The 144,179-nt window shown below is 37.8% G+C and overlaps 1 protein-coding gene and 2 pseudogenes across 3 annotated transcripts; all 3 read right to left on the minus strand.

The window, feature by feature from the left end:
- Window positions 1-2,181: 2,181 nt before the first annotated feature.
- Window positions 2,182-58,689, minus strand: LOC129657105 (UDP-glucuronosyltransferase 2A3-like; annotated as a pseudogene).
- Window positions 8,234-17,020, minus strand: LOC129657256 (UDP-glucuronosyltransferase 2C1-like; annotated as a pseudogene).
- A 25,220-nt stretch (window positions 58,690-83,909) lies between the features above and the next one.
- On the minus strand, window positions 83,910-121,123 carry LOC129657257 (UDP-glucuronosyltransferase 2A2). 3 transcript variants are annotated; one of them, XM_055587474.1, is made up of 6 exons: window positions 120,382-121,123; window positions 92,284-92,432; window positions 89,385-89,516; window positions 86,821-86,908; window positions 86,205-86,424; window positions 83,910-84,189 (listed from the first exon to the last, which is right to left on the minus strand). In XM_055587474.1, the coding sequence occupies exons 1-6, from the start codon at window positions 121,121-121,123 to the stop codon at window positions 83,910-83,912; spliced, it is 1,611 nt and encodes a 536-aa protein (XP_055443449.1). The 3 variants fall into 3 exon arrangements, with proteins under 3 accessions (XP_055443449.1, XP_055443450.1, XP_055443451.1); XM_055587475.1 differs by lacking the exon at window positions 120,382-121,123 and adding an exon at window positions 106,679-107,402; XM_055587476.1 differs by lacking the exon at window positions 89,385-89,516.
- Window positions 121,124-144,179: the final 23,056 nt, after the last annotated feature.

Here is a 144,179-nt window from a genome sequence, read left to right on the forward strand (position 1 = left end):
TTCTCTTTCACTTTCATCAAGAGGCTCTTTAGTTCTTCTTCACTTTCTGCCATAAGGGTGGTGTCATCTGCATATCTGAAGTTATTGATATTTCTCCCAGAAATCTTGATTCCAGCTTGTGCTTCCTCCAGCCCAGTGTTTCTCATGATATACTCTGCAGGTAAGTTAAATAAGCAGGATGACAATATACAGCCTTAATGTTCTCCTTTTCCTATTTGGAACCAGTCTGTTCTACGTCCAGTTCCTGACCTGCATATAGGTTTCTCATGAGGCAGGTCAGGTGGTCTGGTATTCCCATCTCTTTCAGAGTTTTCCATAGTCTGTTTTGATCCACACAGTCAAAAGCTTTGGCATAGTCATTAAAGCAGAAATAGATGTTTTTCTGGAACTCTCTTGCTTTTTCCATGATCCAGTGGATGTTGGCAATTTGATCTCTGGTTCCTCCACCTTTTCTAAATCCAGCTTGAACACCTGTAATTTCATAGTTCACATAGTGTTGAGCCTGGCTTGGAGAATTTTGAGCATTAGTTTGCTAGTGTGTAAGATGAGTGCAATTGTGCAGTAGTTTGAATATTCTTTGGCATTGCTTTTCTTTGGAATTAGAATGAAAATTGACCTTTTCCAGTCCTGTGGCCACTGCTGAGTTTTCCAAATGTGCTGGCATATCGAGTGCAGCACTTTCACAGCATCGTCTTTTAGAATTTGAAATAGCTCAACCAGAATTCCTTCACCTCCACTAATTTTGTTCATAGTAATGTTTTCTGAGGCCCATTTGACCTCTCATTCCAGAATATCTATCTCTAGGTGAGTGATCACACCATTGTGTTATCTGGGTCATGAAGATCTTTTTTGTATTGTTTCTGTGTATTCTTGACACCTCTTCTTAATATCTTCTGCTTCTGTTAGGTCCATACCATTTCTATCCTTTATTGTGCCCATCTTTGCATGAAATGTTCCCTTGCTGATGTAATATAAAGGTCCAAGTTTCATTTTCCTCCATATGATTATCGAGTTTCCTCAATACTATTCATAGAAGAGATGACCATTTTCCTATTAAGTGTTTTTGGGTTTTTTGTCAAATATTATTCAATTTTAGAGGTAACGTTTGTAATCCTATTCATTCATCTATGTGTTTTTTATGATAATACCGTATTTTAAAATTTTCTATAGTTTTGTAATAGAGTTTAAAATAAGAGGTGGCATGCTTCCAGCTTCATTCTTATTTCTCAGGACTCCTGTGGCTATTTCAGTTCTTTGTGACTTCATAAATATTTAGGTTTTTTTTTCTTTTTTTTTCCATTTATGTGCCCCAAAAGGCTTTAAAGCTGGTCATTCAACTCACTCTTCCCTGCTAGGTTCCTAGAAGAACTCTTCCTAGCTGTGAAGTTCTCTCTTGGAGCTAAGCAATGCTGGCTTGAGAATATGATGATGCAGCCATGAGCAAGCTGTCTTCTTCATTCTGAACTGTGTGACTATTCTCAGGTTTGTTTGTGTTTTTTGCTTTTTTTTTTTTTTTTGTTCCACAGTGTTGCTGAAATATCATAAGTGGACTTTAGATCTCTCAAAGATGTTTTTGTTCATGGATAGCCACTAATTATTGACCTTAGGGAATAGTGAGGCTGGGTTAGTCTACGTTTCCATTTGTATCTCTCCATTTTACTTCATGAACTTTCTCTTCCTTTAATTTAAATATGTCAATATAGAATATTTTAAATAATTATTAAGTAGCATTATTCCATTTTTATAATTATTTCCTTTTTATTTTCTACTTATAAACTAGCACAAAAATATCTAAATTAATATTTCTATACTGGTAATTGGTTATAACTACATGAGGTGTGTTAAGTGACTTTTTTTCATTTTTATTTTTCTATATTTTTGTCATATTACCTAAATTCTTTACAATGGTAATATCTTTTAAAAAATAAATATTAACAATGAAAAAATATGTTCCTTTAAAAATAGCTAAGTTTCTTTCAATAAATTTCTTTGAGGTTGGAATCTAATATCCAGTAACAGTAGTGAATCTAAATGCTTTCATAGAAGTTGAGACATACCAGACAATTCCATTTGATTTTAGCCATGTCCTGGAGATTATGTAAAAGTACTAAATTTAACTGAATGAAATGAATTACTCCTTTTAAAATACTGATGCTTCTCAGAAAAGCATACATCCTATACTCACATAAGGTTGTTAATAACTTCATTCAAAGCATTAAGCAGATCAGAACTCATCATTCTATGCAAGTCTAATTCAACAGCTGTCCCTTTGGCTTTTACTCAAGAAACATTATCAAGCTGATCACTCAACAAGGGAATTCCCACCATAGGGACCCATGGTAAACAGCTTCATAGATCCCATTGGTTCCACAGTGAGTGATAAAAGCTCTGGTTTTGGAATGGCCTAAAAAGAAAAAAAAAAAAAAATATATATATATATATATATATACACACACACACACACATGTTTAAATGGTAATAGTTCCACAAAAAGAAAATCATGGCACCTGTATAAATCATTAATTCAATTAGGTAACATCTTTTATATAACTCTGTGCCATGAGGCCATATATAAATTCCTATAAGCTCCAAAGAAGGCAGTAATTGATTGGCTAAGCATCAATTAGTAATTCCAGCAGTTAAGTAATTCCACAAACCTCTGAAAGTTTTGTGTGGAGTTAAATATGAAGAGTACTTGCCACTGGACAGGTTGTTGGGGTGAGGATACTTTAATAAACAGGAATGGAGGAATTTAAGTAAACAAATGCTTGTGTGAATGGGAAATTGAAGGTGAGATATGCAGGGTTTCAATGAGAGAATGCTGGCATCACAGGCTAGAAAAATCAACTAGTTGCAAGTTCATGAAATGTATGTTTAAGAAAACAGGATTTTGTATTTGAATTTATAGCAATCTGGTCACTCAGTCATGTCCGACTCTGTGACCCCATGGACTATACAATCCATGGAATTCTCCAGGGCAGAATACTGGAGTGGGTAGCCATGCCTTCCTTCAGGGAATCTTCCCCACCCAGGGACTGAACCCAGTCTCCCACATTGTAAGTGGATCCTTTATCAACTGAGCCACCAGGGAAGCCCATAGGAATCTGGAAGCATTTATAATATGATAGATGATAAAATGGTATTTCAGATTTTTTTTTTCCAGATACTTACTGTGGGGTGAGTGCAGAGAGGTGGGAGAGAATGGATACAGACAGTCAAAAGAGTGCTGCAGTATTCTGTACAAAAGTTAATGAGAACTTGATTTAAACATATTTTCATTTACCCTGATGCTGAAGTAGGAGAGTTTGCATCATAAATGGGAAAATTACAAATTTCATATTTATGTTAAAGCTTGATAAAGATTCTGTCCTTGACCAAAGTCTAGTCAGGCTCTTCTGAACTCTCTTCTCAACCAGGTCCTGATTTGGAAGCTTGATTGTTAATCCCTGCATTACTCAATTTTAGCAAACATCCTACTGAGTCAGTTTAGCTAGACTCTTCCAACCTTGATATTTGATCACCTTTTCCACTGTTGATTCATCCTTCACATCCTCCACCCTGGCCTGCATTAAGCATTCATCTGATTAGGTTGGTTTTTGCCAGAGTCCCCTTCTCTGTATCAGTCGTTCAGTCAATCAGTACAACTCTTTGCAACCCCTTGGACTGTAGCCCCATCAAGCTCCTGTGTCCATGGAATTCTCCAGGCAAGAACTGGAGTGTGTTGCCATTCCCTTCTCCAGGGGATCTTCCCAACCCAACGATTGAACCCAGGTCTCCTACATTACAGGCAGATTCTTTACCATATAAGCCACCAGGGAAGGGAGCAAACTTTGAGCAAACTCCAAGAGATGATGACAGACATCATGGTCAAGGAAGCCTGGCATGCTGAAGTCCATGTGGTCACAAAGAGTCAGACATGACTGAGCAGCTGAATAATCCATATCTCTGATGTTTCCTCTTAGTAATTTTCTATCCAGTGACTCCCTACTCTGCACTTTGACCACTTTTCCTTTTTGTACTCAGTTGAATCCAATCTCTCCAACTTACTATAGTAGTAACTACATTTATCATGATGGTCTTGAATAAACTGTGCCTTACAGTCTTAGCAAGTATCATGAATATTTTTTTCTCTAGAAGAAATGTGGAGACAAAAAAAAATTTTTTTTGCTTATTTTGAATGCAAATTTGTTGAATTTATTTGTTATTAAGTAATTATTCACATTATCCCTCATTCAGTTCTATTTAGTATTCTTTTCTTTGGTCTTACCAAGAAGATCATTCTGTAGAATCCATTCATATAGCTGGGTATTGGCTCCTAATATTTCTGGTTTCTTTCCTGTGTATCTCCACAGAACCTGTTAAGACAAATGTCTTTACACTATTAGAAGATTTTTAGGTTTTTCACATCCTATCAGAGGAAGCCAGCTAACCTAGAATTAATTTGGTTCAATAACTCCAAGTAATACACAAGCAAACTGAGGCCCTATGTAAGCAATGAATGTTTTTAAATATTGACCTTATAGACATATTTTCAAGTGCTTGCAAAAATCTTAATCATTAGGCTGTCATCATCAGATTAATTCTCATTTAGGAGATAAAGAATAAAAAGGCAATCTGTACAAGAGTGAGATCTGTACCTTTATCTGGCCTTTATATCAGGGTGAATCTGATCTCATGAAATTATTTAGTAAATGTTTCTCTTAAATTTTTTTAAAGATTTGAAAAGGATTAGTTTGATTATTTAAGTTTTTAATAGTTTAATAGAATTTACCAGTTACATTATCTCTCTAGGATTTTTCCTTTTTGGGAGACTTTTGCTTATTTATTCAATCCCTTAGTTTGACATAAATCTGTTGAAATAATTGATTTTTTACTCAGACTCACAGAAACAGAGAACTAGTGATTGTCAGCAAGATAGGGGGTAGGAGTGATATATGAGTAAGGGGAAGTGGGAGGTACAAACTGTTGTGTAAAAGACAGACTCAAAGATCTATTGTTCAACACAGGGAATATAGCCAATATTTTGTAATAACTGTAAATTGAAAGAAACCTTTAAATTTGGACACATTTTTCAAAAGTTAATTAATTTGAGGATTCTAGGGTTCAGTTCAGTTCAGCCGCTCAGTCATGTCCGACTCTTTGCGACCCCATGAATCGCAGCACGCCAGGCCTCCCTGTCCATGACCATCTCCCAGAGTTCACTCAAACTCACGTCCATCGAGTCGGTGATGCCATCCAGCCATCTCATCCTCTGTCGTCCCCTTCTCCTCCTGCCCCCAATCCCTCCCAGCATCAGAGTCTTTGCCAATGAGTCAACCCTTCACATGAAGTGGCCAAAGTACTGGAGTTTCAGCTTTAGCATCATTCCTTCCAAAGAAAGCCCAGGGCTGATCTCCTTCAGAATGGACTGGTTGGATCTCCTTGCAGTCCAAGGGACTCTCAAGAGTCTTCTCCAACACCACAGTTCAAAAGCATCAATTCTTCAGCACTCAGCTTTCTTAACAGTCCAACTCTCACATCCATACATGACCACAGGAAAAACCATAGCCTTGACTAGACGGACCTTTGTTGGCAAAGTAATGTCTCTGCTTTTTAATATGCTATCATTTAAGTTAGATATATTATAATCTTCAGAGATATGTATATATTTGCAGACGAGAAAGCTATCTCAGAAAAGGTGAGTAATTTGTCCAAGGCTACAGAGCAGTAATTGGCAGAGGCAAATTTCTAAGATAAGCTTGTTTTTTGTAGAGCCAATGAGTATATTCAGTACACATTATTCCATTCTGACACTCTCTCCACAATGCTCCGAATGAAGAACTTTTGATTTCTACTTTAAGTTAAATAGTTCTGGTGCTGCATTTTGTATTAGTCTTTGGATGCTAATAAGATTATCTTTCATTTTTCAGTCTAGTCACAGTCAGTATAAAGGCATACATATGAGGTACTTACATTTTTTCTGTTGTCTAAGTTTCAATTGAGTCTACATTGTTTATGCTTTTCTCTTTGTGTGAGCTACCACAAACACAGTTAGAAACAAAGTAGCCATATAATTACTACAGAGTTTACAATTGTATTCATTCATGCTAGCAAGGTTATGCTCAAAGTCCTTCAAGCGAGGCTTCAGCAATAAGTGAACTGAGAACCTCCAGTTGTACCAGTTGGCTTTTGAAGAGGCAGAGGAACCAGAGATCAAATTGCCAACATTCCTTGGATTCTAGAGATAGCCAGGGAGTTCCAGAAAAACTACTCCTGCTTCATCGACTATGTTAAAACCTTTAACTGTGTGGATGACAACAAAATGTGGAAAATTCTTAAAGAAATGGGAATAACAGACCACCTTATCCATCTCCTGAGAAACCTGTATGAGGGTCAAGAAGCAACAGTTAGAAACAGTTATGGAACAACTGACTGGTTCCAAATTGGTAAATGAGCATGACAAGGCTGCTTATTGTCACCTGTATATTTAATTTCTATACAGAGTACATTATGTGAAATGCCAGCCTGAATGAATCACAAACTGGAATCAAGATTGTTGGGAGAAATACCAACAATCTCAGATACGAAGATGAAGCCCCAATACTTTAGCACCTGATGGGAAGAGCCAACTCACTGGAAAAGACTCTGATGCTGGGAAAGATTGAAAGCTAAAGGAGAAAGGGAAGCAAAGAATGAGTTGGTTAGATAGCATCACTGACTCAATGGACATGAATCTGAGGAAACTCTGGGAGATAGTGGAGGACAGAGGAGCCTGGCATGCTGCAGTCTATGGGGTTGCAAAGAATCAGACATGACTTAGTGACTGAACAATAATAGCAGCCACTCTAATTGAAGAAAGTGAAGATGAACTAAAGAGCCTCTTGATGAGGGTGACCAAGTAGAATGGAAAAGGTAGTTTGAAACTCAACATTCAAACAACTAAGATCATGGCATCCAGTCCCAACACTTTATGGCAAATAAAAAGCGGGGAAAAATAGAAGCAGTGACAGACTTTATTTTCTTGGGCTCCAAAAATCACTGAGGATGGTGACTGCAGCCAAGAAATTAAAAGATGTGTGCTCACTGGAAGGAAAACTATGATAAACCTAGACAGTGTATTAAAAACCAAAGACATCACTTTGCTGACAAAGGTCCTTATACATAAAGCTATTGTTTTTCCACTAGATATACATGAATATAAGAGTCGGACCATAAAGAAGGATAGTTTAGTCGCTAAGTTGTGTCCAATTTTTGCGACCCCATGGACTGTAGCCTGCCAGGCTCCTCTGTCCATGAGATTCTCCAGGCAAGAATACTGGAGTGGGTTGCCATTTCCTTCTCCATGGGACTTCCTGACCCAGGAATCAAACCTGGGTCTCCTGCATTGCAGGCAGATTCTTTACCAACTGAGCTATGAGGGAACTTCAAATAAGAATGATCACTGAAGCACTGATGCTTTTGGACTGTCATGTTGCAGAAGACTTGAGAGTCTCTTGGACTGCAAGGAGATCAAACCAGTCAATCCTAAAGGAAATCAATCCTGAAAGTTCATTGGAAGGAGTGATGGTGAAGCTAAAGCTCCAATACATTGGCCACCTGATGGAAAGAGCTGATTCATTGGAAAAGAGCCTGATGCTTGGAAAGGTTGGAGGAGCAGGGGCTCGAAGAGGATGAGTTGGTAAATAGCATCATCAACTCAATGGACAGCAACTCGAGCAAACCCTGGGAAATAGTTTGAGGAGCTTGGCATGGTGCATTCCACAGGGTTGCAAAGAGATTGACAGGACTTAGCAACTGAACAACAACAGGTCGACAGAGTAGCAACGTTGAGACACATCCTGTTGACATCACAAAGGAAAAGAGAACTCTGGAGTATGTGGCGAGCTAAGTCGCTTCAGTAGTGTCTGATTCTTTGCGACCCTATGGACTGTAGCCTGCCATGGGATTCTCCAGGCAAGAACACTGGAGTGGGTTGCCATACCCTCCTCCAGGAGATCTTCCCGACCCAGGAATCGAACCCAAGTCTCCTGTAGCACCTGCATTGTTGGCAGATTCTTTACCGCTGAGCCACCGGGGAAGTCCCTGGAGTATCTGGACCTAACAATTATGTGTTGGACCTGGAAGTGATACATACCACTTCAGCTCATTTACATTGGTCAGAGAGTTTTGGACAATTGTGCTAAACTCAAGGACTAAGGGCATTATTGTTGTCAAATATCTGGCATATTTGTTGAGCATCACGAATGATTACCACAATAATGTATTAAATACTTCTGGTAGCATAACAATCTAAGGTGGATAATTCCCATTAATTCCTGTGCCCAGTTTTTCAGTTTGAGTGTCACATACTAAAATAATAAGCTGGAAATCATTCCAGGAGGTAAATACTCAGAGAAGTAAAAAGAAGCATGGTTAATTACCTTAGGCAGGGGCTTTGCAGACTTGTATTGCAGTCCTCCAACAAATTCAATGTTAAGTTAAGTAAGGGTATGGAAATTCAAAATTCTGTTCAAATCAACCACTTTTCAGCTTTTTCCCATAATCTCACATAATGTGGTAGGTTTTCCTGAACAAAAATGAAAGATGATAGAGGGAAAAGAATCTGATATGATAAGTGATACATGTATTGCCATCAAATTTTCTGAGTAAAGTCTTTAAAGAACCAATATTAGTTTTAGGCAACTCATGAAAAATCAATAGTTCTTCCCCCACCAAGAGTGCACAACACTGAGAGTATGAAGAAACAAACACTGATTTAAGCATGGAACAAACCAAAAGCCGCTGCTTTCTCTCTATTTGAGCTAAACCCGAGCCCCACTCCATGCTCAGAATCAGCACGTGCTTCTAGCAATGAACAAGAAACTCAACCAGTGATCCTCAGCCCGCTATGCTAGAGTCTCCTTCTCTTCTGGAATTCCAATTTATCTGATCCTCATCACTCCAAAAGCTTCTGAAAACTTTAATAATGACTTTTGTAATTGACTCTTTTATTTTTCTTTCCTGGTGTTTGGGAGTGTGCTGCCACAACTAATTACATCCTATCCAGAAAGGAAATCTTACAATAAAAATTTTAAAATGATTTATTTTATACAAAATGAAAGTTTCTGTTTCCTAAGGCTTTGTCCCCTTTTGTGAAAATAGAGCATTGCATCATAATCTGGTGGCTAAATATTTGCTCTTTTGACATATTTGCTGACAAACAGTACAGAAGGGTTCTCTTCCAAACAAAGTGGAAAGCAAGTGAATATTCACAGAACAAGAATGCAAGTAAGTGACTCTGAATTAAATCACTTTCCTTAGTTTGGAGCCTGAGCTTCATTTCTGAATTCTGTATAACTACTGTGGTGTAAGGAACCTTACTCAGAGTTGGTCTTTTTGAAATATGCATTCTGTGTCACTGAGAGGAGGAAACCGTAGCTCTCTGGTTTCTCACCATAAGGTTTTTTGAATATTTTCCTTGGTGTTCCAAGTGTGCTAAAGTTTTAATTAGAAAATGTGAGAATTTTGATCTGTCAAGAAAATCTATATACATAAGAGATCATAAGCAAAACTCTGTAGTTTAGTGATTTGATTCTGGTAATGTCAAAATTCAAAATCCAATTTCAGACTCAGTATATATTGCATTTTGGAGCCTTACTGGTGTCAGCCAAGGGTATAATTTATTCTCTTTGTGAAATGTTTTACTCCCATGCCCTTAAGCCTATGAGGGTTTTATTAGGATATAATTTAAATATCATGCAATTATTCCTTTTATCTAAACAGCTCTATAGCTTTTTGTATATTTATAACACCATGAAACCATCACCAGCATTACATTTTAGAAAATTTCATTACTCCCCAAAGAAATCCTGTATTCATTGATGGCCATTCCCCATTTCTTCCTCTTCCCAGCCCCTGACAACCACTATTCTACTTTCTCTCTCTTTTCCAATTTCAGAAAAACCTTGTTTCACTTAATATAAATGAAAGCATACACTATGATCTTTTGTGCTGCTTTCACTTAGCATAACATTTTCAAGGTCCATAGTGTGGCCAGATGTATCAATATTTCATTACTTTTTGTTCCTGAATACTATTTTTGCAAGGATATTGTGCATTTTTTTTCATCCACTCATCAGTTGATTGGAGAAGGAAATGGCAACCCACTCCAGTGTTCTTGCCTGGAGAATCCCAGGGACGGGGGAGCCTGGTGGGCTGCCGTCTATGGGGTCGCACAGAGTCGGACACGACTGACGGGACTTAGCAGCAGCAGCAGCAGCAGCAGCATCAGTTGATAAAGATTTGAGTTGTTTTCTTATTTGGCTACTAAGAATAAGGCAGCTATGAGCATTCATGTATGTGTTTCGTGTGGGAAAATGGGTTCATTTTTCTTGGTTATAGACCTAGGAGTAGAATTGTGGGATCATGTCATTGATTTGCTTTATTTCATATCAAGATACTTTTTTTTTTGTTAAATCTCTACTCCTTAGTAATCCACTGTGCTTCAAGCATCTTATTGAAATGAAGACAGTATAGTAGGAAAACTAAAAACTATATCAATTATTGATATAATTGATCTGGATAAAGAAATTGTGAGAAAATATTTCAAATTTGGAAACACATTTCCCCCATTTCCAAAAGCACATACCACTTTTGATACTATGCTGGGGCATTTGTTGAAGAATGAATGATTGAAAGATATTTTACATCTATAGAAAAGTGCACCCATGTTTTATTTTGTATTTATTATTGATTTCATGCAGATTTTTGTGTTTAGACACTGTGAAGTTAAAATGTTAACTTGCATATTTCTGTCTGGTAGAAAAAAAATCCCTTAAATTATGATTTATTGCCCTATTAGACATTGACTATTTTTGTATATACCCTAATAATATTATCTTTGCACTCTTTTTTCTCCAAGATGTTTATAGTTCCTCAAAATATTTTTTGAACCAGATGTCATCTTACTTGTTTCTTCCTCAATTATTAGAACATATTGGCACATATTTTAATATTATATAAATTATAATTTATATCTTTAAATTTGAAAGATATACTTAGAATACATTATATAATGAAGATTCTAAACTGATCCTAAATGCCAATCTATATCTAATAGCATTTTTAAATTTATGAGAGTAAAATAAATGTTTTTCTTCTATTTTACAAGACTTCATTCTTCTTTCTCACATTAATGATATATTTCTCAAAGAATATTTTAGGGGAGAATAGAGAGAAAGAGCTAGGAGAGAATCAGAATCTTATCTCATTATTAATGCTTCACTATAAAAGAGGTTCCAAAACTGAGTACCAAACTGCTGGAACCAGAAGTAAAGAACTTAGATCCAGGTATAGATCAGTCACTGGTTGGTCCATGGCTCAGAAAATGTCACTAGGATGAGATTTTAAGTTATCTGTTTTCAGTTTTGCCTCTTGTATCTTGGACTCTAAACATGAGTGAGCAATGTATGCAGCAGTTTCCCCCCACATTTTTTAGGGTAAAGACTAGAGAAACAGCACCTATTTCTGTCACAAAATTTCAGGAAAATGTCTCAATGCAACAAGTCAACCTTGATCAGGTCATATGCCTTTTGAACTTATTTCATATTTCTTGGCAGCATACTTCATTAAAAGCTTTCACGTTGTTTGTGAGTTGTTGAAGAAATAATTCCTTACAGGAAATTTAGAACAGATACTCAAAAAATGGAAAAAGGAAATGGCTATAAAACAAGATGTTGCAACTATCAAGGAAAATTTTAATTTTTGAGAAATGAGGTGTTTTTTGTTTTTGTTTTTTTTTAGTAATGGTATATTATTATAGATACTTTTGTCAAAAAATCAATAAATAAAACAATGTTGAAATTCATATAAAATTGAAAAAGACCCCAATAGACAAAGAATTCCTGAGAAAAAAGAATAACCCACAGGCATCACACTTTCTGATTTCAAGTAATAGTATAAAACTACACTAATCAAGGTCATATGGTACAGGTATAAAAACAGACACATGAACCAACAGAACACAATCAGAATCCCAGAAATAAACTCATGTATATATGGTCAACTAATATTTCACAATGGAGCCAAAAATACTCAATGGAAAAAGATAGTCTTTTAAATCTTCCTGAAGAAATGAATATTCTCATGCAAAAGAATAAAAATAGACCCCAATCTTATTTCACTACAAAAATTAACTGGGAATGGATTAAAGACTTTGATGTATGACCTGAAACCAGAAATTTCCTAGAAGAAAACATGGTAGAAATTTTCTTAATACAGATCCTGGCAATGATTTTTTAAAATTAACACCATAAGCATAAGCAACAAAATTAAAAAATAAACAAGGGGGACTAATTCAAACAAAAAAGACTATGCATAGAAAAAGAAATGATCCACAAAATGAGAAGGTGACTCATAGATGAGAGATAATACTTGTAAACCCTATATCTGATTCAGGGTTATGATCCAAAATGTCTAAGGAACTCAAATACAATTCAGTACAAAAAATCAATTTTATAAAATTAGCAAAGGATCTGAATATAGAATTTTTTTCCAAAGAAGATATTCAAGTGGCTAACAAGTACATAAAAAGATGTTCACCATTGCTAATCAGGGAAATGCAAATTAAAACCACAGTGAGATATTAGGTTGGTGGAAAAATAATTTCAGTCTTGCATTGTTAATCTTTGCCGTTTGATATTGGAATACATTCTTAAATAAATGTGGTTATGATATACATCCTTTTAATATGTATTTCTTACTTTATTTTGTGCTAATGAATTATTACTGCTATTTATTTTATGTATATTTTAGACAATGGAAATAATGTTAGACAAAAAGCAAATTCTAGTGATTTTCTTATTTGAGTTCAAAATAGCTCATAAAGCAGTGGAGACAACTCACAACATCAACAATGCATTTGGCCCAGGAGCTACTAATGAACGTACAGTGTAGAGGAGGTTCAAGAAGTTTTGCAAAGGAGGCTAGAGCCTTGAAGATGAGCAGCACAGTAACTGACCTTCAGAAGTTGATAATGACCAACAGAGAGGACCATGAAGCTGATCGTCTTACCACTACACAAGAAGTTGCCTAAGAATTCTGCGTCGACCATTCTACAGTTGTTCTGCATTTGAAGCAAATTGGAAAGGTTAAAAAATTCAATAAGTGGGTGCCTTGTGAGCTGACTGCAAGTCAAAAAAATCATTTTAAAATGTCTTCTTTTATTCTATGCAGCAAAAAAGAACCATTTCTGTATCAAATTGTGACATGCAACAAAAAGTGAACTTTATACAATAACCAGCAATGACCAGCTCAGTGGCTGGACTGAGAAGAAGCTCCAAGGCAGTTTCCAAAGCCAAACTTGCACCAAAAATGAGTCCTGGTCACTGTTTGGTGGTCTGCTGCCCATCTGATCCACTACAGCTTTCTGAATCCTGGTGAAACCATTATATCTGAGAAGTATGCTCAGAAAATCAATGAGAGGCACTGAAAACTGCAACACTTGCAGCCAGCATTGGTCAACAGAAAGGGCCCGATTTTTCTTCACAACAATGCCTAACCACATGTTGCACAACCAATGCTTTAAAAGTTGAACCAATTGGGCTACAAGGTTTTGCCTCGTTTGGCATATTCATCTGACCTCTTGCCAATTGACTACCATTTCTTCAAGCATCTCCATGACTTTTTGCAGGAAAAATGCTTCCACAACCAGCAGGATGCAGAAAATGTTTTCCAAGATTTTTATGCCACAGGAATAAACTTACTTTTCATTGGCAAAAATGTGTCGATTGTAACTTTGTGCAATGAGTGTTAACTAGACTTCTTGTGGTATTCATTTCACAATGTTGTTGTTTGCATCCTAAGCCACTTCAGTCACGTCCAACTCTGTACAACCCATGGACTATAGCCTGCCAGGCTCCTCTGTCCATGTGATTCTCCAGGTAAGAATATTGAAGTGAGTGTTGTAGTTTAGCTGCTAAGTTGTGTCCAGCCCTTTTGTGATCCCTTGGACTGTAGCCTGTCAATCTCCTCTGTCCATGGGATTTCCCAGGCAAGAATACTGCAGTGGGTTGTCATTTCCTTCTCCAGGGGACTTTCCCAACCCAGGGACTGAACCCATGTCTTTTCCATTGCAGGCTAATTCTTTATCACTGAGCCAGCTGGGAAGCCTTCTTTCACAATAGCACACATATAAAATAATTATATCATATATCTGTGATAAAGGAAAATGATTTTAAGGCAGGACAAGAAAAATTTAATACAAAATTTCCTCTGTCATTTGTGATAATACTCCATTCCCTCCTTCAGTTTATCTGAATTATGCATTAACTAGATCCCCTTAGAAGATACAGAAATGCCTACTCACAAAAAAAATGAAACAAAAAACTTCCTCCTGCTGCCAGAAAGTTAACACCTCAGGAGATAATACTCCTTCCTTAATCTGTAAAAGGTCACAGTGACACACCACTTGCCTTGTTAGCCTATGTGCTGCGGCTGCTGCTAAGTCGCTTCAGTCGTGTCTGACTCTGTGCGACCCCATAGATGGCAGCCCACCAGGCTCCCTGTCCCTGGGATTCTCCAGGCAAGAACACTGGAGTGGGTTGCCATTTCCTTCTCCAATGCACGAAAGTGAAAAGTGAAAGTGAAGTTGCTCAGTTGTGCCTGAGTCTTAGCGACCCCATGGACTGCAGCCTACCAGGCTCCTCCATCCATGGGATTTTCCAGGCAAGAGTGCTGGAGTGGGGTGCCATTGCCTGCTCCAGTTGGCCTATGTAAACTGTCAATATTACTCTGATGTATAACCCTTTATATCAAAAACCTATACAAATATGTTTTTTACTTCTAATGGGCAGAAATTTCCTCAGTGCTTTCTGAAAGACTATCTTCTGGGTTATAATCCTAAATTTGACTTGATTAAGATTTTCAGTCTATTTTGTATACTGGCTATTGATTAATTTTTCACTGACCCCTGAAACCAATGCAATGTTGTATGTTAAATATATCTTTAAAACATCAAACTGAATACAAGCAAGGAACTGCTTCCTTAAAGATATTTTAGGCAAAATCATCCCTAACACAATTATATATAAAAGATTAATTATGCAAAAGGAAAAACAAAAGGGTAAACAGATGTGCTAAAATAGAGAAAAAAAAAATATGCTCAGGGTTACATCTCACTAGTGGACCTCTAATGCAATTATGAATAGAACACTGCCAACAAGAAAAAGGGGCTTCCCTGGTGGCTCAGACAGTGAAGAATCTGCCTACAATGTGGGAGGCCTGGGTTCAATCCCTGGGTTGGGAAGATCCCCTGGAGGAGGGCATGGCAACCCACTCCAGTATTCTTGCCTGGAGAATCCCATAGGCAGAGGAGCCTGGTGAGCTATACAGTCCATGGGTTCACAAAGAGTCAGATACGACTGAGCAACCAAACAGGAGCAGGAGGAATAAGAAAAATGCAATTAGATTAAAAGTTTATAAACATAGTCCTTTACAGAAAAATCATAATTTTCTTTTCCCTTTTCTAAGACAAGAACAGATGAAAACAAGATATATTTATTTTTTAGTTTCATGCTCACCGCACGTCAATCCCTACAACCAGCCCACCAAGTCTAGATAGGATGCAAAAAAAAGCCTGAGAAAAAGATTAATCAGAAAGAAAGCAGGCTGTAAAAAAGGAGATGTAAACAAGAAAGAAGTAAACCAAGGTCATAGAAAGTAAGCACACTGTAAGGTTTGGGTTTTTCCAGATTTTTTTTTTTTTTTAATTTAAAGGCATCAAGCAGGTTTTACTCATAAATAGAGAGAATATTCCTTCTCTGATATGTGTTCAGTACTTAATCATATAAAACAAACACAAAAAGAAAAACATTGTATTTTCTTCACTCAAAACAATTTAGCAACGACCATGTGAAATTTCACTTAAAAATCTTTTCTAAATTTTCATACAATCAGATAAATATTTACACTATACATATGAAATAAGAATCATTCTTACATGTAAATTTCTTTTGCCTAAAACCTTGCTGTAATACTCATCCCATTGTGGAGATACATAATATGAATAAGTCATATCACTCATTGTGTACAATAACCAATTCACCAGTCTCTGTATGAAAGTTATGTTGTCTGTCAGTCTTGATGCACTGACAGGAACATATGAAAATGGCATAGAAGTCCAGAACACAATTGCTCAGTGACATTCCCAAAGGAAACCCAGAAAGATTTATATAAAGGAAATGTTGAGGAGCTCAGCCACCAACTCCCCACAAAAATTTAAAGGATCAGCAATACAGATATCAAACTTAGCTGCCTGTAGCCTGCTAGCTAACTCCTATTTGTGATAGCACTATCACATAGTCTGTTGGCTTTTGCTAATAAAGGATTCATCAGTTTTTTCAGGTTTACTTGCATTTTTTTCAAGTCCCACAGTGAGAGTTTGGGCAGTTCAAAAGAAACTGCATAGAGATCAGTATTGAGCTCTTCCATGAGAGTTTGTTTAGTTACTGGCCGTTGGATAATCTCTACATTAAAAAGAATCTTGGTATGATCCATCAGATGGCTTGGTGAAGGTACAAGAAAAGGTATCTCCTGTCCAGGAAGGTGGAGTTCTACCAGAATAACTTTTAATCCAATCAACTAAAATTCTCAGGCCTTCCAGTACTTTCCCCATCCTTCCAGGGTCAAAGTGAAAAGTGAAAGTCACTCAATCATATCTGATTCTTTGCAATCCCATGGAATATACAGTCCATGGAATTCTCCAAGCCAGAATACTAGAGTGGGTAGCCTTTCCCTTCTCCAGGGTATCTTCCCAACTAAGGAATCAAACCCAGGTCTCCCGCACTGCAGGCAGATTCTTTATGAGCTGAGCCACAAAGCCCAAGAATACTGAAGTGCATAGCTTTTCCCTGCTCCAGCAGATCTTCCTAACCCAGGAATTGAACCAAGGTCTCCTGCATTGCAGGTGGATTCTTTACCAACTGAGCAAGGAGGGAAGCCCTCCAGGGTCAAAGAGACATAGAATCCTCATGAAAAGGACACAGAAGTCTTTCACAGTCTTCATAACTAATTCTTGCTCAAACTAAATCTGGGCTTACGCCAAGTGTGTGAAACTCACAATTCAAAGATCTCTTCCTTAATCCTCCCAATGTTTATAGTAGGTTGGGCTGAACTTTGAATTGTGTACTTTGCAATAAAGACTAAAATGAAATGTAGCTGTTATTGATTGGAAAAATGTTGATTAAAGTCAATAAAAAATAAGAGAAAAAAAACTCAGAAGAAGAGTTTATAAGTTTCAGAGAATATCAAAAGAAAGGGCTTAAAGTTAAACATAAACCCATAATAACTTTTAAATAATGTTAAGAAAATTCATCAGGTATGCATATTTAATTAAGACTGCATGTTTGGGATCTTTTTCTCTGGCTTTATTTAAATGTTCATTTGATCAGAATTGTATAAATCTCTCTAGTGTTTCTCTTAGTGATAATTATACTACATATTCCACATAGAGAAGAGAACATCACTTACTGCCATAAGGAAAGAATATGCCCACTTTAAGAAGTGTTAAGGCAGAGACACTTTCAAATAAATATTTTGATGTTAAATAAAGTGCTCTTTTCACTAAATCACATATATCTTTATGAAAAAGAGGTAAATATATCTTTTTCCTATAGCTGTAGATATAAATTAAAGTTCAGATTCTAGGTCTGATTCACATTATGTTGTGAAGAGATATCTCACAGTGGAAAAGGTATGTCATAAAGATATCTTGATAATTTTATCCTTCATTCCAGGGTATCTGCTTCTATTTCCTTTACTTTCTGTTTGAAGATATTTCTTATAATGTAGAATTCTTTTTTTTTTTTTTTGTTTGGATTTTACATGTTGAAGCCATTATCTGGTATAAAAATGGATTCAGAAATATTTAGGGCAATAACTTCATCTATAACTTTTTTGCTTAAAAAGCTAACTTTCTTCAAGTGAATAATCAATAAGAGTATGTGATGATAATAGTATCATCTTAAGAATAATTGGGTAACAATGAAAATATAATTCAGTAATTATCCAAAGATAAAATTATGAAAGAACTGTGAAGAAATAAAACACCTCATTTCATACAAAGGAAACCCTATAGGGATATTCAGGCATCCCAGATGGCAAGTGGTAAAGAACCCTTCTGTCAGTGTAGAAGACATAAGAGACATGGGTCTGAACCCTAGGTCATAACGATCCCCTGAGGGAGGGCATGACAACCCATTCCAGGATACTTTCCTGGAGAATCACATGGACAGAGGAGTCTTGAGGGCTATGGTCCATAGGGTCATACAGATTCGGACATGACTGAAGTTTTATAGCATGCATACACAAGGATATTACTGACTTTTTTAGAAAAAAGTCCATGCCAAGACAGAGTTGGTTCATATATTCAAAGTTCTGAAAGAAGAAGCGCTATAACCCCAATAATTTTACATGAAAACGATGTCCTTCAGAAATAAAGGAGAGATCAACATTTTGTCAGACAAACAAAATCTAAGTACAAAATTCATCTTTGATGAATGTAGATGTAAAATTAGCAAATAAAATTCAACAGCACAAAAATTGGATCATACTCCATGATCAAATAAAATTTATCTATGGGTTTCAAGGATGGGTCAACATACATAAATCAATAATGCGGTACTCGTCATTAAGAGAATGAAAAACAAAATTAAAGGCTCATCTTAATATATGTGAACAAATTTGGAAAACATAACAACTCTTCATGATAAAAATGCTTAACAAACTGGATATAAAAACAACATGATCAACATAATAAAGTCCATCTATGACCAACCTGGGTTTCCCTTACAGCTCAGTGGTAAAGACTCCATCTCCAATGCAGGAAACACAGAGATGCAGTTTTGATCCCTGGGTTTTTGGGCAGATCCCCTGGAGGAGGGCATAGCAATCCACTCCAGTATCCTTGTTTTAAAAAAACCCATGGAGAGAGGTACCTGGGGAGCTATAGTCCATGGGGTTGCAAAGAATCGTACACAACTGAAGTGACTGAGCATGACAAGCCTACAGCTAGCATCATACAAAATGATGAAAGGCTGGAAGTTTTTCCTCTGAAACTCCATCAGAAATAATGCATGTGTGCTACTCAATAGAATAATAAATGTCCTAGCCAGAACAATCAGGCAAGAGAAAGAAACAAAAGATATCCAAACTGGAAAGGAAGAAGTAAAATTTTCTTATGATCTTATATATAAGAAATTCAAAGACTCCACCAAAAAACTGTTAGAAGCAATTAATGGATTCAGAGTATTTTAAGGATAAAAATCCCCATACAAAAATAAGTTGCATTTCTATACACCAACAGCAAAACATCTTAAAAATGATGAAAGGAAACAACCCTATTCAAAATAAAAACAAAAGCAGTAAAGTATTTGGAAATAAATTTACCAAGGTAGTGAAAGTTCTGAACACTATAGACTTTTTTTTGAAATAAATAGAAGAAACATAAAAAGTTACAATTTTATATATATATATATATATATATATATATATATTCATGGATGGGTAGAATTAATATTGTCAAAATGTCCATGCTAATCAAAGGTGACTTTTTTCAATGCAATTAATATACTAATTACAAAGCATGTTTAAACAAATAGAAAAAAATCTGAATATTTGTATAGGCCACAGAACACCCTGAATTGTTGAAGCAATCCTGAGAAAGAAGAACAAAGCTGGAGGCATTATACTTCTTGTTCAAATTATGTCACAATGCAATAATAATTAGAACAGTATGACACTGGCATAAAACACGCACATACACCAATGGAACAGAATTGAGAGTTTAAAAAAGTGTCAAATATAACATCAGCTAATATTTGATATGGGATCCAATAACACTAAAAGGGAAATGGATAATATACTCAATTAATGGGATTAGAAAACCAGTGGCTCACATCCCTTTTATGTATCCCAGTCTTATGAATTGCTGAAATTGCTAAAATGTCAGGTTAATGGTATGTAACCATTTTGCTGAGTTCATGCAGATAATAAAATAAAATCATTCCCAGTATATGTGACTATTCCTATCAGGGTAAATAGCCACTGTGAAAGAGATCCAAGTTAGAAAGTAGGTGCCAAGTATCCAGTTGGTCTACTCAGACTATGGTGCCACATTAGGAATTCAGTGTTTAATTAGATCTTTAGCAGATGTGATCCTCCTGACACTCAGTTAGGGCATAGTTACATGAGTTTGGAAAATAGGAGTCCAAACATTGGGGCCCATGTAAAGCTTCACTTGCCATCACCACAGCCATTTTGTTAATTTGTTCTAGGGACTGTCACTGGGGTAGATCATGATAGAGGCTGTCTGATGTGACCTGGCTGGGTAATTTGGCCTATGTTATTGCTTAATGCCTATTCTATGATGGATGGTTTATGGTGGGAAATAACAGTGTCTCAGAGCCAAGGAACACCATGCACTATCAGTAGTCAACAGACAAGAATGAATGGATTCTTTCAAAAACTCAAAACATAATGAACCATGGCAACACCTTGATTTGAGATTTCTGGCTTCCAAAACTGTGAAAGAAGAAATTTCTGTTAAAGTATACTTTACCATCTGAGCCATGGCTTCCCTGGTGGCTCAGAGGGTAAAGCATCTGCCTGCGAGGCAGGATATGCAGGTTCTATCCCCGGGTCTGAAAGATTCCCTGGAGAAGGGAATGGCAACCCACTCCAGTATTTTTGCAGAAGAATTCCATGGGCAGAGGAGCCTGGTGGGCTACAGTCCATGAGGTCACAAAGAGTCAGACACGACTGAACAACAAACACTAGAGTAAGCTACCAAGTTTGTGGCAATTTGTTATAGCAGCCCTAGAAACCCAATACAGAGTATTCTACTTGACTTTTTCTACTCTTTTCCACAGGTCAGGAATATAATTTGGGTTTGTCCCAACAACAAAGTGTATCTATTTAATTACCCATTTGGTAATTGAGAAAATCCTTGGTTGTGACTGTGATACTACTGTCCTCTTGAGAAATAACTGAAGGGATCATTAGGGATCATTAGCATGTACACCTACTAAGATGTTACCATCTGAGCCACCAGGGAAGCCCTTGGTGACTCAGATGGTAACATCATAGTGTACAAGCTAAAGAACCTGTCTAGTAAACAGGAGATCCAGGGTTTGAATCCCAGTAGTGCCTGACAGTTGACTACAGTATATTATTGTGAATTCCCTGGTAGCTCAGAGGGCAAAGAATCTGTCGGCAATGCAGGAGACTCAGGTTTGATTTCTGGGTTGGGAAGATCCTCTGGAGAAGACAATGGCTACCCACTCCAGTATTTTTGCCTGGAGAATCCCATGGACAAAGGAGCCTGGTGGGCTACAGTCCATGGGGTCACAAAAAGTTGGACATGACTGAGCAACTAACACTTTCACTTCACTTTCACAGGATGTTATACCATTCTTCTGAAGGACCCAGTCTCTTCATTAGTCAATGGAAAATTTTCAGGCCTAAAAATGTGTCAAATGATTATGATTTTAGGGTAGCAATGGTCCTCATCATTCTGATATTTATCCTTGAACTCTTCCAGTAGTATATGCATAATATATGAATTATAAATTAAACATATTTTATATTTTGTTAAGAGTGGTGAGGAAATAGAAATATGAGTTTCTTAACGGATGTTTTTCAACCATTATTGAGAGTTTCTACAAGCAACCTAGAAGTCTTTGAGATTTTGGACCTTGCTCTAATTTGACATTGATCAACTATGTTAATATTTCTTAGGCTTGTTTATTTAAAGTGTTATTACATATGCATTGGTTTCCTTAAATCATAATATCTCTGTTATATATTGCTGTATAATTAATCAATCCTAAACTTACAGTTAAAATAGCACCATAATATTTGTTAATAACCCTCTGTATCAGCAATTAGGGCTGGGCTCAGGGAAATGCCATCTTTATTAATTTCCTGAACTTATTCTTTACTATACAGTTAGCCATCAGCTTAGCTGGGGGAGAGTGATCCAAGAAGACATCATTCTCTTGGCTGTGGTTTGGCAGGTTAGCAATAATCCTTGATTCTCACCTTCCTGTGGCCTCTAAAGCAGACAGCCTTGGACTTTTCCCATGATAACAGAATCCTAGACCAGCTTGCATAAAAGTTCTAGGCCTGGAACTTGGGTTTGGAAGTTTGGGTTTGGAACTTGGGTTTGGAAGTTCCTGGGTTTGGAAGTTATGCAATGTCACTTCTGCTTCTGCTATTGAGTTTTGGAACAAGTCATTAGTCAGTTCCAAATTCAAAAGGTGGAGAAGCAGCCTCCACCTCTCAATGGGAGGAGATACAAAGCAAACATAGCCATTTATCATGTACTATGGTCATAAGCTCATGAAATAGAAAAATCAACAAAGCAAAGTTAATTTGATTCATAACAGGAAGGGTGTGAAGTATTTTGACAAGGCTTTACTATTGCCTCAGAACAGGGAAATCAGGAGCAGATATTTAAGGTGTTGAGGCCTGGAAAGTGATATCAAGGGGAACTTTGTAATGTAAGGAAGAGGTCAGGATTGACAAGGTTTATAACATAAATTTATTATTTTATTTTTTTATGGCATAACTTTAGATTGCTGCATATAGTGAAGTGAGGTCTTGAGTCTTGTCTTACTGAGCAAGCTAAGTGCTTTAATAAGTATACTACTTTAGTTGGTCACATCTTATCACCCTGCAACAAATTAATAAGATTTTTTTCTGGTTCTCAATATTATCTAACAGAGGACTTGGGGGAAAAAAATGGTTCTGATATTTTTTGACATGTCTAATAAAATATAGATTTTTTATTACTCATTTTTTAAAAAACCTGCTTTGCTGCAATGTGGCAGGTTTTTCACAAAACTTTTCTCTTAACTGCCATCTATTGTTGAGAATTGATAAATAAATCACACTATGTGCTAATTGAATGGCATCACCGACTCCATGGACATGAGTTTGGGTAAGATCTGGGAGTTGGTGATGGACAGGGAAGCCTGGTGTGCTGCAGTCCATGGGGTCGCAGAGTCGGACACGACTGAACGACTGAAACTAAACTGAATTCACTAACTATGCCTCTTCCAGAAATTTTATTTTTTGATTAGTCTTCTTTACCCCATACTGTTTTATATCAGACTTTCATTAACACATCTGTCTTGGTACTTTACCTCTAAGATGATATAGGAAAATAGCATTACTTTTCTCTGGTACAAATCTATTTCATTGAATTGAGGGACTTTTTTAGGATAACTATTTTTTATTTAAAATATATAGGAATAAATGTGATGTTTATTAAAAATTTCATAGTTGTAAAAATCTAAACTCTCTAATTCTTAAAAACTTTGCTATTTTTAAAAAAATTTGCTGTGTTTTTAATATCAGCACTTAATGAATCAATTACAATACTCAGACTGCTGCATTGTTAAGGAAGTGGTTAAAGTCTAAAGACATACAAACCAACTCAAAGTACCAGGATATTTGCCAGTAGAATCCAGAAGAGGAAAAGCAAGCTCTTCCAACAGGAAAGGATTAAGTCAGTTGTGATATTTTTATTGTCAAAGGTCAAGAGAAATATTTGATATTGCTTATTGTCTCTCTAATATTGAATAAGTTACATGACAAAATTGCCTTTATAACTTTATTGATTTAACTACATATTTGCAACTTTTACAGTAGTCCAGACCTTTTGTAACTTTCTCTCCTGTGCTCTTTAAACCAGCCTTGCAAAGTGGCCCAGGTGTTTCTTGTGTAACACCATTCTTCCACAGGCTTTAAGATTAAGAAAAGCTGCATGACTTACTGGATTCCTGATCGAAGCTTTTCTCCATTGCTGGGGAAGAAGCTACTTGCACACCACAGTATGTGCTGCTGCTGCTGCTAAGTCGCTTCAGTCATGTCCGACTCTGTGCGACCCCAGAGATGGCAGCCCGCCAGGCTCCCCTGTCCCTGGGATTCTCCAGGCAAGAGTACTGGAGTGGGGTGCCATCGCCTTCTTCGACCACAGTGTATGGTGTGGCCTAAAAATAACTGCAAGGAACCTATCTCTGTAGCTGTGTTTCAAATATGCATATTTTACTTAGGGTAGGCACACTGAGTATCATGATAAGATAATGAAATTTTCTTAATTTTTTGAAACCAACTGTCACTTATAATTTATGCAGTAAATTCTAAAAATTAAAAACACATTCTAAACTGATTTCTAATTAATTCCAAAATTGTTCTACTTAATTCTAAAACTTAAAAAGGCAGTATCTTAAAATGAAGTTAGTTAACATATTAGTATTTTTAATATTTGCAACATTTATACTGGTTTATTTGAATTTAGGAACCTCTCTGTTATTAAGAACTAACTTGCAAAGAAACAGTGAAGGAGAAAATTAAGCCTCAAAAGCTCAAAACATTTCCCACTAAATACTGTCAACTAAAAAATAGAGTCACAACCTGAAAGTAGAGAGCTATTTTAATTGGTGGGCATGTTTAGGACTCCAAGCCCAGGAGACAACATCTAAGGAACTCTGAGAAAACTGTTCCAAGGAGGCAGGAGGGGAAGTCAGGCTGTGTACACATTTGCAATAAAGGGAGCAGGCAGTCTGAACACCAAAGATCAGGTATCAAACTAAGGAATTTAGCATTCTATGTAAGGGAAGGTGCAAGCCTCTGGACTCCTTGAATTCATTATTTTCGTATGCACCTCAACTCTCTGGGCCAATTCTGTTTCCTAGTTCACCTTGCTTCTTGCATTCTCCCAGTTCCTCAGCAATCACTGTGGGGGGTGGCAGCATCCATGTGATCACAGTTTTGGGAGTCCTCATTCTCATGTGGAGGCCAGAAATTGCTGATGGCTGTGACATTCTTATTTATTAATATGGAAGTTAGATATTTTCATTTCACAATACTAATGTAAATGTGTAATGAAGATTATAAAAAATTATTCATTTAAATTTATACAAACTATTTTAAACTCAAATACTATTTTAAAACTCAAGTACATATATAAGATGAAGAAAGTAGACTGAAAGAGAATATACTGCAACAACCTAGACCATACTGTTAATTCTACTATGCTGCCTGAAATAACAGGCAATCTGGGCTTGGATTACAATATGACGCAGGGCAAAGGCTAACAGAATTTTGTCAAGAGAAGACACTGGTCATAGCAAAGCCCCATTATCAATAACCCAAGAGATGACTCTACACATGGACATTACCAGATGATCAATATCAAAATCAGATTGAATATGTTCTTTAATGCCAAACATGGAAAAGCTCTATACAGTCAGCAACAAAAAACAAGCAAACATGTAGTTGACTGTGTCTCAGATCATGAACTCCTTATTGCAAAATTCAGACTTAAACTGAAGACAGTAGGGGAACCACTATGCCATTCAGCTATGACTTAAGTCAAATCCCTTATGATTAGTCAGTGGAAATGATGAATAGATTCAAGGGATTGGATCAGATGACAGAGTGCTTGAAGAACCATGGATGAGAATACATAACATTGTACAGGAGATAGTGACCAAGAAAAAGAAATGCATGAAGGAAAATTGATTGTCTGAGGAGGCTTTACAATAGCTGAGGAAAGAAGAGAAGCAAAGGCAAGGGAGAAAGGAAAAGGTATAGACAACTGAATGCAGAGTTCCAGAGAATAGCAAGGAGAGATAAGAAGGCCTCCTTAAATGAACAATGCAAATAAAACAATACAATGGGAAAGACTAGAGATATCTTCAAAAACATTGGAGATATTGAGGAAACATTTCATTCAAGGATGGGTATGATAAGGGAGAGAAATTATAGGGGCCTAAAAGAAGAAGAAGAGATTAAGAAGAGGTGCCAAGAATAAACAGAGCTATTAAAAAAGGTCTTAATGACCTGGATAATCACAATGGTGTGGTCACTAACTTAGAGCTGGACATACTGGAGTGTGATGTAGTCCATAAAGTGGGCCTTAAGAAACATTGCTATGAACAAAACTACCGGAGGTTATGGAATTCCAGCTGAGATAATTAAAATTCTAAGAGATGATAATATTAAATGCTGCACTCAATATGTCAGGAAATTTGGAAAACTGGGCAGTGGCCATAGGATTGGAAATGGTCAGTTTTCATTTTAATCCCAAAGAAGAGCAATGCCAAAGAATGTTCAAACTACCAAACAAGTCTGCTCATTTCACATGCCAGCAAGTTTATGCTCAAAATCCTTCAGGCTAGGCTTTAGCAGTATGTGAACCGAGAATTTCCAAATGTACAAGCTGGATCTGGAAAAGGCAGAGGAATCAGAATTCAAATTGCCAACATCCATTGGATCATAGGAAAAGAAAGAGAATTCCAGAAAAACTTCTGCTTCATTAACTGTGCTAAAGTAATGAATTGTGTGGATCACAACAAACTGTGCAAAACTCTTAAAGAAATGGGAATATCAGACCATCTTACCTGCCTCCTGAGAAATCTGTATGCAAGACAAGAAGTAGCAGTTAGAACCAGACATGGAAAAAATGGACATGTTCCAAATTGGGAATGGAATAGGTCAAGGATGTATATTGTCACCATGCTTATTCAACTTCTATGCAGAGTACGTCATGCAAAATGCTGGGCTGGATGAAGCACAAGCTGGAATCAAGATTGCCCGGAGAAATATCAATAACCTCAGACATGCAAATGACACCACCTTTATGGCAGAAAATGAAGAGGAACTAATGAACCTCTTGATGAAAGTGAAAGAAGGGAGTGAAAGAGTTGGCTTAAAACTCAACATTCAGAAAACTAAGATCATGTCATACGGTCCCATCAGGAAGACATATCAAAGTGAAAGTTGCTCAGTTTGTGTTCAACTCTTTGCGACACATAGGATTCTCCAGGCCAGAACACTGGAGTGGATAGGCTTTCCCTTCTCTAGGGGATCTTCCCAACCCAGGGATCAAACCCAGGTCTCCTGCATTACAGGCAGATTCTTTACCAGCTGAGCTACAAGGGAAGCCCAAGGGAAGATCTGGTCCCATCAATTCATGGCAAATAGGTGATGAAACAATGGAAACAGTGAGAAACTTTATTTTCTTGGGTTTCAAAATCACTGCAGTTGGTGAGTACAGACATGAAAGTAAAAGACAATTGCTCCTTGGAAGAAAAGCTATGACAAACCTAGACATATTAAAAAGCAGAGATATTACCTTTCCCGACAAAGATCCATTTAGTCAAACTGTGATTTTTCCAGTAGTCATGTATAGATGTGAGAGTTGGACCATAAATAAAGCTTAGCACCAAAAAATTGATGCTTTTGAACTGTGGTGGTGGAGAAGACTCTTGAGAGTCCCTTATACAGCAAGGAGATCAAACCAGTCAATCCTAAAGGAAATCAATTCTGAATAGTCATTGGAAGAATTGATACTGAAGCTGAAGCTCCAATACTTTGGCCACCTGATGCAAAAAGCTGACTCAATGGAAAAGACCCTGATGCTGGGAAAGATTGAGGGCAGGAGGAGAAGGGGGCTACAGAAGATGAAATTATTAGATAGTATCACCTACTCAATGGACATGAATCTGAGCAAACTCCAGGAGATAATGAAGGACAGAGGAGCCCCATGCTGTAGTCCATGGGGTCAAGAGTGGGACATGACTTAGCGACTGAACAATACAGCAGAACCCTACTTCCTTTTTTTTTAAATTTTATTTTATTTTTAAACTTTACAATATTGTATTTGTTTTGCCAAATATCGAAATGAATCCGCCACAGGTATACCTGTGTTCCTCATCCTGAACCCTCCTCCCTCCTCCCTCCCCATACCCTCCCTCTGGGTCGTCCCAGTGCACCAGCCCCAAGCATCCAGTATCATGCATCGAACCTGGACTGGCGACTCGTTTCCTACATGATATTATACGTGTTTCAATGCCATTCTCCCAAATCTCCCCACCCTCTCCCTCTCCCACAGAGTCCATAAGACTGATCTATACATCAGTGTCTCTTTTGCTGTCTCGTACACAGGGTTATTGTTACCATCTTTCTAAATTCCATATATATGCGTTAGTATACTGTATTGGTGTTTTTCTTTCAGGCTTACTTCACTCTGTATAATAGGCTCCAGTTTCATCCACCTCATTAGAACTGATTCAAATGTATTCTTTTTAATGGCTGAGTAATACTCCATTGTGTATATGTACCACTGCTTTCTTATCCATTCATCTGCTGATGGACATCTAGGTTGCTTCCATGTCCTGGCTATTATAAACAGTGCTGCAATGAACATTGGGGTACACGTGTCTCTTTCCCTTCTGGTTTCCTCAGTGTGTATGCCCAGCAGTGGGATTGCTGGATCATAAGGCAGGTCTATTTCCAGTTTTTTAAGGAATCTCCACACTGTCCTCCATAGTGGCTGTACTAGTTTGCATGCCCATCAACAGTGTAAGAGGGTTCCCTTTTCTCCACACCCTCTCCAGCATTTATTGCTTGTGGACTTTTGGATCACAGCCATTCTCACTGGCGTGAAATGGTACCTCATAGTGGTTTTGATTTGCATTTCTCTGATAATGAGTGATGTTGAGCATCTTTTCATGTGTTTGTTAGCCATCTGTATGTCTTCTTTGCAGAAATGTCTATTTAGTTCTTTGGCCCATTTTTTGATTGGGTCATTTATTGTTCTGGAGTTGAGCTGTAGGAGTTGCTTGTATATTTTTGAGATTAGTTGTTTGTCAGTTGCTTCATTTGATATTATTTTCTCCCATTCTGAAGGCTGCCTTTTCACCTTGCTAATAGTTTCCTTTGATGTGCAGAAGCTTTTAAGGTTAATTAGGTCCCATTTGTTTATTTTTGCTTTTATTTCCAATATTCTGGGAGGTGGGTCATAGAGGATCCTGCTGTGATGTTATGTCAGAGAGTGTTTTGCCTATGTTCTCCTCTAGGAGTTTTATAGTTTCTGGTCTTACATTTAGATCTTTAATCCATTTTGAGTTTATTTTTGTGTATGGTGTTAGAAAGTGTTCTAGTTTCATTCTTTTACAAGTGGTTGACCAGTTTTCCCAGCACCACTTGTTAAAAAGATTGTCTTTAATCCATTGTATATTCTTGCCTCCTTTGTCAAAGATAAGGTGTCCATATGTGCGTGGATTTATCTCTGGGCTTTCTATTTTGCTCCATTGATCAATATTTCTGTCTTTGTGCCAGTACCATACTGTCTTGGTAACTGTGGCTTTGTAGTAGAGCCTAAAGTCAGGTAGATTGATTCCTCCAGTTCCATTCTTCTTTCTCAAGATAGCTTTGGCTGTTTGAGGTTTTTTTTGTATCTCCATACAAATTGTGAAATTATTTGCTCTAGCTCTGTGAAGAATACCATTGGTAGCTTGATAGGGATTGCATTGAATCTATAAATTGCTTTGGGTAGTGTACTCATTTTCACTATATTGATTCTTCCAATCCATGAACATGGTATATTTCTCCATCTATTAGTGTCCTCTTTGATTTCTTTCACCAGTGTTTTATAGTTTTCTATATATAGGTCTTTAGTTTCTTTAGGTAGATATATTCCTAAGTATTTTATTCTTTCCGTTGCAATGGTGAATGGAATTGTTTCCTTAATTTCTCTTTAGAACCCTACTTCTTTATGATTGTTATGTTAGAATATTATGAGTAATCAAAGTTGCTATATGTATGTATTTAAGTATAATCCTTGTATTCCTTAATTCTTTTAAATAAAAGAATGGAATATAAATATATTATATATACACACTGTACACTAAACATTTTTATACTCAGATAATTTCAGACTTAGAATTAAGTTTAGGATTCATGTTAAGGCATTGTAAAATAAACAATTTCAAGTGTTTTCTTGGAATATTCTAAGTGTATTTATAATTTTTACAGCAATGCTCCCAAATCAATAAAATTATAAGCCTTTAATAAAGAGAAGTAGAATTTTTCAAAATTATAGAGTTTACCAATTTGATATTTAGTAAAAGAACTAAATTATCAACAATTAACAACTTGGTAATAGCAAAACAATTAGACATCAAGATAATCATTTCTGAGAAACAAAGTATCATAGCAAGGCCTGCTGAAGCTTCTTAACTCCCTTTCCCCTCCCTTGCTCTTGATGAAATTTACAATGTCATGAAAATTATGACTTGAATATGTATCTAAACAAAAATCTTTGGACTGGAATATGGGTGGGAGTGGAAAATGGACCACAAGGGTGACTTTTCAGAATGCATACATGGCAAATATTGAGTGTCTTTCCTTTGGAAATGAATACATTGACTTCTTTGTCTAGAAAAGCTTGTCTCTAGGGCTTTTAACTGGAGAAGGCAATGGCACCCCACTCCAGTACTCTTGCCTGGAAAATCCCATGAATGGGGGAGCCTGGTAGGCTGCAGTCCATGGGGTCGCGAAGAGTCGGACACGACTGAGCGACTTCCCTTTCACTTTTCACTTTCATGCATTGGAGAAGGAAATGGCAACCCACTCCAGTGTTCTTGCCTGGAGAATCCCAGGGATGGGGGAGCCTGGTGGGCTGCTGTCTCTGGGGTCGCATGGAGTCAGACACGACTGAAGTGACTTAGCAGCAGTAGCAGTAGCAGGGCTTTTAACAGATGGTTTTCACAGACTAGCTCCTCTAGAAAAGCTGCACAATATTTCATTGAGTGTACCTTCTCTCCTACCTCCTGACGTTCATGTTTCAGTAATGTGCATTGAATGTTATAACTATGCTCCGAGTTTTGTGTCTGAATAAAAACAATTGAGTCTGAGATAACCTGGAAATACATTTTAAAATATGGTATGTATTCACATTTGGAGCAAACACTGAAACCAAGATGAAAAATGTGACTTAACAACTTGAACAACATTAGGGAAAAATACACAAAAATGATGGACTTACAATGTAATTAGACATTACACATAATTCAAAAGAAGAGAGTTTAAGTAAAGTGAGAACTTGAGAGTTGAATAACACCTCAAAGATCAGATTAGGAAACAATAGGAGGTAATAAAAGATATTTTCAGCTATTTTATAACTGGTATGAATGCCAATTACTCTCTTGTGCATAAAAATACAATTGAATAGAGAGGGTCATGAGCATAAATTTCTTCCTTATTCCTTTATATTTTGAGAGGAATTTCTAAATGAAAGAAAAGCACAGTTTTATTCCTTCCCTGATAAGCAACAAAAAAATGACAGTTGTATTCCACAGCTTCAGATAGCCCCTGCTTTCTTAGAGTCGACTCTGTACTTCAATTCCCAAATGGGACAATACGAAATATTTTTCACTTTCATTTTCAGTTCAGTTCAGTAGCTCAGTCATGTCTGACTCTTTGCAACCCCATGAATTGCAGCACGCGAGGCCTCCCTGTCCATCACCAACTCCCGGAGTTCACTCAAACTTACGTCCATCAAGTCAGTGATGCCATCCAGCCATCTCATCCTCTGTCATCCCCTTCTCCTCCTGCCCCCAATCCTTCCCAGCATCAGAGTCTTTTCCAATGAGTCAACTCTTTGCATGACATGGCCAAAGTACTGGAGTTTCAGCTTTAGCATCATTCCTTCCAAGAACACCCAGGACCAATCTCCTTTAGAATGGACTGGTTGGATCTCCTTGCAGTCCAAGGGACTCTCAAGAGTCTTCTCCAACACCACAGTTCAAAAGCATCAATTCTTCTGCACTCAGCTTTCTTCACAATCCAACTCTCACACCATACATGACCACTGGAAAAACCATAGCCTTAACTAGATGGACCTTTGTTGGCAAGTAATGTCTCTGCTTTTGAACATGCTATCTAAGTCAGTCATAACTTTCCTTCCAAGGAGTAAGTATCTTTTAAGTTCATGGCTGCAATCACCATCTGCCGTGATTTTGGAGCCCCCAAAAATAAAATCTGACACTTGTTTCCACTGTTTCCCCATTTATTCTTTAGTTTAATTTGTGATTATGATCAAGATAGCATAGTACTTTATCAAGTAGGAGTTTATTCTAAGCAGAGCTGCAGTTCTCTGTGCCTAACAGGATGAATATCCAGTGGAGGAAAATCTGATGAGAAGGGATAAAGGTGATTTTTTTTTTTTTTTTTCTCACTATAGTCGCCTAAAATGCTGACTCATTTATTCCACATGTAGTGGCTCCAAGAAGTGAGGCATGTCCCAGACAGGAAAGCAGGCATGGCTGGAGCAGAGCATCACTAGTGCCATCAGCAAAGTATCTGGGGGCGTTGACAGACAAAGGGACTTAACATCTCAGCCAGTAGGGTGAGAGGCACGCATGTCCTCTAAATTCACCCTGCTCTGCCCTGAATGACCGGCAGGTGGCACACACACCTGCATTTCTTCTGTGTGGGTAACCCCATTCATATATACTTGTAGCTGGTCCTACTTTCTATGATAGTTGAGAAAGTGAAAGTGAAAGTGACAGTGAAGTCGCTCAATCGTGTATAACTCTTTGCGACCCCATGGACAGAGAAGCCTACCACGCTTCTCTGTCCATGGGATTTTCCAGGCAAGAATACTGGAGTGGGCTGCCATTTCCTTCTCTAGGGGATCTTCCCAACCTAGGGATCTAACCTGGGTCTCCTGCATTGCAGACAGACACTTAACCGTCTGAGCCATTTAGTTTGAGAGCTAAAAGTTGAAGAGGAACATATCAATACAAAAGAGGTAGTTTGCAAACATTGAGATTAAGTAAAACTATTTGTCTTTTCTTTTTTTTGAAGGTTTTTGGAAAGTGGCACTGTAAGTGAAAAATAGAAAATACACAGGATGAGTTTAGACAGAAGGTGAGTGTTAAAAGGCATTAAAACAAATATTACTATGTAAATTTACTTGTCATGAGGGCATCTGAACTCTTAAGTTTCAAATGTAATGTTTTCCAAAAACATAATTAGCTTTAAATTTTTATTGTCTGGTTTTTGACTGATTTGCTGTGTTTTTCCCTTCCCTCACTTCCTTCCTTCCTTTCTTTTTCTCTCCTGTTTTCTATCTTTCTCTCGCTCTCTCTTCTGTCTCTCTCTCTCTTTTTTTTTAAAGATATTTGAATCATTTATTGAATCTGTGCTTCTTAAATCACTAGAGGTAAAGCTTATTTTAATAAGTCTGTTTATGGGGACTTAAGCTGTGAAATTAAAAGACGCTTACTCCTTGGAAGAAAAGTTGTGACCAACCTAGATAGCATATTGAAAAGCAGAGACATTACTTTGCCAACAAAGGTCCGTCTAGTCAAGGCTATGGTTTTTCCAGTGGTCATGTATACATGTGAGAGTTGGACTGTGAAGAAGGCTGAGCCCCGAAGAATTGATGCTTTTGAACTGTGGTGTTGGAGACGACTCTTGAGAGTCCCTTGGACTGCAAGGAGATCCAACCAGTCCATTCTAAAGGAGATCAGCCCTGGGATTTCTTTGGAAGGAATGATGCTAAAGCTGAAACTCCAGTACTTTGGCCACCTCATGAGATGAGTTGACTCATTGGAAAAGACTCTGATGCTGGGAGGGATTGGGGGCAGGAGGAGAAGGGGACGACAGAGGATGAGATGGCTGGATGGCATCACTGACTCGATGGACGTGAGTCTGTGTGAACTCCGGGAGTTGGTGATGGACAGGGAGACCTGGCGCGCTGCGATTCATGGGGTGGCAAAGAGTCCGACATGACTGAGCGGCTGAACTGAACTGAAGAAAAGCTGTTAAAACAATTCTTTGTTAGTTTTCTTAAATCATACTATTCTAGCCCATTTCAATATTGTATAGATACTGTCAGTTTGGTTTTTAAGGGGGGGTGAGATACAGGATTTGCTTATACTCTATTATTTAGTGAAGTAGCTTGTTAGTAAGAGGGTAACAGGCAGGAAGGTTAGAGGTCTCTAAACGGAGGAAATAGTCTACAAGTGTCAGACATATTTTATCTCTCTCTTAAGTGGCAGGACTGACTTCCCTGGTGGCCAGACGGTACAAGTGTCTGCCTACAAAGTGGGAAACCCAGGTTCAATCCCTGGGTCAGGAAGATCCCCTGGAGAAGGAAATGGCAACTCACTCCAGTATTCTTGCCTGGAAATTCCCATGGACAGAGGAGCCTGGGACTACAGTCCATGGGGTCCCAAAGAGTCGGACAGGACTGAGTGACTTCACTTTCACTTTAAGTGGAAGGAGGAAACATACAAGTGTTAGATTTTTTCTGCTTCTCCATATAAATTTAAAAAGAGGTTTCTTTTGAAAATCTGTGTTGCCATGATGACACCTGGCTCCAGCTGAACTTCACTTTTCTCAAACCTTGAGCTAACCAATGTGTTATTCTTAATTCTTGTTTGGAAATGTTTGTCTTAAGCTATGTTAACGAACTATGTATTTACCCTAGACTCTTGTCTTCAAGTGGGTTCCCCTAAGACTCAGAACAAACTTGACAAACCAGTATGTTTTACTCATACATTGTTCTCCTAATCTATGTTAATGGAACTGTATATTTACTTGGAAACCTGCCTTTCTTCAAGATTCATGTCAATTGTTTTATGACCCCAGATGACTCACCTGGTGCCAATATTATCACAAAATGCATGTTGTGGGTGAGGGGACTGGTGCCAGTCTCTGAGTTTTGAGACATTACTTTTCTCTAATTAGCTGACTGCTAGTAGCTATATAACATCTGGCTAAACACCAGCAGAGGGGCACTATTTCTGCCCCCTTCTGATGTCTATGTCAGAAGTTTTCTCTATCTCTTTTATACTTTAATAAAACTTCATTACACAAAAGCTCTGAGCGATTAAGCTTCATCCCTGGCCCCGGATTGAATTCTTATCTGGAGGCCAAGAATCCCAGCATCTTTCGTGGTTCACCAACAACTTTTCATTAGGATGCTAATTTTTTGTTATGTAATTTTTTCTTTTTGAAACTCTGCATGAAGAATTTCAGATTAAATACTAATAGGTAGCAAACTTTTTAATAGAACAGCTAAAATTAAAAATACAGAGTTTTAACAGGCCTAATTAGTACAATTATAGAGTTTTATATGAAAGTGAAAGTTAAGTCACTCAGTCATGTCCGACTCTTTGTGACCCCATGGTCTGTATCCTCCATCCATCTATCTTCCATCCATGGAATTTTCCAGGCAAGAGTACTGGAGTGGGTTGCCATTTCCTTCTCCAGGGGATCTTCCCAACCAAGGGATCGAACCTGGGTCTTCTGCATTGCAAACAAGTGCTTTTACCATCTGAGCCACCAGGGAAGTGAAAATATAAAGACAGGGTATTTCGTGAATGGGAATATATGAAGAGTAGAAATCTAAAATAAACAAAGTTAATCGAATGCAATAAAGAAGAAAATATACACCGTTTGACAATAGTGTTGTAGCCACGCATTCTGGGAAAAAAACTCACTCAGAAGGATAATGCAGATAGTGGAGTGCAGTTTATTTCACCAGCGGGCCCAAGGCAGAGTCTCCTCTTAGCCAAGGGCCCCGACCAGCATTTGTGAAAATCTTTTATACCCCATGTGCACATGTCTGAACCCACCACCCCAAATTTCTTGAGACTTACATAAATCAAGGAAAATACAATCCCAATAACCCCATGATTCACGTGCTATGTGCTCATGTGCTCAAACAGTCAAACAATTAGCCAATAATCAATAAGCCCGAGGTTACACTCCGATAGATACAGAAAAATTTATGGCCTGTCTGGAGGAAGGGGTGATTAGTGTGTTTTCTCTTAGGCGATGAGTAACCTAGATATGATCTTCAAGGTTCCCCTGTCTGGAGGGGGTCTTATCCTTCTGTTGTTGTTTTCATAGGCACTAAACACAGAGTTCAGAGTCTATTGGAAGGGTGGCCGAGCGTGATCAGCATGAACACGCCTAAGATGAAGTCCAGGCCCTATGAATTCCTTCTTCAATTGCATTAGGATTTTAATTGTTCTAACTATAGAAAATTCAACTTAGAAAGATTAGGCTTCTATTTCTAAACCAACTACACTTTAAGTCTTAATAAAGCCTAGTGATATAAAGAATATTCTTGAGTGTGATTGCTCTCTATGTGTTACCTCTCTTTTCCTGGACCTTGGAGCTGACACCTCTGTGAACTTTTGGAAAGAATCAGTACAAGTCATAAGATTTCAAACAATAAAAAGTTACTAGAATCTTAACATTTTCATCTCTTTTTTATTGAAAATAAGTGATTTCCTAAAAGATGTATTTTCATAGTAATGTGAAGACTCAGGAGGCAAATGGTAAAATGTGCCCCATATACATTTAAATGTTTTGAGACATTTTTACTTAAAGGTGGTACTAGTTCTGCTCAGTAAAGGATGAGTTACAACTTTCATCTGAAAAGAGTACTCTTAGCTACACATTTTCTCCAGTTTGTAAAGTGGCTACTCACAAGGATTGGAGTTTGAACTAACCTTCTCTAGAATCTGGGCGAGGCCTGAGGCAATGCGATTGGCCTTTTCTTCCGTGAAGTATGTGACCACTGACCCCAGAGGAAACATCACAATACTATATTCGCCTGAACTTTGAACAAATTCTTCCATTTCCTGCAGGGATAAATTTCTCTCTGTTACACAAGTGCAGGATCCTAGTGGGAAGAGGCTCTTCTATACCTCCAGATAGGCAGACTTGAGAGATTTGTGAGAGACCCTGTTAGACTGAGTCTGTCTCCTGCCGCCTAGAGCCATCTAGTCTGATTAAGAGGAAATGTGTTTCTGAAAATGATGGCTTAAGTATATAATGAGTGATTACACCTAAAGACATGGAACCAAATCATTACCCAAAATGAATAAGTGATAAGAGCCAGATGTTCTCATGGTGTGTGTGTTAGTCACTCAATTGTGTCTAATTCTTGCAAGCTCATGGGCTGTAGCCTGTCAAACTCCTCTGTCCATGGAATTCTCCAGGCAAGAATATTGGAGTGGGTTGCCACTCCCTTCTCCGGGGGATCTTCCTGATCCAGGGATCAAACCCAGGTCTTCTGCATTGCAGGCAGATTCTTTATTGTTGGAGCCACCCACCTCTCAAAATTAATTTTATGAACCAACAGACCTGTTTGCAAATTTATAAAGATATTCTTTGTAAGGAAGCCCAAGAAGGGTTTCAAACTAGACTTTTAAAATTTGTAGCATACCAGTTTATAGGCAATATATTTTAAATAACTTGTTCTAACTTCCTGTTATTAGTTCAGGATACTTTACTCACCTTTATTGCTTCACTTATTAATAGGGCTAAAAAGGATCTTTTAAGAAATGGAGTATATGTGAATGTCACCCTCTCAAGATGTGTTATTTCTTTGTAAATATTTGTAGTCACCCTACAATTAATGATATTTCTCAATTTAAAGCTAGTAAAATTACCAGGGGAAGGACAGTGCCATAAACAAATGTAGACTGCTATTTTTAGCTTAGCTAATGTTAAGAGAATATCTGATATCCTAGGAATTGGTGTTTTACCATTTTGACTCATTTCCCTAAACAGTGATTGAAAAAAAAAAAAAATTACACACACACAGATATATTAAGAGTTACACACTTAAACCATGTTTCATTAGGAGTTTTGATTTAACTCGTAGTTCTTTTCTATTCTGTGACTGGTATAATTTTTTCATCAGAGACATAAGCCGTGATTGGTATTCATATTACTCCAGTATCTATATTAATAATTGGGTTTAGAATAGAATAATTTCCCGCTCTTATGAAGCATGTCTGTTATTTTTCTGAAATTGTATGTGAAAAGTTGGGGGTGGAAGGATAAATGTAATTGTGTGGCATGGTATTATCTGGTGAGCCATGGAATACGTCATGTCTCTTTCTGTTCCTTTCACTATTTAAGATAATGTATTATTACCTCCAGTAATAACAGTCAATAGAGCTTGTCTTCAGCTATAACTTGATTGGTATGAAAACATATTCAGAATCCTGAAGTGAAATTTGTCGACTAAAAAAGATGTACAACTTGAGAGTTAAGTTTTATTTGGGGCAAAATGAGGACTGCAGCCCGGGAGGTAGCATCTCAGAGACCTCTGAGAGACTGCTCCAAAGCAGCAGTAGGGGAAAGTCAATATATAAGGTTTTGGTGAAGGGGGACTTCAATATCATGAAGTACCCAATTTACAAAAGGTTTTTTGTTAGTCAAGAGGGTCTGATGTCACCATGGAGGGATTTAGTGCTTCTCTAGCTATGAGGAGATGTAAGGATTGAGATCATAAAATCTGTTCCTAAAAACATCCAACTATCTAAAGACTTGTCCCACCAGATTCCCTGGAGCACAGGGTGCCTCAGTCCATCCTGAACTCCCTCAGGGATTGTTGAAGATCAACAGCTATAGCAGCATGGGGTTCAATCTCAGTAGAGGCAGATGGCAAATGCCTTGTTGTTCAGTCATTGGCAATGCTCTTAGTAAGTGCCAATTTGTAATTAACAAATTTCATTTAAAACAATTTTTAATGTCTTATTTTATATTTCAGTATAGCAGACCAAAAATATTGTTACATTTTCAGGTGGGCAAAAAGGGACTCGGCCACACACATATATGCATCTGTTCTCCTCCAAATGAAGTGAAAATTTAAACTTCAGTATCAATGTTACCCTTAACAAAAATGATGAACTCTCCGGGGAATACCTCTTAACCTGCTATCTCCTACAGAGATTATGCTCATTTACCTGTGCTGTGCTGTGCTTAGTTGCTCACTCATGTGAGCAACTTTGTGACCCCATGGACTTCAGCCCACCAGACTCCTCTGTCCATGAGGATTCTCCATGCAATAATACTGGAGTGGGTTGCCATGTCATCCTCCAGGGGATTTTCCCAACTCAGGGATTGAACCCAGGTCTCCCACATTGCAGGCAGATTCTTTAGCATCTGCACCACCAGGAAAGCTCAATACTGGAGCCTATCTCTGCTCCAGGGGATATTCCAGACCCAGGAATTGAACTGAGGTTTCCCATATCATGGGCAGATCCTTTACCAGATCACTTACACCCAGGTTAATGAATATCTGTCCCCTCACTGCCTATTGATATAGTACAATATTCTTTCTATGTTTACCTCTTATTTCCTTTTACTTCTAAATGTTTCCTTCCAATATTTCTGGCAGCTCATATTTATTCTTTAATAACATTGAAATATGGATATATGATTTTCTTTTTCACCCTAAAATACCCACTATTATGGCCATAAAGAACCAATTCAACATTTAGGTTTCTCAGTTTTATGGTTTCTAATTTATGTTGATGACTCCCGATTTATTTCTTATGCTCTCTGATGAAACTGAAACTTTGTATTAACCAGACAGTTTCTATAAATCTTCACCAGAAAATTATTTTCACTTCTTAAAGTGAATTTGAAATTGAATTCATTGTCATATCAGAAAACTTTTTTTAATTCTCTCCTGGCTGACTAAAGTCCATTGCTCTCCAAGAAGCCCTGTCTGATTTCATGTCTTCCAGCAACACATAACCTTCTTACTGACCAAAGTCTGTAGTAAGAGTCTGCTCAAGACTCACTAAAGCAACTTATCACTCAGCTGATCATAATAAATACCCCTATTCATAAGTCCATCATGCTTGTTAGGAAGACTACAGCAGGCTCCTTAGTGATTTCCAAGGTTCTTTCAATCCAATATCTGTAAATATATGAACACACTTATATTTTTTAACATGTCACTTGGAAGACTTCATTCTTCTGCTTAAATATCAATGTAAAGGGAAAAAAAAAATGTAACAACATTCATATGAGACCCCAGTGGTTTTGAAAATATATTTGGAGTAGTAAACTAAAGACATTCAGCAGCACATCTCTGTTATTGAAACATAAACTTTAAAGGACAATAAAGATTTTATCATAAAAGACACACACAAAAAAATCCCTTTACTGTAATAGACTTACCTTAGGAAATGACTTCCCTGGTGGCTCAGACGGTTAAGCGTCTGTCTACAATGTGGGAGACCCAGCTTCCATCCCTGGGTCGGGAAGTTCCCTGGAGAAGGAAATGGCAATCCACTCCAGTACTATTGCCTGGAAAATACCATGGACAGAGGAGCCTGGTAGGCTACAGTCCATGGGGTCGCAAAGAGTCGGACGTGACTGAGCGATCTTCACCGAGTTCACCGAGGTAATGGTTTGGCAGATTTACAATACAAACCTCCTACAAACTCAAAATTCGGTAAGTATGGGCAAGGAAATTCAAAATCCCAATAGGTTCTGATGAGCCAAATTTCTGCTTTTCCCATGGTCTCACATAGCATAGTGGGTCTTCTTGGAGAAAATAAAGTTTGCTCCAAGGTATTAGCATACATGCTTGCTGGGGGGAAATTGCAGCATTGATTTTCTGATGTGTTACAGGGGAAACCAATAAATGTGGTTTCTCTAGATTTCTTATCACATCAAGATGTTAAAAGGAAAGGAAATGCAAAGGAATAAGGAAGAAGGAATTCAGGGAGGGAAGGAACAAAGGAAAAAGGATAGAAGACAAGGATTGGAGGTGGGACAGAGGCAGAAAGAATGTTTGGGTAGTGAAAGAACAGTAATGTGTAAAATAAAAATAAACTCAGCAAAATAAAATAAAAATGCAATTCTTTGACAAAAATAAGTTCTTTCAGGAAATAAATTCAAACAAAAATTTTAATCACTACTCCAAGTACCGATGGATTTAATATTCATTGTTTCTCCCCAGTTAAATGCAGATGACAGAGTAGTTCTAGCTTATTAACACCAAGTCAACTCTCAGTGGTTTTCTAATTTCCATTTGGCCTCTATTTCTACTTTTCAGCTTGTTTCAGCTTTCACTGCTGCTTGTTCACTTTCACTGTTGAAGAATCTCACAAATATCAGTTTACCTTATCTTGCTGAGTCAAATATCATGACTTCATTGATTTTCCATTGTTTTCTCAGTAGGAAATCACTGAGTAACTTATACCTAATACAATCATCTCTGGAATGTAGAGTACACATGCATGCATTACTAATATCACACACTTATTTGAGTGTTGTCTCTCAGTGATGTTTTTGAAAGAGAAAAATTCTAAGTATTAATTTTAGAAAATTATGGAGGGAAAAAAACATGTATTTGCAAGTATCCAGTCAATCACTTATATACACAGAAAACTTGTTTTACATCTAAGTAAAGAAAATTGAATGCTCCTTTCTTGAGGGTTCTATTCAAAGTTGGTGATCAAATATTCCCTAGGATGGATAACCTGGTTTTAGAATTGTTACTACTTTGTAGTGTTTAGAAACTACCCCACGCCCCCACGCCCGAGGCCAAGGGCGGCAGGTGGGAGGAGCAACCCCACGTCCAAGGAGCCGTGGCTGCGCTGGCGCAGGAGGGCCTACAGGAGCTATCCCATGTTGAAGGTTAGGAAGGGTGGCGGTGACGAGATACCCCTCGTCCAAGGTAAGGAGCATTGGCTGCACTTTGCTGGAGCAGCCATGAAGAGATACTCCATGCTCAAGGTAAGAGAAACCCGAGTAAGACGATAGGTGTTGCAAGAGGGCATCAGAGGGCAGACACACTGAAACCATACTCAAACTAGTCAATCTAATCACACTAGGACCACAGCCTTGTCTAACTCAATGAAACTAAGCCATGCCTGTGGGGCAACTCAAGATGGGTGGGTCATGGTGGAGAGATCTGACAGAATGTGGTCCACTGGAGAAGGGAATGGCAAACAACTTCAGTGTTCTTGCCTTGAGAACCCCATGAATAGTATGAAAAGGCAAAATGATAGGATACTGAAAGAAAAACTCCCCAGGTTAGTAGGTGCCCAATATGCTACTGGAGATCAGTGGAGAAATAACTCCAGAAAGAATGAAGAAATGGAGCCAAAGCAAAAACAATACCCAGCTGTGGATGTGACTGGTGATAGAAGCAAGGTCCAATGCTATAAAGAGCAATATTGCTTAGGAACCTGGAATATCAGGTCCATGAATCAAGGCAAATTGGAAGTGGTCAAACAAGAGATGGCAAGAGTGAATGTCAACATTCTAGGAATCAGCAAACTGAAATGGACTGGAATGGGTGAATTTAACTCAGATGACCATTATACCTACTCTGCGGGCAGGAATCCCTCAGAAGAAATGGAGTGGCCATCATGGTCAACAAAAGAGTCTGAAATGCAGTACTTGGATGTAGTCTCAAAAATGACAGAATGATCTCTGTTCATTTCCAAGGCAAACCATTCAATATCACAGTAATCCAAGTCTATGCCCCAACCAGTAATGCTGAAGAAGCCGAAGTTGAATGGTTCTCTGAAAACCTACAAGACCTTTTAGAACTAACACCCCAAAAAGATGTCCTTTTCATTAGAGGGGACTGGAATGCAAAAGTAGGAAGTCAAGAAACACCTGGAGTAACAGGCAAATTTGGCCTTGGAATACAGAATGAAGCAGGGCAAAGACTAATAGAGTTTTGCCAAGAAAATACACTGGTCATAACAAACACCCTCTTCCAACAACACAAGAGAAGACTCTACACATGGACTTTACCAGATGGTCAACACCAAAATCAGATTGATTATATTCTTTGCAGCCAAAGATGGAGAAGCTCTATTCAGTCAGCAAAAACAAGACCAGGAGCTGACTGTGGCTCAGACCATGAACTCCTTATTGCCAAATTCAGACTTAAATTGAAAAAAGTAGGGAAACCACTAGACCATTCAGGTATGACCTAAATCAAATCCCTTATGATTATACAGTGGAAGTGAGAAATAGATTTAAGGGCCTAGATCTGATAGACAGAGTGCCTGATGAACTCTGGAATGAGGTTCGTGACATTGTACAGGAGACAGGGATCAAGACCATCCCCATGGAAAAGAAATGCAAAAAAGCAAAATGGCTGTCTGGGGAGGCCTTACAAATCGCTGTGAAAAGAAAGAAAAGCAAAAAGCAAAGGAGAAAAGGAAAGATATAAACATCTGAATGCAGAGTTCCAAAGAATAGCAAGAAGAGATAAGAAAGCCTTCTTCAGCGATCAGTGCAAAGAAATAGAGGAAAACAACAGAATGGGAAAGACTAAGGCTCTCTTCAAGAAAATCAGAGATACCAAAGGAACATTTCATGCAAAGATGGGCTCGATAAAGGACAGAAATGGTATGGACCTAACAGAAGCAGAAGATATTAAGATGAGATGGCAAGAATACACAGAAGAACTGTCCAAAAAAGATCTTCACGAACCAGATAATCACGATGGTGTGATCACTGACCTAGAGCCAGACATTCTGGAATATGAAGTCAAGAGGGCCTTAGAAAGCATCACTACGAACAAAGCTAGTGGACATGATGGAATTCCAGTTGAGCTATTCCAAATCCTGACAGATGATGCTGTGAAAGTGCTGCCCTCAATATGCCAGCAAATTTGGAAAACTCAGCAGTGGCCACAGGACTGGAAAAGGTCAGTTTTCATTCCAATCCCAAAGAAAGGCAGCGCCAAAGAATGCTCAAACACCCGCACAATTGCACTCATCTCACACACTAGTAAAGTAATGCTCAAAATTCTCCAAGCCAGGCTTCAGCAATATGTGAACCGTGAACTTCCTGATGTTCAAGCTGGTTTTAGAAAAGGCAGAGGAACCAGAGATCAAATTGCCAACATCCGCTGGATCATGGAAAAAGCAAGAGAGTTCCAGAAAAACATCTATTTCTGCTTTATTGACTATGCCAAAGCCTTTGACTGTGTGGATCACAATAAACTGTGGAAAATTCTGAAAGAGATGGGAATACCAGACAACCTGATCTGCCTCTTGAGAAATTTGTATACAGGTCAGGAAGCAACAGTTAGAAGTGGATGGAACAACAGACTGGTTCCAAATAGAAAAAGGAGTATGTCAAGGCTGTATATTGTCACCCTGTTTATTTAACTTATATGCAGAGTACATCATGAGAAACACTGGACTGGAAGAAATACAAGCTGGAACCAAGATTGCCAGGAGAAATATCAATAACCTCAGATATGCAGATGACACCACCCTTATGGCAGAAAGTGAAGAGGAACTCAAAAGCCTCTTGATGAAAGTGAAAGTGGAGAGTGAAAAAGTTGGCTTAAAGCTCAACATTCAGAAAACGAAGATCATGGCATCCGGTCCCATCACTTCATGGGAAATAGATGGGGAAACAGTGGAAACAGTGTCAGACTTTATTTTTCTGGGCTCCAAAATCACTACAGATGGTGACTGCAGCCATGAAATTAAAAGACGCTTACTCCTTGTAAGGAAAGTTACGACCAACCTAGATAGCATATTCAAAAGCAGAGACATTACTTTGCCAACAAAGGTTCGTCTAGTCAAGGCTATGGTTTTTCCTGTGGTCATGTATGAATGTGAGAGTTGGACTGTGAAGAAGGCTGAGTGTCAAAGAATTGATGCTTTTGAACTGTGGTGTTGGAGAAGACTCTTGAGAGTCCCTTAGACTGCAAGGAGATCCAACCAGTCCATTCTGAAGGAGATCCGCCCTGGGATTTCTTTGGGAGGAATGATGCTAAAGCTGAAACTCCAGTACTTTGGCCACCTCATGCGAAGAGTTGACTCATTGGAAAAGACTATGATGCTGGGAGGGACTGGGGGCAAGAGGAGAAGGGGACAACAGAGGATGAGATGGCTGGATGGCATCATTGACTCCATGGACGTGAGTCTGAGTGAACTCCGGGAGTTGGTGATGGACAGGGAGGCCTGGCGTGCTGCAAGTCATGGGGTCGTAGAGTCAGACACGACTGAGCGACTGATCTGATCTGATCTGTAGTGTTTGTATATATGTCTGAAGTAACATAGGCAATGATTCAATTTGATAGTAAAAAGGCAATTTCCAAGGATATTGACTTGAAAATGTTAGAGATTAAATGAGATCACTGCCTCAGTTTTCTTACCAATATGTTTATGTTCTTGTCATGTCTTGTTCCATGTGTGTGACATCCTGCCTTGATTACTAAGTCCTTAGGTAAAGTTATTGATGAAAACTGCAGGCCACATTTTAAGAAAGACCAAGTTTAAAGTGTTCACTAGAATTCTCTATTTGAAGTAGTTATGCACAGTGTGAAATGCAAAGTCAATCAAATATGAAAAGAACAAAATTGTGCAAAAGTGTGCAAAATTTGTTATATAATTTCCTAAGACATTCTAAATGTCATACTGAAGACTGGTAAAACAAAAATATGGAATTAAAATTAAATTAAAATATGGAATTAAAATATGGAAAAAAATTTACTTTTTCCTATAATTATATTACACAAAATGAGTTATGAACACAGTGGAGAATTATATAAATAATTGATTAATGGGCACTAAGGCCTTCCCAGGTGGTGCTAGTGGTAAAGAACCCACCTACCAATGCAAGAGGTGTAAGAGACATGGGTTCGCTCCCTAGGTTGGGAAGATTCTCCTGGAGGAGGACATGGCTACCCACTCCAGTATTCTTGCCTGGAAAAATCCCATGGACAGAGGAGACTGGGAGGCTATAGTCCATGGAGTTACAAAAGAATCAGACAGCATTTAGTAACTAAACAAAAACAATTCTCATAGAATGTGTTAGAAATTATTCCCTCAACTTCTATCCTTTAAAAATGACTGTATAGAATTAGTATAATTTCATTCTTGAATTCATTTTTGCTACAATGTATTTATCTGTTTTTTGGTTTTGCATGTCTCTGCTTATACAGGTGATCTATTCTTACATACTGTCTACTTTATCCATTAGAGCCCTTAGCATATTACTCAGAGTTGTTTTAAATCCTTGCTTTGATAATTACAGCATTCTTGGCATTTCTGGTTCTGATGATTGCTCTGTCTACTCAAAATGTGTTTTTGCCTTTTGATGTGCCTTGTAATTTTTTACTTGATACCCAGACTTGTTGTACTGGGTAGAATTGTAAATGGATTTTTTAAAATGTGGTGGTAAATTGGGCAGAGAAGTATTCTAAAGTCCTAGGATTAGCCTTGCTGCTGCTGCTAAGTCGCTTCAGTTGTGTCCGACTCTGTGCGACCCATAGACGGCAGCCCACCAGGCTCCCCCGTCCCTGGGATTCTCCAGGCAAGAACACTGGAGTAGGTTGCCATTTCCTTCTCCAATGCATGAAAGTGAAAAGTGAAAGTGAAGTTGCTCAGTCAGGTCGGACTCCCAGCGACCCCATGGACTGCAGCCCACCAGGCTCCCCCGTCCATGGGATTTTCCAGGCAAGAGTACTGGAGTGGGGTGCCATTGCCTTCTCCAGGATTAGCCTTAGTATTAGTCTAAGTCTCTGGACTCTTCACAACTATTTCTCTCTCTCTCTCTCTCTCTCTCTTTTTTTTTTTTTTTTTTTTTCCATTTTATATGGAGCAGGATGGTCTGGAGTTAAAATATCCTTTTTCCATGAAATAGTCTAGAGGGGCCTGGAGTAAGGTGTTTTTTTTGCCCCAGGTCAGTTAGGCTCTGATAATATTTCCAGCACATTGTGCACCCAATTAATTTACCTTGAGGACAGACCTTGTTGGTAAGAACAGTGTTCTGGCTTCTTTCAGAATGCTTCCTTTCTGCCTCCTCTTACTGAAAGCAAGAGATTTTTTTCCTGATATTTAATATGGAAAATTGCATGAGTTCCTGAAAATAAAACTTACTATATTTGGGGGACCCACATATGACTGGATCCCATTGGATTTTTTCTCTCAGAATTATCCACAGTGAATCTCTAGCAATTCATCAATTACATTTCAGATGTTCCTACCCAGGCACTGGTTCCTGTGGTGATTTCCCATCCTGAGTTTTTGCTCTTGAATGTCTGCTTAGATAATCTGAAATTCTCTGTTTATTCCAAAAGAATATACAGATTTGTTATTAGAATAAATGTGAGAGTCTGTCATTTCAATGAATACAAAAAAGATAAAATGGCAACTGCAATTTTTGTGTATGAATAAAAGAAAATATAACTAAAATGTATACTTTGACTTATGATTCATGAATAATTTTTTTTAATTTTATTTTATTTTTAAGCTTTACATAATTGTATTAGTTTTGCCAAATATCAAAATGAATCCGCCACAAGTATACATGTGTTCCCCACCCTGAACCCTCCTCCCTCCCCATACCATCCCTCTGGGTCGTCCCAGTGCACTAGCCCAGGCACCCAGTATAGTGCATTGAACCTGGACTGGCAACTCGTTTCATACATGATATTTTACATGTTTCAATGCCAATAATTTTTTAAAAGATATGCAAACTTTGCTGCTGCTGCTAAGTCGCTTCAGTCGTGTCCAACTCTGTGCGACCCCATAGACGGCAGCCCACCTGTCTCCCCCGTCCCTGGGATTCTCCAGGCAAGAACACTGGAGTGGGTTGCCTTTTCCTTCTCCAATGTGTGAAAGTGAAAAGTGAAAGTGAAGTCGCTCAGTCGTGTCCGACTCTCAGCGACCCCATGGACTGCAGCCTACCAGGCTCCTCCGCCCAGGGGATTTTCCAGGCAACAGAACTGGAGTGGGGTGCCATTGCCTTATAATTAGAATTATAATGTCTTACTGAAATCCATTATAGTAAAATAAAGACCTATCACATTCATTGATAGGAAATCAAAAATCATAAAGATGACCATTCTCTTCAAATCAGTATACAGATTCCTTGTAATTCTTACTAAAACTTCAAAACCCCAAGCCTCATGAAATTTGATGATTTTTGTAGAATTTTGCTTTTAATTTTTAAAATCCATAATAAAAGAACAGAAAGCTAAGAATAATCAAGGTACTCCAGAAGAAATACAAGGGAAGGGAGTATTACCCTTCCAAATATTTTGAGCAGGATGATCAAATAAGATGTGTCTCATGTACTCTCCCAAGCAATGATCTGGTGTTTATCCACAGACCTACATGTCTTTGTGGGAGCTCTGGGATCCAGATAGGAGACTGTGAAATTTGGGTGCACTCCAAAACAGAAAATGACATTTGAGAAGGGAAGTTTGCAACAAGGTTACAGACCCAAAGAGTGTGTTCCTGGCTGCAAACATGGCGAAAAGGTCTGAGAACTCAGCTACAGGCTGTTTCTTTTTTATTGCATCACCAACACCATATGTCAAGGCACACAAGAAGAATCATTCCCAACTCCATGTTGAGTAACAAACATCCAGACCTCAGTACCAGCTGTGGACCTTGAAGTGGCTCATGAACTGGTTAAAGCTCCTGTATAAAAATTTACTCAATCTCAGGAATAACCAAGGGAATCTAAATAAAACCTAAGATACCATTTCAGACCCATCTTACTAACAAAACTTTAAAAAAAAAAAATCATTTCTTGGGAGGATTACAGAATTAGAACATGGAGACAATGGTTAAACTTTGTAAACATAGTAAATATCACAGTTCGTGGGGAATTTTTAGGGTATGTCAATTATTCCTCAAGATGACTGTTACTAAAACTCATTCAATAATATGCTAAAAGTAATGATGTGGCATTTTGGACTCTTTTGTTGAGCATGATGGCTACTCTATTTGTTCTAAGGGATTCCTGCCCATAGTAAGAGATATAATGGTCATCTGAGTTAAATTCATACATTTCAGTTCTTCATTTTAGTTTGCTGATTCCTAGAATGTCGGCGTTCAGTCTTGCCATCTCCTATTTGACCAATTCCAATTTGCCTTGAAGAAAGCTGAGCGCTGAAGAATTGATGCTTTTGAACTGTGGTGTTGGAGAAGACTCTTGAGAGTCCCTTGGACTGCAAGGAGATCCAACCAGTCCATTCTGAAGGAGATCAGCCCTGGGATTTCTTTGGAAGGAATGATGCTGAAGCTGAAACTCCAGTACTTTGGCCACCTCATGCGAAGAGTTGACTCACTGGAAAAGACTCTGACACTGGGAGGGATTGGGGCAGGAAGAAGAGGGGACGACAGAGGATGAGATGGCAGGATGGCATCACCGACTTGATGGACATGAGTTTGAATGAACTCCGGGAGTTGGTGATGGACAGGGAGGCCTGGTGTGCTGTGAGTCATGGGGTCGTAAAGAGTCGGACATGACTGAGCGACTGAACTGAACTGAACTGAATTTGCCTTGATTCATGGACCTAATATTCCAGGTTCCTATGCAATATTGCTCTTTACAGCATCGGACCTTGCTTCTATCACCAGTCACATCCACAGCTGGGTATTGTTTTTGCTTTGGCTCCATCCCTTCATTCATTCTGAAGTTATTTCTCCACTGGTCTCCAGTAACATATTGGGCACTTACCAACCTGGGAAGTTCCTCTTTTAGTATCCTATCATTTTGCCTTTTCATACTGTTCATAGGGTTCTCAAGGCAAGAATACTGAAGTGGTTTGCCATTCCCTTCTCCAGTGGACCATATTCTGTCAGACCTCTCCACCATGACCCGTCTGTCTTGGGTGGCCCCACACAGCATGCCTTAGTTTCATTGAGTTAGATAAGGCTGTGGTCGGTGTGATCAGATTGGCTAGTTTTCTGTGATTATGGTTTCAGTGTCTGCCCTCTGATGCACTCTCACAACACCTACCATCTTACTTGGGTTTCTCTTACCTCGGATGTGGGGTATCTCTTCACAGCTGCTCCAGCAAAGCGCAGCCGCTGCTCCTTACCTTGGATGAGTTGCCCCTCCTGACCTTGAACGTGGAGAGGCTCCTCTCAGCCCTCCTGCACCCTTGCAGCTGCTCCTTTGAAGTGGGGTGCTCCTCTTGGCCACTGTCCCTAACCTCGGCCATTGGGTAGCTCCACTTGCGGCCACTCCTGTGCCATCCCAGCCTGGCACTCTCGGTTGCCACCCTGACCTTGGGTGTGGGGTAGCTCCTTTCAGCCATGCTTCCCGCACAGTCCGTCACAGCCATTGTGCTTCCTGTGAGATCCATTGTAGCCACTGGAATGATCTCTGTTCCTTTCCAAGGCAAACCATTCAACATCACGGTAATCCAAGCCTATGCCCCAACTAGTAATGCTGAAGAAGTTGAAGTTAAACAGTTCTATGAAGACTTACAATACCTTTTAGAATTAACACCAAAAAAAAAATGTCCTTTTCATTATAGGGTACTGGAATGCAAAAGTAGGAAGTCAAGAAACACCTGGAGTAACAGGCAAATTTGACCTTGGAGTTCAGAATGAAGCAGGGCAAAGGCTAATAGAGTTTTGCAAAGAGAATGCACTGGTCATAGCAAACACCCTCTTCAAACAACACAAGAGAAGACTCTACACATGGACATCACCAGATGGTCAACACCAAAATCAGACTGATTATATTATTTTCAGCCAAAGATGGAGAAGATCTATACGGTCAGCAAAAACAAAACCAGGAGCTGACTGTGGCGCAGATCATGAACTCCTTATACCAAAATTAAAACTCAAATTGAAGAAAGTAGGGAAACCACTAGACCATTCAGATATGACCTAAATCAAATCCCTTATGATTATACAGTGGAAGTAATGGCACCACACTCCAGTACTCTTGCCTGGAAAATCCCATGGATGGAGGAGCCTGGAATACTGCAGCCCATGGGGTCGCTGAGGGTCGGACACGACTGACCAACTTCACTTTCACTTTTCACTTTCATGCATTGGAGAAGGAAATAGCAACCCACTCCAGTGTTCTTGCCTGGAGAATCCCAGGGACGGGGGAGCCTGGTGGGCTGCCGTCTATGTGGTTGCACAGAGTCGGACACAACTGAAGCGACTTAGCAGTAGCAGTAGCAGTGAGAAATAGATTTAAGGGACTAGATCTGATAGACAGAGTGCCTGATGAACTGTAGACAGAGGTTCGTGACATTGTACAGGAGACAGGGATCAAGACCATCTCCATGGAAAAGAAATGCAAAAAAGCAAAATGTTTGTCTGAGGAGGCCTTACAAATAGCTGTAAACAGCAGAGAAGCAAAAAGCAAAGAAGAAAAGGAAAGATATAAGCATCTGAATGCAGAGTTCCAAATAATAGCAAGGAGAGATAAGAACACCTTCCTCAGCAATCAATGCAAAGAAATAAAGGAAAACTACAGAATGGGAAACACTAGAGATCTCTTCAAGAAAATTAGAGATACCAAGGGAACATTTCATGCAACGATGGGCTCAATAAAGGACAGAAATGGTACGGACCTAACAGAAGCAGAAGATATTAAGAAGAGGTGGCAAGAATACACAGAACTGTACCAAAAAGATCTTCATGACCCAGATAATTATTACTGTGTGATTACTCACCTAGAGCCAGATCCTGGAATGTGAAGTCAAGTGGGCCTTAGAAAACATCACTACAAACAAAACTAGTGGAGGTGATGGAATCCCAGTTGAGCTATTTCAAATCCTGACAGATGATTCTGTGACAGTCATGCACTCAATAGGCAAGCAAATTTGAAAAACTCAGCAATGGACATAGGACTGGAAAAGGTCAGATTTCATTCCAATCCCAAAGAAAGGCAATGCCAAAGATTGCTCAAACTACCACACAATTACACTCATCTCACATGCTAGTAAAGTAATGCTCAAAATTCTCCAAGCCAGGCTTCAGCAATACGTGAACTGTGAACTTCCAGATGTTCAAGCTGGTTTTAGAAAAGGCAGGGAACCAGAGATCAAATTGCCAACATCCGATGGAGCATCGAAAAAGCATGAGAGTTCCAGAAAAACATCTATTTCTGCTTTGATGACTATGCCCAAGCCTTTGGCTATGTGGATCAGAATAAACTGTGGAAAATTCCGAAAGAGTTGGGAATACCAGACCACCTGATCTGCCTCTTGAGAAACCTGTATGCAGGTCAGGAAGCAACAGTGAGAACTGGACATGGAACAACAGACTGGTTCCAAATAGGAAAAGGAGTACATCAAGGCTGTATATTGTTACCCTGATTATTTAACTTATATTCAGAGTACCTCATGAGAAACGCTGGGCTGGAGGAAGCACAAGCTGGAATCAAGATTGCCAGGAGAAATATCAATAACCTCAGATATGCAGATGACACCACCCTTATGGCAGAAAGTGAAGAGGAACTAAGAAGCCTCTTGATGAAAGTGAAAGAGGAGAGTAAAAAAGTTAGTTAAAGCTCAACATTCAGAAAATGAAGATCATGGTATCTGGTCCCATCACTTCATGGCAAATAGATGGGGAAACAGTGGAAACAGTGTCAGACTTTATTTTTAGGGGCTCCAAAATCACAGCAGATGGTGATGGCAGCCATGAAATTAAAAGACGCTTACTCCTTGGAAGAAAAGTTATGACCAACCTAGATAGCATATTCAAAGGCAGAGACATTACTTTGCTAACAAAGATCCATCTAGTCAAGGCTATGGTTTTTCCAGTGGTCATGTATGGATGTGAGAGTTGGACTATAAAGAAAGCTGAGCGCCAAAGAATTGATGCTTTTAAACTGTGGTGTTGGAAAAGACTCTTGAGAGTCCCTTGGACTGCAAGGAGATCCAACCAGTCTATCCTAAAGGAGATCAGTCCTGGATGTTCATTGGAAGGACTGATGTTGAACCTGAAACTCCAATACTTTGACCACCTGATGCGAATAACTGACTCATTGGAAAAAACCCTGATGCTGGGAAAAACTGAGGTCAGGAGGAGAAGGGGATGACAGAGGATGAGATCCTTGGGTGGCATCACCGACTTGATGGACATGAGTTTGGGTAAACTCCGGAAGTTGGTGATGGACAGGGAGACCTGGCTTGCTGCTATTCATGGGGTTGTAAAGAGTCGGACACGACTGAGCAACTGAACTGAACTGATCTAAATGACGTGGCACAGTGAGGACTAAAATGTTATGTTGGCTAATGTAAAAATCCTGCAATGCAAGAGACTTTGGTGCAATCCCTGTGTTGGGAACAGCCCCTGAGAAGGCAATGGCAACCCACTCCAGTGTTTTCTGGAGAATTGCATGAAGAGAGGAGCCTGGTGGGCCACAGTGCATGGGGTCTCATAGAGTTGAACATGACTAAGTGACTAACACACATATGTAAAGGTCTGAGGATAAGAGCTAAATGGTTCAAAAATGTTAGATGGCATTGTGGCTGAGATATAAGTAGAATGAGTTTAGGGCAACAATTTTTTTGGTAACACCAGAGCTGGAAAATTTAACTATGGCTTTCACATTAGACCAGTTCAATGATCTGTTATATCCATTCATATGAATATTGCTGCATCAATTTAAAGAATAATGTAGATTTTAATATGTTGTGAGTATATATGTCAAATCCATATTAAGTGAAAAAATAAAGATGATTAGTCATTGTCCTAATTGGTAAAAAAAAAAAAAAAGAATATATATATATATATATATTTTTTAATAATACAGAGACAATATCTTGATGAAAAGACAAGAAAAGTTAAAACTTCTTATATAGGAAAAACATGAAGCCAATTATCATTCATTATATATGCTTTTGTTCTATTCAATTTTTTTTTAGCAATTTATATTAGCTATGTTTATCATTACATCAAGAATGAAATGATACCCATCGTGCATTCAGAATTACTCAATAAAGAACATGATAGAGTACAGCAATGAAAATCAATGACGGTGTGAAAGTGTTAGTTGCTCAGTCATGTCTGACTGTTTGTGACCCCATGAACTGTGGCCCACCAGACTCCTCTGTCCATGGAATTCTCCAATAAAGAATACTGGAGGGGATTGCCATTCCCTTCTCCAGGGGATCTTCCCAACTTAGGAATCGAGCCTTGGTTTCCAGCATTGTAGGTGGATTGTTTACTGCCTGTGCTATCAGGGAAGCACAGTGCTTACAATAAAAGAAAGATCTATTAAAGATAGTAGAGTTAAAATTTTCCAATTGTTACTATGAACTATATTTGTTTCATAATATGTATCCATACAGAATCATATACCTTCCCTATATTAATGAGTAATACAACAAATATCCCAGAAAATTATTGGTTGGAACTAGGACAGCATCTCTAATTATCAGAACATATTCCTAACTCTATGTTTTATGTGTATTTCTGAAAGAAGAATTGAGATCAAGGCCCTGATCTTATTTACCTTAAATAAGGACCTAACTCACTGTCTACACCAGGAAGTGCTTCAGTCAGTTCAGTTTAGTTCAGTCGCTCAGTCGTGTCCGACTCTTTGCGACCCCATGAATCGCAGCACACCAGGCCTCCCTGTCCATCACCAACTCCCGGAGTTCATTCAGACTCATGCCCATCGAGTCAGTGATGCCATCCAGCCATCTCATCCTCTGTCGTACCCTTCTCCTCTTGCCCCTAATCCCTCCCAGCATCAGAGTCTTTTCCAATGAGTCAACTCTTCGCATGAGGTGGCCAAAGTACTGGAGTTTCAGCTTTAGCATCATTCCTTCCAAAGAAATCCCAGGGCTGATCTCCTTCAGAATGGACTGGTTGGATCTCCTTGCAGTCCAAGGGACTCTCAAGAGTCGTCTCCAACACCACAGTTCAAAAGCATCAATTCTTCGGCGCTCAGCTTTCTTCACAGTTCAACTCTCACACCATACATGACCACTGGAAAAACCATAGCCTTGACTAGACGGACCTTTGTTGGCAAAGTAATGTCTCTGCTTTTCAATATGCTCTCTAGGTTGGTCATAACTTTTCTTCCAAGGAGTAAGCGTCTTTTAATTTCATGGCTGCAGTCACCATCTGCAGTGATTTTGGAGCCCAAAAAAATAGTCTGACACTGTTTCCACTGTGCTTATTGGTTGTTAAATTATTTATTGAGAAATAAATGCAGTGTAAATTCAAAATCATGTGTAAAGCTAAGGATTTTTAAGCGTTTTTTTTTTTAATCTTAGCTCTATTTAACAATGTATCTATTAAAAATCAAAATTACGGACTGAATTATGTTCCTTTAATATTCATATCTTGAAGTCTGAGAGTATTTGAAGGTAGGTCCTTTAAAGAGGTATGTGTGTTAGTCACTCAGTCATGTCTGACGCTGTGTGACCCCATGGACTGTAGCCCACTAGGCTCCTCTGTCCGTGGAATTCTCCAGGCAAGAATACTGGAGTGAGTTAATCATTCCCTTCTCCAGGGGATCTTCCCTACCCAAGGATCGAACCCAGGTCTCCTGGATTGCAGGCCAACTCTTCACCATTTGAGCCACAAGGGAAGACCAGCACTTATTTTTGAAGAGGTAATTAAAGTTAAATGAGTCCATAGAGTGACTCCTAATCCAATATGAGAGGTTTCCTTATAAGACAAAGAGACTCAAAGGATGTGCATATACAAAGGAAAGACTATGAGAAGACATAGTAAGAAGGTGGACATCTACAAGGCAGAAAGACTGGCCTCAAGGGAAAGCAGCTCTAACAATACTTTGTTCTTTTACTTCTAGCTTCTGGATCTGTGAGACAATAAATTTCTTTTTATACCACCCAGTTTTTTAGATTTAGTTATCACAGTCCTAAAAAACTACTACATTAAAGAAGTTAAATTGGTTATTATTTCTAATACCCAATATGATCTTTTGTTTGTTAGTTCATGTTTCTTCGTGAGTCTCAAAAATATTTGGAGTGATAAAAAATGCTGGAGAGGTTGTGGGGAGAAAGAAAACTTAGCTGTGGAAAACAGTATGGAAGTTCCTCAAAAACCTAAAAATATAATTACCATATGATTCATCAATCCTATTCCTGGGAATAAATGGAAAAAAATTATAATTCAAAAACATACATGCACCCCTATATTCATAGTAGCACTATTCACAATAGCTGGTTCATGAAAAAAACCTAAATGTCCATCAACAGATGAATGGATGAAGAAGATGCGCTACATATATACAATGGAATACTACTCAGCCATAATAAAAAAGAATGAAATAATGCCATTTTCAGCAATATGAATATGACTACAGATTATCATCCTAAGTGAAGTGAGTCAGAAAGAGAAACACGAATACCATATGATACCACTTATATGTAGAATCTGAAGTATGATGAAAATTAACCTACCTATGAAACAGAAACATTTACAGAGAGAACAGATTTGTGGTTGCCATGGGGGATAATAGGTGTGGGAGGGATAGACTGGGAGTTCCGGGTTAGCAGAGGTACACTATTTTATATAGAATGGATAAACAGCAAAGCAAGTAAGTAAGTATTAGTTAGCTCAGTCGCACCTGTCTCTTTGCGACCCCATGGACTGCAGCTGACCAGGCTCCTCTGTCCATGAGATTTTCCAGGCAAGGATACTAGAGTGGGTTGCCATTTCGTTCTCCAGGAGATCTTCCCAACCCAGGGATCGAATCCATGTCTCCTGCATTGCAGGCAGATTCTTTACCGACTGAGTTACAAGGGAAGCCCTGTAAAGCTCAAAGAAATATATTCAATATTGTGATATAAATCATAATGAAAAAGAAGACAAATAATGTATACTATGTAAAACTGAATCATTTGGCTATACAGCAGAAATTAAGACACGCTTGTAAATCAACTATACTTTAGTTAAAAAAAAAAAAATGGAATGAAAGCCAGCTTCACTTGATGGAATCAGATATAAGCTAGATGTGTGAAAATTGCAAAAGAAAATGATTTTTTATTAGGAAAGGCAAACAATTACAAATAGAATATATGTAACTAGTGTAGTGAAAAATATGCTCTTTTTAACACTTAGAGCTATAAACTCTTTTAAGTTTATACTTAATTTTTTAGGTTTCTGTATCATACTCCCCTAAGAAGTATACCAGGCTTCCCAGGTGGCTCAGTGGGTAAATAAAGAATTCACCTACAATACAGGAGATGCAAAAGACATGGATTTTATCCCTGGGTTGGGAATATCGCCTGTAGGAGGGCATGAAAACCTACTCCAGTATTCTTGCCAGGAGAATCCCATGGACAGAGATGCCTGTGGGCTACAGTCCATAGGGTTACAAAGAGTCAGATATGACTAAAGTGACTGAGCATGCACACAAGAAGTATAACATACTAGAAAACTTTTCAATATGACCAGCTATGATGAAGCAGTTCACATAGGACTTAACAAATTTTCATCCCAAATTTAAGAGAGACCTAGGAATAATGGGTACTCTGGGCAAACAGAATGATGGTATAAATTTTAATTCTAATAATGTGTGATGTTCAAAAATTGTAGAGAAAAATTCAAATAACAAATTTAATCCCATTGTTAGCATAGCTCAGGTTTCAGTCTATTACTGGAAACAGGTAAGGAGATTATCTTCCTCATTTAACAAACATTACACTCCCTTTACTGAGCAGTTCCTTGGACTACTAGTCCATCCTAAAGGAAATCAGTCCTGAATGTTCATTGAAAAGACTAATGTTGAAGCTGAAATTCCAACTCTTTGGCCACCTGATGAGAAGAACTGACTCATTGGAAAAGACCCTGATGCTGGGAAAGATTGAGGGCAGGAAGAGAAGGGGACAACAGAGGAGGAAACGGTTGGATGGCTTCATTGACTCAATGGACATGAGTTTGAGTAAACTCTGGGAGTTGGTGATGGACAGGAAGGCTTCGCATGCTGCAGTCCATGGGGTCACAAAGAAATGGACACAACTGAGCGACTGAACTGAACTGAGCAGAAGTCCAATGTCCTCCCCTATGAAAACTCGCTGTGTGTTTGTGCCCAATTGTTTGATTGTGTCTGAACCTTTGCAACCCTATGGACTATAGCCCAACAGGCTTCTCTGTGCAGGGAATTTTCCTAATAAGAACACTTGTGTGGGTTGCCATTTCTTCCTCTGGGGTATTTTCCTGATCCAGGGAGTGAACTTGCAACTCCTGCATCTTCTACATTGCCAGGAGATTCTTCACCGCTTTCCAGCTCAGTGTATTAGACTTACCTGTGATATTCTGCATGTGACAAAAAATACATCTTTCATTGGATTGACACTTATTAGCAAGTTTTATATTTCATTTTGTTTTGGTAGCAATCATGTAGGTATTGAAGTATTCTACAAGATAGATGAGTGTAAAGAAAGAGGAACCACAGCAAGATATTTCTTGCCTCCCTTTCCCAATTAGTTGTTGAACCACAGTTGACTGATATTAATTGTGGAGTTTTGGGGGAAGTGAAAGTTTTAAAAATATATTCCTTTCATCTTCCTAGACTTTTCTTAAACCTCCTTAGCTTTTTCTGATAACTACTTTAGAATGAGAAGCAGAGTCTCTTACCTAACACTTCACTTTGAAACTAATCCCAAAGCTGAGTGTCATGTTGTTGGAGCCAGAAGTCAAAGAAAGTGGAAAGCAATAAATTTTTTACCCTTTGCAGAAAGGTCATTTTGTATGTTAGTCCTGCCATGTCAACAGGCATGTAGGAAGGTGAGGATGGAATTTGCCCACAGTGTTTTTCCATCATGCCACACATGGAATGCCTCAGAGTGTATATAGAAGGGTTTCCTAGAATCTCAACAATTAGCTCTCCACAGGGTTTCATAGGTTCTATAATCATAACATTATAGTTGGTGTCCTGGAGTTTCTTCAAGATTGTCCAGTTGTAGACAACACTCTCACAGACAAGTTTTAAATATCCACTCATTTGAAAAAAAAAAAAAAAACTTGCAGATTTTGCTGATTGCCAAGGTGAAATTGAAGGCATGATGTTAACTGACTGGTCTAAAAAGTCATTTAGTCTATTTTCATTAGCTTCTCTGTCCTGTGGCATGGGGAGAATCTTGAAGTTCGTGGTGGAAGGTTTGCTGTAGTCAATGATAAAATTTTGTGGAGACACCAACACAGTCACTTCGTGGCCTCTTTCCATGAGTTTCTCCAGAATAACCTTTAGATTGAGCCAGTGGCTCATGTCACAGGGCCACACCAAAACTTTCTCACAGAATCCACAGCCAGTATAGCAGAGCTGCAGCAATGGAATTGCTGAAACCCACTTCTCAGATGCCATGACAGCAGCTACCTTACACACTGCTCTGCAAAGGCTGAATGTTTGCTGGGCCAGAAGTGAAGTGGCAATTTAGACATAGATCACATTAAAAATTAATTTCTGGAGTTCGGAAATGGCACTTACATGCAGAAAACTTTGCCAGTTGTTCATTGGCACAGTATTGTATAGTATTTATTCAGGAATAGATATGTAACATGTATATATTTTGGAGGAAATAATTTTGACATTCTAGGAGCTTGCTTTGAATAGGTTAAAATAGAAAAATGATGTTTTTAATTGACAATTTTAAAGTATAAAAATTCATTTTAGTAAGTCTACTAAATAACATGTTTTATCTTATGGATAAATGGGGAAACATAAAAATATATGTTTCTCATAAGATTGGTCATATGCTAACAGGCGAATAAAGCACATATATCACATGATATGAGAAATATACTAAATACTATACAAAGGTATAGCGTTTCAGAGCTTCAGAAGATGCTATCACTGCAATATGAAGAAAATCAGTCAAAATTTCAAAATGTAGGGGAAATTTCGGCTGAGTCCAAAAGAAAAGATTACAGAAAAAGGGTTCTGGAAGTGAATAGATGGAAAAAAGATGAATGATATGTAAGTCATGGTCATTTAAATATACAGATATCGGTTTCATATATATAGTCATAGGCTAACACAGAGCTGTGCAGAAAAGGGAAATATTAGTTAAAATAGGACATTTTGGAGAGCCTTGGATGCTATGTTCTGGGTCATGTTTAATTATGATAAAAAGATGTCCACTCAGTATCAGATCAGATCAGATCAGTCGCTCAGTCCTGTCTGACTCTTTGTGACCCCATGAATCCAGGCACACCAGGCCTCCCTGTCCATCACCAACTCCCGGAGTTCACTCAGACTCACGTCCATTGGGTCAGTGATGCCATCCAGCCATCTCATCCTCTGTCATCCCCTTTTCCTCTTGCCCCCAATCCCTTCCAGCATCAGAGTCTTTTCCAATGAGTCAACTCTTTGCATGACATGGCCAAAGTACTGGAGTTTCAGCTTTAGCATCATTCCTTCCAAAGAAATCCCAGGGCTGATCTCCTTTAGAATGGACTGGTTGGATCTCCTTGCAGTCTAAGGGATTCTCAAGAGTCTTCTCCAACACCACAGTCCAAAAGCATCCATTCTTCTGTGCTCAGCCTTCTTCACAGTCCAACTCTCACATCCATACATGACCACAGGAAAAATCATAGCCTTGACTAGACGAACCTTTGTTGGCAAAGTAATGTCTCTGCTTTTGAATATGCTATCTAGGTTGGTCGTAACTTTCCTTACAAGGAGTAAGCGTCTTTTAATTTCATGGCTGCAGTCACCATCTGTAGTGATTTTGAAGCCCAGAAAAAATAAAGTCTGACACTGTTTCTACTGTTTCCCCATCTATTTCCCATGAAGTGATGGGACCGGATGCCATGATCTTTGTTTTCTGAATGTTGAGCTTTAAGCCAACTTTTTCACTCTCCTCTTTCACTTTCATCAAGAGGCTTTTGAGTTCCTCTTCACTTTCTGCCATAAGGGTGGTGTCATCTGCATATCTGAGGTTATTGATATTTCTCCCAGCAATCTTGATTCCAGCTTGTGTTTCTTCCAGTCCAGTGTTTCTCATGATGTACTCTGAATATAAGTTAAATAAGCAGGGTGACAATATACAGCCTTGACATACTCCTTTTCCTATTTGGAACCAGTCTGTTGTTCCATGTCCACTTCTAACTGTTGCTTCCTGACCTGCATACAAATTTCTCAAGAGGCAGATCAGGTTGTCTGGTATTCCCATCTCTTTCAGAATTTTCCACAGTTTATTGTGATCCACACAGTCAAAGGCTTTGGCATAGTTAATAAAGCAGAAATAGATGTTTTTCTGGAACTCTCTTGCTTTTTCCATGATCCAGAGGATGTTGGCAATTTGATCTCTGGTTCCTCTGCCTTTTCTAAAACCAGCTTGAACATCAGGAAGTTCACGGTTCACATATTGCTGAAGCCTGGCTTGGAGAATTTTGAGCATTACTTTACTAGTGTGTGAGATGAGTACAATTGTGCGGGTGTTTGAGCATTCTTTGGCACTGCCTTTCTTTGGGATTGGAATGAAAACTGACCTTTTCCAGTCCTGTGGCCACTGCTGAGTTTTCCAAATTTGCTGGCATATTGAGGGCAGCACTTTCACAGCATCATCTTTCAGGATTTGGAATAGCTCAACTGGAATTCCATCATGTCCACTAGCTTTGTTCGTAGTGATGCTTTCTAAGGCCCACTTGACTTCACATTCCAGGATGTCTGGCTCTAGGTGAGTGATCACACCATGGTGATTATCTGGGTCGTTAAGATCTTTTTTGTACAGTTCTTCTGTGTATTCTTGCCATCTCATCTTAATATCTTCTGCTTCTGTTAGGTCCATACCATTTCTGTCCTTTATCGAGCCCATCTTTGCATGAAATGTTCCTTTGGTATCTCTGATTTTCTTGAAGAGATCCCTAGTCTTTCCCATTCTGTTGTTTTCCTCTATTTCTTTGCATTGATCGCTGAAGAAGGCTTTCTTATCTCTTCTTGCTATTCTTTGGAACTCTGCATTCAGATGTTTATATCTTTCCTTTTCTCCTTTGCTTTTTGCTTTTCTTCTTTTCACAGCTATTTGTAAGGCCTCCCCAGACAGCCATTTTGCTTTTTTGCATTTCTTTTCCATGGGGATGGTCTTGATCCCTGTCTCCTGTACAATGTCACGAACCTCATTCCAGAGTTCATCAGGCGCTCTGTCTATCAGATCTAGGCCCTTAAATCTATTTCTCACTTCCACTGTATAATCATAAGGGATTTGATTTAGGTCATACCTGAATGGTCTAGTAGTTTTCCCTACTTTCTTCAATTTAACTCTGAATTTGGCAATAAGGAGTTCATGATCTGAGCCACAGTCAGCTCCTGGTCTTGTTTTTGCTGACTGAATAGAGCTTCTCCATCTTTGGCTGCAAAGAATATAATCAATCTGATTTTGGTGTTGACCATCTGGTAAAGTCCATGTGTAGAGTCTTCTCTTGTGTTGTTGGAAGAGGGTGTTTGTTATGACCAGCGCATTTTCTTGGCAAAACTCTATTAGTCTTTGCCCTGCTTCATTCCGTATTCCAAGGCCAAATTTGCCTGTTACTCCAGGTGTTTCTTGACTTCCTACTTTTGCATTCCAGTCCCCTATAATGAAAAGGACATCTTTTTTGGGTGTTAGTTCTAAAAGTTCTTGGACGTCTTCATAGAACCGTTCAACTTCAGCTTCTTCAGCGTTACTGGTTGGGGCATAGACTTGGATTACTGTGATATTAAATGGTTTGCCTTGGAAACAAACAGAGATCATTCTGTAGTTTTTGAGATTGCATCCAAGCACTGCATTTGGACTCTTTTGTTGACCATGATGGCTACTCCATTTCTTCTGAGGGATTCCTGCCCGCAGTAGTAGATATAATGGTCATCTGAGTTAAATTCACCCATTCCAGTCCATTTCAGTTCGCTGATTCCTAGAATGTCGACATTCACTCTTGCCATCTCTTGTTTGACCACTTCCAATTTGCCTTGATTCATGGACCTGACATTCCAGGTTTCTATGCAATATTGCTCTTTACAGCATTGGACCTTGCTTCTATCACCCAGTCACATCCACAGCTGGGTATTGTTTTTGCTTTGGCTCCATTTCTTCATTCTTTCTGGAGTTATTTCTCCACTGATCTCCAGTAGCATATTGAGCACCTACTGACCTGGGGAGTTTCTCTTTCAGTATCCTATCATTTTGCCTTTTCATACTGTTCATGGGGTTCTCAAGGCAAGAATACTGAAGTGTTTTGCCATTCCCTTCTCCAGTGGACCACGTTCCGTCAGATCTCTCCACCATGACCTGCCCATCTTGGGTTGCCCCACGGCCATGTCTTAGTTTCATTGAGTTAGACAAGGCTGTGGTCCTAGTGTGATTAGATTGACTAGTTTTCTGTGAGTATGGTTTCAGTGTGTCTGGCCTCTGATGCCCTCTTGCAATACCTACTGTCTTACTCGGGTTTCTCTTACCTTGGGCATGGGTTATCTCTTCACAGCTGCTCCAGCAAAGCGCAGCCAATGTTCCTTACCTTGGACAAGGTGTATCTCCTCACCTCCGCCCTTCCTGACCTTCAACGTGGGATAGCCCCTCTAGGCCCTCCTGCGCCCGCGCAGCCATGGCTCCTTGGACGTGAGGTTGGTCCCCCGGCCACCACCCCCAGCCTCGGGCGTGGGGTTGCTCCTCCCGATACTGCCCTTGGCCTCAGGCGTGGGGGCATGGGGTAGCTCCTCCCGCCGGCCTCCCCTGGCCTCCAACACGGGGTAACTCCTCTCGTCGCCCCCCTGACCTCGGACACTGGGTATTTCCTCTCAGCCACCCCCACTGACCTCGGACTCAGGGTAGCTCCTCTTGGCAGTTCCACTCAGTATACTAACGCATATATATGGAATTTAGAAAGATGGTAACGACAACCCTGTATGCGAGACAGCAAAAGAGACACAGATGTATAGAACAGTCTTTTGGACTCTGTCAGGGGCAGGGATGATTTGGGAGAATGGCATTAAAACATGTATAATATCATATAAGAAACGAATTGCCAGTCCAGGATCAATGCAGGATACAGGAAGCTTGGGGCTGGTGCACTGGGATGACCCAGAGGGATGGTATGGGGAGGGAGGTGGGAGGCAGGTTCAGGATGAGGAACACGTGTACACCCGTGGCAGATGCATGTTGATGTATGGCAAAACCAATACAATATTGTAAAGTAAAAAAAAAAATAATAATAATAATTAAAAAATTAAAAATAAATAAAATAAAAGAAGTACAGAAAATGATCATATATATCCTTTAATAAACTATTCTGGCAACAAAAAGGATTTGAGTCATAGAGAAAAATGAATATATAATTGATTAAAATTAGGTGGCTCAGACAGTAAAAAATCTGCTTGCAATGCAACAGACTTGGTTTCTATCCCTGGGTCAAGAGGATCCCCTGGAGAAAGGAATGGCTGCCCACTCCAGTATTCTGACCTAGAGTATTCCACGGATGGAGGAGCCTGGTGGGCTATAGTCCATGTAGTTGCAAAGCATCAGACATGACTGTTCGACTAACACACTTTTCTTTCCTTTTTAAAATATATATATGTTAGGAAAGCAAGATTTGATGAGATTATTAGTAAGAATGTGCTCTGCTTAGTGGCTTAGTCTTAACTAAGTAAGAATATAATATTGAAATATTGATTTGTGAATGGAGAGCAGAGAATGAGTCTTATGACTGATGGGAAGTGAGAGGTGACCAAGAGTTAACCAGGAAGTGTTTGGTTTTTACTTTAAGCAACCAGAGTGTGATAATGACTCTAGCAAATTCATGAAACACTAAAGGAGTAGCTATGGGAAGAGTTTTTGACCTGCAGTGTGTAAGTTAAAGACAGGACATGTCTGTGAATCTCAAAGGAAAGACGAATTTAGAAGTACTCATTTTATATTCAGTCACTCACATGAATTTCAATTTAATTCTACTTCCTCTATAAATTCTTTATATTTCATACCTTTCACAAGCAATTTTTAGTACTTACTGTATACTAGATTCTGTATTATGCATAGGGCATAAAGAAACAAGTAAAATACAGTTCTAATTCAAAATGATCTCACAGACTATTGGACAAAATAAGATAGCCAGTTAACCAATACTTATTCTACAAGCTTAAGGGAGGAGAATCAGAGAAGGTAGAGATGAACTAAGGAATTGCAAAGCCTATGAAGGGGATTCTTTGGTAGAGGAAGGGAATGATGGAGTTAGCTGTCTTTAAGAGTCTATTTAGTAGATGGAAAAGCATCACTTAGAAGTAAAAGGAAATATCAATGTATCTGTGTTCTAAGAAATGTGGCACAGCTATATGAAGGGTTATATTCAGTTACAAAATTATATTCATTTTAATAATTTGGAAGAGACATACAGAAATTTCAAATCCCTTGAGAATTTTTTTTTTCCTGTTTTGTTTGCTAAAATGAAAACACCAGGTAGGTTTGCTTAGAAGATGCCAAGACAAAACTTTGACCAAGGATTAACAGTTGTGTCCTGTTGCATAATTAGGGTTTACATAAGTTCTGTATTAATCAGTAAAAATCAGAATCCAAAAAAAAAAAAAAAAAAAAATCACAAAACAAGAAGATGGGATGGAATCATGAATCCACTAAAAGAAAATTGAGGTAACAATATAATCTTAAAAGAGGAAAGTCTTTTTATATATGGTAAATAACCTAGAAGTGATTTGAAAAAAAAGACTGATAAATTTATCTAATCACTATGACAAAGTTCACATGTTGTAAACAGTTTCGTGGAAAGATATAATACAGCTCAGAAACTGACCTAAGCATACTTGTGTAAATTGGGAGAGAAATATTTCTAAGTTATTTTATTATATGAGAAAACTAAAGCAGAGCTCAGATTTCAAATAAGGATTTATTCACATAAATTTAAAAGTATAGGAGGCCAGGTTTGCTTATATCTAACTGAAACATTAAAAATCTAGATAAAATATTAAATTGCTTCATAAAAATTCATTTTTGATTTGGCAAAAAAATAAAAAATCAGAAGAATCCCTAATCAAAGTCAAAGCAGGTATTCTGATGTTCACCCTTGCCATTTCTTTGTAGAACAAACAATATATGGCAAGAGTGGAGAGATCAAAAGTCTGAAGATTTGCCCAAGATCCCAGACCCTGCATATGTTCATGTAACGCTAGATTCTCAAGATAAGATCTCACTTTTACAAGTGAATTCCCTTATACAGAAGTTTACTGTAAGGAAAATCACTAGTTTTGACTTAGTGCTTTCTGGATGAAAGAACTCTTCCCTTAGAATTTTTAACACTATAAGCCTTAGTATGGGTTTACAGTTCAAACTAGAAAAACCTCTTTGAAGAAACTTTGCCCCAAGCTTCAAAGTTTCCTATAGATAAAATTTCAAAGTAAATAAGCACCTCCCTGTTACAAGAAAAGAAAGCTTCAAGACTGGGAACCAGCAGAAGTAACAGAAATATTAACTCAATGATGTAAAGTAGTTTGTTTTTTTTTGTTTGGTTTTGTTTTTTTGGTTAAAAAACAGCTTTATTTTATTTTATTTTTTTACTTTACAATATTGTATTGGTTTTGCTATACATCAACATGAATCCGCCATGGGTGTACACATGTTTCCAATCCTCGACCCCTCTCCCACCTCCCTCCCCATAATACAATATATTTAAGGATATGAAAGTGAAATCTGAAAATATGGGCAAAGAACAAGAAATTAAAAAGAATAATTGTGAAAATTTGCTAAAGAAATAAAGTGAATTTATCCAAATTAAGAATTCAACAAATCAGATTTAAGTGAATAGATAGAGTGAAGAGTAGACGCTTGTGGCTGAGATGGTTAAGAATCTTCCTGCAATGCCAAGAGACATGGATTTGATCCCTGGGTCAGGAAGATCCCCTGGAGAATGGAATGCAACCCACTTCAATATTCTTGCCTGAAGAATCATGGACAGTTGAACCTGGTGGGCTAAAGTCCATGGGGTCGCAAAGAGTTGGACATGACTGAAAGAATAACACTTTCATACAAATAAACATTGAGTCAAAAGAGAAATCACAAGATGCTATGTGGAATTAAGTTCTGAATAAAAAATTGCAATAGGAAATATGATAGATGGTGAAGAAGTATGGAGAACAGACTGAGACCTCTGAATCTAGTTGTTGGTTGTCTACTTGGTTCCTCCTCTTACAAGTCTTTTTTCACTCTTTAAAACTTGTGGGTTTTTTTTTCTTTTGCAACCAAGCTGTGCAACTCAGTCCTATGTTTATGTTCTTTTAATCCAATCTACTTACATCAAATTTTTCAATTGTTGTTGTCCTTCAGTGGCTCAGATGTGTCCGACTCTTTGAGACCCCACAGACTGCAGCCCGTCAAGCTTCTCTGGACTTGGTGCTCGATCGGAGGCAGAGTGCTGATGAGGTGATTGTCAAGCTGCATATGAGGATTGGTCCCGTGGGACTGGAGGAGGTCGACACTGCTTTCACACACACGGGCTGTGTGGTGCGGCTCCCAAGTGGTCGGCAGTGGGGTGGTGTTTTCTATGCCAAGATAGTTCTTGCACCAAAATGCAGGCTTGCAAAGGTGGCCTTCTGCAGCTGTCACTGCACAAGAAGGTGACTCTGTTCACATGGTCCTCTCTGCTGAAGAAACTTTTAGGGACCTAGGAGTTGGTGCCAGGTCTGAGGAGCCAGGAGAATGGGCAGGAGCCATCTCCCATTGTCTTGGAGCCAGGCCCTGAGCCTCCCGGGCTAAGCAGGAGGCCTGCGGCCAGAAGTGGGCCCAGGACTGTGATGAGGTAGGTGCTGGACTGGTCATGGAGCCCAAGCAGAGCCCAGTGCCAAGAGGGCTGTGCATCTCTGTGGAGGGAGGGGGGTGGAAGGGGCCAGAGATGGCCCTGGACCTGGGGGTGATGCCCTCCCCGCCATTCCTGGCTGAGCCAGCCACCCAGGCTGAAGCGGAAAACAGCTCTGTGTTCCACCACTGAATCGCCAGACCAGCCTTCTGAGCTCTGAGGAGAATCTAGCACTTTTGACAGGAAAGAAGGCAGCAGACGCCCAGGAGTGACCCAGTATCTCCAGCCATGGCCCGGAGCAGAGACCCTAAGAAGGACGATCATTCCAAGGAGGAGATGACAGTGGCCACAGACGCTACAGCCTTGGTGTATGAGCCCGAGTCTGTGGTGAATGTGGGATTTATCAAGAATGACTCCTATGAGAAGGGGCCAGACTCCCGGAAGTGCTCGTGTACCTGAAGGAAATCTGCAAAGACACCTCTCCAGTGCTCTTCTGCAAGCAGGACTTGACACTTATTAGTCCATACACTAATTTGTAAAAAACAGATTTGAAAACCAGAATATATATTTGCATTATAAATTTGTGATTCAAGATGGCCACTAAATACATTAGCACAAAGAAAATACTAAACCCACATGATTTTACAGATAAACTTTAGCAAAAAATTCCAAGAATAAATCCTTATTTTTTTAGGATAAGAAAAAAGGAAATATTTTGTTAATCCCAAAGGCAATATAAACTTACCTAAAAAGGGGCTGAAGGAGAAACACATTCTAGGTCCATAATTACTCATGAATACAAATATTCTTTATCAAAACATGAGCAAAATGGATTCAATGATGAATGAGAATATTTAAAATATAGCCAAGAGATGAGTTAAAGGTAGAAGGAAAGCTTAATAGAAAATTTTTCAATATCGTACCAGTTCAGTTCAATTCAGTCACACAGTCGTGTCCGACACTTAGTGACCCCATGGGCTGCAGCTCACCAGGCTTCCCTGTCCATCACCAACTCCCGACGTTTACTCAAAAACATGTCCATTGAGTTGGTCATGCCCTCCAACCATCTCATTCTCTGTTGTCCCCTTCTCCCTCCTTCCAATCTTTCCCAAATAAGGGTCTTTTCAAATGAGTCATTTCTTCACATCAGGGGGCCAAAGTATTGGAGTTTCAGCTTCAGCATCAGTCCTTCCAATGAATATTCAGGAATGATTTCTTTTAGGATTAAGTAGTTTGATCTCCTTGCAGTCCAAGGAACTCTCAAGTGTCTTCTCCAATACCACAGTTCCAAAGCATCTATTTTTCAGTGCTCAGCTTTCTTTATAGTCCAACTCTCACATCCATACATGACTACTGGAAAAACCATAGCCTTGATTAGACGGACCTTTGTTGCCAAAGTAATGTCTCTGCTTTTTAATGTGTTGTCTAGGTTGGTCATAGTTTTTCTTCCTAGGAGCAAGCATCTTTTAATATCATGGCTGCAGTCATCATCTGCAGTGATTTTGGAGCCCAAGAAAATGTCACTGTTTCCATTGTTTCCCCATATACTTGCCATGAAGTGATGGGACCAGATGCCATGATCTTAGTTTTCTGAATGCTGAGTTTTAAGCCAACTTTTTCACTCTCCTCTTTCACTTTCATCAAGAGGCTTCTTAGTTCCTCTTCACTTTCTGCCATAAGGGTGGTGTCATCTGCATATCTGAGTTTACCGATATTTCTCCTGGCAGTCTTGATTCCAGCTTGTGCTTCTTCCAGCCCAGCATTTTGCATGATGTAATCGGTCTGTTGTTCCATGTCCAGTTCTAACTCTTGCTTCTTGATCTGTATATAGATTTCTTAGGAGTCAGGTAAGGTGGTCTGGTATTCCCCTCTCTTGAAGAATTTTCCACATTTTGTTGTGATCCACATAGTCAAAGGCTTTGGCATAGTCAATAAAGCAGAAGTAGGTGTTTTTGTGGAACTCTCTTGCTTTTTCAATGATTCAACAGATGTTGGCAATTTGATCTCAGATTCCTCTGCCTTTTCTAAATCCAGCTTGGACATCTGGAAGTTCACGGTTCATGTATTGCTGAAGCATGGCCTGGAGAACTCTGAGGATTACTTTAGTAGTGTGTGAAATGAATGCAACTGTGTGAGAGTTTGAGCATTCTTTGGCATTCATTTGACAAACCTAGGCAGCATATTAAAAAGCAGAGATATCACTTTGCCAACAAATGTCCATATAGTCAAAACTAGTCATGTACAAATGTGAAAGTTTGACCATAAAGAAAACTGAACACTGAAGAATTGATGCTTGTGGACTGTGGTGCTGGAGAGGACTCTTGAGAGTCCCTTGGACAGCAAGAAGATCAAACCAGTCAATCCTAAAGATAATCAATCCTGAATATTCATTGGAAGGACTGATGCTGAAGCTGAAGCTCCAATACTTTGGCAATGTGATGTAAGAAGCTGACTCTTTGAAAAAGACCCTAATCCGGGGAAAGATTGAGGGCAGGAGGAGAAGGGGACAATAGAGGATAAGATGCCTGGATGGCATCATCAATTCAATGGACATGAGTTTGAACAAACTCTCAGAGATAGTGAAGGACAGGGAAGCCTGGCGTGCTGCAGTTCATGAGGTCCCTAATAATTGGACATGTCTGAGGGATTGAAGAACAACCACAATACACTATTAGCAGATTAAAAGAAAAGAAGGTAAAATTTATTATTATTATTAACAGCTTTAAAAAAGTATTTGTCTAAGCCTTCAATTTTCAACAAAATAATTTTCTTCAGAATTAGAAAAAGCAACTTCTTTGAACTAATATGAATGGTTATAAATTTAACCTCGTTTCAAGTGAAAAAGTTAAAATTATTCCCTTTAAAATCAAATATAAAAATATCCTAGAATTCGCATTTCTAGTTAATGCATTTGTGTGTGCATGCCAAGTCATTTCAGTATTGTCCAACTCTTTGTGACCCTGTGGACTATAGCCTTAGCTATGTGTCTCTGTCCCTGGGATTCTCCAGCAAAAAATACTGGTTCAATTCAGTTCAGTTCAGTCACTCAGTCATGTGTGACTCTTTAGGACCCCATACTGCAGTAGGCCAGGCTTCACTGTCCATCACCAACTCCCAGAGTTTGTTCAAACTCATGTCCATTGAGTCAATGATGCCCTCCAACCATCTCATCCACTGTCATCTCCTTCCCCTCCTACTTTCAATATTTCCCAGCATTAGGGTCTTTGCCAATGAGTCAGTTTTTCGCATCACGTGGCCAAAGTATTAGAGTTTCAGATTCAGCATCAGTCCTTCCTATGAGTATTCAGGACTGATTTTCTTTAGGATGGACTGGTTGGATCTCCTTGCAGTCCAAGGGACTCTCAAGAGTCTTCTCCAACACCACAGTTGAAAAGCATCTATTCTTCAGCAAACAGCTTTCTTTAGAGTCCAACTCTCACATCCATACATGACTACTGGAAAAGCCATAGCTTTGTCTAGATGGACCTTTGTTGCCAAAGTAAACTTTGCTTTTTAATATGCTATCTAGGTTGGTCATAGCTTTTCTTCCAAGGGGCAAGCACTTTTTAATTTCATGGCCTACAGTTACCAACTGGAGTGATTTTGGAGCCCAAGAAAATCTTTGACAGGCCAAGTCTGTCACTGTTTCCATTGTTTTCCCATCTATTTGCCATGAAGTGATGGGATTGGATGCCAAGATCTTTGTTTTTTGAATGTTGAGTTTTAAGCCAGCTTTTTTATTCTCCTCTTTCACCTTCATCAAGAGACTCTTTGGTTCCTCTTTGATTTCTGCCTTAAGGGTGGTGTCATCTGCATATCTGAGGTTATTGATATTTCTCCCAGCAATCTTGATTCCAGCTTGTGTTTCAGCCAGCCAGGTATTTCACATGAGGTATTCTGCATATAAGTTAAATAAGCAGGGTGACAATATACAGCCTTTATGTACTGCTTTCCAAATTTGGAACCAGTACGCTGTTTCATGTCTGTTTCTTACTGTTGCTTCTTGACCTGCGTACAAATTTCTCAGGAGGCTGGTAAAGTGGTCTGGTATTTCCATCTCTTGAAGAACTTTTCACAGTTTGTTGTGATGCGCATAGTCAAAGGCTTTAGTGTAGTAAATAAAGCAGAAGTATGTGTTTTTCTGGAATTCTCTTGCTTTTTCTGTGATCCAACGATCATAAAAAAATACTGGAGTAGGTAGCCATTGCCTTGTCCAGTGGATCTTCGCAACCTGGGGTTGAACCCAAGTGTCCTGCATTACAGGTGGATTTTTTGCTTTCTGAGCTACCAGGGAAGCCTGGGCTATACTTCTTGGCATGTAGTGTAGTTACTTTCTTATGACAAAATAACAAGGAACACATTATATATTCCTTGTTACCCTATCATAACAAAAGTTTGTCTAATCAAAGCTATGGTTTTTCTAGTGATCACATATGAATGTGCGAGTTGGACTATAAAGAAAGCTGAGGGCCAAAGAAATGACGCTTTTGAACAGTGGTATTGAATAAGACTCCTGAGAATTACTTGAATTGCAAGGAAATCAAACCAGTCCATCCTAAAAGAAATCGGTCCTGAATATTCATTGGAAGGACTGACGCTGAAGCTGAAGCTCCAATACTTTGGCCACCTGATGCGAAGAACTGACTCATTGGAAAAGACCCTGATGCTGGGAAAAATTGAAGGCAGGAGGAGAAGGGGACGACAGAGGATAAGATGGTTGGATGGCATCACCAACTTGATGGACATGAGTTTGAGTAAGCTCTGGGAGTTGGTGATGGACAGGGAAGCCTGGCGTGCTGCAGTCCATGGGATCACAAAGAGCCAGACATAACAGCGACTGAACTGAACTGGATTCTCCACATACGTGTGGGTTTATTTCTGGCCTTTCAATTCTGTCCCATTGATTTAGGTGTCTGTTTTTCAGTCAATTTCATGCTGTCTTGATTACCATAGTTTTGTAGTACAGTTTGAAATCAGGGAGCATGGTACCTCCATTATATTGTGTTCTTCATCTACAGATTTTCTGTTTGATTTTTTTTTTTAGGATTTAAATCTTCCTGGTAGAATATTCTTTCTGTTAATTAATTCATTACTTTTATTCCTGAGCTCACTGAATTGCCTTTCTGAGTTTTCTTGTAGCTTGAATTTCTTCATGATCACTATTTTGAATTCTCTATCAGATCATATTCCTTGTTTAACAATTGGTTTTTGCAGAACTGCCATTTTCTTTTTTCATACAATTTTACTGTGGATCTTCATGGAGCTTGAAAAGTCGTTCCTTTGCTGGCCCTACTGCAGTAGTGAATGTCTTTTTTTTTTAAGTAATGTTTTTTTTTTAACTTGATTGTAATGATTCAGTGGGTTGGAAATTAGTTGTTCTATTGTTTTCCAGTAGGTGGCATGATAGCACAAAATTTTATTTTTTCTTACATGTGTTCTCTCTACTTAATATTTGAGAGTAGGCACTTTTCACCCCCCACTAACTCTGTCAGAAAAGAAAATCTATGACCAACTAGACTGCATATTAAAAAGCAGCAACATTAGTTTGCCAACAAAGGTCCATCTAGTCAAAGCTATGGTTTTTCCAGTAGTCATGTACGGATGTGAGAGTTGAACTCTAAAGAAAGCTGAATGCCGAAGAACTGATGCTTTTGAACTGCTTGGAGAAGACTATTGAGAGTCCCTTGGACTGCAAGGAGATCAAACCATTCAATCCTAAAGGAAATCAGTCCTGACTAATCATTGGAAGGCCTGATGCTGAAGCTCCAATACTTTGGCCACCTGATGTGAAGAACTAACTCATTAAAAAAGACCCTGATGCTGAGAAAGATTGAAGGCAAGAGGAGAAGAGGACAGCAGAGGATGAGGTGGTTGGATGGCATCACTGACTCAGTGGACATGAGTTTGAGCAAGCTCCAAGTGTTGATGATGGACAGGGAAGCCTGGAGTGCTGCAGTCCATGGAGTCTCAAAGCATCGGACATGATTGAGCGACTGAACTGAACTGAACTCTGGCAGAGGTGTTGCCTGATGCTGGCACTGTCACCACTTTGGAGTCCTTGGCACCCTGGTCTTGTTGGTGTCACTGACTTTGCTGCCTGTGGCTCTAGGAGAGTGGGTGCTTCTGCCTCTTCTGCCATTTTCTGACTCACTCACAGGCTTGGTCTCCACAGGCTGTGGGGAAAGATGTGGCAAAATGGGGATCACAGGTGCCTCTGCTGTAAGTGTTTGGTCTTTATCATCAGAGCTGGACATCAAACATAATTCTGTTTCGTAGAACACCAAGTCCTTCACTGTCAGTGGTGGCAACTGACACAAGTCTCTCCTATCACTAAATGAAGATTGCTGAATATGGAGAAAGAAGGGCCACAGATGGAAACAGTGGCCTATGAAGTGGTTCACAAAACCTGAACACCCTCCCAATAACACAGGAGTGGAATTCACTGCCTAGAGCCAGCAAAGGACACAGAGTTCTTCAGAAGGGTAAAGGTTAGTTTATGTAAATATTTTTAGGGTTTAGTCTATGATTCAAAGTTTAGCTCACCTACTTCTCAGATACTGTATAGCCAGTGTATGGCATTGTGCTTGTTATTGATTTTTTTTTCATGTTCAAGTTCATATCAATGAAGTCAAAAAGACTATAAATTTGATGAATGGTGGGTTATTTATCTAAGTGTGCCATCCACTGAGTATGTGCATAGTCATTGTAATATCTTGACTTAAAGAAATGGATAGGTAATTTCCTTCTCATCTTTGCAATATTGAGACTTCCTATACTTCACCCTTTTATTTGTGATAACTGAATTCTGAGAGACTCAAAGTCCAAGCGTTAATTATAGGCTGGTCGTCAGACAGAGGGCAAGTTCACACAGCTTAATGGAGCTTACATGACTTGCGTGATTTTGTCCTACCAATATTTATTCATCCCAGCTTATTTCACAGATTGTACAAATAATCTGTTGTTCAGACACTCAGTTGTGTCCAACTCTTTGTGACTCCACAGACTGCAGCATGCTAGACTTCCCCGTCCTTCACTATCTCCCAGAGTTTTCTCAAATTCACATCCATTGAGTCAGTGATGCCAACCAACCATCTCATCTTCTGTCATTCCCTTTTCCTACAGCCCTCAGTCTTTCCCAGCATCAGGGTCTTTTTCAATGAGTCAACTTTTCACATCAAATGGCCAAAGTATTAGAACTTCAGTGTCAGTCCTTCCAATGAATATTCAGGGTTCATTTCCTTTAGAATTGACAGGTTTGATCTGCTTGCTGTCCAAGGGAGTATCAAGAAGCTTCTCCAACACCATAGTTTTAAAGCATCAATTCTTTGGCACTCAGCTTTCTTTGAGGTCTAACTTTCATATCTTTTTGGCTGCGCTGTAAGGCATGGGGGATCTTAGTTCTCTGACTAGGTATTGAACCCAGGCCCTCTGCAGTAGAAGCAGAGTGTTCTAACCACTGAACCACCAGGGAATTCATATCCTTACATGACTATTGGAAAAACCATAGATTTCACTATCTATACAGACCTTTGTTGGCAAAGTGATGTCTCTGCTTTTTTAATATGCTCTCTAGGTTGGTCACAGCTTTTCTTCCAAGGAGCAAGCATCTTTTAATTTCATGGTTGCAGTTACCTTCAGCAGTGATTTTGGAGCCCCCCAAAATAAATCCTATCACTGTTTCCATATTTTCCCCATCTATTTGCCACGAACTGATGGAACAGAATGCCATGATCATTTTTTGAATGTTGAGTTTTAAGCTAGCTTTTTCACTCACTTCTTTCACGATCATAAAAAGGCTCCTTAGTTCCTCTTCACTTTCTGCCATAAGAGTGATGTCATCTGCATATCTGAGGTTATTGATATTTCTCCCAGCAATCTTGATTCCAGCTTGTGATTCATCCATCCTGGCATTTCACATGAGGTACACTGCATATAATTTAGATAAGCAGGTTGACAATGTACAGCCTTGATGTACTCTCTTCCCAGTTTTGAACCTGTCCATTTTTCCATATCTGGTTCTGACTGTTGCTTCTTGACCTGCATACAGGTTTCTCAGGAAGTTTATCAGGTGGTATGGTATTCCCTTCTTTTTAAGAATTTTTCACATGTTGTTGTGAACCACCCAGTCAAAAGTTTTAACATAGTCAATGAAGCAAAAGTAGATGCTTTTATGGAACTTTCATGCTGTCTCCAAGATACAAGAAATGTTGGCAATTTCATTTCTGGTTCCTCTGCTTTTCTAAATCCAGCTTGAACATTGGAATTTCTCAGTTCATGTACTTTTGAAGCCTAACTTGAAGCATTTGGAGCATTATCTTGCTAGCATATGAAATGCGTGCAATTGTGGGGGCAGTTTGAACATTTTTTGACATTGCCTTTCTCTGGGATTGGGATGGAAACTGAAAGGATTTCCATCCTTTCTTTCAGTGTCCTGTGGCCACTGCAGAATTTTCCATATTTGCTGCCATATTGAGTACAGCACTTTCACAGCATCATCTTTTAGGATATGAAATAGATCAGCTGGAATATATCATCTCCACTAGACTTGTTCTTAGTAATTCTTCCTATGGCCCTCTTGACTTCACACTTCAGGATGTCTGCCTCTAGGTGAGTGACCGCACCATCGTCCTTATCCAGGTCATTAAAGATCTTTCTTATACAGTTTTTCCTCTGTATTTTTGCCACACATTCTTAACATTATCTGCTTCTGTTAGGTCCACACTTTTTATATCCTTTATTGTACCCATCATTGCAATAAATGTTCCCTTGTTATCTCTAGTTTTCTTGAAGAGATGGCTAGTTTTTCCCATTCTATTGTATTCCTCTATTTCATTGGATTGTTTACTTAAGATGACTTTCTTATCTCTCCTTGCTCTTCTTTGGAACACTACATTCAGTTCAGTTCAGTCGCTTAGTCATGTCCAACTCTTTGTGACCCATGAACCACAGCATGCCAGACCTCCCTGTCCATCACCAACTCCCAGAGTCCACCCAAACCAATGTCCATGGACTCGGTGATGCCATCCAACCATCTCACCCTCTGTCATCCCCTTCTCCTCCTGCCTTCAATCTTTCCCAGCATCAGGGTCTTTTCAAATGAATCAGCTCTTCGCATCAGGTGGCCAAAGTATTGGAGCTCCAGCTTCAACATCAGTCCTTCCAATGAACACCCAGGACTGGTCTCCTTTAGGATGGACTGGTTTGAACTCCTTGCAGACCAAGGGACTCTCAAGAGTCTTCTCCAACACCACAGTCCAAAAGCATCAACTCTTCCGTGCTCAGCTTTCTTTATAGTCCAATTCTCACATTCATACACAACCACTGGAAAAACCATAGCCCTGACTAGACAGACCTTTGTTGACAAAGTAATGTCTCTGCTTTTTAATATGCTGTCTAGGTTGGTCATAACTTTCCTTCCAAGGAGTAAGCGTCTTTTAATTTTATGGCTGCAATCACCATCTGCATTAATTTGGGAGCCCAAAAAAATAAAGTTAGCCAAAGTTACCACTGTTTCCCCATTTATTTTCCATGAAGTGATGGGACCGGATGCCATGATCTTACTTAGTTTTCTGAATGTTGAGCTTTAAGCCAACTTTTTCACTCTCCTCTTTCACTTTCATCAAGAGGCTCTTTAGTTTTTCTTCACTTTCTTTAGCTCTTTAGTTCTTTTTCACTTTATTTCTTCACTTTCATAAGGGTGGTGTCATCTGCATATCTGAGGTTATTGATATTTCTCCCATCAATCTTGATTCCAGCTTGTGCTTCCTCCAGCCCAGCGTTTCTCATGATGTACTCTGCATGTAAGTTAAATAAGCAGGGTGACAATATACAGCCTTGACATACTCCTTTTTTTATTTGGAACCAGTCTGTTGTTCCATATCCAGTTCTAACTGTTGCTTCCTGACTTACATACAGGTTTCTCAAGAGGCAGGTCAGGTGGTCCGGTATTCCCATCTCTTTCAGAATTTTCCACAGTTTGCTATGATCCACAAAGCCTTTGACATAGTCAATGAAGCAGAAATAGATGTTTTTCTGGCACTCTTGCTTTTTCCATGATCCAGCAAATGTTGGCAATTTGATCTCTGGTTCCTCTGCATTTTCTAAAACCAGCTTGAACATCAGGAAGTTCACAGTTCACGTATTGCTGAAGCCTGGCCTGTAGAATTTTGAGCATTACTTTACTAGCATGTGAGATGAGTACAATTGTGTGGTAGTTTGAGCATTCTTTGGCCTTGCCTTTCTTTGGGATGGGAATGAAAACTGACCTTTTCCAGTCCTGTGACCACTGCTGAGTTTTTCAAATTTGCTGACATATAGAGTACAGTATTTTCACAGCATCATATTTTAGGATTTGAAATAGCTCAACTGGAATTCCATCATGTCCACTAGCTTTGTTTGTAGTGATGCTTTCTAAGGCCCACTTGACTTCACATTCCAGGATGTCTGTCTCTAGGTGAGTGTGAGTGATTACACCATCGTGATTTTTCTGGATCGTCAAGATCTTTTTTGTACAGTTCTGTGTATTCTTGCCACCTCTTTTTAATATCTTCCTATTCTGTTAGGTCCATACCATTTCTGTCCTCTATTGAGGCCACCTTTGCATAAAATGATCCCTTGATATCTCTAATTTTCTTGAAGAAATCTCTAGTCTTTCCTACTCTATTGTTTTCCTCTATTTTTTTGCATTGATTGCTGAGGAAGGCTTTCTTATCTCTTCTTGCTATTCTTTGGAACTTTGCATTCAAATGGGTAAATCTTTCCTTTTCTCCTTTGCTTTTCACTTCTCTTCTTTTCACAGCTATTTGTAAAGCCTCCTCAGATAACCATTTTGCTTTTTTGCATTTCTTTTTCTTGGGAATGGTCTTGATTCCTGTCTCCTGTACAATGTCACAAACCTACATCCATAGTTCATCAGGCACTCTGTCTATCAGATCTAGTCATTTAAATCTATTTCTCACTTCCACTGTATAATCATAAGGGATTTGATTTTGGTCATACCTGAATGGTCTAGTAGGTTTCCCTACTTTCTTCAATTTAAGTCTGAATTTGGCAATAAGGAATTCATGATCTGAGCCACAGTCAGCTGCCGGTCTTGTTTTTGCTGACTGTATAGAGCTTCTCCATCTTTGGCTGCAAATAATATAATCAGTCTGATTTTGGTGTTGACTATCTGATGATGTCCATGTGTAGAGTCTTCTCTTGTGTTGTTGGAAGAGGGTGTTTGCTATGACCAGTGCCTTTTCTTGGCAAAACTCTATTAGCCTTTGCCCTGCTTCATTCCATACTCCAAGTCCAAATTTGCCTGTTATTCCAGGTGTTTCTTGACTTCCTACTTTTGCATTCCAGTCTCTTATAATTAAAAGGACATCTTTTTTTGGGGTGTTAGTTCTAGAAGTTCTTGTAGGTCTTCACAGACCCATTCAACTTCAGCTTTTCAGCATTACTGGTTGGGGCATAGGCTTAGATTACCATGATATTGAATGGTTTGCCTTGGAAACGAATAGAGATCATTCTGTCATTTTTGAGATTGCATCCAAGTATTGAATTTTGGACTCTTTTGTTGCCTATGATGGCTACTCCATTTCTTCTAAGGGATTCCTGCCCTCAGTAAAGGATATAATTGTCATCTGAGTTAAATTCACCCATTCCAGTCCATCTTAGTTCCCTGATTCCCTGATTCAGCAGTGCGGTGGCTCGACGGCACAGGAGCAGAGGAGAGGAGTTACCCCACATTCAAGGTCAGGGGCAGCAGCCGAGAGGAGCTACTGCATTCAGATGGGTATATCTTTCCTTTTCTCCTTTGCCTTTATCTTCTCTTCTTTTCTCAGCTATTTGTAAGGCCTCCTCAGAAAACCATTTTGACTTGTTGCCTTTCTTTTTCTCAGGGATGGTTTTGATCACTGCCTAGTGAACAATGTTCTGAACCTCCATCCATAGTTCTTTAGACACTCTGTCTATTCAATCTATTCCTTTGAAACCATTTGTTCATTCCACTGTATAATCATAAAGACTTTTATTTAGGTCATACCTGAATGGTATAGTGGTTTTCCCTACTTTCTTCAATTTAAGTCTGAATTGTGCAATAAGGAGCTCATGACCTGACCCACATTCAGCTCTAGGTCTTGTTTTTGCTGACTGTATAGAGCTTTTCCATATTTGGTTGTGAAGAATATAATCAATCTGATTTTGGTACTGACCATCTGGTGATGTCCATGTTTAAAATTGTCTCTTATGTTGTTGTAAGAGAGTGTTAGCTATGACCAATGTGTTCTCTTAGCAAAATTCTGTTATCGTTTTCCTTGCTTCATTTTGTACTCCAAGGCCTAACTTGTCTCATTCCAAGTATCGCTTGGCTTCCTACTTTTGCATTCCAGTCTCCTGTAATGAAAAGGACATCTTTTTTTAGTGTTGGTTCTCGAAGGTCTTGTCAGTCTTCCTAGAACCGTTCAACTTCAGCTTCTTCAGCATTTGTGGTTGTGGCATAGACTTGGTTTACGGTGATGTTGAACGGTTTGCCTTGGAAATGAACTGAGATCATTCTGTCATTTTTGAGATTGTTCTCGAGTACTGAATTTTGGACTCTTGTTGGCTGTGAGAGCCTCTCCCATTAGGAAGCTTGCACAAGCCTCTCATCCTCATCCATCAGAGGACAGAGAGAATGGAAACCACAGAAATCTAATAAAACTGATCACAAAGGTCACAGCCTTATGTAACTCAATGAAATTATGAGCCATGCTGTATAGGGTCACCCAAGACAGATGGGTCATGGTGGAGAGTTCTGGAAAAATGCTGTCTACTGATGAAGGGAATGGCATTCTTGCCTTGAAAATCCTATGAAAGTATGAAATGGCAGTAAGATACGAAACTGAAAGATAAGCTCCCAACGTTGATAGGTGTCCAATATGCCACTGGAGAAGAGTGGAGAAATGGCCCCAGAAAGAATAAAGAGGCTGAGCCAAAGCAGAAATGAAGCCCTGTTGTGGATGTGTTTGGTGGTGAAAGTAAAATCCTATGCTGTATAAATAATAAACTTTATTAATAAAGTTATTAAGTTATTTTTAATAAACTTCTTAAATTATTTTCATATCCATGCTTTCTCAAAGTTATGAGTCTTTCCTTTGTTCTTTGTCTGGAAAATTGCCATATCTTTCTGCATTTGTCTACTATGAACATGACTATTCCTATTTATCGGCAATGGAGATTATAGTATGTGCCCATTAGAAGTTCCTATCAGACAGTAATTTTTCATAAAGAAAAATACAGTGTTTATCTTGTTAACTATTACATCCCCTAAAAGAGCACACTGAGTCTCCAAAATGTTTCCATATTTTCTCTAAAAATATTTGCTGAATAAATGAGTGAATGAAATAAATATCAGATATCAAACTTCTTTCTAGTAGTTGCTCATTAGCATATATGTGCTGTGTTTAGTTGCTCAGTTATGTTCAACTCTTTGCAACCCCATGGATTGTAACCCGCCAGGCTCCTCTGTCCATGGGGATTCTCCGGGCAAGAAACTGGAGTGGGTTGCCATATCCTACTCCAGGGGATCTTCCCGACCCAGGAATTGAACCAGGGTCTCCTGCATTACAGGTGGATTCTTTACCAGCTGAGCTATGGAGAAGCCTTGTATTAGCATGCATAATTTTGAGTACATATCAAGCAAACATGTAAATAAATATGTATAGTTATATATAAACATCCTCTTTTTCGCTTACTGTTTTAAATTAATATATTTCCACAAAGTTATATTAAGTGCATATGACTTTCTTACTTACTCTAATAATTATTCAATTAATAATTTTTAAAATTTTAAGTAAATGATTGTATCTGTAAAATTGGATGCATTGGTCTCTTTCTTGATAATTCATGTTTATTTTGAAATTCATGTATGTTAACAAGTTCCTTGGTTTTATACCATGTATCAATTAGAATGTTTATTTCATAATTGTTCATCCCTTCATTCTTGAAGCATTATCCTCTCCTGGTTTTCTAAGAAAGAACCCCCAGTTTTGTTCCTAATAACTAGTCATTCTTCCTTATTCTCACTTCAAAGCTTCCTCTGAATCTACTCATAATGGTGATCCTGGAATGCTTTAATTATTCTTCGTTTATCTCCCCAGACCTAATATCCTCAATTTTATTTTCAAATTTTATATCTCAGGATGCTCACATCTGTGCACTGTATTAATTGAATTCCTCTACTCTGTAGCTTCTAGCTGGATTTAGAAAATGAGGGAAGATAGTAATTATATTTCATCATCATTCTCTTCCTGGTTTGAGACCACGTCTTCAGCAATTGCTTTTTGCTTCCATTTCTACATCTTTGACCATCTGTTTCTTCCTCCATAGTTTCAATTCTCACTAAAGACAGCAGTAACATTCTAAGAGATTAGTGAGATTCTCAGGCAAAAGAAGAAACCTATAGATAACTAGGGTCAGAAAGGGAGCTATCAGGCAAGCAGCAGTTCTGGAGCTGAAGTTAGTCCTGTATGCAATGGGTGTCCAATCTCAGAAACCAAATGGGTGCTTGCACTTAGATAGTGTTCATGGTCAGCTGGTCAGGAATGGCCAGTCCAGCTCTCATGAGACCTAAACTATTTGCTACATTCTAATTAGAAAAATAAATTGAGAATAGAGCAAACAAATATCTGTTCTCAAAACGTGATTGTTAAAGTCAAAACATATCAGGATGACTCGCCTTTTTAGAAAGATAACATTTAACAAATACATATTTATCCTTCACAATAAATCTGTAGAATTTATTTTCATTTTCAGTATTGTACATTTTTGAGTGTGTGTGCACGTGTGCTCACTCGTATCCAACTCTTCACGACCCCATGGACTGTAACCCACCAGGCTCCTCTGTCCATGGGATTTCCTACCCAAGAATGTTGGAGCAGGTTGCCACTTCCTACTCCAGGGATCTTCTCGACCCAAGGATGGAAATCACGTCTCTTATATCTCCTGAAGTAGCAGGCAGATTTTTACCACTATACCAGCTGGGAGGCCCCATATTCAAGAGGAAATACTTCAATGATATAATTATTTTTAAATTGGATTTCATTTTCAATATACCATATTAAAATAAATAAGAGTTTTAAAAAGCTCAGTAAGCCTGTGGATGCCATTTATTTTTTTCAGTTATATATCAAATATTGAAATTAAAACTTCAATTAAATGTGTCATTAAGTTTATAATGGATAAAGAAAGTAAAATCTTTAATGCATTTGTTAAATTAATGCAAAGCTGAATCCAATATAACTATTCCTCTTTAGTGCTTTGCATTGATACATATTTACTACAGCTTATAGTTGGTTGAGGGGCTTCCCTGGTGACTCAGTGGTAAAGAATCTACCTACAAGGCAGGAGACTTGGGTTCAATACTTAGGTCAAGAAGATGCCCTGGAGAAAGAAATCCCAACCCACTCCAATATTCTTGCTTGGGAAATTCCATGGACAGAGGAACCTGGAAGGCTATGGTCCATTGGGTTGCAAAAGAGTTGGACATGACTTAGCAACAAACAACAACAACAATCCTTGGTTGACTAGGTTTGTTAACATCTCATATCCTTGAACAATTAATTGATGAATTTAAATTTATTGAAAATAGAGACTGAAAACTAGTATAATAATTGTATCAATCAAGTAAATATTTATTTTTTGACATAAAATGACACTTTTGATTATAGTGGCTATAGATTATGAGCATCAACAATTTTTAAATATACTGAATCGGACCTTAACTTCAAGATTATCCATTGTACTATAAGTTACAATTTTCATAAAATTATTAAAATGTTTTCTATATTTCTTGCTATTTTTTCTAAAAATTATCTCTTCTTCCTTAACATACTGCTGACATTCTCTGCCCCTGAGAAAAAAATAACCAATAATTCAATAGATCTCTTGCTTGAAGGCAGTGTTCAGTCTCTTGTACAAAATGGTACACAAGAATATTTTCTGACTAAAGTCAGGAATGTAGGTATGGTTATCTATGTGTTTAATGAAAATCTGTGGATTTTCACTGTCCCTGGTGTGATATGCCATCACAGTTATTATCAATTCATGCTCTGACCTCAGTAACACTTGGCAAGCAGAAAGTCTTTTATGACAAGTAAAATCATTACTCTTCTTGTAATAGACTAGTATCCTATGATGGTTTTCTAATTAGTATGTTCTAGCAAATATTGTGAATTTTATTCTGTGTTCTCTGCATCTATCAGCTCTGACTTACATTTGTGTAAGTACATTATGTTTTCCTTAGGATTCAATATATTGTCAGTCAGCATATAACTTAAAGTTAAAAATAAAGAAAAAATTAATATCATGAATGAAAGTGAAAGTGTTAGTCACTCAGTCATGTCCAACTCTTTGCAACTCCATGGACTGTATTTGGCCCACCAGGCTCCTCTGTCCAAGGAATTCTCCAGGCAAGAATACTGGAGTGGGTTGCCATTCCCTTCTCCAGGGGATCTTCCCAGTCCAGGGATCAAACCCAGGTCTCCCTCACTGCAGGCAGATTCTTTACCTTCTGAGCCACCACGGAAGCCTGATAGTATGAATAGACAAATATACAATTATTTGTGTACCTTTCTTAGGAATGTTTGAGGAAGAGAGTAAAGCCAGATGGGAAAAGATAAAGAAAGAATGGAACATCCCCATGGTTAATGCTGTTGTTGAATTCTAGAATTTATATCTATGTTAAGGTAGAGATGAATGGAATTTTGGAAATAGGATGAAGATATGTTTAAGGTCATTGTGGCTAGAATGAACAGAATTGCGCATGTAAGCCTTTGGCAAACTTAGAAAGATCTATTCTCTTTTTTTCTTCTTTCCTGTTTTACCAAATTTTCGACAAGAAAACAGACAGCACTTTGTGACCAAGAATACAGCTGTTGCCACACAGGCCAGCAGGAACCCAATCACATCCAGAGAGTGGTACTGGTACCAGGTGAGGTTGTGGGCGGCTGGCCTCAGGTGCTTGGCTCCTTTGTGGCGCATGACAAATTCAATCCAGAAGACTGCTCGGTCCAGGGGCTTTACAGGCTGATCATGGTGAATCCTTTTTAGCCTCATAGCATTCTCTTTATAACTGGTAGGCAAAAACATAGAAATTATATATAGAGTTTTGTTTTCATTTAAGGTAAGTATAGTAATATTTCATAGCTTTTCTCCTAAAGCTTTATCTCTACAGTCATGACTCTAATTTATACATTACCATCCGTTAGGAGGACTCCTCCCTTCAGAGCTAAAAGAACTTTACACATACAATTTTCAATATTTTTAAAAAATTAAATTTATCCTGTACTTAACAGTATACATGTATACATAAGGTAGAAAGAATAATTAATTAAAAGTATTACCCTGAAGATTCCTTTCCAAACACATTTCTCTCTCTTTTCCATGGAGGTAAAGACTGAATGCATGTTTATTATTACCACATACTGCTTTGTAGTTTTACCCTGTTTGCATTTAATTTGCATGCTTTTGAACTTTGAATAAGAAATATCATTTTATACGTATTTTTAATAAGTTGCTTTTCTTGCTCAATATTGTTTGTGAAATTTGTATTGACGGTTTATTCATGGTTTATTTTTTACTACTGTGTAGTATTGCATTAGATATATACACCATGATTTACTCAGCAACCCTGTTGATAGACAGTGAGTTATTTCAGTTTCTTTTCCTATTATAGACCATGTTCCTATGTACACTTATGGCATGTTCAAGCTCACAAAGCAAAGGCAAGAGTTTCTCTAGAAGTGGAATTTCACATTGTTCATGACTTTGATGTCACTGTGTGTGTTAGTTGCTCAGTCGTGTCTGACTCTGTGACCCCATGGACTATAGCCCACAAGACTGCTCTGCCCATGGGATTCTCCAGGCCAAGAATATTGGAGTGAGTTGCCATTTCCTTCTCCAAGGCATTTTCCTGACCCAGGGATTGAACCCAGGTCTCCTGCATTGCAGGCAGATGCTTTACCATCTGAGCTACTACTAGCTAATGCCAAATCATCTTCCAAGATGGTTACATCAATTTATACTTTCAAGAAAAGTTTCTGAGGATTTCAGTTGTTCCACATTCTGGTCAAAAGTTTTGCCAGATTTCTTAATTTCTTTATTTTTTCCAATCTGGTAAATATAAAATGTTATCTCCTGGTTTTAATTTGACTTTATCTATTTAGGGATGAGGTTTTAATGAACAAATGCTTATAACCAATTCATATTTCCTTTTCTGCAAAATTCTTGTTCAAACTTTTCCTTATTTTTCTACTAGATTTTTTTTTTTCTGATTAGTTTTTAGGAGCAATTTTTAATAATCTATATAGTAATCTTTTGTTCATTATCTGAGTATTAAAAAATCTCCTTCCAGTTGAAGAAAAAAGTAAGTATAGGATGCATGTCTCATGCTACATGAACCAAAAGCCACAGGTATGTTAAAAAAAATGTTAATTCTTGCTGTGACATGAACTTTGCTGGTCACATACCATGTTAAGAGTTATGAGGAAGGGAGTGGAAGAAATACATTCTTTACAGAATGTGGTAAAACACAAACATATAAAAAAGATGGAATAAGTCAGTTCTAAATGAATTGCCTCATTTTTCCAAGAACGTATATTGGCCTTGTGTGAATTATAGTTTCCAAATTACTCCAGATCAAGATTGTAAATAACCCTATACTGAGAGAAAATACCCACTAGGAAGTCCATAAGCAGATTGTCCAGGAAAAGATCTGAGAATTTACATAGTCACCAACATTATTTTTTTGAGAAAGCACTAATATAATATTTGAAACCTTGGTTTTGTTTTACAATTTCAGCCAATAGCTTCAGCAGTTTGGGAGAGGAAATAATAAAATGGTTCTCATATGATAATGTTGCAGTTGTTATTTATATTTGAAAATACACTAGTTTAAAATGCATGAAACATTGGACATTTTTGAGTATCACGGGTAAAATAATTAAAGATAAGCCTTTAAAAGTGGTAGTACTGTAGGGCAGCTAAACCTGCAGACCACAACTACTGAGTTTGTGAGAGGCAATGAAGACCCAGTACAGCCAAACACACACACACACGCATAAAATAAAATAAAATAGTAGTACTTACGAAGGCTCATTAATGACTGTTCTCAAGGCATTGAGCAAATCTGCACTTGTCATTGTGTTTATATTCACTTCCACAGCTGCTCCTTTGGCCTTCATGTGAGCAATGTTGTCAGGCTGATCAGCAAACATTGGGACTCCCACCATAGGCACCCCATGATAGATAGCTTCATAGATCCCATTGGTCCCACCATGAGTGATAAATGCTTTTGCTTTGGGATGACCTAGATAGGCGATTAGATGATATGTGGGTGAAACATTAACAGAATTTCAGAAAAACATGGGGTAAAAACTCTTGGATAACTCAATGAAGAAGGCAATATTGTCTATGAAAGCTGAAAACATGGGTAATTTCTACCTCAAAAATACCATGATCCCTGAAAAAGGCAAAATTAATCCCCTTTGCATTGTCTGGAAAGACTTATTGAGGAGGTAATAGCTGAACTGAGATTGAAATTTAAAGAATGATGAGAGTCTTAAATGAAGATCCCCTTTTGACAATCAGAGGAAGTATCAATCTAAAATTATTGACCAATTCTTTATTATATTTGCTTCAAAAGTGCAAGTAAAATGTGGAAATTTAAATATTTAACTTGTTTATTGAATTTCCTTGGTCTTACCAAGAAGATCATTCTGTGGTATCCAATCATAGAGCCGAGTATTGGCTCCTAACGTGGCAGGTTTCTTTCCTTTGTATCTCCATAAAACCTGTTGAAGACAGTGCTTTAATTGTGAAGTAAAAACAAACAAACAAACAAACAAAATTAAGGCATTTTAAAGCTATAGAGCTATTTAGAAATCATATAGTCCATACCAGTTTTTTTGTTTGTTTCTTTGTTTTGCTGTTTGAAAGCCTGTGCTGAGATGTTATATGAAGTAAACAGAAGTTTATTAAAAGGTTCAAACAATGGACATGTTCATGTGTACCTTTTACGGCAGTTAACTTTAACTTAAAAATCAAAAACAAAAAATATTATAAAGAAAGTTTTTCAAGAAAAAGTCTATACCAAAATCTGAAAACAGCAAATACCACTTGATATTCTGAAAGGGTAAATTAAAATTATAATTTGTAAGATTTTTTTTTTTAATTTAAGAGAACTAGATCATCTCATACACTAGTAAATTAATGCTCAAAATTCTCCAATCCAGGCTTCAACAGTACATGAACCATGAACTTCCAGGTGTTCAAGCTGGATTTAGAAAAGGCAGAGGAACCAGAGATCAAATTACCAACATCTGTTGGATTATCAAAAAAGCAAGAGAGTTCCAGAAAAACATTTACTTCTGCTTTATTGACTATACCAAAGCCTTTGACTGTGTGGATCACAATAAACTGTGGAAAATTCTTCAAGAGATGGGAATACCAGACCAACTGACCTGCCACTTGAGAAATCTGTATGCAGGTCAGGAAGCAACAGTTAGAACTGGACATGGAACAACAGACTGGTTCCAAATAGGGAAAGGAGTACATCAAGTCTGTATATTGTCACCTTGCTTATTTAACTTATATGCAGAGTACATCGTGAGAAACACTGGGCTGGATAAAGCACAGGCTGGAATCAAGATTGCCAGGAGAAATATCAATAACCTCAGATATGAAGATGACACCACCCTTATGGCAGAAAATGAAGAAGAACTAATGAGCCTCTTGATGAAAGTGAAAGAGGAGAGTGAAAAAGTTGACTTAAACCTCAACATTCAGAAAACTAAGATCATAGCATCTGGTCCTATAACTTCATGGCAAATAGATGGAAAAACAGTGAATCAGTGACAGGCTTTTATTTCTTTGGGTTCCAAAATCACTGAAGATGGTGACTGTAGCCATGAAATTAAAAGACACTTGCTCCTTGGAAGAAAAGCTATGACTAATCTAGACAGCATATTAAAAAGCAGAGACATTGCTTTGCCAACAAAGGTCCATCTAGTCAAAGCTCTGGTTTTTCCAGTAGTCATGTATGGATGTGAGAGTTGGACCATAAAGAAAGCTGAGTGCCAAAGAATTGATGTTTTTGAACTGTGGTGATGGAGAAGACTCTTGAGAATCCCTTGGACTTGAAGGAGATCCAACCAGTCCATCTTAATGGAAATCAGCCCTGAATATTCATTTGGAAGGACTGAGATGCTGAAGCTGAAACTCCAGTACTTTGACCACCTGATGCGAAGAGCTGACTCACTGGAAAAGACCCTGATGCTAGGAAAGATTAAAGGCAGGAGGAGGAGGGGACGACAGAGGATGAGACAGTTGGATGGCATCACCGACTCAATGGACATTACTTTGAGTAAACTCTTGGAGTTGGCAATGGACAGGGAGGCCTGGAATGCTGCAGACCATGGGGTCACAAGGAGTTGGACATGACTGAGCAACTGAACTGAACTGAAGGCAATAGGGTACGTGTACCAACTGACTGAGGTATAGCTGTCTAAATAAATGAGTGCCTATCTAGACAGTCAGTTTCATCTGTCTGGGCCACTATCCCATTAGTATGTATGTTGATCTAGTCTCTTTATTTGGCTGTATGCTCCTTGAAGATGGAACTGCACTTTCTGGGTTTTTTCCCCATTACTAAGGTGACTTGGTTCTCAGATCTTTCAAGGAATCTTTCCTGTCCTCTTTGAAAGACCATGGTTGGGATGGTGTATTCATTTTTCTGGATTGAACAGTATGGCCAGCTGAATAACAGAGAGGTTAAAGCTGTGCTCCCTGGAGTCCAACAGACATAAGACTACCATATACTCATTGTGTGATCCTCAGCAGATTATTTCACCCCTATAAGCCTCAGTTTCCTAGGATGTCTATGTGACCAGTGGAAACCGCTACCTCATAATGGGCAATCTAAGAATTAAATAAGATTATGTGTATAAAAGATGTGGCAGAGTACATGGCATTTAATAAGTTCTGATATGGAAAAATTACTAGAATCTTAACATTTCGTCTCTATTTCATTGAAAATAAATGACTTCATGAAAAGATGTATTTTCATAGTAATGTGAAGTTTCAGTAAGAAAGTGGTAAAGTGTGTCCCAAATACATCCGAATCTTTTGAAACATTTTTACTTAAAGGTGGTGCCAGTTTTATTTCATGAAGGACGAGTTACAACTTTTATCTGGAAAGAATATTAAAAGCCACCCACTCTCTACAATTGCAAAGTGACTCTGCTCACCAGGATTGCAGTTTATACTAACCTTTTGTGGAATCTGGGCAAGAGCTGAGGCAATGCGATTGGCTTTTTCTTCTGTGAGATTTTTGATCATTGACCCCAGAGAAAATACCACAATACCATCTTCACCCGAACTTTGGACAAATTCTTCCATTTCCTGCAGGGATAAGATTATATTTTATTGCACTATTAATTCAATGGACATGAGTTTGGGCAAACTCTGGGAGATAGTGAAGGACAGAGAAGTGCAGTCCATGCGGTTGCAGAGTCAGATGTGACTGAACAACTGAACACATCAACAAAATTATATTTATTACATAAGTGCCAATCACAGGGGGGAAAAGACTCTCTTACACTTCTAAATTGGAAGACTCAAGAGATGTGTGAGGGACATTGTTAGATTGATTCTGTCTTCTGCCATATAGAACCATCCAGTCTTGTTAGGAGGAAATGTATTTCTGAAATGATGGGCTAAATATACAATGGGTGATTACACAATAAAAACATGAAACCAAACCATTATACAAAATTAATAGGTGATAAAAGGTAGATGTTCTCATGGTACATGGAACTATTACTCCCAAAGTTTAATTTTATGAACCAACAGACCTGTCTGCAAACTTGTAAAAATATTCTTTGGAAGAAAGCCCAAAGAAGGATTCTGAATTAGGCTTTTAAAATTTTTAGCATCCCAGTTTACAGTCAATACCTTTTGAATAACTTTATCTAGCTTCCTGTTAGGCATTTAGAATATTTTCCTCATGTTTATTATTTCCCTGTTTAATAGGGCTAAAATGATTTTAAACAACTGCTATATATAGTAATATATTTGAAAAAAGATAATGGAGTGAAATTCCTGTTACAGTCATTATAACACTTATGAGACAGTGCTTCTGTTTCACAAGGGTGTGACACTAACAATGTGCCCAAAATGTGAGTCTTAGAACAGAAGTAAATTATACATTTCTCTGCAAATAAAATTCTCCTGATGATCACTTAGATGCTAAGTTGCTCCAGTCGTGTCCAGCTCTTTGCAACCTCATGGACTGGAGCCCACCATGGTGCCATTTCATCCTCCAGGGAAACTTCCTGACCTGGGGATCAAACTCACATCTCTTACCTGGTCTCCTGCATTAGCAGGTGGGTTCTTTACCTCTAGCATCACCTGGGAAGTTGTGCAAATTGGGGACAGGAAAGTCTGGGATTGAGGTTCCTCATTATCTATGTGAATGTCACTTTCTAGAGACGTGTCATCTCTTTGTAACTATTCGTGGTTATCCTGCAGTCACTGGCGTTTCTCAGTTAAAGGCTAGTAAAATTACCAAGGGAAGGACAATGCCATAAACAAAAGCAGATCACTCTTTTTAACTCAGTTAAAATTAAGAGAATACCTGATGTCCTAGGAACTGGTGTTTTATCTCTATGATTCATCTCCCTACATAGACAGTGATTGAATAAAAAAACATCACACACACACACACACACACACAAAGGCATAGACACACATACCTGTGTATAAGAATTATACACTTATCTGTTTGATTTGGTTTCTTAGTTTAATTTCATTGCTTTTTTATTTTGTGTATCCAGTGATTGGCATAATTCTTTCATGAGAAAGATAAGCCATGATTGGTATCATATTTCTGAAATATCTATATTAATAACTGAGTTTTGGAATGGAATACATTTCCCCTCTTATGAAACATGTCTGAGCCATTTTTCTGAAATCGCCTGCATGTGAAAAGTAGGAGTGGAACGATAAACATAATGATGTGGCAAGTGAGCCATGGAATATGTCATGCATCTTTCTGTACCTTTATTTATTCTAGATATTGGTTTCTTATCTCCAGTAATAACACTCAATGGAGCTTGTCTTTAGCTATAACCTATTGGCATGAAACACATATTCACAATCCGGAAGTGAAATTTTAAACTTCAGTATCCATCTTCCCCTAAAGAGAAATCAAGAACTCTTATGGGAACATCATCTAACCTGCCCTCTTGTACAAAGAGTATGCTCATTTACCTACAACACAAGCAAATAAATATCTGTCTCTTCACTGCCTGTTGATGAATATAGTCAAGTATAATATTCTTACTTTGTTTACCTACTATTCTCTTTTTATGCTTCTAAATATTGTTTTCTTCCTATATTTCTGGCACTCCTTATTAATTCTTTCTAACATTGGAATATGGGTGCATGATTTTCTTTTTTACTCCAAAAAAATTCCTGGTATCATAGTTATAAAGAGCCAATTCAGCATTTCGGTTTCTCAGTTATATGATTTCTAATTTACATTAATGACTCCCAAATTTATTTCCAGTGTTCTCAGCTGAGACTGAAATCTTGTATTAACCATATGATTTTTAGAAATCTTCACCTGAAAATTTCTTTGACTTCTTAAAGTGAATTTGAAATTGAACGTATCATTTTCATCTCAAAAAATTTTTTTCAAGCAATTCTTTCCTGGCTCAGTAAAGTCTACTGCTCTCCAAGAAGCCCTGTCTGGTTCCATGTCTTCTATCAACACTTAGCTTTTATGAAAGCATCTTTATCACTCAAATGATCATAGTAAATATCCCTATTTATAATTGCATCATGCTTCTTAGGAAGACAGCAGCAGTCTCCTTAGTGATAGCCAAGGTTCTAGCTTCCTGTTTTTCAACCCAATGTCTGTACTACGGACACACTGATATTTTTAACATGCCACTTGGAAGATTTCATCCTTCTGATTAAGTATTCAAGTAAAAAAAGGTAAAATTACTCATAAGAGACTTCTCCTATGATTTTGAAAATAGATTTGAAGTATAAAACTGAAGTAATTCATTAGCAAGCATATCTCTGTCATTGATACTGCAAGCTTTAAAGGAAAATCAGGGTGTTATATAAAGTACAAAAGAAATTTCCACTGTAACAGACCTACCTTAGGTAGTGGTTTGGCCGGTTTACAATGCAATCCTCCTACAAACTCAAAATTTGGTAAGTATGGACGAGGAAATTCAAAATCCCAGTATGTCCTGATGAGCCAAATCTCTGCTTTCCCCATAGTCTCACATAGCGTAGTGGGTCTTCCTGGAGAAAATGAAAGAAGTAGGCTTGAACTTATTAGCATACATATTTCCTGGGAAAAAAAATTGCACCACTAATTTTCTGATGTGCTATGAAGGAACTCTTGATTACTTATCACATTTAGATCTTAAAACGAAGTGAAATTTAAAATATTAATGAAAGATGGAGGAAGAGAAAGAAGGAAGAAAGGAAAGAAGATAGAAAGGTAGAGAAGAAGGTATGGGAAGTGAGATGGAGGGAGAAAGAATGTTTGGGTAGTAAAAGAACAGTAGTATGTAAAATAAAATAAACTCAATAAAATCAAATAAAAATACAATTCTTTGACAAAAATAAGTTCTTTTAGGAAATAAATTCAATCAAAAATTTTAACCACAACTCCAAGTACTGATGGATTTCATACTCATGGTTTCTCTCCAATTAAATGTCATATGGCAGATTAGCTGCATCCTATTAACACAAAGGACCTCTCTGATGACTCAACAGTAAAGAATCCACCAACAATACTAGAGCTGTGGGTTCAATCCCTGGGTCTGGAAGACCCCCTAGAGAAGGAAATGACAACCCATTGCAGTGTTCTTGCTTGGGAAATCCCATGGACAGAGAAGTCTGGGAAGCTACAGTCCATGGGGTCACAAGAGTCAGACATGACTTAGCAACTAAATCACCATAAACACCAAATCAGCTCTCAGAGGTTTTCTAATTTCCAATCAGGACTATCTTTCTACCTTTCCGCTTGTTACAGTTTTGGGTTCACGCACATTGTTGAAGAATCCCACCAGTATCAATTTACCTTGTCTCGCTGAGTTAGATCTCATTGATTTGCTATTATTTTCTCCATAGGAAATCCCTGAGTAACTTAAATCTAATACAACCCCCTTTGGAATGGAGATTATACATGCATGCATTACTTGTATCACACATTTGAGTGTCACCTTGAAATGATGTTTTATGAAAAGGACACATTCTAAATATTCATTTTAGGAGATTTGTAAAGAACAAGTATTTGCAAATTACTAAGTCAATCATTTGTATACACAAAAAAATATGTGTTGCATCTAAGTAAAGAAAAATTCAGACAAGAATGTTCCTTTCTTACAGATTCTATTCAGAAATGGTGCTTTTATGTACTCCAGGTTGAATAGCCTTTTAAAGAATTGTCACTATTTTGTAGTGCTTGGATATATGTCAGAAGTTTTATATGCATGTGTGTGCTCACTTGCTCAGTTGAAGTTATATAGGCAATGATTTAACTTGGTAATAAAAAAAGCCATTTCCAAGGACATTCAGCTTGAAATTGCCAAAGACTGGGTGAAAACAAAGCACCACAGTTTCCCCACAAATATGCTTATGTTTTTTAGATGTGTTGCTCTATGTGTGTGACATCCTGTCTTGATTACTAAGTTCTTAGGAGAAATTATTGTGCAAAACATTTTTGAAAGATATAGCTTAAAGTATTTTAGTATACTAAAGTACTTAGTATACTAAAATTCTTTATTTGAAGCGGATATGCACAGTATGAAATACATATCAACACAAGAACAAAATTGTGCTAAAGTATGAAAAAGTTGTAAGTTTCTTAAGACATTCTAAATGTTATGATGAAGACCTGTAAAACAAAAATATGGAATTAAAATTTACCACCAATCTTTTTTTCTGTTATTATTTTGTTACACAAAATGAGTTATAAACACAATAGAAAATTCACAAGTAATTGATCAATGGCCACTAAATTTGAACTACCATGGAAATATTGTTGCTGTTTGAATCTATTATTTTAATCCTTCATGATGAGTCTACTGAGATACCTTTTAGTTTCAAAGAATTCTTAGAGGGAGCCTAAGTATATAACAAAATGCCATACTATAGATGAGACAGATTGAGGTATTCAGCAGAAGACAGGTACCAATCTCTCAGTGGTAACTCATGCAAGCTGTAGATATTAATCCAGAGACAACCTTATTAGGCTTCATAGACTATTTATTTTTTTAAAGACATGAGAGAAAACTAACATGTATGATTTCTGTATCACAATCTATGAATTAATACTTTATTTTTAGAACAATTTTAGATGATAGCAAAATTGAGGGAAAAGTGGAGATATTTCCCACATATGCTTGTCTTCACACTTGCATAGACTATCCCATTATCAACATCTCCAATAGAATGGTACATTTGTTACGGTTGATGAACTCACACTGAAACATTATAACCACCCAAAGTTCATGGTTTACAAAATAATTAACACCAAGTATAAATTGGGTTGTCTTAGACAAATAATAAAGACATGTATCAGTCATTATGGTATCATACAGAGTATTTTCACTGTTTCCAAATTATTTTGTGCTTTGCATATTAATGCCCCACTTTCATCCCACATCCTGGCAACCATTGATCTTTTTGTTGTCTCCATAGTTTTGCCTTTACAGAATGTCAGAGTTTGAATCATTCAGTACATAGACTTTTCAGCCTGGAATTTTTCCTTAATAGTATGCACTAAAGGTGCTCCCATGGTTTGATGTTTTTCTGGGACTTGATAACTCATTTTTTAGAGCTGAATAATATTCCTTCTTTAGATCTGCCACAGTTTATTCATTTACTACTTAGTTTCTTCCAAGTTTGGGCAGTTATGAATGAAATTTCTATAAATATCTATAAACATCACCTTTTGTGTAAACATAAGTTCTCATTTCCTTTGAGTAAATACCAAGAAGTGTGATACCAAGAATTTAAGAAAGCACCAAGTGTTTCCCAAGTGACTGCACCATTTTAGATCCTATTAGCAATAACGACTGAGCGACTTCCCTTTCACTTTTCACTTTCATGCATTGGAGAAGGAAATGGCAACCCACTCCAGTGTTCTTGTCTGGAGAATCCCAGGGACAGGGGAGCCTGGTGGGCTGCCGTCTCTGGGGTCGCACAGAGTCGGACACGACTGAAGCGACTTAGCAGCAGCAGCAGCAGCAGCAATAAGAAGAGCTCCACAACTTCTGAGCTTTTGGAGTTGTCAGTGATCTGCATTTTGGCCATTCTAATAGATGTGCAGTGGTTATCTCATTATTATTATAATCTGCATCTCTTTCAAAAAAAATTACATGGAGCATTTTTTATATACTTATTTGTCAAATTTCTATCTTTGTATACAGTTCATTATTATCTTTGTCCCACTATTTAATCAGGTTTCATGATCTCTTCTTGGGGTATTATAAGTGTTTTTAAAAAACATTTTGGTTCTTTATCAGACATGTTTTTTGCAAACATTGTCTCCTATTCAGTGCCTTGCATTTCTTTCTCTTGACATTGTCTTTCACAGAGCAGAAATTTCTAACATTTTTTGAGAATTCTGCATCTATGTTAACAACATATATTTGTATAAACTTTTTTATACAAATATAACAAGCTTTTTTTCCCTTGTAATGTCCTCGTCTAGTTTTTACATTTTTATCATACTATCCTCATAGAATGTGATAGAAATTATTCCCTCAGTTTCTGTCCTCTAGAAATGACTATTAAGTATGTCAGTATAAATTTATCTTTGAATTCATTTCTGCTACACTGTTTTTATCTCTTCTTTTTTGGTTTTTCTCAGGATTTACATCTCTCTGCTTATACAGAACATCTGTTCTTACATACTGTCTACTTTATCCATTAGATCCCTTAGCATATTAATCAACATTGATTTCAAACCTTGTTTTGATAATTACAGCATTCTTGCCATCTCTGGTTCTGATGATTGCTGTCTACTCAAAGTGTGTTTTTGCCTTTTGATGTTCCTTGTAATTTTCACTTGATAGCAAGACATGATATACTGGGTAAGAGACTACTGTAAACAGGTGTTTGAAAGGTGGTGGTGAGTTGGGGAGAGAAGCATTCTATGGTCCAAAGATTAGTCTCAGTATTTTACTGACTCTAAGCCTCTGTATTCTTCAAAACTATCTCTCAGTTTTTTCCCCCACTTTATTTGGGGCAGGATGGTCTGAAGTTGGGTATATCCCTTTTCCATCCAGTAGTCTAGAGGGGCTTGGAGTCAAGTATTCTTGCCTCAGGTCAGTTAGGCTCTGATAATCCCTAGCACATTGTGCACCAGTTAACTAGTTTACCCTGAGGACAGCCTTGTTAGGATGAACAGAGGGCTCTGATTGCTTTCAAAATGATTCTTTTCCTCTTCCCCTAACTGGAAACAAGGGCTATTTATTTTACTTTTATTATGAAAAATTGGTTGAGCTCCTGGAAAGAAATCTCACAATATTGTGGGGACTCCTCTACAATCAGGTCATTAAGATCTTTTTTTGTATAGTTCTTCTGTGATCCAGATAACCATGATGGTGTGATCACTCACCTACAGCCAAACATCCTGGACTGCGAAGACAAGTGGGCCTTAGGAAGCATCACTAAGAACAGAGCTAGTAGAGATGATGGAATTTCAGTGAGCTATTTCAAATCCTAAAAGATGATACTGTGAAAGTGCTGCACTCAGTAGGCCATCAAATATGGAACTCAGCAGCGGCCACAGGAACAGAGCTAGTAGAGGTGATGGAATTTCAGTGAGCTATTTCAAATCCTAAAAGATGATGCTGTGAAAGTGCTGCATTCAATAGGCCAGCAAATATGGAAAACTCAGCAGTGGCCACAGGACTGGAAAAGGTCAGTTTTCATTCCAATCCAGAAGAAAGGCAATGCCAGGAATGTTCAAACTACTGCACAATTAAATTCTCCAACTTAGGCTTCAATAGTATATGAACCTAGAACTTCCAGATGTTCAAGCTGGATTTAGAAAAGTCAGAGGAACCAGAGATAAAATTACCAGCATCTGTTGGATCATTGAAAAAGCAAGAAAATTCAAAACAAAGTCTACTTCTGCTTTATTGACTATGCTAAAGTCTTTGACTGTGTGGACTACAACAAAGTAGAAAATTCTTTAAGAGATGGGAATACCTGACCACCACCTCCTGAGAAATCTGAATGCAGGTCGAGAAGCAACAGTTAGAACTGTACATGGAGCAACAGACTGGTTCCACATCGGGAAAGGAGTACATCAAGGCTGTATATCGTCACCCTGCTTATTTAACTTCTATACAGAGTATATCATGCTAAATGCAGGGCTGGATGAAGCACAAGCTGGAATCAAGATTGCCATGAGAAATATCAATAACCTCAGATACTCAGATTGCACTACCCTTATGGCAGAAAGTGAAGAGGAACTATAGAGCCTCTTGATGAAAGTGAAAGAGGAGAATGAAAAAGCTGGTTTAAAACTCAACATTCAAGAAACAAAGATCATGGCATCCAGTCCCATCACTATTTCTCCAGCAAATAGTTGGGGAAACAATGGAAACAGTGATAGAGTTTATTTTCCTGGGTTCCAAAATCACTGCAGATGGTGACTCCAGCCATGAAATTAAAAGATGCTTGCTCCTTGGAAGAAAAGCTATGACCAACCTAGACAGCATATTAAAAAGCAGAGACATTCCTTTGACAACAAAGGTCCATCTAGTCAAAGCTATGGCTTTTCCAGTAGTCATGTACGGATGTGAGAGCTGGACCATAAAGAAAGCTGAGTGCCAAAGAATTGATGCTTTTGAACTGAGGTTTGGAGAAGACTCTTCAGAGTCCCTTGGACAGCAGGGTCATCAAGCCAGTCAATCCTAGAGAAAATCAGTCCTTTATATTCATATGGAAGGACTGATGCTGAAGCTGAAGCTCCAATACTTTGGCCACCTGATGCGAAGAACTGATTCATTTGAAAAGACCCTGATGCTGCGAAAGATTGAAGGCAGGAGGAGAAGGGAATGACAGAGGACGAGATGGTTGCATGGCCTCACCGACTCAATGAACATGAGTTTGAGCAAACTCTGGGAGTTTGTGATGGACAGGTAAGCCTGGCGTGCTGCAATCCATAGGGTCACAAAGAGTTGGACATGACTGAGTGACTGAACTGAACTGAACCTGATGATTGGGACGCACTGGATTTTTAAGCTCTCAAGTTTGTCCACAATAAATTTCCAGCAACTCATTAATTAGAGTTCAGGTGTTCCTACCCAAGGTCTAATTCCTGTGGTGATTTCCAATTCTGAGTCTCTGCTCTTGAATGTCTCTTTAGATAACCTGAAACTCTGCTTATTCCAAGAGAATATACAGTTTTGTTATTAGAATGAATGTGAGAGTTTGATTATTTCAATAATATAAAAAAGATGAAATGGCAACTACAATTTCTGTGTATGAATTAAGTTTAACTAAATTGTATATTTCAACTTATAATTTTTGAATAATTTTAAAAGAAATTCATAAAATATGCAGATTAGAATTATAAAGTCTTGCTGAAACCCTTTATAGAAAATAAATAGAGCTCTCATGTTCATTGATAGGAAAATCAAAATTCCTAAAGTTTTTCGTTCTCTCCAATTTATCTACAGATTCCTTGTGCATACTTGTATGCTCAGTCACTTCAGTTATGAAGTGAATCTATGGACTGTAGCCAGCCAGGCCCTTTTGTCAATGGGATTCTCCAGGCAAGAATACTGGAGTGAGTTGTCATGCCCTCCTCAAGGGGATCTTCCCAACTCAGAGATAGAACCCCTGTCTCCTGCATCTCCTGCATTTCAGAAGGATTCTTTACTCACTGACTCACTGTAATTCCTTGTATTTCTCACTAAATCTCAAAATCCCAAGATTCATGAAACTTTACAATTTTTTTAGAATTTCACATTTAATTTTAGAAATCTATTTAGAACAGCAAAGGGCTAAGAATTATCAAGATTTTCCTGAAGATATACTAGGACAGAGGGTGTTACCCTTCCAGATATTTTGAATGGGATGACCAAATAAGATATCCATCATGTACCCCCCACCCGCCCCCACAGCAATGATTTGGCATTTATTCACAGACATATGTGTCTTGTGGGAGCCCTGAGATTAGGACAGGAGATTGTGAAATCTGGGTACAGTCCAAGACAGACAATGACTTTTGAGAGGGGAGGCTTGCAAGCAGATAACTGACCCAGAGAGTGGGTTCTAGGCTGCAGACATGGCAAAAAGTTCTGTACCGCTGAGAACTCAGCTATAGTATGTTTCTCTTTGGCTCTGTTACTAACATCATATGCCAAGGAAATCAAGAGGAGCCCTGCTCACTCCACGTTGAGTAATAAACATCCAGACCTCTGTCCCAGCTGTAGACCTTGAAGTGGCCCACAACTGGCTCAAACCCTGTGGGATCCCCAGAGGCAAGTTGGACAAACTTGGTCAGACTGTGGATTCTGAGAAGACCCTGTAACTGAGCTGTTCCTGTCCTAGCCACAGCATAGAGTTTAATCACAGGACCCCCAGAAAAGTCCAGTTATGTCTTAATAAAGCTAGCAACAAGAACAAATATAGAAAAAAGCAAATATCATAATGAATCAAAGAAAAACCACTTAAGTAGTGAAAATGCTTAATGATACAGGAAGCATTGCAGATAAGTAGGAAAAAGAAAAAGCTTTAAATAAATTATAATGGTACAACTCTGTATCCCTGGGCAATAGTGGGAAGAAAAAAGAGAGAAGAGGGGTAGAGAAGGAAGGAGACAGGGGAGAATGAGGAAGAAGGAAGAGCAAAGGAAGAAAGGTATAAAGAAGAGAAATTGAGCCCAACATACAAAATACAGAAAAATAAATTACTAAGTAGATTAAAATCTTCAAAAGCAAAATCATGATTTCTTTGAGGACAATATAAAAGTAAATCTTTATGCTTTTAGAGTAAGAAAGGATTTCCTCAAGTGTTTAAAAAAGAAAATGGCTAATTATTTTACTTCATTAGGTTTAAAACCCAAAGTTCTTCATGCAATATTTAAGAGAATGAGAAGCACATGATAAACTGCCAAAGTCTCTACAGTACATGAAACTAACAAAGGCTTATCTAAAATATAAAAAGAATTTATTGAAATAATAATGAAGACACAAGAAACCCTTTAGAAAAAAATGGATGAACAACAAGAGAAGGTTATTCATGGGACAGAAACAAAAATAGCCCATAAAGTATTAAAAGTTACTCAAGCCAGTAATAATGAAGGAAATCTAAATGAAACCTAAGATAGTATTTCAGATCTATCACTTTGACAAAGCTCAGAAAAATCATTTCTTTGGGGGAATTATAAAATTACAACATGGTGACAGTTGCTGGACTTTGTAAACATAATAAATATCGTTGCACATGTGTGAATTTTATGGTATGTCAATTATTCCTCATTGATTAATAAAACTCATTTGATAATATGCTTCCTAAAAATGTGGTATAATGAGGAATAAAACGCTGTGTTGGTTAAGGTAAAAATTTGTATAGCCTTGGTTAAAGTATAATTTTTTGACAAAAGTCTGAAATTACCCAGTAGAGGAAAATATAGATAAAGATTTAAACGTAGATATATGGTTTATATGCTGTTGGCATGTTTGCTCTTCTACAACAGAGGGCATACACAAGAATGTTCATAGTAGCAGTATTATATAATAAAATATAAATAGTTAGTTGTGTGCCTGCTAAGTCTCTTCAGTTATGTCTAACTCTGCAAACCTATGGACTATAGCCACCAGGCTCCTCTGTCCATGGGATCCTCCAGGCAAGAAAACTGGAGTCAGTTGCTATGCTCGCCTCCAGGGGATCTCCCCAACCCAAGTATCGAAAGTCTCCTATGTCTCCTGCTTGGCAGACAGGTTCTTTACCACTAGCGCCACCGGGAAGCCCAAGTAGCTAGTTGTCAATACACAAAACATCATGTATACAACAGAATACAGAACTTAAACAAAAGAAAACACATGGTTGTATCGTTAAAACTATTCTGCATAAACAACACTTCTTTGCTTGTATGTATAATATTAAAAAATTAAATTGCAGAGTGTTAAAGAAATCATATATAATGATAGATGTGAAATTTCCAAGAAAATGTTCACCAAAGTCAGGCTTGTGGTTTCTAATGACAGAAGAGCATTTCTAAGAACTGCAACAGTGAGAGAGTCAGTTCCTAGGCAGGTTGATAGGGAGTCTAGGGGTCCCCAAGGAGAGAGGGGTCTGGAATTCTCAAGGAGGAAGAAAGGACAAACTTTTTTTCTTTCTCCACATTCCTTAGGATTATATAACAATAATGTATCTTGCCTAAGGACAGTCTCTGGATTAAACGTTCTGTTATCTTAAAATGTAAATTATGGGAGTAGGTCTGGTGAGGTCTTTACAACCTTCAGACATTCTTTGGATTCATTGGAGAGTATATAACTTCATTGTTAACACTAGCAAGTGGGTACTCTTTCTGCCCCCTTCTGATGCCTATATCAGAAGCTTTCTCTATCTCCTTTATACTTTAATAAAACTTTATTACACAAAAGCTCTGAGCGATCAAGCCTCGTCTCTGGCCCCGGACTGAATTCTTCTCCTCTGGGGGCTAAGAATCCCGGTGTATTCGCGTGATTCAACAACAACCTTTCAATGATCTATTTCTTAACTTGCTTTATAAGGCATACAGAAGTTTATTTTATTATTTCTATCAACTGTATACTTACATCTCTTCACTTTTTATTGGTATATTTCTAAAATATGAAATTACATGTATAATATTTTAAAATATATAAAATTTTATATCAATTGATCTATATTGATAAATTTCTAAGTCAACTGAGAGACTTGAAAAGATGTTTGTAATGCACATCACAGAAAGTTAAGGATTTAGATTTCCTAAAGTGCCAGACCAATTAGAGATCAATAGGATAAAGAGTCCAAAGAAAATGGAATAATTGCTGGCTACCTAAGAAAAGATCTGAGCATAAGAGCTAAATCATTCAAAAATTTTAGAGGTCATTGTAGCAGAGATGTAGGTACAAACTTTAAGGAAATACTTCTTTTTTTTTTTTTTTTTTTTTGATAACAACAGAGCTGGAACAATCTAAGCACAGCTTTCACACTAGACAAATTAAATGATTTGTTACATACATTCATATGAATAAAATAATGTAGGTTTTAATATGTTGTGAGGAAAGATGTCAAATCTATACTAAGTGAAAATAGGTAAAGATGAATATCACTGTTCCAACTGATAAAAATATATATATATATATATATATATATATATATATATATATATATGGCGTGCTGCGATTCATGGGGTCGCAAAGAGTCGGACATGACTGAGCAACTGATCTGATCTGATCTGATCTGATATATAGGCAAGGCAAGTGTTAGTCGCTCAATTGTATCCGACTCTTTGCGACCCCATGGACTGTAGCTCTCCAGGCTCCTCTGTCAATGGAATTCTCTGGACAAGAATACTGAAGTGGGTAGCCATTTCCTTCTGCAAGGGATCTTCCCAAACAAGGGATCAAACCCAGGTCTCCTGCATTGCAGGCAGATTCTTGACCATCTGAGCCACCAGGGAAGCTGGTGGTATATATATATATACTGGTATATATAGCTGGTATATATATTTATATATATATATATATACACACACACATACATACACACACACACATACACACCCACACACATAAATTTATGTTTAATACTTAGACAATATCTTAATGTAAAGACAAAAGATAAGAGTGTTTATGTAGGAAAAACATAAAGCCAAATATCATTCATTATGTATATACTTTTGTTACATTCAAATTTTTAGCAATTTGTACTAGCTATTTTTTTCATTACATCAAGAATGAAATTATAGTCATAGTGTCTTCAGAATTTCTCAATAAAGAAGATGAAAGAGTACAGCAATGAAAATCGATGACAGTACTTACAGTAAACGAGAAACCTGTTAGGTGGTAAAGTTAAAAATTGGCCACTGATCCTAAGGACTACATATTTTGTATAACATATATCCATTCAGAATCCTTTACCTTTCCTATATTTATGCATAATACAACAAATTTCTCAGAAAGTTATCAGTTGGAACTAGGACAGCATCTCTAGTTATCAGAATATATTTCTAGTTCTGTGTTTTGCATTTGTTTCTGGGAGAAGAATTGAGGCCAAGGCACTGGTCTTATTTATCTCAAATCCATAGAGCCTAACACTTTGCCTACACAAAGAAAGCACTTGTGTGTGCCTGCTCAATCACTTCAGTCCTATCCAACTCTGTAATTTTATGGACTGTAGCCCACCAGGGTCCTCTGTCCTTGGGATTTCCCAGGTAAGAACACTGGAGCGGGTTGCCATGCCCTCCTCCAGGGGATCTTCCTGACCCAGGGATCAAACCCAAGTCTCTCGTGTCTCCTGCATTGCTGGTGGATTCTTTACTACTGAGCAACCAGGGAAGCACCCAGGAATGTTTATTAGTTGCTATGTTATTTATTGTTAAACCAACACAGTGTAAATTCAGTCATGTGTAAAGCTAAGGATTTTTAAAGTGTTGTTTTTTTTTTTAATCTTAGTTCTGTGAAACAATGTGTCTATAAAAATCAGTGTTATGGACTGAACTGTGTTCCTCTTTTATTAAAACACTGAAGTCTAACAGTATTTGAAGGTAGATCTTTTAAAGGTAATTAATATAAATGACATCATAAGAGTGGGTCCTAATCCAATATGACAGATCACCTTATAAGAAGTACAAGAGACAGTAGGATATACATATGGGTTTCTCAAATGGCACTAGCGGAAAAGAACCTGCCTGCCAGTGCAGGAGACACGAGACGCAAGTTCAATCTGGTCAGGAAGGTCCCCTGGAGGAGGACATGGCAACCCACTTCAGTATTCTTGCCTGGAGAATCTCATGGGCAAAGGAGCTTGACGAGCTACAGTCCATAAGTAGGACAAAAAGTAGGACAAAAAGTGCAAAAAGTAGGACACGACTGAAGAGACTTAGCACGCACGCAGGATGTGCATATACAGAGGAAAACCATGAGAGGACAAAGCAAGAAAGTGGGCATCCACAAGCTGTTCAGACAGGCCTTAAGGAAAACCAGCCCTGACAAAGCTTTGGTCTTGGACTTCCAGCTTGCCAAACTGAGAGAAAATAAATTTATGTTTTTAATGTCACCCAATCTTTTAAATTTAGTTATAACAACCCTAGCAAACTACTGCATTAAGGAAGTTAAATTAGTTAATATTTCTAATACCCAATATGATCTTTGTTAGTTCATGTTTCTTCATGACTCTCAAATTGTATTTGGGGTGATAATAAATGCTGGGGAGAGTGTGGGGAAATGAATACACTTCTACCCTGTTGGTGGGAATGTAAGTTGATACAGTCACTATGAAAAACAGTAGGAAATTTCCTCTAAAATGTAAAATTAAAATTACCATAGGATTCAACAATTCTGTCCATGGACATATGGAAAAAAACTATAATTCAAAAAGATACATGCACCCCTATGTTCTCAGCAGCAATATTCACATTGGTCAAAACATGGAAACAGCCTAAATGCCCATCAACAGATGAATAGATCAAGAAGATATAACACATATATACAACAGAATGCTACTCAGTCATAGAAGAAAACGAAGTAATTTCATTTGCAGCAACATGGAAGCAACTAGAGATTATCACTGTCAAGAAGCAACAGTTAGAACCGGACATGGAACAATGGACTGGATCCAAATTTGGAAAGGAGTACATCAAGTCTGTATATTGTCACCCTGTTTATTTAATTTCTATGCAGAGTACATCATGCAAAATGCCTGGCTGGATAAAGCACAAGCTGGAATCAAGACTGCCAGGATAAATATCAATAACCTCAGATATGCAGATGACACCACCCTTATGGCAGAAAGTGAAGAGGAATTAAAAAGCCTCTTGATGAAAGTGAAAGAGGATAGTGAAAAACCTGACTTAAAACTCAACATTCAAAAAACGAAAATCATGGCATCTGGTTCCATCACTTCATGGCAAATAGATGGGGAAACCATGGAAACAGTGACAGACTTTATTTTCTTGTCCAAAGTTGCTGCAGATGGTGACTGAAGCCTTGAAATCTGGAGAAATTTGGTGTTGGAGAGGACTCTTGAGAGTCTCATGGACAGCAAGGAAATCAAACCAGGACTGATGCTGAGGCTGAAACTTCAATACTTTGGCCACCTGATGTGAAGAACTGACCCATTGGAAAAGACCCTGAATCTGGGAAAGATTGAAAGTAGGAGGAGAAGGGGACAACAGAAAATGAGATGCTGGGATGCCATTGCCAGCTAGATGGACATGGGTTTGAGCAGGCTCTGGGAGTTGGTTATGGACAGGGAAACCTGGCTTACTGCAGTCCATGGGGTCACAGAGTCAGACACAACTGAGCAACTGAACTGAACTGTATATGTATATGTATAACTCAATCACTATGTTATATAGCAGAAATTATTGCATTTTAAATCAACTATACTTCAATTAAAAACAAAACAAAACAGTATTTGGAGTGAAAGCCAGCTTCAGTGATGCAATCAGATAAGAGCTAGACATTTGAAAATTGCAAAGCAAAACCATTTTTTATTAGAAAAGGCAGGCGATTAAAAATAGAATGTACATAACCAGTGAAGTGAAAAATATACTGTTTTTAACATCTCAAGTTATAAACTCTTTCAAGTTTCTGCTTAATTTTTCAGTTTTATATATTATACTCCTCCAAAAGTATAAAGCATAGTAGGAAACGTCTCAGTATGACCCATTATGATGAAGCAGTTCTCATAGGACTTTTTGAAGTTTCATCCCAAATTTATGAGAGATAGGAATACATGGTACTCTGGTCCAAAAGGAGGATGGTTTAAATTTTAAATCTAATATTCCATGATTTTCAAAATTAGTAGAGCAAAATTCAGACAAAATAAGTTATATACCAAATTTAATACCACCATTAATATGGCTCAGGTTCCAGACTATTACTAAAATCAGGGAAGAAGACTATCTTCCTCTTTTAACAAACATTACACTCACTTAACCAGTAAGAAATCAAGCATCATCTCTATGAAAACTCAGTGTATTAGACTTATTTGTGATATCCTGCATCTGACAAAAATACACATTCCATTGGACTACATATATTAGCATGTTTTATATTTCATTTTGTTTTGGTAACAATCTTTTAAGTATTGAAGTATCCTAATAAATAGAGGACTGTAAAGAAAGAGGAACCATGGCAAGAAATTTCCTGCCTCCCTTCCCCAATTAGTTATTAAACCACAGTTCTTTGATATCAATTGTGGAGTTTTTGTGAAAGTGCAAGTTTTAAAAATATATTCCTTACCTTTTCCTAGACTTTCCTGAAACCTCCTCAGCATCTTCTGATAATTACTTTAGAATGAAAAGCAGAGTCTCTTACCTAATACTTCACTGTAAAACTGGTCCCAAAGCTGAGTGTCATATTGTTGGAGCCCGAAGTCAAAGAAAATGGTAAACATTAAATTTTTTACCCTTTGCAGAAGGGTCATTTTGTCTGGTAATGCTGCCATGACAACAGGCACGTAGGAAGGTGGAGATGGAATTTGCCCACAGTATCTCTCCATTGTGCTACCCAAAGAGAGTCTTAGTGTGTACACAAAAGGGATTCCCAGAATCTCAGCAATCAGCTCTCCACAGGGCGTCACAGGGTCTATAACCATAACATTATAGTTGGTGTCCTGGAGTTTCTTCATGATTGTCTGGTTGTAGACAACACTCTCACAGACAAGTTTTAAATCTGCGCTTATTTGAAGGAAAAAATCTTGAAGTTTCTTTGCTGATTGCCAGGGTGACAATGTTGGCATGACGTTAACAGATAGATTCAAAAATTCGTTTAGACTATCTTCAGCAGTCTCTTTGTCCTGCGGCACTGAGAACATCTCGAAGTTCAGTGTGGAAGGCTTGTTGTTCTCAATGAGAAAATTTTGTGAAGACACCAACACAGTCACTTCATGGCCTCTTTCCATGAGTTTCTCCAGAATAACCTTTAGATTGAGCCAGTGGCTCATGTCACAGGGCCACACCAGGACCTTCTCACAGAATCCACAGCCAGTATAGCAGAGCTGCAGCAGTAGAATTGCTGAAACCCATTTCTTGGACATCATGATAGCAGCTCCCTCACACACTGCTCTGCAATGGCTGAATGCTTTTTGGGCACAAAATTGAAGTGGCAATTTAGACATCGATCAAGTTAAAAATTAATTTCTGGAGTTAGGTAACTTACATGCAGAGAACTTTGCCAGTTGTTAACTGGGCATGGTATTTGTTCAGGAGAAGACAGGAAATATTTATATATTTTTGAGGAAATGATTGCAACCTTCTAGGAGTTTTAAAAATAGATTAAAATAGAAAAAAATAATGTCTTATTGACATTTTTAAAATATGATAGAACCCATTTAAATATATCTAGCAAATAATATGGTGCATCTCATGGAACATGATGATTAATAATTTGGGGAAACACGAAAATGTATGTCTTGTCATAATGTTGGTCACATGCTAGCATGTAGATAAAACACACACATTGCCTAATATAGGAGGAATATGAATATACTAATGTTGTACAAAGATACAGCATTTCAGGCTCTCAGAATATGCTGTCACTCTAATGTGAAGAAAATCAGACAAAGCTTCAATACAGAGGATACATTTCGGCTGAACTCAGAAGCAAAGAATACAGGAGAATGGTTTTAAAGTTGAATAGAAGAAAAGGATTAAAAGATGAATGATATGTAAGTCATGGTCATTTAAGTATACAGTTGTTAGTTCAGTATATATAGAGCAGAGGCTAACACAAAACTGCAGAAAAGGAAAATATTAGTTAAAATAGGACACTTTGGAGAGCCTTAAATGCTATACACTGGGTTCAGTTTTAATCTTCATAAAAAGATGTGTACTCAAATTTTCAGATCAGGTACAGAAAATGATCATATATGTCCTTTAATAAACCTAAACTGGCATCTGAATATTACTTGAGTTGCAAAGAAAAAAAGCATATGTGAGTAGTTAAAATTAAATTTTAAGACAGCAGGATTTGATCAGAGTATCAGGGAGAATATAATATTGGTTTGTGAATAGAGGGTCTAGAAGGAGAGTCATGACTGATGAGAAGTGAGAGGTGCTCAGTCATTAATAAGGAAGTGCTTGGTTTATACTCTGAGCAATCAGAGTGATAAGAACTCTAGTAAAATCACAAAACACTAAAGGAGTAGTAGTTACAGAAAAATTTTTTGACTTGCCATGTGTCATTAACAACTGAACATGTATGTGAATCTCAAGGGAGGGGAAATATCAGGAGCACAGATTTTGTGTCCCATCATCGATCTGTATTTCAGTCCAATTCCAATTTCTCTTCAAAACGTTTGATATTTCATGCCTTCAACAAGCAACTTTTAGCACTTATTTTATACTGGATTCTATACCATGCACAGGGTATAAAGAAACAAGTAAGATATATTTCTAATTCAAAATGATCTCATAGATTATTGCAGAAAATAAATTAGCCCGATAATACTTCTCCATTATACTTCTACAAATATAAGGGAGATGGATCATAGAAGGTATAGATGAAATGAGGAAGGGTAAAGCTCCTGAAGGAGGTTGCTTGGTGGAGGAAGATAATGATGAAATTATAAGTTAGTTAAGTCTTTAAGAGTCTACTTAGTAGGTTGAAAAGTATTTCTTATAAGTGAAAGAGAATGTTAATGTATCTGTATTCTAATAATTGTGACATAGTTATACCAAATGTTCAGTTACAAAATAATATTCAATAATTTGAAAGAGACATTGAAATTTCAAGTCCCTTGAGAGCTTTATGTTTGGCAAAAAAAAAAAAAAAAACAGAGTAGGTTTGCTTAAAGATGCAAAGAATAATCTAGGATCAAGGATTGAGAGCTGTGTTGTGTTGCATAATTAGGCTTTGCATAAACTCTGCTGCTGCCGCTGCTGCTGCTAAGTCGCTTCAGTCGTGTCTGACTCTGTGCGACCCCAGAGACTGCAGCCCACCAAGCCCTGCCGTCCCTGGGATTCTCCAGGCAAGAACACTGGAGTGGGTTGCCATTTCTGTCTCCAAAGCATGAAAGTGAAAAGTGAAAGTTAAGTCACTCAGTCATGTTCGACTCTTAGCGATCCCATGGACTGCAGCCTACCAGGCTCCTCCATCCATGGGATTTTCCAGGCAAGAGTACTGGAGTTGGGTGCCATTGCCTTCTCCAATAAACTCTGCTAATGACTGGTAAAAAGCATAATCCAAAAGAGAATCAGAAAATAGAAAGCTACGACAGAAGCATAAATTCACTAAGAGAAAACAGATAATGTTATAATCTTAGAGGATAAAAGTCATTTTATACAGGATAAATAACCCCTAAGTGATTAAACAAAGATTGATAAATGTATCTAATCACTGTGATGAAGTTCATATGTGGTAAAAAAGTTTAAATGAAGTCAAAGAGAGAGCAGAGATATATAGTACAGGTTAGAAATTGACCTCAATATACATGTTATTGGGCTTCCCTGGTAGCTCAGCTGGTAAAAAATCTGCATGCAACCCAGGAGACCTGGGCTCGATCCCTGGTTTTGATCCCTGGGATGGAAAGATCCCCTGGAGGAAGGCATGGCAACCCACTCCAGTATTCTTGCCTGAATAGAGAAATATCTCTAAGTTGTTTTATTATATGAGAAAACTAAGATAGAGCTCAGATTTTGAAGAATGATTCATTTTCATAAATTTAAAAGTATAGGCATATATTCACTTATATCTAACTGAATCATTTACAATTCTGGATAAAATATAAAATTTCCCCATAAAAATTCATTTCTGATTTTCAAGAAAGTAAAAAGTCAGCAGACAGAATCCCTAAACAAAGTCAAGGCAGGTATTCTGATGTTCAGTCTTGTTTCTTTATAGAACATACCATAGGTGCCAAGAGTGGAGAGAAGGAAAGTCTGAAGCCTTGCCAAGATCCTACACCCTGCGTATGTTCATGTAATGCTAGATTCTCAAGATATGGCCTCCCTTTTACAAACAAATTCACTTACACAGAAGTTTACAGCAATGATAATTGCTAGTTTTGACTTGGTGGTGTGTAGATGAAAAAGATCTCTTAGAATTCTTAACAGTCAATCTTCATATGGATTTCCAGTTCAAACTAGAAAAGCCTCTTTGAAGAAACTTTGAACCGAACTTCAAACACTCCCACTGATAAAATTTGAAGGTAAATAAGCACCTCCCTGTTAAAATAAAACAAGGCTTCAGGACTGAGAACCAGCAAAAGCAGCAGAAGCCAGAAATATGAATTCGGCGATTTAAAATATTATTGTATGAAATGAAAAATAAAATTATTTTTACAATAAAATTAAGGGTATGAAAGTGAAGTCTGAAAATATTGGTAAGAAACAAGAGACTAAAAAGAATAATTGTGAAAATTTGCAAAAGAAACAAAGTGAATTTCTGGAATTGGATGGTACGGGGAGGGAGGAGGGAAGAGGGTTCAGAATGGGGAACACGTGTATACCTGTGGCGGATTCATGTTGATATATGGCAAAACCAATACAATATTGTAAAGTTAAAAATAAAATAATATATATATATATAAAAGAATTCCATAAATCAGATTTAACTTAATGAATAGATTGAAGGGTAGATTAAGCACAGCTGTACAAATAAACAGTGACCCAAAAAAGAAATCAAAAGATGTTATGTAGAATTAAGTTTTGAATAAAAAATGGAAACAATGATAGAGTGTTAAAGATGCATAAAGAATACACTAAGGCCTTTGAATCTAGTTATTGGTTTTGTCTACTTAGGACTTCCTCTTTCAAGTCTTTCTTTACTCTTTAGAGCTTGTGCGTTTTTCATGCAGCCAGACTGCACAACTAAGCCCTAAATTTCTGTTCTTTTATCCAAATCTTCCAACTACTTTAAATTTTCAGTCATTTTAAACATAAGTAATTATAAATTAAGTAGAGATTTCTGTATATCCTTCAGGATTATTACTATGTTTTTCTAAGAGTGATTTTCTATTTCCATTACTCCTTCTGAATTATTCATTGGAATTTTATTGTAAAGGATTATAAAAATATGTGCCAACATATGATTAGTATGATTTGCAGTCTCACAGTATCTCCCTTCAAGATGCTTGTTAATCACAAAGGGGAAAATAGGGAGAATCCTGGCAGACACACTCGTAACTAAGTGCTCAAAATACGGTCACTAGTAATAAACTTTCTATATGATGTACCTCTGATGCATCTCACTGGGAAGGACACAAGTTTACTTCTATAGTATTCTTACCCCGAATACATCATCTCTCCCTAATCCCAAGAAAATACCAGGAAAAAAGTTGAGGGATAGTCTAAAAATTAACTAGCCAATGCTCTTTAGAAAAACAAAGACAGCCTGTGGGAACTGTCACAAACTGAAGAGTAGGGAGACCGGACAGGTACATGCAAGGAGGAAACTTGGATTGTATACTGAAAAGAAAAAAGGATATCAGCAGGATAATTGATAATTTTTCATAAGAATTTCTAATTTTGATAATTTTATCATGATTATATAAAATATTGATCTTAAAAACCCAGTCAATTAAAACATCAATGATTCCTTCTATATTTATTAATTAGAATTTAAATAATTTCCTACTATTCAATCACTTATTTATACTTATATTGCTATAACTCAAAAATGTATTTTTATACATTTAATTATAATCATTATTTATTTTATTGTTCAAATTGTCACAGATATTGGAAACTTTTTCATACATTGGTTTCTACATCCTTTTGATATGGCCCCATCATTTTCAATTACTTGTTACTTTTTGAAACCACAAAATGTTTCAGGATCATCTACTATTTTCACTGTCCCAACCTTAGAACTGACCATTTCTTCAAAGAATGCTGGTTCATTTTATTAGAGAATGTCATTTAAAATCAAGATGAGTATAGGACTCTGTGGGAGAGGGTGAGGGTGGGATGATTTGGGAGAATGGCATTGAAACATGTATAATATCGTATGTGAAACAAATCGCCAGTCCAGGTTCCATGCATAATACAGGATGCTTGGGGCTGGTACACTGGGATGACCCAGGGGATGGTATGGGGAGGGAGGTGTGAGGGAGGTTCAGGATGGGGAACACGTGTACACCCGTGGCGGATTCATGTTGATGTATGGCAAAACCAACACAATATTGTAAAGTAATTAGCCTCCAATTAAAATAAATAAATTTATATCAAAAAAAGATGAGTATATTAGACGTGTTCATTGTTACTTCTGCTTTAGCCATGTATATATAGATATAGTTCAACTTTAAACAATATCAGCAACATCAATGTCAACTTAGAAACACACATATATAATATTGACAATTTTAGAATTAGCAATAAGAAAAATGCTAAAACATTATGGATAATTCAATAAAACCTTTTAATTAATGATTGCAGTGTAAATTTCTGTGTAAAATATTTTTCATTTTTTAATAAAATAAAATTCTAAATTATAAAATTTTTTGGTATCCATGTATTGAATAGAGTATCCTTTCTCCATTGTATGTTCCTTGTTACTTTGTCATAAAATAATTCTCCACATATTTGTGGGTTTATTTCTGGCCTCTCAATTCTGTTTCATTGATTTATGTGTCTATTTTCCAGCCAATTCCATGCTGTCTTGATTACTATAGCTTTGTAATACAGCTTGGAATCAGGGAGCATTGTACCTCCAGTTGAGTTCTTCAGCTCCAGATTTTCTGCTTGATTCTTTTTAGAGTTTAAATATCCCTGGTAAATTATTCTTTCTGTTAATTAATTCATTAATCTTGTTCCTGAACTCAATGAATTGCCTGAGTTTTCTTGTCACTTTTTGGGTTTCTTCATGATAGTTATTTTGAATTCTCTGTCAGATTATGATATTCTGTGATTTTAAGTTTGGTTTTTGGAGAATTTTTATATTCTTTTTGTGGTACAATGTTACTGTGGATCTTCATGAAGCTTGAGTTGTTCCTCTGCTGGCACATTTGAAGTAGTGAATGCCTTTTTCCTTTAGGTAATGTTTTCTTTCTTTTCTCAGCTGGTAAAGAATCCTCCAGCAATGCAGGAGACCCCCGTTTGATCTCTGGGTGGGGAAGATCCCTTGGAGAAGGGATAGGCTACCTACTCCAGTCTTCTTGGGCTTCCCTGGTGGCTCAGCTGTCAAAGAATTCTCTTGCAATGTGGGAGACATGGGTTTGATCCCTGGGTTGGGAAGATCCCCTGCAGAAGGGCATGGCAACCCACTCCAGTATTCTTGCCTGGAGAAACCCAAGGACAGAGGAGCCTGGGGAGCTGCAGTCCATGAGGTCGTAAAGAGTCTGATACCAGTGAACAACTGAGCAGGAGCAGGAAAGATTCAATGCGTTAGAAATTAGCTGCCCTTCTATTGTTTTCCAGTAGGTGGCGAGATAGCACAAGTTTTTGTTTTTTTCTAACGCGCTCTCTCTAGTTCTATTTGCGAGTAGGCATTTTCCACCCTCCACTATCTCTGTCAGAGGTGTTTGCTGGTGCTGGCAAGTCACTGCTTTAGAGTCCTCGGTGACCTGCTACCACTGGGTCACTGGTATTGCCGCCTGAGGCTCCAGGAGAGTGGGTGCTTCTGCTGGGTCTGTCATCTCCTGAGTCACATACAGGCTTGGTCTTTGGTCTCCACAGGGGTGATGGAATTTTGGGAAAGTAGGGATCACAAGTTCCTCTGCTGTGAGTGTTTGATCCTTATCAGTGGAGCCAGAGATCAAACATTATTTTGTTTCATAGACCCCTTACTCGTTTACTATGAGTGCTGATGGCAACTGACACAAGCCTCTCCAACCACTACATGGGGATGACTGAAAATGGAGAAAGAGAAATAGGGCCAACAGATGGAAATGAATAAGAAGAATGATCCAAGTGGTAGGAGTTATTTAGTCTGATAAGTGTCTGAAAAGGACTGGAGAGCAGCTATGTTAGAAAGGGATCTTAGAGATTGATTGATGTGTTGGTCACAAAGGTATATATATTTGATATGCAAATCACTGCATGCTTTATGTACTTTAAACAGATAAGTTATTTATTAATAAAAGATAATAATGAGACAGCACTGCACTTCATTATGGTTACAATTAAAATAAAAGAACGAAAAGAAATGCCCAGTTAAGTGAAAATGGAGAACAATTGGAATACTAGTAAATGGCTGATGAGATTATTAATTGGAACAAGAACTTGATAATTAGCAGTATTTTCTAAAGCTAAATAGATTCATACCCTATGCCTTGGCAATTCCTTTCTTATATATACACCTTGTAGTACAACATACTTGTATTCACCAAAAGACATGTACAAGAATGTTCGTAGCAGTGTTTATCAAACATAGCCAAAACCAAGACAGCCAACATGACCACTGGCAGTAGAATGGATAAGTAAAATTTACATTAATTCAAAAGATTCTGAATAGCTATGAGAACAAACACCCCATATCTACAGGTGACGGCTTGGACAAATATAAAAAGCATGATGTTAAATAAAAGGAGCAAAATACAAAAGCGCTATAATGTGCGGTTCATTTATACAGTTTAAAATTGGTCAGAGTTAACCTGTGGTGTTAGAAGTCAAGAAAGTTGTTATCTTCAGATGGGTGTAGGGTGTAGTCAGGACTTATATGAGGAAGTTTAGGGAATTACGAGTGTAGTAATGTTTTGCTTCTTGGTTTGGGTTCTGGCTGCATGGGTTTATACTGCGAAATTGGAATGAGCTGTACAATTTATGACTTATGTTTGACTTGCAAGAAAGGTTACACAGAATCTTAAAAAGTTCACAGCACTAACCATAGGAAAGCCAAATGTGAGAAGGAATTAAAAGTCTATGTGAGGGCAGATTAACAGAGACCCACATTTTCCAGGGAAAAGAGCAGATGTTGGCAATGGTGATTAGAATGGGAGTAGGATACAGAAAAACAAACAAATAAACAAACAAACAACAACAACAACAAAAAACACCGGGCCTCAAAAGGCAGCCAGAAATCAAGTGCAAAAAATGTACTGAGTAATTTAGTACAGTTTCAGGTAAGTGTGCTGGAGGGGAAATGTTATGAGGCTCATTTATTTTATGTTGTTTTTTTTTTTAAATGGTCTGGATAAAGATAGGGTTAGTTATAAGGAATACATCTAAAATTTAGCAGCAGGGAAAGAGGGACCAACATGGAACCTACATGGTACTTACAGGTAAAAGCAGGTGTCAGCCACAAATTGGCACTTGTCATGGACGCTTGCCATCTACCTCTACAAGGATTAATATCCTGCTGAAGCTGTTGATCTCCAACACCCACTGAAGGAGTTCAAGGTGGAGAATAGAAATGAGGTGTTCTGTGCTCCAGGAAACTGGCAGGACATGTCCTCAGATAGTTAGATTTTCACAGGAGTTGATTTTATAAGCCCAATTCTTGTATCTCCTTATATCTAGAAAAGTACTAAAATCCTTCTTTGTGGTGACAATTGCTTCTCATGACTAGCAGAATCTTCATGAGACCAGCAGAAACTTTCACAAAAAATATGCACTTGATTGCACTTCCTCCCCCTTTACCAAAATCACATGTATACTGACCTTCCTCCCTTGCTGCTGCTGCTGCTAAGTCGCTTCAGCCATGTCTGATTCTGTGCGACTCCATAGACAGCAGCCCACCAGGCTCTGCTGTCCCTGGGATTCTCCAGGCAAGAACAGTAGAGTGGGTTGCCATTTCCTTCTCCAATGCATGAAAGTGAAAAGTGAAAGTGAAGTCTCTCAGTCGTGTCCAACTCTTAGCGACCCCATGGACTGTAGCCCACCAGGCTCCTCCATCCATGGGATTTTCCAGGCAAGAGTACCAGAGTGGGGTGCCATCACCTTCTCCGGACCTTCCTCCCTTACCTCTTTGGAAAAGTTGTTCAGAGCTACCTGAGGGGCTGTCTCCTAGGCTGCAGTCCTCATATTGCCCCCAATGAAACTTAACTTGCAACTCTCACATTGGGCTTTTTTTTTTTTTCTTTTTGTCAACACAGGCTATACTGGCTGAATGGTACATAGATTAGTACTGGTCTTTCTTCTCTTCTGTCTTCAGAGTGCTGGGAAAAATAGAGACAGACCAGGAAACCAAAAGACACAGGCAAAATGAAACCATTCAGTTTCCTTATCAATTTAACTATTTTCATTACAACATTCAAGTCCTCGGCCTTCCTGTGGCTATAGCAAAGGCTAGTAAGCAAGGGTTAGAACTGGACATGGAACAATAGACTGGTTACAAATAGGAAAAGGAGTATGTCAAGGCTGTATATTGTCACCCTGCTTATTTAACTTATATGCAGAGTACATCATGAGAAACACTGGGCTGGAAGAAGCACAAGCTGGAATCAAGATTGCCGGGAGAAATATCAATAGCCTCAGATATGCAGATGACACCACCCTTATGGCAGAAAGTGAAAAGGAACTATAAAGCCTCTTGATGAAAGTGAAAAAAGAGAGTGAAAAAGTTGGCTTAAAGCTCAACATTCAGAAACTAAGATCATGGCATCTGGCCATCACTACATGGGAAATAGATGGGGAAACAGTGGAAACAGTGTCAGACTTTATTTTTGGGGGCTCCAAAATCACTGCAGATGGTGACTGCAGCCATGAAATTAAAAGACGCTTACTCCTTGGAAGGAAAGTTATGACCAACCTAGATAGCATATTCAAAAGCAGAGACATTACTTTGTCAACAAAGGTCCATCTAGTTAAGGCTATGGTTCTTCCAGTAGTCATGTATGGATGTGAGAGTTGGACTGTGAAGAAAGCTGAGGGCAGAAGAATTGATGCTTTTGAACTGTGGTGTTGGAGAAGACTCTTGAGAGTCCCTTGGACTGCAAGGAGATCCAACCAGTCCATTCATTTGGAAGGACTAATGCTAAAGCTGAAACTCCAATTCTGTGGCCACCTCATGCGAAGAGTTGACTCATTGGAAAAGACTCATGCTGGGAGGGATTGGGGGCAGGAGGAGAAGGGGACGACAGAGGATGAGATGGCTGGATGGCATCTCTGACTCAATGGACATGAGTTTGAGTAAACTCCGGGTGTTGGTGATGGACAGGGAGGCCTGATGTGCTGCGATTCATGCGGTCACAGAGTTGGACACGACTGAGCGACTGAACTGAACTGAACTGAACTGAGTACCTAGTCCTGCCCACTCAAGAACTACCTATGGGCTGCATGTACAGCAAATCTCTCTGAGGTTGGAAGAGAAATCAGGCTCAGTGTAGTTTGAAGATATCTTGCAGAACAATTGGCCAGGACAAGATCTAGTAATAGATTCACTCCTGAATATGAAAAATGATCGGCCTATATTCCCAGATAGGGCTGTCTCATTTGGAGTTAGAAGCATATTTAAAATTGAATTGATGATCATTTTAGTTTACTTCATTCATAAAAGATATCCTCACTGACAAATAAAGCAGAGTTTTTAACCAATGCAATTAGATATTTCCTTGCTCAGTGAGTATTAGTCGCTCAGTAGTGTCTGACTCTGCGATATCGAGGACTGTAGCCCACCAGGCTCCTCTGTCCATGGGATTCTGCAGGCAAGAATATTGGAGTGGGTAGCCAATTCCTTTCTCTGGGGGGATCTTCCTGACCCAAGGATCAGACCCAGGTCTCATGCATTGCAGGCGGATTCTTTACCATCTGAGCCACCAGGGAAGCCCATTTACTTACTTCTATCTCTTTCAAAATATATATTTGAGGGATTTTGTTATTGCTTGTTTGTTTTTTACATTTTATTTTTCTAGCCTTTCTCACAGAACTGAAGAACGGCCATTGAAATGGACACTTTGCAGCACATGACATTATGAAACCTCTTGTGTTCAAAGAAAATAATATCAAATATATAAACTGATCTGTTTCAGGATTGGGTTACAGTTCACAGGTGTCTCTAATACTCGATGAATGTAATTGCAAACAGAGGACAAATTGTATTTTACCAGTTCTTCTTGAAAATACACTTCTATTTGAAATAAAATATTGTTGTCCAACTACATTGAGTAACATGAGGAGCATAAAGGATTTAAGGAAATAAAATATTCAATTTCTTAAATACTTCTGCAGCTAGAGTATTGTCCTGTGAAAAATGAGAAGTTGGGAACATTCCGTATCACAAAGGCTTTACACATGTTATGTAATCTGTCACGACACCATTTGAGAAGGGAGATTTTGTATATCACAGAGGCATTAATTTTCTACAAATATTTACTGACTATGTGCTATTTACATAGTCCCATGATAGTATAATCAGGGCATTGTCATTGCACAGTTCTGTGTAGTTTGTTATAAATAATATTCAACATCAATATAATCCTTCGTAATTGACATAGCATTGCTGCTATTGTTCAGTTGCTCAGTCATGTCTGATTCTTTGCGATCCCATGGACTGCAGCATGCCTGGCCTCCCTATCCTTCACTATCTCCTGGAGCTTGCTCAAACTCATGTCCATTGGGTCAATGATGCCATCCAACCACCTCATCCTCTGTTGCCCCCTTCTCCTCATGCCCTCAATCTTTTTAGAGTAAAAGAATAGTATCTTGCATATTACCTTTGTAAAAAAGTACCACTGGTACCATCACTTAATTGCTGTTAATTACTATCCCTGCTACTACTAACAGATCTAGGGGAAAAAAGCATTCAGGAAAGAATAAAATAGAAAAATAAAGAAAGGAAGACCCATGAAGATCAGAAAAAAAAGTAATACAAACAATAAGCCATAACTGGCCTATACAGTTTGTTTTATTTTGTTTGATTTTCATAAAGAATTGGTAAGGCGAGAAACCCTGAGGCTTGCCAAAGATCCCTGAGCAATTAAGCTGGAGGCAATGCTGACCCAAGCACTCAGGGAAGCCTCAGGATGGAGAGATAGTGAGAGGCAAAGAAGAGTATAAATTCAAGTTTCCAGTGTCTAATCCTAGGATTTTTAAAGCTTCCTAAGAAAAGAAAAAATGGAGAATGAAGAAGGGAAAGTAAATCGGGTAGCACTTCAAAAGTATTTTTAGTAGTGTCATAATTTATCCATAAAAAGCAGAAATATTACTTTGCCAGCAAAGGTCCATCTAGTCAAAGCTATGGTTTTTCCAGTAATCATGTATGGACATGAGAATTTGACTCTAAAGAAAGTTGAGTGCCAAAGAATTGATGTTTTTGAACTGTGGTGTTGGAGAAGACTCGTGAGAGTCCCCTGGACTGTGAGGAGATCTAACCAGTCAATCCTAATGGAAATCAGTCCTGGATATTCATTGGAAGGACTGGTGCTGAAGGTGAAACTCCAATACTTTGGCCACCTGATGTGAAGAACTGACTCATTGGAAAAGACCCTGATGCTGGGAAAGATTGAAGGCAGGAGGAGAAGGGGATGACAGAGGATGAGATGGTTGGATGGCATCACTGACTCAATGGACATGAGTTTGATTAAGCTCCAGGAGTTGGTGATGGACAGGGAGGCCTGGCGGGCTGCAGTCCATTGGGTCACAAAGAATCAGACATGACTGAGCAAATGAACTGAACTGAATTTATCTTGGAGAATGTATTTATATTTTCATTTATATTTGAAGATATTTTCATTTATACTTGAAGGTTGATTTGCACTTTGAAAAGCTATTACCTAAACAGGCACAAGATTATTTGTTTGAGACAACATCATGCATATTAATACCACCATTCCATTGTTTAAGAATTTTCCAAAAATAATATTTAATTGTGTACACATATATAATAAGTAGTGGTAAAAAACCTGTCTGCCAATGCAGGAGACATAAGAGACAAGGGTTTGATCCCTGGGTGGGAAACATCCCCTGGAGGATGAAATGGCAACACACTCCAGTATTCTTGCCTGGGGAATCCCGTGGACAGAGGAGCCTGGAGGGCTACTGTCCATGGGGCAACAAAGAGTCAGATATGACTGAAGTGACTTAGCCCACACATATTTACTTCAGCTTGGCATTTGCAGTGGTATGGAAATCTTTTGCTGTATCAACAATAAGAATAAATAAGATATCTGGAATCATTAGTAACAGAACATTTTAGAGACTTACCTAGGACTTTGCTGTAGTATGAATTCCACTCACCCCAGTAGGATTGAAATATATAATCTTGCAGGGGATAAGATATGGTGTTTTTAAGCCTTTCACCGAAGGACATCTGGTCCGTGAGCTCGGAAAGGGCTGCAGGTACATAGGATGCAGGTGCTGGAATTTTTCCGCAGTGTCTCTCCACTGTTGACGCTGGGGAGAACCTCAGGGTGTACATAAATGGAATTCCTAATTTCAGAGCAACCAGATCTCCGCAGATTGTTACAGGGTCGGCCAGTAACACATCAAAACGACTTTTCCAAAGTCTTGCCATTAACTTGGGGTTGTTTAATACGCCATCACAGATTTGTATATTAATTCGGAAGAAAGTATCTAGGAGTTTTCCTAGTTCTTTGTAGAAAGTCCAGAGTGTGAGAGGAGTCGGTCTGTGATCTATCCACAACATTATCATATGTTCAATTAAGGAATCTATATTGCTCTTCTTGTAGGAAACAGGTATCACCTCAAAATTCACAGGAGAGTCAGAATTGGAGTTGATGAATAGAGTCGCTGATGAAGCCAGTACAGTCACATTGTGATTTCTTTGATTCAACTCTTCTAAAATTATCTTAATATTTAACCAATGGCTACCATCCGTTGGCCAAATTAGCACGTTCCCACTTAGAACAATTTCAATCAGAGTCAAATTAAAGATCAGGTGATGGTAAAACTTCTTAGGTATGGTGACATCCATTATGGAAACCATCTTACTGTAGATCTTTTAAGATGAAAAGAAGCTTTCAATGTATAAAGTATTTAGGTAGATTATTTTTTTCAAATAAAATAATATTTAATGTGACAGCTACATTCTTTCATAACTCAACTGATCTATAGATTAAAAGGAAAACAATATAACTCAAGTTTTTAAATGTATTAATATGATTATTCCAACAAAAGAAATGAAATCTGGTGCTATTTTAAAGAAAGAGAAGCAGACGGGTTATAAGCCTGATACCTGTGTTTTCTTCAGTAGTAACTCTGATTTATAAAATGTATATTCAGATTAGTATATCTTTCCCCAAATTAGTTAGATAAAAAATAACAGTTCTCACTGCTATGGCCACTTTGTCAAGACTTACAGTCCTTTCAAGTTGGATGTCTTTAACTATAGGACATTTTTACATGCATTGTCTGATTCAATCCTTTTCATAGCTTGCTTGGCAGAAGTGATTCACTCCATTTCATGGATAATGAAACTAATGTGGCGGATTCATTTTGATATTTGGCAAATCTAATACAGTTATGTAAAGTTTAAAAATAAAATAAAATTAAAAAAAAAAAAAATGAAACTAATGTTGAATTGCATAATCCAAAGCATATTTCACAGAATAGTACAACTGGGATGATAATCATGATAATTGTTTCACTCATTTCTGATTTCTTACAATAAGTTTTAGGAACTTTGTCAAAGCCCAGTGATGGGCATTGTTATCATTTCCCCATGGCTCATATTTAGCAAAAAATTAAAAACAAGATTCACTTAAAGGAGGTTTGCTAAAACACCTCCAGGAGTTGTTAGATTAATTGAGTGATAAATTACTACATATTTGATAGAGGACCCTTTTCTTCTGTAATAAAGCAAATTAATCACTGTCTTCTTGTTACAGGGAAATTTTAATTTTCTTGCCTATGATGTATTTACACACAATCAAGGAGATAGGGACCAGCACCCTAAGGAACCACACACTTTTTACTCAGAGCTGTTTAGTAGCTTAACTTAGGTGGACACTAGACTTCATCAGTTCCACATTCAGAAACTGTCTTTTAATAAAGTTTGTGACCCTGGTGAATTACCAAGATCCTCTCAGCTTTAGAGATGATGCTAATTTGCTATACTACATTAGCAATAATATCTGCAAAGCTGCTTTGGAAACTGCTTGGCTCAGAGCAAGAGTTTAGTAACGCCGGCAGTCTAATAAATTTGCCGAAAGATTGACCAGTAAATCAGTGGGCTAGCCACAGAATTACTGGCTAGACATGGATGTAATGATATCTATTAGTTGAGGTTCTTAGTGAATACCAAATCGAACAAGGTCAACTATTAATATACAATGGTGCTGTTTTAAAAGTTAAAATATTTAAAGGCTGCCATTAAAAAGAGAAAATAAGAACAAATAAAGCTATTAAAAGAATAGAAGGTGGGAAATGAGAATGGAAATTAATTGCTGAATTTTATCTTCATAATCTATTGCCTCTGAATTGTGTCATTTCAGGCCCCTGAAAAACAAGAGGACCAGGAAAGCTGAGAAAGGGAAAGAGAGCATAGAGAAGTGATACTTTTAGAATGATTATATTTGTGTCCTTTCAAGAGCTAGCCCCAGTTTGATTATAGTGGCAAAAATTTTTTAATTAATTAGATTTTGAAGAAAAATAGCAAGAGAAGAGTATGAGTAATCATGAGGTCCATTAAAATAGGTCTAGTGGAGAGAATTTGAAATATCTTCATAAAGAAATCTGTTGCTATCATGATCTTATAGAAAGGAGACAAAGCACATATAAAGAATACCTGAAAGTTTATATGTTAAATACTGAGCATATAAAGAATATAAACTGAAAGTTTATATGTGAAATACTGAGATTTGTCCAATTATCGAAGTCCATGTAAGTATAATAATTAATTAGATTACTGTCAATAACTATGATAACACTTATCAAAATATACCCAAGAATCAAATGCAAGTAGGCAGCCCTAAATTATCCTGAATTAAAAAAAAAGAAAATTCAAGAGCTCATGGAGTCAGCTTTCTACTGTTGAGTGATCTCTTCAGGACCATAATATAGTTATCTATTTTAATAAAGACAATAAAAGATAACAAAAGTGATTAGTAACTGATATATATGTATAGATATTAAATTATTCTTGACTGTTGAAATAATCTCATTATAATCAATAGAGGTATCTGGTTTTTTTTATTCTATGGTTTCCTATAGGTCTAAATTATTCATAATTTGAAAATTCAAAAATTATGAAGAGATTAAAAATAAATTATGTTTGGGGACATATGCATGTATAAGCTGATTTAAATTTCCCTCAGTGAAAAAATAACAAGCCAAATGTGCATAATTTCATGAAAAATTAAAAAGTTTTGTAACTTAAAACAATCACACATTTGTTTGTTTATTAGTTCATTATAAGGTTTCAGTAATAGCACTGTGGAATTGTCATTCTGGAGACAGCATATGTCCAGTTGGCCCAACTTCATCAGTTTGTATGTAAGAAAACAGGTCAAGAGAGGTTTCAATAATCTGAAACTCATAATGCTGTAAATGCATAAGTATTTTGATTTTCCATCCAGTGTTTTTTCTTCTATATTCTACTTTTTAAATGAAATAGTTGAGGTACATTTTATAATAGTAAAAATTTAAAAATACTGTATTTCACAATTGTGAATATTTGATAATGGCATCTTAAATGTAACTAAAGAGCTCAGGAAATAATTTTAAAAGTATATGCCTGTGAAATATAAGTACCACAACTGAAAACTGGATCAGTCATAGAACATTTGTACCAGTTACAATACTGTTATTGTACTTTGAATTTTAGGGGAGGAAAAACACTTTCCCTTTACCTTTTCTAGGTTCTTCTGACTCATCTAAGAATTAAATCAACATGAGACAGATGAACAGGGGAAAAACCAAATTTAATGACACATAGGGTCTCCATAAGACTAGGAGGTCCAAGAATAAGCTAGATAATTGAGGCTTGAATGCCACCTAATGGCTCAGACAATAAAGAATTTGCCTGCAATGCAGGAGACCCAGGTTCAGTCCCTGGGTCAGGAGGATACCCTGGAGAAGGAAATGGCAACCCACTCCAGTACTCTTGCCTGGATAATCCCATGGACAGAGGACCCTGGTGGGCTACAGTCCATGTGGACACAAAGAGCCCAACAAGACTGAGTGACTAACTTTCACTTCCACTTTCATGGCACCTGAGAGAAGGAGAAGGAGGCAGGGGCTTGGGGTTTTAAAGGGGAGGAAGGGAATTCACACAGAGATGAAAAATCAAATATTTTGTAAAGGAATATTTGCTATGCCATAGCGACAATGGAACACAGAGTGAATTTTGGTCTCCAGGCCCTGGTGAGTTCCCTACCACAGTAGCCCATGTTCTCTGTAGATCTCTCTGGTGGAAGGGCTCTTCTGGGACTGAGTACCTTATCTAAATTATCTTAAGCTGTTAACGGGGAGGTTAAAGAAAAAAAAAAAAAAAAAAAACACTTCTGAGTCTTTGTCTCTTATTAAAAACATTCAGCCCCAGATAATCCTCAAGCCAAAGAGACACTTTTGAGGCTGGCAGGTTAGTTACCCTTCAGAATCAATTGCTCCTGTTCATTCTCTATTTTGAAAAAAAGGACTCTCAGTAGTAATAAAACAGACATAAAGTTCTCAGAATATGATTTAATAAGAGTGTGTATATAACACTTGCTGGAGAATGTTAGTCATCTATATAAGACTAAATTGTTTGTTTAGTCGCTCAGTAATGTCTGACTCTTTGGTGACCCCATGGACTGGAGCCCACTGGGCGCCTCTGTCCATGGGACTTCTCAGGCAAGAAATACTGGAGTGGGTTGCCATTCCTCCTCTAGGGGCTCTTCCTGACCCAAGTATCGAACCGGTGTCTCCTGCATTGGCAGGCATATTATTTACCACTGAGCCACCAGGGAAGCCCAATAAAACTAAATCAAAGTATCTTAACATATGCTATTAGTTTAAATTGAAAATCTCTAAAACAATATTTTTGTACAGGAGTTTTTCTTGCAACATTTTTTCCCAAACATGCCCTGGCTTGATGGTTTCCCCTATCCTGTGTGCTCCCCGAACATTGCTCTGGATGCTAGGACTTAATTGTGCTGACTTATTTCTCATTGTCGCTCAGATTTGGAGATGGCTCCATCAGCCACAGAAGTCTGCAAACCAGTCCTAACATTGTTTTAGGAACAGGAGTAATTACCTCTTCAGTAACTTCAGCGTTTTTAGCCTTTTATCAGTGCTTCAATTATATTTGAGCTCTTTGATTAGCATTTAGTTAATTCATTTGACATTTTAAACTTATGTGCACTTTCTTTTTTTCCCTTTGTTGTACCCTGTATAAACCTCTTTTAAAGCTCTCTATAAAGAAATGCCAGCACTGGGTTTGGCATTAAATACTTCACCACTTCCTTGCTTATAACCTCAGGCAAGTTACTCAGTGTCATTACAAAATAAGGGGAAATGACAGTGCCTATTTTCTGTAGTTATGAATACTGAGTGAAGCAATTGTTGTTTAGTCACTAAGCCATGTCCAACTCTTTTGAGACCCCATGAACACCAGGGGGTCGCACACCAGGCTCTTCTGCCCATGGAATTCTCCAGGCAAGAATGCTGGAGTGAGTTGCTGTTTCCTCCTCCAAGGGATCTTCCTCACCCAGGGATTAAATCTATATCTCCTGAATTAGCAGGCGGATTCTTTACCACTGAGCCACCTGGGAAGCCCTGAGTTAAGAAACACATGTAAATTATTCAGAATAAGAATAGCATTTGTGCTTAATAAATGTTAGCTATATTGATACTGTAGGAAGAGAACCTGATTTTAAAGGGATCAATTTAACCAGATCTCATCAACGAGGCTTACCTCCTCTCTCTACTCCTCAGACAGTGGCTGCCTGGGGCAGCTGAGCTTTAATGCAGATATTCCCAGACACCTACAAATTCTTCCATACATGTCAAGTCATGTTCAGTGTCCAGGTGCCTCACACATGATCTAACACTAACAGTATTCAGTTCCAAATTTCAAAAATGATTGAAGAAATACAAAGATATAAGGCTCAAGATTATTATACCTATAAGGATTATAACCTTCATTCCCTTACATTGAGTGGGAGCAAAACACAGTGAAAGTTATTCCTGGGAATTGTGGAAGTCCTGCAACAAATTCCATCTTGGATATCACACCTATGGTTATCATCTGGCTTATGGGTAACTGTGGAAAAGGGAATGTTACTAGTGGTGATTTGAAAACTTCAAAGTAATCAAGGTCAATTGAAATTTAAGCTAGAAGAAGGAAGGAAGGAGAGAGGGAAGCAAAGGAAAGACTAAGAAGAGAAAAACAGAAATAAAAATCCAAATCAAAACATAATACTCTTCAGGGAAAAGACCCCAATACATTTTTTTTCTACTTTAAAATGACTACTGGAAATCAATCACTATGCAGATAATACACAATCAGATTTGTCTCATTTATAGCACTTTATTTTACATTAATTACCTATGCTTGGTGAGTCCCTTGTTCATGTGAAAATCTGAGTACTATGGTCACACTTTTTTTTGAAGGTCTGCTGTTTTTTCTATTGAGCTTAATATATTTTCATGACTATTGTTATTATCGATGGCACTAGTTTTTAAAGGTTACTCACCTAATTATTCATCTATAAAAATACATTGTTTATTTATATAAATCTAGTATATAAAGTGGAGAAGGCAATGGCACCCCACTCCAGTACTCTTGCCTGGAAAATCCCATGGACGGAGGAGCCTGGTGGGCTGCAGTCCATGGGGTCGCTAAGAGTCGGACATGACTGAGCGACTTCACTTTCACTTTTCACTTTCAGGCATTGGAGAAGGAAATGACAACCCACTCCAGTGTTCTTGCCTGGAGAATCCCAGGGACGGCGGAGCCTGCTGGGCTGCCGTCTCTGGGGTCGCAGAGAGTTGGACACGACTGAAGCGACTTAGCAGCAGCAGTATCTAAAGATCACAGAAAAAAACTGTTTGCTTTTATAGTGGCCACAGAGTAAAACTGTTATTAGTAATAGGTAATATTTATGGATTATAGTTAGCATTTTTACTGGATTAAAAAAGCTACATTATTATTTCCCTAAATGTTTCCCCAGTTTTTGTGGTAGCTTTTCTGTTGTTAATATAAACAAAAATAAAATTTACCTGGATCAACTTTAAACAAATATATCTGAAATCTGCAAGAGCTTTTTCTCACTTTCAGTTAGAGTGGAGCTTTCTTAGGACCAGAAAGCTATCCTCAGGCAGATTGCCCCATGCAATGGAGTCACTTGGAGACCTATGCCTAAAGGAATAGCAAGTTGCTTCTTGATAATATGGCCGAATTAAACTCCATCTGACAAATTAAACTAGGAGAGAAATAAAATAGCAAATTTCAAAACTAAATACATTGAAAGCAAGAAGAACAGTACCCAAGAAAGTTTCATCTTAAAAGAGTCTGAAAAATTGATAATTTATTTTAAAGGAGAGAAAAATCCTTCTAAATGCTTTGGTGTTAGAAACACTTGTTTGAAAATTTTCTCAACCGAAGAGATACATGATTTGATTTTAACATGTTCACTATTTCTAAGCTTCAATATTCTCATTTGTCATTGTAGATTTTTTCTTCAAAAGTTCATTAAAGATTAAGATATCTATTAAATGTGAAGCACTCACCACACTGTACAGTGACACAGAAGAGATCAACAAATATTACATGGTATTACTATAACGATATTCATGAGTTTGAACCAAATATCCAATGTCTGAAATAAAAGAGGTAATTTCCACATAATATCCAATTTCTAGCAATTGGAAAAGATTAAGGACTCACTCTGAGGTTCTTACAGCAGTCCACTGCAGAAAATAATCTTACATTTTTTTACTCCATTTATTTACTCAAGTGTGAAAACTTGAGACCTGAGTGGATATGTATTTTTTGCAAAGATTTTGATTAGAGCACTCAAGCTAAAGTAAAAGATAAATTCAAATTACAGGTTGGAAATAAGTTATTTATACATCAGTTCTGTTCACAATCCTCATTTATCATTCTGCATGTACAAAGTCCACACAAAAATAAATTACTTTGTTGTATCAGTACTTTTCTTTCTTACCTGACCTTTTGAACATGACCATTCAAGTCCCCAGACTTAAGAATATTGTGTTTTAGTAAAACGAACTTTAAATAGTCATTCTAAGTCGGAAAAGTGTAATTTGATTAGAAACATGATATTATCAAAATTAGAGGATAAGAATATTTTAGAAATCTTCATTACATCCGCATGAATAAATTGCTAAGAAAGATTATTCCAAGGTCTTAAGACAGGGAAAATAGTGTGGTTTTATTACCAGTATTAACTTACAAACACAATATAATGAAATGTGATTTTGAGATTGCTAGCATGGGGAAGGTTTATAAGGGATAATTTCACCAACACAAAGAACATCATAATCCTGATCATTATTATCCCAAGCTTGACAATGAGTAGTTGATAAAAAACATAAATGATGAGATGAGAATGCAGACATGTGTCATGACCAAGGAGCTCTAGATGTGCATTCCTCTAGTTCACTAACTGAGATGCTGCACATGTTCAGATTTCGTTGTTGGTTTACTACATGCATGAGGGGTTGAAGAGTTTTCAAACATCTTGACAGCTTTGTTGCCTCATGAAATTGCCATTCCTTTATCCTCTTCCTTAAATTTTAAGGTCCCATTTTAGCCCTAGGATGTTGACCATCTCTTTATCTTCATTGGGTAGTTCATGATCACCACAGTAGCTGCGCTTATTCTCTCTAAACATTAGAATAGGTAGATTTTTATTTAGATTCCAGGAGAGAAATATCTGTCTTCCTTTCAATTTGCAGGCAACTATTTAACATACCCAGAAGAAATGATGAACCAATTATAACTGACATCCCTCTTAATACTTCTCACCCATAAACCCACTCATATATGGTCAATTAAGTTATAGCAAAGGAGCCAAGAATATACAGTGGAGAAGACAGTCTCTTCAATAAATGGTGTTGGAAAAACTGCACAGCCACATGTAAAAGAATGAAATTGGATCCCTATCTTACATCATGTACAAAAATCAGCTCAAAATGGATTAAAGACTTTTATAGTTTGAACTGAAACCACAGAACTCCTAGAGGAAAACATAGGCACTAATCTCCTTGGTATAGATCTTGGGGATACTTTTCTGGATTTTTTACCAAATGCAAAGGCAATAAAAGCAAAAATAAACATGTAGGACTACATCTGCACAAAAAAAGTAAAGTGCCAACAACATTAAAAGACAACCTATCAAATGGGAGAAAATATTTGCAAATATTTGACAAGGGGCTAATATTCAAAGTATATAAAAACTTATACAACTTAGTAACAAAAATACATACAATGTGACTGAAAATGGTCAGAGGACCTGAACTGACATTTTCCCAAAGACATTCTGATGACCCACAGAAACATGAAAAAGTGTTCAAAAGCACTAATCATCAAGGAAATGAAAATCAAAACCATGATAAGCTATTACCTTACACTTCTTAGGATGACTGTTATCAAAAAAATAAAAATAAATAAATGTAGGTGAAGTAAGGGAACCCTTGTGCAATGTTGGTAGGAACATACATTGGCACAGCTCACTATAGAAAACAGTATGGAGGCTCCTCAAACAACTGAAGATAGAGAATCGGATCGTATCGTATCAGATCAGTTGCTCAGTCATGTCCGACTCTTTGTAACCCCATGAATCGCAGCACGCCAGGCCTCCCTGTCCATCACCAACTCCCGGAGCTCACTGAGACTCATGTCCATCGAGTCAGTGTTGTACCATATGATACAACAATTCCACTTCTGCATATTTAGCGAAGGAAATGAAGACTCAGTTCAGTTCAGTCGTTAAGTCGTGCCCAACTCTTTGCGACCGCATGAACCGCAGAATGTCAGGCCTCCCTGTCCATCACCAACTCTCGGAGTTCACCCAAACTCATGTACATTGAGTTGGTGATGGCATCCAACCATCTCATCCTCTGTCATCCCCTTCTCCTCCTGCCCTCAATTTTTCCAGTATTAGGGTCTTTTCAAATCAGTCAGCTCTTTGCATCAGGTGGCCAAATTATTGGGGTTTCAGCTTCAACATCATTCCCTCCAATGAACACCCAGGACTGATATCCTTTAGGATGGACTGGTTGGATCTTCTTGCAGTCCCAGGGATTCTCAATAGTCTTCTTCAACACCACAGTTCAAAAGCATCAATTCTTCGGCACTCAGCCTTCTTCACAGTCCAACTCTCACATCTGTACATGACTACTGAAAAACCATAGCCTTGACTAGACGGACCTCTGTTGACAAAGAAATGTCTCTGCTTTTCAACGTGCTATCTAGGTTGGTCATAACTTTCCTTCCAAGGAGTAAGCATCTTTTAATTTCATGGCTGCAGTCACCATCTACAGTGATTTTGGAGCCCAAAAAAATAAAGTCAGCCACTGTTTCCTCTGTTTCCCCATCTATTTGCCATAAAGTGACAGGACCAGATGCCATGATCTTAGTTTCTGAATGTTGAGCTTTAAGCCAACTTTTTCACTCTCCTCTTTCACTTTCATCAAGAGGCTCTTTAGTTTTTCTTCAATTTCTGTCATAAGGGTGGTGTCATCTGGATATCTGAGGTTATTAATATTTCTCCCAGCAATCTTGATTTCAGCTTGTGCTTCTTCCAGTCCAGCATTTCTCATGATGTACTCTGCATATAAGTTAAATAAGCAGGGTGACAATATACACCCGTGACATACTCCTTTTCCTATTTGGAACCAGTCTGTTGTTCCATGTCTAGTTCTAACTGTTGCTTCCTGACCTGTATACAGGTTTCTCAAGAGGCAGGTCAGGTGGTCTGGTATTTTCCACAGTTTATTTTGATCCACACAGTCAAAGGCTTTGGCATAGTCAATAAAGCAGAAGTAGATGTTTTTCTGGAATTCTCTGGCTTTTTTGATGATCCAACAGATGTTGGCAATTTGATCTCTGGTTCTTCTGCCTTTTCTAAAACAAGCTTGAACATCTGGAATTTCATGGTTCACTTACTGCTGAAGCCTAGCTTGGAGAATTTTGAGTATCACTTTACTAGCGTGTGAGATGAGTGCAATTGTGTGGTAGTTTGAGCATTCTTTGGCATTGCCTTTCTTTGGGATTGGAATGAAAACTGACCTTTTCCAGTCCTGTGACCACTGCTGACTTTTCCAAATTTGCTGACATATTGAGTGCAGCACTTTCACAGCATCATCTTTCAGGATTTGGAATAGCTCAACTGGAATTCCATCACCTCCACTAGCTTTGTTTATAGTGATGCTTCCTAAGGCCCACTTGACTTCACATTCCAGAATGTCTGGCTCTAGGTGAGTGACCATACTGTTATGATTATCTGGGTCATGAAGATCTTTTTTGTACAGTACTTCTTAATATCTTGCCACCTCTTCTTAATATCTTCTGCTTCCGTTAGGTCCATAGCATTTCTGTCTTTTATTGAGGCCATCTTTGCATGAAATGTTCTCTTGGTGTCTCTAATTTTATTGAAGAGATCTCTCGTCTTTCCCATTCTATTGTTTTCCTCTATTTCTAACTTAAAAAAATATCTATGGCCTATGTTAATTGCAGCATCATCTACAATAGCTACATGTGATATCACATTTTTATTTATTCATTGATGTTGTTTTCATGTCTTGGCTACACACACACTGACACCCCCCCCCCACACACACACACACACACACTGATATATTATTTAGGCATAGCAAAGGAGGAAATCCCAAATGACAACATGGATGGACCTTGGACCTTGAAGACTTTGTGCTAAGTGAAATGTCAGACAGAAAAAGACAGATACCATAAAATATTTTTATGTTTATATCCTAAAACAAATAAAACTTTAACTCATAGATACAGTAGAAGATATTGGCGGCTGCCAGAGATGAGAGTAGAGGGTAGATGAAACAGGTGAAGGAGATCAGAGGGTACAAATTTCCAGGTTAAAATATTTAGATAAGTCCTGAGGATATAACACACAGCATGGTGAGTATGCTGCTGCTGCTGCTGCTAAGTCACGTCAGTGCGACTCTGTGCGACCCCATAAACGGCAGCCCAGCAGGCTCCTCCATCCCTGTGATTCTCTAGGCAAGAATACTGGAGTGGGTTGCCATTTCCTCCTCCAATGCATGAAAGTAAAAAGTGAAAGTAAAGTCACTCAGTTGTGTTCAACTCTTCCCGACCTCGTGGACTGTAGCCCACCAGGCTTCTCTGTCCATGGGATTCTCCAGGCAAGAGTACTAGAGTGGGCTGCTATTGGCTTCTCTGCACGGTGACTATAGTTAATAATAATAAACTGTATTGTATATTTGAAATTTGCTGAAAGAGTTGATTTTTAAATTACTATCTCAAGGAGAAAACATTGTAACTATGTGCTGGCTGATGTTAACCAGATTCATTGTGGTGATCATTTAGGAATATATACAAATATCAAATCATTATGCTGTATATCTGAAAGTAATTAATGTTATATGTCAATTATATCAGGCTTCCCAATTGGCTCAGAAGTTAAGAATCCACTTGCCAGTGCAGGAGATGTCAGAGACACAGTCTTGAATCCTGGCTCAGAAAGATCCCCAGAGAGGGAAATGGCAGCCCATTCCAGTATTCTTGCCTGGAGAATCCCATGGACAGAGGAGCCTGGCAAGCTACAGTCCATAGGATCACAAAGAATTGACACCACTAAGCATGCATACATGTCAATTATTATCTGAAGAATAAGCCATATTAATCTCTTCCTTGTCCTTATTAATACTCCATACCAATCTGTTATCACCTCATTAATTTTATCTAATAAAGAAGTATTACAAATTGATTGGTCACTAGCTCCTAGAATCTTAAAATCCTTTTATATGTCAACTTGTTTAGTTCTTTCAATAGCCCTCTTATCTGGATAAATAACTGCAGGTACAAGGAAGCTTAATTACACCTCCATGGTCACACACTCCTGATTGAAAACTGGTTATCATGAGCCTGTTCCCCTAAATGCATTATCTGCATTGTTTTTCTCTCTTTATAAGCTACTTCACTCGTGCATGCTCTTATCACATCTTTCCAGGAGTGATGCAATGGCCTACATCTAACAACCTTTCATTCAAGGTCCACAACTATCTAAATATTTTACATAAAATACAGTTCAATCATAATGCATTTCTTTAAACTTTCCCACTACTTATTAGCTAAAAACAAAAATTTTTAGCATAACACACTAGAGGCTTTGTAAATACATATTGAATAAATTCATTCTTGCTGTCCTGACATCTCCAAATTTATTCCTCATGCTTCCTGACTTTTACACTTTGACCTTCATGAATACTGAATACTGAACCATCAATAATATCCAGCACACATATGCTGTTTTAAGACTCCACAATGTTGGGCACCTTGCTTCCTTCCTTACATTTAGTTTTCAGGAAAATTCCTGAAATTTCATTTTGAGATGGAACACCTCAATTCTGAAGTTTTTAAAATACCACTCTCTTGACACATACCACCTGTCTCCTGTATATTTTTGCCATAAGACATTAGAGAACTTGAAGAAACTTCTTTGGCCAATCTAATACTATCTCTGTCCTTTATCCATATTTACATTACTCACATCATTTATACTGTAAATATTTATTTTTATGTCTGGTTTCTCTGCTTGACTGTGAAATCCTTGAAGCCAGGAACTTGACCTCAGCCCTTGTTATAACCTCTCTATCTAGAGGGTGTCTAAAACACAGTAGGAAGTCTATGTGCAACAATCAAACATTTTCATAAACATATAATGTTTTTAAACACACACACACAAATGTTTATACTGGTAATGGACTTGTAGAAAGCTTAATTTCTTCCAGGTTTTTCTACATCCCTAGAAACTAGAGTTTCTAGGCAATTTCTGTTTTCAATACAATATCTAAATGAGAATTTTAGCCCTATTTTTAAACTTTGGTATTTGTCACAAAATGTTATCCATAAAAGAACTTATTTGGTATCTCCAAGTCCATAAAATTAGAAAACAGCACATTGTAGTTCCAAAGCATAGTGTCTTTTATCTTCATTTTTGATAGCAAATGATAGTAATAGATAGTAACCAACATGTAGGGTTGAAGAAGAATAGCCATAGGGAAACAGAGAAGAAGTGATACAAAGCTCTGTTTGTTAAAACTTAATAATTAAAAATGCAACATACCCAAAGCTTTACTATTGTAGGAATCCCACGATTTCCACAGAGTACTAAACATGTAGTCCTGTAGATGGTAGGAAATGAAATTTCTTATTCTGTCAGTGAAAGACATCTGGTCGGTGAGTTCTGATAAAATAGCAGGAACATAGGAAGGAGGGTATGGTACCTTCCCACAGTGTTTTTCCACTGTTGAGGCTGGAGAAAACCTCAAGGAGTAGATAAATGGTACTCCCAATTTTAAAGCTATTACATCACCACAAGGAAAGACTGGATCTGATACCAAGACCTCAAATTTGCTTTTCTTCAGCTTTTCCATTAGCTTTTCATTTTGGAGAACACCGTCACAGATTTCTCTGAACACCATGTGGAAGTCCTTGATGACTTTGGCCATCTCTTGATAGAATCTCCAGATGGTTAAAGGAGAAGGTCTGTGCTCCATCCAAGTCGAAATGAAGTCCTTGATCACTCCTTCTAGTCTTTCTTTGCCAAAGGGTACCTCATATATTTCAAATATCGGAGATGGGTTAGTGGTCGGGGTGAAGAAAAGTGCACTAGAAGCAACCAGGACAGTCACATTATGCCCTTTCTTAATCAACTCATCTATAATTATCTTAACATTTAGCCAATGACTACCTTCCATTGGCCAAATCAGAACATTCCCACCGAAAGTGGTTCCTAGGAGGCTTATCTGAAGAGACAACAGTAGAATGATCTTGTTCGACATGATGTTGCCTGATGTAGAAGATTCGATGAAGTGTGACACAAATGAATTTCTCTGCTTTTTAAACAAAAAGGAAAGACAAATTATTTCTCATTTTTTATCCAAAACTTCTCTATAAAAATTACATTAGTTGTGGTAGCTCTATAATCATAATTTTATGACAATTACAGATCAATTGTGTCATTTCTCAGCCTGGTGCTTTAGCTTTGGTTATGAATCTTGCTCTTTTATGCTTTTCTTGAACTTGATCCTTCAACCCTTCCTTTGCATCTTATAATTATTAAGTTATTACTATTAGGCTACTTAAAGCTATTGTGTATTTCAACTCTCCACTCAGACCTAGGTACAAAAACTCCAGATAGAGCCAGAACTTACTAAAAAATGTAGAGTTGCTAATGCTATAGATTTGCTAATATTTAATATATATTTTATAATGTCACTAGCAACAATTAAGCTTGTTAAGAAGTTTTTAATTACTAATAGATGTTAGTCACTCAGCATGTCTGGCTCTTTGCAGCCCCATGGACTATAGTCTTCCAGGCTTGTCCATGGAATTCTCCAGGCAAGAATACTTCAGTGGGTTGCCATTCCCTTCTCCAAGGGTTCCTCCTGACACAGGGATCAAACTTAGGTCTCCTGCATGGTAGGCAGATTCTTTACCATTTGAGTCAGAAGGAAAGCCCCATTAATAGATAAAATTATTGCAAGGAATACTTACAAAATGGAAAGTACAAACAAATATAAGTGACTGTAATGTTAATTGGTACTTTAATAATATGTTTAGGAAAATATTTTATGTTAATGAATCATTGACAAAAATTTACTAAATAAACTACTTAAAAGTAATATATACAAACATGCTGACAGTATATTAATAAAGTGTGCAATATAAATTTGTGTAACTCACACAGAATAATGCAAAATCAAGTCATCCCAGTAAAATGATCTCTATGAAAACTGTGCATATGTATATGTTTATGAATAAGTAGAGGTGACTCATTTTGTTTTAATAAATCTATCAAAATTAAAAATCCTATATTTTTTAGTGGTCACTTCTGAGCTCCACATCACCAAAGATAATCTGTAGTGAAACAGTAACTGCTTTATTAAAACAATTGCTACATTTTACAAAATGCTATTCAAAGCTTAGGAGAAGGCAATGGCACCCCACTCCAGTACTCTTGCCTGGAAAATCCCATGGACGGAGGAGCCTGGTAGGCTGCAGTCCATGGGGTCGCTAGGACACGACTGAGCAACTTCACTTTCACTTTTTACTTTCGTGCATTGGAGAAGGAAATGGCAACCCACTCCAGCGTTATTGCCTGGAGAATCCCAGGGACGGGGAAACCTGGTGGGCTGCCGTCTCTGGGGTCGCACAGAGTTGGACACAACTGAAGCGACTTAGCAGCAGCAGCAGCAGCATTCAAAGCTTAGCAGAGTGATAAGACAGTTCATGGGATGGATTTCAGTTCAAGATTCTGTGCAGTAGGATTTTATGGTATGTACATAATATCTGGCTGCTGGAGTCCTCCTGGTCCATGGTCACTTGCCTGGAGACTTTAAAATAGTTGATCTATTAGGATGAACAACTGGTCACAATGTACTGCTATTTTGTTCATTGTATTCACTAACAAGGAATCAGATCCAGTTTTAGACAACTAAAATATTGTCTTTATTCAGGTTATATGTGTTTATTAGGTACCTACTAGGCATAGAACTCCCTACTAGGCAAAAGATGAATTGAAGAGATACTTACAGTCTTACATTCATCTTACAGTCTTTCAGAGGAACATGAAAAAGTTGTGTGCATAAATGTAACAAAAAGCAGCATAGTATATTAAAGCTGTGCATGTATGCTGTCACCTCAATCTTGTCTGACTCTATGTTACTCTATAGACTGTAGCCCACCAGGCTCCTCTGGCCATGAATTCTCCAGGCAAAAATACTGGAGTGGGTTGCCATGCCCTCCTCCAGGGGATATTCCTGACCCAGGGACTGAATCCAAGTCTCTTATGTCTCCTCCATTGGCAGGCAGGTTCTTCACCATTACTGCCACCTGGGAAGCCCATATTAAAGTCCACATGATATATTATAAAAAATTCAATTTTAGAATCAGTTAGGCTGAAAACAGGGTTTCCCATGTGGTGCTAGTGGTAAAGAAGCCACTGCCAATGCAGGGGATGCAAGAGACTTGGGTTTGATCCCTGGGTCGGGGAGATCACCCAGAGGAGGAAATGGCAATCCATTTCAGTATTCCTGCCTGGAAAAATTCCACGGACAGAGAAGCCTGGCAGACTGTAGTCCACCGGGTCCCGAAGAATGAGACACCACTGAGCCCACACACACCACACGCGCACACACACACACACAGGCCAGAAAATCCTAGTGTAACAGTGTGCTGCTTAGTATTTATGAGACTTAGATTTTTTTATCTAGAAAATGAAAGTTAAAAACAACTTAAGATGCTTTTGTGTTGTAAAGTTATACAATAAAATAGATAATAAAATATTTTTAATATATAATAAAGGAACAACTATACAATAGACACTATAAATTATGCAATTATAAATACAATGTATAAGATAAATACATATTTAAATCAATAAAATGATGCTGACTAAGCAGCAAGCGCAGTACCTGGAGAGAAAGACGTGTTTAAAATCTATTAGCTTTCTCTTTTAATTCCTTTTCTTAATTAGGGAAAATGCTGAGTATCTTCAGAGGAAACAATGCAGGTCATCAAATAAATATTTCAGAGCTATACAGAGTAGAGACTGTTTTCAGAAGGGGTGATACAGATAGGAAAGTCTTATGAGAGATGAGATATATGACTCTCATCTTGGAGTTAGAACTATCTGGACATTAGTGATGAGTAACGTACACAAAAGAAACTGCTCATGTCATAAACTTTCTGGCTTTAAATAATGTGACAAGTATTAAGAAATTTGTCAAATTATTGAAGTTAAATTTTAGATTTGTTTCTGTTTTTGAGCTAATACAAAATAAGTGAAGAAATTATGTTGATCATAGAAATTTAAAGGGGTTGTAAAAATATTTTTTTCCCAATGTGAGGATCTGAAAATGTGATTTTAATTATTCTGACCTTAAGAGCATTTAAAACCTAATACACTCTTTCCAGAAAATTTTTGAGCAAATACAGCTAAAATATGATTAATACATTTGTCAAATCAATTGAATTCAAAGAAACAGCTAACAAATGTAAACAAAGGTTAGTATATACAAGTATTTTTATCATGTTGCTTTTCAGTCACCCAGTAGGGTCCAACTTTTTGCTACTCCATGCACTGCAGCATGCCTTTCCTTCACCAACTCCCAAAGTTTGCCCAAGTTCACGTTCATTGCATCGGTGATGCCATCCAGCCATCTCATCCTGTGATACCCCCATAAACGATGATAATAAAATCTGTGCTTTACTTAATTGCATAAAGGAAGTAAGCATAGTATTTACAATACCAAAATTGGTTATTTTTTACACAACAGGATTTTCTTAAAGAAACTTTAAATTTTCTTTTTTTTAATAAATAAATTTGACTTTGCATTGTTATTTGAGGTTTGTGTGGACTTTCCTCATGCCTCAAATGGTAAAGAATTTGCCTGCAAAGCTGTAGATCCGGGTTTGATTTCTGGGTCAGGAAGATCGACTAACCACTCCAGTATTCTTGATTGGAGAATCCCATGGACAGAGGAGCCTGGAGGGCCACAGTCCATGAGGTCACAAAGAGTCAGACACGACTGAGTACTAACCACTTATACCTCATTTGAGATTTATTTGAGATATGTGCATATTATCTGATATAAAAAAATTCACTGCACAATATTAAAAAAACAAAATACCCACCAAGGATGACATCTTAATCTTTATTCATCTTTTACCTTAAAGAACAAAATAGCCACTTGTGAGAATCACCTTTGCTTTCAACATACATTAGTATAAATCTTATTTGTTCCTTTTGTGTTGGCTAATGAGGAAGAAATAAACTCTCCACTTGGATTGAAGCTCTAAAAAGGCACTTGAACTCACATTTAGATAAAACTTACAAATTGTTGCTCTATCATACAATTCCCTCAAAATCTACAAAATTATCATGAAGTGTAACACTGAAGTCAAGGTGGGGAGGAACTCTCAAGTTACTTTAAAAAAACCTGAAAATTTTTTTAAGGGAAGTAATAAAACAAACCAGAAGTTAACTATCAATCTTGTAATGACTGATACTTTTAGAAGAAAATACAAAGTCCATGTATACATTATGCATTGCTTGCTGCTGATACTGCTAAGTCACTTCAGTCGTGTCCAACTCTGTGTGACCCCATAGATGGCAGCCCACCAGGCTCCCCCATCCCTGAGGGAGTATTGGAGTGGGGTGCCATCTGTACTGCTTATTGTAAGATTTAAAAATTTCTTACCTGAAGTTTCCAACCAGAACGTTAAAACCACTCATTCGATTAAGAAGAAGTTGAATACATAAATGCTAGCTGGATAACCACAAATATGAGAACTTAAGTGGAGAAAAGATTATACAGATCATTTTACTCTTTGCATTCCCCACCCATTACATTATAAAGCAGATTCAGTTCGATTCAGTTCAGTTCATTTCAGTTGCTCAGTCGTGTCCGACTCTTTGCAATCCCATGAATTGCAGCATGCCAGGCCTCCCTGTCCATCATCAAAGCAGATTAGCCTTTTGTTAAACGTGTATTCTTTCCTTGGTTCCCTGGAAACTATTTGTTTTTGTTTTCTTTTTTCATTTTTTTTTTTACTCTTCGATCCCTATATTGCCCCTCTCCTCCTTTTCTCTTGCTGCTTGTAAACACTAGTTTGTTTTCTGTATCTGTGAATCTGCTTCTTTTTTGTTTCATTCACAAGTTTGTTGTATTTTTTAGATTCCACATATAAAGGATATCATACAGTATTTGTCTTTCTCTGTCTGAGTCATTTCACTTGACATAATGCCCTCCAACTTGATGTATGTTGCTGCAAATTGCAAAACTTCATTTTTTTATGCATGTGTGCTAAGTCATTTCAATCATGTCTGATGCTTTATAGCCCCATGATGTGTAGCCTGCCAGGCTCCTCTGTCAATAGGATTCTCCAAGCATGAATACTGGAGTGGGTTGCTATTTTCTTCTCCATTTTGTATGCCCAAACAGTATTCCATTGTCTGTACAGGTCACATCTTCTTTATTCATTCATCTGCGTTAGACACTCAGGTTGAGTTCGTATCTTGGCAATTTTAAATAACGCTGCTATGAACTTTGAAGTGTGCATATCTTTTGAAATCAGTGTTTTTGGTTTTTTGGAGATATATGCCTAGGAGTAGAATTGCTGGTTTATATGGTAATTTTATTTTTAGTATTTTGAGAAACCTCCATATTACTTTCTCTAGTTGCTGTATCAATTTACATTCCCACCAGCAGTGTACAAGGGTTTCCTTTCACCTCCTTCCTTGTCAACATTTGTTATTTGTGTTCTTTTCAGTGATAGCCTTCTTTCAGGTGTAAGGTAATTAATATCTCATTGTGATTTGGATTTGCATTTCTTTAAAATTAATGATGTTGAGTATATTTTCATGTGCCTGTTGGCCATCTGCATTTCCACTTTGGAAACATGTCTATTCAGTTCTTCCCATTTTTTAATCAAGTTACAACCAGTCTTTTTTATAAAATATACTTTTATTAAATTTGATGCAAATAATTTAACATTTATTGAACATTTCCAGTATGCCATGTGTCATTCTAAGTACTTTACATACCTTAACTCATTTAATTCTTACAATCTTTTGATGAAGGTAATGTTATTATCTGTTTTCAGATAAAAAATCCAAGGCATAGGAAAGTGTGTTATTTGCTTACTATCATTCAGAGATATAATAACACAGCCAGGATTTGAATGTAGGTCATCTGACTATAGAAACTAAGTGCTTAATCATAATGTGATTAAAGGGTAATTTTTAAAAAAAAGAAACAAAAAATATTTGTCTTTTTTATGCCCTGTGAATTTTGAGTGCAACAGTAAATATTGTTTTTATTGCCAGAATGAGATGACATCTATCTGTTGTTGATAAATAATGGAAATGTGAATTGTTAATAAAAATATCTTAATTAATATATTAGCAATATATTCTAAAAACACTGAAAAAATACATTACAGTTAAGTCAGGTTTGTAGCTGAAAAGATTCACTGAAAGGAAACACATTAATATTATGTATCTAGTACTAGAGCTAAGAAGAAATTTATATAATTGTCTCTCTACAAAAAGAAGCACTTGATGAAATGTGAAACTCAATTCTGACTTACAAAAAATATGTTTAGTAAAAGAGAAATTAATTAATATTTTTTAACATGACTCATAAGCCAGCAGCTTAATTTATGAGGAAATTTTGTATGTATATATTACATTATTTTATCCATTCATCTGTTGATAAACACTTGGGTTGCTTCCATATTTTGACTGCTGTGAATACTCTTGCAATAAACATGGGAGTACAAATATCTCTTTGATATTCTAATTTGAATTTTGGGGGATGTGTACCTAGAAGTGATGTTACTGAATCACGAGATAGCTCTGTTTTTAATTTTTGAGGACTCTCCATACTATTTTCCATAGCTGCTGCAACATTTTGCACTAATAGCAATGGTGTACAAGAGATCCCTTTTCTCCACAGCCTTGTCAACACTCATTATCATTTGTTGTTGTTAGCTTGTAACATTTTTTTATTGTAGCCATTGTAACAGGTGTGAGGTGATACCTCATTTTAGTTTTGACTTGCATTTTACATCTTCTTCAAATTCTGAGTCTCCTTTCCTTTTCATTTTCAGACTCTGACTCTGAGTACATAAGTACTAAATATTGAATAAAAAGAGATTGTTGCCCATTTAATGGAATTAATTAATATTGTTTGAGATTTGGAGAGTGGAATAATAAAAAATAGTCAATGGAAAATTGAAATCACGGATTTAAAATGCAAAGTGTAGAAAAGATTAAAACTCAGCAGACAAAATTCTTTCTTTAATTCGCTGTTTTCATATAATGAAGCACCTGTTTTGCTTTTCTGTTGCCTTCAGATAGCACCCTTAAATGTAAGCATATATATCTGCCAGCATAATATATTTAATTTCCTCCCTTTTGCGACATTAAAAACATGTTTCCTCAGCTATATACATCCTATTTAAAAAAACACCCTTGTTTTGTCCTATATTATATAACTCTAAGAAATGACAGCCCTGGAGAAAGAGTAAAGCAGTGTATTGGAAAATGTGATATTAAATAAGCAATAGATGTAGCAATAGATGTTGTACTGTTGTTTAGTCACTAAGTAGTGTCTGACACTTTTGTCACCCCGTGGATTGTAGCCCACTAGGCTCCTCTGTCCATGAGGTTTCCCAGGATAATACCGGAGTGGGTTGCCGTTTCCTTCTCCAGGAAATCAACTTAATACCAAGTGTCTAATGTATCAAATTCAAAATTTATATCTAGGAGAACAAAATCTCCAAATATTTAAAAGAGTACAAAAATCTCAGGACTCACCAAGGTAAACTCACAATAAAAAGTTAAGAGACATTAAAAAAAACTACACATGTCTGACTTTTAACAAGATATATATCTCATTCATAGAGTCACAGTAATGACACGGAGAATAAAGTTAGTTGACAAGGACTTAGAAAGCTACTACAAATAGCTTATCACCAAAACGATAGAAGAAGGCATAAGTACATGAGAGAAATAAGAAAGAGATCCATATCAAACTTCCAGATACGAAGACTAGCATCTAATATTAACAATACATTGATAAGATGAACATAAAACAAGGAATAGCATAGGAAAAGAAACTGATGAACTTGAAGATACAGTAATGGAAGCTACACAAAATGAAACAGAGAAAATTAACCAACCTTCCCCTTAAAAGGAAAAAGAAAAAAAACAAGCAGCCTACCAAAAGTGTAATTAGAGTCCTTGATGAAAGGACTATAGGTAGAATCAAGTACTGAGTGACATAATAGCTAAACTATTCCCAAATGTAATGAATTCCACATACATATAGATCCAAGAAGCTGAATTGACCAAGTTAAAAAATAAAAGATGAAGAAAAAACAAAATTCCCTCTAGCATGTTATAATCAATATGTTGAATATCAGTGAAAAAGAGAAAATCTTAAAAAGAGATGGAAAATTTTAAAAGCACATTAATAACAAAGAAACAAATTAAAAAATAAGAACAGACTTCTCATTATAAGCCACACAAGCTAGAAACAAGTTAGAAAACAGTGGAGTGACATCTATAAAGTATTAAAAGAAAATTCTTCTAATTATATATATACCCAAAATTATATAACCCATGATAGTAATTTTAAAACCAAAGGCTAAATACTTTTCTCCATAGCTATAAGAGCCAAGAGAATTAATCTTTTATAGATCATCTATTTTATAGAGAGAGCAAAGAAGGGTTAATGTGTTTTAAATCGCTCCATTAATTAAATACAACAGCAAAAACTCTTGAAATTTAAAAAAGCATAAAAGAGAAGGAAATAAAAATTTTGATAATCAGAACATGTAAAGTCATGAGAGGGGTAAATGGAGTTAAAGTACCATAAGATAACTTACTCTGCATGAGAAACATTAAAATACCGATTAATTTTAAACATTTATAAGTTAAATAATAAAGTTAAATAAAAAATGGAAAAATGTTACCAAAACTGAATATCAAATCTATTTGCCCCTGTATCCATATAAAAAAATTGAATCAATTTCTAAGTAAATTTCAAAAAAAAACACTCCAGGTCCAGACCAGATGGATTCCTGGGAAACTTTTATCAAATATTCAAAGAACAAGTGATTTAAAATATTCTTCCAAGGGGGTTCAGTTCAGTTCAGTCTTTCAGCTGTGTCCAACTCTTTGCAACCCCATTGACTACAGCACGCCAGGCTTCCCTGTCCATCACCAACTCCTGAAGCTTACTCAAACTCATGTCCATAGAGTCAGTGAGGCCATCCAACTATTAAATCCTCTGTCATCCCCTGCTCC

Source organism: Bubalus kerabau, chromosome 7 (assembly GCF_029407905.1).
Source record: "Bubalus kerabau isolate K-KA32 ecotype Philippines breed swamp buffalo chromosome 7, PCC_UOA_SB_1v2, whole genome shotgun sequence".
Lineage (NCBI taxonomy): Eukaryota > Metazoa > Chordata > Mammalia > Artiodactyla > Bovidae > Bubalus > Bubalus kerabau.

Coding starts and splice junctions, on each gene's coding strand:
- LOC129657257 (XM_055587474.1), bottom strand. CDS start 121,123: ATGGTTTCCATAATGGATGTCACCATACCTAAGAAGTTTTACCATCAC. Junction 86,909..89,384: donor TTGCCCAGATTCCACAAAAG/GTTAGTATAAAC, acceptor TGTCTTCAACAG/GTTTTATGGAGATACAAAGG. Junction 86,425..86,820: donor ACCACAGAATGATCTTCTTG/GTAAGACCAAGG, acceptor TCGCCTATCTAG/GTCATCCCAAAGCAAAAGCA.